This window comes from Tursiops truncatus, chromosome 10 (genome assembly GCF_011762595.2).
Source record: "Tursiops truncatus isolate mTurTru1 chromosome 10, mTurTru1.mat.Y, whole genome shotgun sequence".
Taxonomy (NCBI): Eukaryota; Metazoa; Chordata; class Mammalia; order Artiodactyla; family Delphinidae; genus Tursiops; species Tursiops truncatus.
In genome coordinates, this window is record NC_047043.1 from 42,174,710 (window position 1) to 42,318,888 (window position 144,179).

The 144,179-nt window shown below is 35.6% G+C and overlaps 1 protein-coding gene across 2 annotated transcripts; it reads right to left on the reverse strand.

Moving 5' to 3' along the window:
- Nucleotides 1–250: 250 nt before the first annotated feature.
- BMP5 (bone morphogenetic protein 5) lies at nt 251–119,385 on the reverse strand. Of its 2 annotated transcripts, XM_019931395.3 has the most exons (7): nt 118,896–119,385; nt 63,478–63,670; nt 39,472–39,620; nt 19,389–19,583; nt 7,741–7,817; nt 6,296–6,406; nt 251–2,547 (listed from the first exon to the last, which is right to left on the reverse strand). In XM_019931395.3, exons 1-7 carry the CDS (start codon nt 119,383–119,385, stop codon nt 2,398–2,400), a joined length of 1,365 nt encoding a protein of 454 aa, XP_019786954.1. In that variant the 3' UTR covers nt 251–2,397. The 2 variants fall into 2 exon arrangements, with proteins under 2 accessions (XP_019786954.1, XP_019786955.1); XM_019931396.2 differs by lacking the exon at nt 6,296–6,406.
- Between the last annotated feature and the right edge of the window lie 24,794 nt (nt 119,386–144,179).

Consider the following 144,179-nt stretch of genomic DNA (forward strand, 5'->3'; position numbering starts at 1 on the left):
ACCAATACATAACTAGCTAAAAAGAACTGAAGAGTTTGGATCCTGTTAAAATAGGCCAAATTATTCTGATTTCTGCTAATAGCTTGAGTATTCAAAGTAATACTAAGAATTTACTATAATAGTTATTTGAGAATAATGTAACAGGCCATATGTGCACATATATGTGTATATATATACATACACACTATATATATATATATATATATATATATATATATATATATATAAATGTGAAAATACTAATGCCAAATATCTCCCTTTTTAAATGAAAGAGAATAAGTAAGGTAATTTCCCAACCTAATCATATTTTTGCTATTTTAAAAATTTCTTTGGGGAATTCCCTAATGGTCCAGTGGTTGGGACTCCACGCTTCCACTGCAGGGGGCACAGGTTCGATCCCTGGTTGAGGAAATAAGATCCTGCAAGCCACATATCATGGCCAAAAAGGAAAAAAAAAAAGAAAGAAAAAGGAAAAGAAAACAAAAAAAGAAAAATTAAATATTTCTTTGTTGTTTGAACAGATCAAGAAAATATTTAATTCATGGATGGTTGCTTTGCTCATTTAATAGTGAGTTATTTATCAACAGCACAAAAACTAGTTTTGACAATTAAAAACATGTAATCCACAAACATTTTACATCTGATATGCTTATAGTCTCAATTTATGACATTTCGTATCCCTCTTAATAAAAACAGCCAAATCAAGAAGCACAATAAAAACTAGCATCACAAGTTTAATGTATTTTAAAACATAGAAATATATTTAAACAACATATTTAAAGAATAATATAATAGACTTTCGTTTCTTATTCTTATAATGGTATACCATTAATTCAAAAATATATTACTTAATGTACCCCAAATAGAGTTATTATCAAATTTACTTTAAGATAAACTGTATTTTAAAACTACATTGCAATATTCCTGAATCACGAACAAATCCATAACATTTTAAAGCTATTTCTGATACAAATTTTACTTAAAAAGTCCAAAAGGGTGATTAATAAATGGTGCTTTATGAATATTTTAGATGGACTGTAAATAATCCTAGCCGTGGAGCCCACATAAATAGCAAGTTTTCCACTAAATGTCATTCTTCCAAAAGTCAGTGGGTTAAAGACAAGCCTTAAAAGGCAGAGAGAGAAAAGGGAGAGAAAATAAATTAATTTCCGAGGGAAGAACACACATGCACATACACACAACAGAACCTTCCCATTTGGAATTATTTGTGCTTGGAGGAAGGTTTACAAAATCCCCCTCGAAAATAAGGTTTTCAATGAGCTCATTCTCCAAGATATGCAAAATGGATTTCAGCTGTTCTTTCAAAATGGCAATTCTGTCAAAGCCATTCTGGGATTTGGGGTAATTTCCTCCAGTTGAGTTTCAGTGCTTTTACCCTAAATAAAATTCCTTGCATCCCATCAATCAGCACACTCAGTTATAAAATAGAGCTACAGAAAATGGCTCTGTAGGCCTCTTTGCTCGGGTATATTTTATGCATGCAGTGACTCTTGTCTGTGGGGAGGGTAGGGGAGCACATGTAAATGTTTCTTTATTTTGGACTGTTTTTAAATCTGAAAAAATGTCTGCAGCAGTAGTGTTCTAGATAATAGGCAGACATGATTTATTTGAGGTAAGAAGGTTGTACTATGCTTTTTTAGTGTTAACTTGGAAAGTTATGGACACAGGCTCAAGTCTGTCTCCACAGAATTCCTGAAGCTTTGAGCTCTTTGAAAAATTTACAACCCATGAGCCAAGAAGGAACGCTTTCCTACAGTTACACCAATTCTGTTCAAACAAATAGTTATGACAATTATGTGCAACCTTTCAGCTTCTGTGTTCTGCCTCCCATTTATTTATTCAAATCCAGTTCAACATTTCACTTTATCTAACGAAGCAGAAACTCTCAAAGAAAAATTGTGTTCCTCCAAGAATTTTTGTTTGGGGTGGTTATTTTGTTAAGTTTTATTTCTAAATAAATATCCTATCAGAGTTTTCATTGGCACAGCCTAACCAAATGCATTCAGTTTCCTTCAACAATACTTAACAGTCAAAGGAGTTCTGCCTAATTTCAGAAAATTATGTAAAAAGTGTAATACTTTAAAAAATGTTGAAATGGAATTGGACTCAGCATATCCTATTGAAAGTTAGATTGTGTGATCTATTGCATACTGCAGTGACCTATAAAATACATTTTATTGAAAAGGCATCCACAAAGGAGAATATATACCTTTAAATAAATAAAAGTGACTATATACATGATATTGTACATAGGTTAGAGAGATGAAATGAGCCAGACTAATTTTATGAAATTCCCCTTTTATCTGAAAGGATACTTTTTATTGTAGTCATAAACCTTAACACAGATCTTTTTCTTATTACCATTATTATCTAATATTAGTGGCAGCCACACGAACGCACTACCATATTTCTGTATTTTTTCAAAATGACATTGGAGCTGTCATCAAAGTACAACACAGAGATGGCGTTTAATTTGGTTGGCGCGCAGCAAGGCTTTGGTACGTGGTCAGGAAACATCAGATGAACCTGGGGGGGAAAAACATTTTGTTCTTTAAGAATTAAGATAGACATTTTGTCTGCAGCTTGAAAGTAATATTCTTGTTTTATCACTGACTATCAGCACCCCCTTAAGCTACCTCTCTTTCTTCTGTTTATGTTCCATGGCAGGGTGGGGTAGGGCTGGTAGTGAAGGGTGTATTAAGTATTAACACCTAGACTCGACCCACCAGTTCTAATTACATGTTGGCGCTTTAAAAAATATTCTACCAAGGAAGGAAAACTCTCTCTATGGAATATTCAGTGGAAATTTTCCTGGAGGAAAGAACATGGCAACTAGCACTGGGTTGCTTTTGGTTAAAATGACCACTTCTATTTACTTCATGAGAAATACAGAAGTTCTAAATGCAAAATCAATGAAGCCATACCACTGCACTGTAGAAAGATGTGGATCTAAGAATTATTTTTGAAAGGATAACTAAACAGTAAATCAATAACTTTTTTTGACAATAAAATTAAAAGCTGTGCCAACTCTTCATTTTCCATGATAAAGGAAGCATACAAATCACAGCAAAATAAACTCCAGGTAAAATCCAATACTTGCTTTAAAACAATGATTTCAACTATTCTCCCCATAAGTTCTTATCAGATTGGCCAGAGTGTAACATCCTTTGACTTGCTTTCTCCCCTAGACAAGTGCCAAAAAGCAGGCTAAGCTAAAGCAGAGGCAAGGAGCCTAGATATTTTAAAAATTAAATATCCATCTTCCCCACCAAAGCCTGAAAAGGCAAGCTGTACATGGACAATGAAATGCTTAAGTAAAGGGTTTGTTCTCACTTTGATCAGACTGGCAGGTTTGCCTCTGATGTTCAATAATCAAGGAAGGAGCCAGAACACTGTACCCCATTTCCCACCCACCCCTGCTGCCCCCAGCCCTTCCTCCAGAGGAGATGATGGGAAGTCCCACTGCAGAGTCCTTAGGGATCTACAAAGAGAAAATACAGCTCTTAGAATCTTGGCTGCACAACCTCCTGACTGAAATGATATAGGAGCCCTGCCTATGGACAGACACAGCAGGAAAAATGAGGTGATCAGACACGGATGTGAAATTTCCTAAGACCTCACAAAACTGCAAGCTGGATGGTTTCTCCCAATTTCAGATGCAGCCTGCAGCCCTCCTCGGCTTTAACGTCCTCAACTCTCACACCAGTGATGGATAACCCCCTGCTTCAAGGACCGCCTCACCAAGCCATCACTCTGAAAAAATGGGATTGTTCTTCAATCATTTCTCAAACAGTTGTCACAAACCTGCTCTCCTTTAACAACAAACACGTCTGTCTTCTTGTTTCATGTCCTTCATAGGACAAACACAGAGAGTGTACAATGGCGGGGCAGGGTGGGGGGGAACCCACCAAACTTCCCACATCCCTTAAAGTTCTGGGATGACTTTATGCTCCACATCCCAGGACAGTGATCCAGACCAGGGTCCTGTTCCAAGTCTGTGTCAGTGTTTTAAAAAATGTTTGTTTTTAGATGCTGCCTTCTAGACTACAGTCCTAAAAGTTGACAGTATATAATTATATATTTTTTTAAAAAGAAAAAAAGAGAGAGATGGGGGGTATTTGACAAAGAGTTTTTTCCATACTTAAGCATTGTATAGCCTGAGGGAACTTGGATGCATATCTAAGGAAACACAGGAAGCTCTCTAAGTCATTGACAGTACAAAGAGCTTAACTGCTGGGAAATTAAGTGGCATTTCTCTATAGGCTAATAGTGGCTGTTCTGTCGTGACTAGACAGAAAGACAGTGACCAGGCCTCTTCCTTTCAGGTGTGAGACAGCAGAGCTCCTCTCTCTGCGATTGTTTTCAGATGACTCACGTTTCAGAATGTGAATTCTCATACAGAAGAATAGAAGGCTGGACTCCACAGACATTCTTTTCCTGGAGGAAATTTGAATACAATATACCCTTCCTTGTACCACATACCTGCTCCAGTAATGATATTCTATATCAAGAAGTGCTTATATTTATAGATAGCAAAGATGAAGGAATATGAGAATTTAAAATAGCCCCAGGAATTTACTCTATATTTTGCATATGGCAACCTTATTGGTCAAGAATCAATAAAAAGAAGAATATTTCTATGGCACTGGCAACATCAAAGCAAGCATGAGCGAGCCTGCTGGTTGGAATTTAGACTCTGGTTCTTCACTTTAGACAGTGAAATAAGAGCCATAGCAAACTAAGGTTTTCTTTAAATCAATATAAATGTTGTTATCAAGAAGGAAATAAGAGTTTCTCCCTAGACATATGGGTTTTCTGGGTATGATATATCAAAGAAATCTAGGGTGGAAAAATCGGTGTTGGGGAAGGATAAACATGAGCAAATGTTTTCCATTCATTATTAAAAAGCAACCTGATAATTTTATGTGATTGTATTCTGAAATAAATGCATATCTTCAAACTTGGGCAAAAAAAGAATATTTATAAATGACTACCTTTAAAAATATATATTTGTTTTATCTCTCTATTTCCTCTCTAATCCAAGGTTTTGACAATATCTATGCTTTACTTGCCATAGATATGTATCTTTGGTGTCTAGCTATCTTGCAGTACCTCTGAGGTCAGAAAGATGCCAGCAAAGCATCAAGTCAAATGATTTAATCTGTCAATGTATACATACAGTTCTTTATTCATAAGGAAACTGGGATGTTATTTCCATCAGCTTTAAATTGTAAATTAAGTGTGAAAAAAGGTAATCTTCTGAAGAGTTAACTCCTCACAAATTCTAATAGTTACTATCTCTGTTGGTCATAAACAAGCCTCACCCACAAAGACAGATGTTCTTCTAATACCTCCTGCTCTCCTACTACCATCCACCAAGTGACTCTACTCCCATCCCATCATTGTCTTGATTCTAAAATAATGTGTTCCCTTCCTTCTGTCCTAATAACTTTTAGTTGAAATGCTCCTATGAACCCAAACTTTAATGTGGGATCACATTATGTAGGCTATGCATCTTCTAGAAGCCTCTCCCTAGTCTTCCAGAGGCTGACCTCCCCTCACCCCACATATCAAGTCACACACAGTAAGGCAGGCACATCAGACTCTCAAGGGTTTTCATGAGCTCATTAGATACAGTATGACCATTTAGAGATGATGAAATAAACATTTCATTATCTTTTTCACAAAAATAAGCCTAGATTATTAGAGATTAAGTCACTGTTATATTCCTAAGTGTGGAAGGGACAAAAGGAAGGCTAATTTCCACCTTAAAGATTATAAAGAAAAAAAAGTATCAAAAAATAGAAACCAATCTTCTACTTATACTCTATAATACATTGAAGAGCTTCCATAATACCAAAGTACGTTATAGAACATTCTTAAATGATGAGAGAAAAAACCCTCAGATGAAATTCAGTACAACTGTCATTCAATGCTTTTGCAATGACTGCTAATGAATTGTTAGGTTAGAAACAGCGCCTGTGTGGTTAGTCATATTGTCTAATGAAAAAATCAGTACACAATGACCACTTTATGTGATTACTCCAATTTTCCTCGCTGAATCCTTCCCCATTCTGGAATCAGAATTATTCTTTAGGCCAGCCTAAATTTCCTGACTATATCGACAATTGTTACTTTGGCACAATTGTTACTTTAGGAGTTTGAGAAGAGAAGAAAATGCAGTTCTAACTATAAATGGATGCTTTCCTTTGAAATAACTTTATAGGAAGTTTGCATAATAAACCACTTTCCATCCTGCAAAAAGAAAGCATACCAGAGTCTGAACTATGGCATGGTTGGTGGCATTCATATGGGCATTGAGTGGAAAAGAACATTCTCCATCACAATAAAATGCAGCATATCCTTCTGGTGCTATAATCCAGTCCTAAAATGCACAAGAAGAGAAGAAATAATATCACCAAAATAAAAACACAGAAAATCAATTCTTAAAGAATACTCAAATATAATTAATATAATATAATATAATCTGGATTGGTTTCTCTTCTTAGTCCAACAATTACTGTAATAGGACAGCCTCCCCCAAGCCCTTAATTTATGGTTAAGTTAAAGTTTACAACAAAAGTATAAATATTTTCACAAGAAATTGTCCTCTGTAATTTCTCCCAAGAGGTCACTATGTAAGATATTCATAGCCTGTATTAACCCATGTATTCATGAATAAAGCCTTAATCATGAAATAGCATTCTAAATATTGTTTAAACAGGAAATGATGAACTCTGGAAAGTTCAAGTGAACCAGAAAGGAAAAGAAGAATAAACTTAATTGAGATCATTCTCATTACTTCTTACTAACTCATTCCTGCTTTAGAAGAATAAACTTAATTGAGATCATTCTCATTACTTCTTACTAACTCATTCCTCCTAAAGCTGTAAGATTTGTGCCTTGTCCTATTTTTCTTTCCATTCATGTGTTAACTTTATAGTCTCTTTAAAAGAAATGAATTGGAGAAAATTCCTGAGCACTGTACGTGAAAAATTTTAGGAAGCTAAAAAGTTGGCACTTATAATGGTGGCCCTGATTTTTTTTCCAGAGACGTAAAACTTGTCACCGATGTAAAATTATTGAACAATTCATGTAAATTTAAAAATGCTTACTTGTTAATATTATTTCTCAGTATAATAGCTCATATTCTGAGGATCCAATGTAATGGAATAATGTAATCTAGGCAATCCAATTTAAACTATTTCAACACAGAGCCATTAAAAATCATTTTGGTTAAATCCTCCTTCCCACCCTGTTTGTGAAGCAGATATAAAAGAAAGCAATAAGATTTTTAAGTACAAGAAAAACATTTTTTTCTGTAGATCTACCTTATGACAGAGACATAGTCAAGGATTCTATTTCTTATACCAATAGTTTGGGACCATAGGAGGCAAATGGAAATTGCTTGAGTTAATCTGAAAAATGGTATTAAAATGAAAACTTGGGGATATTTAAACAACAGGGGTTTTTTTTTCACTCTCTAAGTGTGCATTTCTTCTTCAGCATAATTGTTTTTTTTTAACCATAAACTCTGTTATGTTTCAATGGTGAAAGGATAATGGAGAAATAAAAATGATGTGGATAATCTATATACTGAATAGTCACGTCGAAAATAATTGGTTACTGTATAGGAAAAATTACTGACAAAGACTCTGAGTAATTCAGGATTGATAATAAAGCAAAAAAGAAGCAGCCATGTTGGCTGACCATTCTTACCTGCCATCCCAGATCCCGGAAGCTCACGTAGAGTTCATGCTTCTTACAGGCTTGTTTTTGTTCACTTGTGTTATAGTCTGAAGATAAAAATCAGATTTTCAACAAACGGCAGTCTATCAGGTATACTAATATTTCTTTTGTGAGTTCACTGATAAAATCAAAAGGAGGCTGTATTTGAAGTCGTGAAACATGAGTTTGAATCTCAAAGTGAAAGCCACTTACTAGCCACGTGAACTTCAAGCAAGTCACTAGCCTTGAATGTTTTCTTCTGTAAAATGCAGACAACACCATGTACCTTGAGAAGTTCTAATAAGGATCAGGTTGTATCCTTTGTGTTGTGATGGTGAACAGCCTGACACCTGGCACTCAATGAATGCTTTCATTAATTCACTCAAACTACAGTGGTGCTTACTATATTCATGTATATTAAATATTCAAACAACACTTCTTTTATTCTTCCATGAGACAAACACTGGGAGAGGACCAACTGGGATGCTACAGAGTTGATTTTATCTTAATAAATATCTCAAACTCAGGATACCCGAAGTGGAGCTTCTGATTGCCTCCCCCCTCACCCCCAAACTAGTTCCACCTATAGAGGACAGATAGCAACTTCCCAGGCAAAAGAAACAAACACAAAAACTGGAGTCAAAACGTACTCATTTTATTTCTCACCTCCACATCCAATCTGTCAGGAAATCCTTACACATTTCACCTCCAAATACATCCAAAATTCACCCACCCTCACCACCTCCATGATGGGTTCTGGTCCAAACCAGCACCATCTCTCTCCTGAATTACTGCCACATCCTTACTGCTATTCTTCCTGCTCTGCCCTGCCCCAACCCACCCCCATATCAAAGCAGCCAAGAGTCAGCTCAATTATGCCACGCTCCAGCAAAATGTCCCACCGCGGTTCCCATATCAGGTCATGACGTCTCCTTGTTGTTTTGCGCACAGGTCCGCTTTCTCCCACCTTGGGGTCTTCACTCTCATCCCACCCGCCTTCCCTGCAATGTTCTTCCCCTGGATATCTACTTATCTAAGTCTCAAAGCTTCTTCAGTTCTTTGCTTAAGCATCATCTTGTCAACAAGGCCTTCACTGACTACCCTATTTCAGATCCCAACTCCCACTCCGATATTTCTCTCCCGCCTTGCTCTGATTTTTTTTTATCCATTTTGCTGATCATCTCTTAATATGCTACGCCATTTACTTATTTATCATGTACTTTGGTTCTTGCCTGTTTCTTCCCTCTAGAATGTCAGCTCCCGAAGGGTAAAAATCTTGTCTGGTCCCATTTGGTGCTCTGATATACCCCAAATCTCAGGAACAGTGCCTGGCACACAGTAAGTACTCAATAAATATTTGAGGAATCAAAGAATGAATTCCTCAGAATATTCCAGAAATGACTTGTAGCAAAGAAAATACATGATTTCCAGGACTTATTTTGGAATATAATCTGAAAAACCCATAACCTTTGATAACTGATTAAAGGAATTAAGAATAGAGAATCCCCAATCACGTCTGGAATAAAGTAAAACACTGCAGAAACACAAAAAATCTCTCTATATTATTGTCTCTGGGGTTTATTCATAATTTATATAAATAATATTCAAAAAGCTAACCCATTTTAATTATTTCTAACACAAATAAATGAAAGAGGAAAAAATTTAGGGTGATGGGAGCCACAAAATAATTTATTTTCAAAGAAGACAGCTAATGTTTTCATCTAGGAATAAATGCTACTTTCACTCTGACAGTTGTCTCTGGTAAATCAATGTAGCAGTTCACTGTGAAGAGCAGCCTGTCTTAAGGTGTCACCTTCCAGTTTAATTATCCTCAACCTCTAAGAAAATGTAGGCACATCAAAGATCCAAGGGGCCTGTCTTAACGGGCCCTGTCGTCTGCCTTTCACAGTGACTTCAACTAATTATTTATTTAATGTGAGTCTAGAAAACAAGATGATGATTAAATTTGAACACAGAGACTCTTTTACTTCTAGATCAGAGTTATTCCTGTGTGCAATTACCTTCATTAAAACAAATTAAATATATAGATAATGACAGAAAATGGAGAAAAGGGAATTTATTTGAAACTTAGCATTCTTCTTCTTTGGGTAAACTTTTCTCCTAATTGAAATAGCAAATGGAGTTAAGTTTGTCCAGGCAATAAACAAGGGTACTGTAATAATAAGTATAATACCATGAAATGGATAAGTTTGAACCCTGCATCATTTTTAGGGAAAAGGAATAACTAATTCTAATATTAGTTTGACTGCATAAACTTCTTATTTTTTTTTAATTTATTTTTGGCTGTGTTGGGTCTTCATTTCTGTGCGAGGGCTTTCTCTAGTTGTGGCAAGCGGGGGCCACTCTTCATTGCGGTGCGCGGGCCTCTCACTATCGCAGCCTCTCTTGTTGCGGAGCACAGGCTCCAGATGCGCAGGCTCAGTAGTTGTGGCTCACAGGCCTAGTTGCTCCGTGGCATGTGGGATCTTCCCAGACCAGGGCTTGAACCCGTGTCCCCTGCATTAGCAGGCAGATTCTCAACCACTGTGCCACCAGGGAAGCCATGCATAAACTTCTTGATATTTAGAATTTTTTAAAAATAAAGTCAGCTATGCATTAGACCAGGGACCAGCAAACGTTTACTCAAAAAGGACAGATAGTACATATTTCAGGCTACAAGTTTCCCCCTCTCAGTGACTCAACTCTGCCCCAGTAGCATGAAAGCAGCCGTAGATAGTATGTGAATGGATGGATATGGCTATATTGCAATAAAATTTTGCTTATGGAGCCTAAAATTTCAATTTCGTATAATTTCTGAGTGAAACAAAGTATTATTCTATTTCGAGTATTTTTCACACATCTAAAAATGTAAAAACCATTGTTAGCAATTGGGTGGTACAAAAACAGGCGATGGCTGGATTTGACTCTTAGGCCTTACTTTGCCGAACCCTGCATCAGACAGTCATGGGAATATTTATTCATTTATCCTTGTCTTAATGAAAGGCATGGAATGTGAATAAAGACCTTATAGCCAATAACACATGCAAGTATATCTGAAAAGCCATAAACTATGTCTAAGGTTATTTGAATTCCATGTTTATAAAAAAAGAAAGAAAGTCAAACTCAAAAGTCAAAATAGATCTGTTTCATCTATGCAGCTTTTCATGCAGGCTCAGTGATGTATATAATGTAACATCACATAAAGGTAATGAGCAATAAATTTATAACAGAATCTTGTTCCAAGAGTCTGATTTCATAGAGCATTAGGACCATATGCTTAGTCTGTCAGAAATAAAAATGAATGGATACTGAGTAAATGTTGTACCCAAACCAGCAAAGTCTGCAGTTAGGTTTACTAAATGGTTGGCAGAATAAACTGTGGGAGGAAAGGCAAAGAAATTAAATTTATATCTTTAGAAAATAGTGATTGGCAGCCCTTCAAATATGAAAATGAGATGGACATGATGCTGCTGTTGACAAACCTGCGTAGAAATGAAGAGTCGCACCAGAAACTACTAAACGTTCTGGAGCCACAGCCAACACTAGAAAAGTATGCTAGCATTCCTCAACCACAAGGCAGGTATCACAGACACGTATTTCCGTCTTAATGGTAATAATATTGGGAAACCAGTTCCAAAATATTGAAAATATTGTTAAATACTTTATGCCAATTTGTTTATGATCAATTTCTGGAAACAATGCAAATTTATTTATATCTTTACAAGCTATATTTTTTTCTTCCAGTTTTATTGAGATGTAATTAACATACAGCACCGTACAACTTTAAGGTGTACAGCATAATGGTTTGACTCACATACATCATGAAGTGATGATCACAGTAAGTTTAGTGAGCAGTCATCATCTCACACAGATACAAAATCAAAGAAATAGAAAATTGTTTTCCTTGTGATGAGAACGCTTAGGATTTACTCGCCTAACAACTTTTGTATATAACGTACAGCAGTGTTAATCATATTCATCATGCTATATATTACATCCCTAGAACTTATTTATCTTATAAATGGGAGCTTGTACTTTTTGATTACCTTCATCCAGTTCCCCCTCATCCCCCAATAATGCAAATTTAATCTTTGTCTTAGTTTGATTTTTCTTAATTTTTGATTATTTTGTCATAGAAAAAAAATTAAATACATGATTTAAAAAAATCCTGAGGGCTTCCCTGGTGGCGCAGTGGTTGAGAGTCCGCCTGCCGATGCAGGGGACATGGGTTTGTGCCCCGGTCCGGAAAGATCCCACATGCTGCAGAGCTGTTGGGCCTGTGAGCCATGACCGCTGAGCCTGTGCGTCCGGAGCCTGTGCTCCGCAACGGGAGAGGCCACAACAGTGAGAGGCCCGCGTACTGCAAAAAACAAAACAACAACAACAACAAAAAAAACCCCCAAAACCCAAAAAATATCCTGTGATCTACATAGGGTTAGGGCTTCAATGGTCTGTCCAGTACTCCCTGAAGAAACAACCTAATAAAGAAACACATGCTAACCTAGCTATGAAGGGCACAAAAGAAATAAGTCCAAAAAACTCCATATACCAGTATGGGTTTCTTTTTTCTTTAAAATCTAACATTAGTGTCTTTAAGGAATAAAATGTAGGTGAATCTGTAAAAGAGAAGAAAAAAATCCAAAATAGAATTTAACATTTAAATACATCAACAGCTTAAGCCAAATATGATGAGATACTGTGTTTCAAAGCAAAGGAGATGTCAACATTCTCTTACTTAATTCCTAGAGGGAGATAACGGACGGACGTCAGCACCCACAGCTTCAGGATGTTCATTAATTCATAGAAAATGAAAATGACAAATGAATGAAGGTATCAGAGGTAAAATAGCAGGAATGGTGTTACCGTAGACTGTTCAATACTGTAAATTTTGATATGGCCTTGGGGGTAGATAAACCCCAAGCAAATAGCAATCCCCCCCAAAGATGAGGGATTTCAAATGCCACTGCTACTCTCGCTTAATCTCCATCTCCCACATCCAGTGAATGACTCGCCCAAATTTACGTATGACCCAGTAGGAATTACTGTTATTTATTTATGTAGGGATAATTGTGTTTGTCTATGTATGAGTGTGTGACACAGAACAGGCACCACAACATAATAACTGTCTGGTGTGTTTGCTTAACTCTGCTTAGCAAAGCCTCTGTGGGTGATGCAACAAACATTCTCGCCTTAGAGCTCGTTGACATAAAAACCCATCCACAAACGTGGGTCTCCGAATGCCTACCAGACATCTATGTGTGAAAGTTTCCCAGAGGCCGCCGACTCACTATTTTTGTTTCTGACCTCATACTCCTTACATTCCTTCTACTTGGTTAACAGGATAACCAGTCATCTAGTGGCCCAAGACAGAAAATTGAGTACGTTTCTCGATTTTCTTTCTTTTACCCTCCTACCCTGCATTAAATCCATCCCCAACCCCCTTTAACCAACACACCTCTAGCCTAGTTAACCTAGCAGAAGTGCTTTGCACTCTTGGTCACCTCACACTACCCGGACATCCTCTTTGGGAATTTGGTCCTAGGATAACCCTTCATCCCTGTCTCCTCCTTCCTCTCTGACCTTAAGTCTTTTGCCTAGTTTATGGAATTCCTTTTTCTCCTTTGTCTATACTAAAGTGCTGATGTTCCCACTGGGGGCTCCATCCTTGACGTTTCTCTCTTACCCTGGTTTCCATGGCAGTGTCAAGTCCTGTGCTTCATCTAACCATTGGGGCTCATAGCTGCGTCTTTTTCCTACACCTTTCACTTACTCTTGACACGCCCATTTCTGGAGTGCTGCCGGCTCCATTCCACATATTTTGGTTTCTACTTCCTCTCTCTCCAATCTATAATCTTCACTGTTTGGGGTATGGGACTAGACTTTTAATCATATTTTCACGTTCAGTTTTACCCCTTGGCATCTCATCCATCATTTTGATGCCAAATTGAACTTTTTAAAATGTGTTTCTGATTGTGAGACTCCTTTTTTTCCAACTGCCTGCACAGAAGCATCATAGTTCCTGACCATCACACACCTACACGTTATGACTTGGTCCCTGCATGACTTTCTATCTGACATCACACTGCTCTCGCACAAGAACCTGCACACCCGACAATTGGACACTGGTACGTGGTTCTATAACTGTGCACATAAGTCTGAAATAGCTTCACCCACCCCTCCATTTCTGGAAAATGTCTATTCTTTCTCATGAGTCACACACTATCCTTACTTCTCCCACACTACCTTGTACCTACTCTAGTGGAATTATCTCCTGATTAGTACTAGCGGGCATGTCTTTCCCATTGTCTGTGGGAGCGCTTTTTAGGAAGCAAAATTCTTATGCTACCCATCTTTCATGAGCATATAGTTAATACTTGCTTGTCACATTGTGGGTGCTTATTTAACACTGAATAAATATTTTACAATGAACCATGCCCGGATAAATTATCTCTCTAGAATTCTCTCTAGATAGAAATTTGACAATAAGTGACCAGGGGTATGGGTACTGATTAGAGAAAGAGGATTTCTAGTCTTCTCTGATGTAAAAGTCTGAACTTTTTAGGTACCAGTTCTGAAAAACCAAACCTTAATTTGACAAATAATAATGATAATGCCTAAACCTGAATGAGTACGTACCGCTGTTCTCCATTCTTTACACACATTAAATAACTAATTTAATCCTCACAATTCATGTAATTTTACCTTATGAGGCAGGTATTAGCATTTCCACTTCATAGATGAAGAAACAGACACAGAGAGACGTGACATGTCTCCGAGATTACACAACTAGGAAGTAGTGGACAGGGTTAAATGACAGAATGATAGATAGATAAATGTACAGATGGATAGATAGATGAAAAACATCTATCAGACTAGATCTAGGAACCAAAACAATTGTCGTCTGAGAAGGGATTTTCAAAATTTTGCATATTCAGGGCACAGATACCAGCTTTTAGTGTTAATTACTGGAAAAACCATGTAGATTAATACCATTCTCACACATGCAGCTTTGCAGGATTTTCACTGCAGCATTGATTTTGAAAGCTCCAATTTAAAAACAACCAAAATTTCTTTTTAAGAGTGACGTGATTAAATAAACTCTGATACAAGCGTTACTGAATATATTGTAGCAGTTAAAAAAAAAATGAAGTCACCATTTTGAAAGATGGCTGAAATACGTTGTTTAAAAACACATAATACCAACTATATGACAACAAGAGTGAATCCTAAGGTAAACTATAGACGTTGGGTGATTGCGATGTCTCAGTGTAGGTTCATCTTTGGAAAGAAACGCACCATCCTGGTGAGTGATGTTGATAATGGGGGAGGTATGCATGTGTGGAGGCAGCGAGTACATGGGGAATCTCTGTACCTTCCTCTCAATCTTCTTGTGAACCTAAAACTGCTCTTAAAAAGTATGTAAAAATAGGAACCCTCCTGCACTGTTGGTGAGAATGTAAATTGGTGCAGCCACTATGGAGAACAGTATGGAGGTTCCTTAAAAATCTAAAAATAGAACTACCATATGACCGTGCAATCCCACTCCTCAGCATATATCAGGAGAAAACTATAATTTGAAAAGATACATGCACCCCTATGTTCATAGCAGCACGGTTTACAATAGCCAAGACATGGAAGCAACCTAAATGTCCATTGACAGTTGAATGGATAAAAAAGATGTGGTAAATATATACAATGGAATATTATTCAGCCATAAGAAAGGAAATAATTCCATTTACAGCAATATGGATGGACCTTCAGATTATCATACTAAATGAAGTAAGTCAGATAGAGAAAGACAAATATTATGTGATATCACTTATATGTGGAATCTAATAAAAATGATACAACTTATGTACAAAACAAAAATGGACTCACAGACGTAGAAAACAAACTTATGGTTACCAGAGAGGATGGGGGGAGGATAGATAAATTAGGAGTTTGAGATTAAAATATACACACTACTATATATAAAATAGATAAGCAATAAGGACGTACTGTATAGCACAGGGAACTATATTCAATATCTTGTAATAACCTACAGTGGAAAAGAATCTGAAAAAGAATATATATGTGTGTGTGCATATATATACATATGTATATACACACACACATATAGAACATAACAAAATATATTCTCCAAAAGTGATGTATATACGGAGGAAAAGATTTGGAAGTACATGTATCAAGTTGATACTTGTGTATCAGTATAACCTATCTCAAAAGAATTAGATGTAGGTGATCAGAGGAGAATTTTAGCTTTATTGAAGACTTGATTATTTTTAAATAATGAAAATGTATATTAATTATATAATATAAAACAGTCTAAACAAATAATCCCAATTAATTTTTCCTTCTGGTTTTAATATTTTTGTCCAAGAGGCATGATTTTACACTGTATCCATTAGGCAAGAGATAGTGCCTGTCAAAGAGTTGGGAGTTGCAGAGTGTCCCCATTTTATTTATTTATTTATTTATTTATTTATTTATTGGCTGCACCATGCACGCAGCATGAGGGATCCTAGCTCCCCAACCAGGGATCGAACCCTTGCCCCTGCAGTGTAAGCGTGGAGTCTTAACCACTGGACAGCCAGCAAAGCCCCAGAGTGTCCCCATTTTAATGCCTCTTTGAAAGACTTCTTAAGAAATCACCATGGTTCCAGGCAGGGCACCAATGATTGGATTCACCTTCAAAGATCCCTAGTACCAAGCTTGCAATAAGCACCTTTTCAAGCAGTTCTGCAGTGAATCAGGACTTGCCATGTGCCCTGTAAACTCTTAATGTTCTATTTTTTTCGGCACTGATATAGTGCTCAAAACAGCATCTTGCTTTTGGTAGGTTCTTTAAAATCTTATCAACTTGGTGCCTTTCCATCTTAAAGGGTGGCTCCCTTAACATTTAGCTAATGCCTACATTTTCTTACCCCCAAACCCAAGTTCAAATGAAAATCAACTGTGCTGGCTCATCGTGAAACAAGCAACATCTTTCACAAAGTGTCTGCTCAACTTTCTTGCCAAAAACCTGAAGAGTACCAAAGAGGGAGGATTTCTGCAGAAAATCTGGGAGCAGTGGTTCTGTGCATAGGCACCTGAAAAAGGAACTTAGTTTTTCCCATACAGGCAACACGTTAAGGTCTTCAACGTGTGTTTGTGAAGTTGCTATTTTGTGTTAGACCCTGTTCTAGGCTCTCCACAAAGAAGAAAGAAGAAAGAAATGAGGTAAAGGCAGCAAGAATGACCTGGGTTCTCCTGCACTGTTGGAGACTTTTAACATTTGAGGATATGCTTTGCAAAAAAAAAAAAAATGCAACCAAGCAAACTTCTAATACGACTCTCTCCCTTCTTCCTCCTGGCCCCGTTCTTAGTTATGGAGTCTTCACACAGTATTTTATTGTAAAAGCCTAGTAGTATTACAGCATTTACTATTTATATTTGGATAATTTTAAAATTTCACTGGCATTTCAAGTCTCCTAAGTATCAAATTTTATGTTTATATTAACCCCCTGTCTTTCAGGCCAAATCCTATGAGACTTTTTCCCGTCTGCTTGATTACTAACTATTGAAAGGTTAAGTCTCATACACACAAACCAGCTACTTTCTTTCTTCTTATTATCAAAATATGAGCATGTTCCAAAACCATCTACTGCATATTTCACAGAAATGGGTGCCAATGACACACCTTTTAAAAAGAAAATATTGGTCTATATTAGAATAATTTTGTACTCTGAATGGTGTTAGGAAACTGATGAAAAGTTACGTGATTTCTGTGCCATGTGTTTTATTCATCTCTAGTTATAGAAGCACATTTGTTACTTGTGGTCAGGAAGGGAAGATAAATAGAGTTCACCAATAGGGAGAAGGATTCGGATGATTTCAGTTGCTGGAACGCCTCTGCCAGAGTCATTATGAGCTCTAATAATACGTAGGCAACTTATCCTTTTTCCTTTGTAATTTCCTCAAAAATTATTTACTAGTCTATTCAAGATTTAACAAATCTTTTTCTTAATGCAGTCTGCTACATTAAATTAAAAACATTTCAACCCATTTCAGAACCATTCTACATGGAAAGAAAAATATACAACTTTGACAGGCTAGTATTTACAAGGAAGAAAAGGTCTTAGAAAGTTATTTTTCTCCATCTTTCATATTAAGCCATTACAGTGTTTGCCAAACTAAATATCTTGTGAAGATTTTTATAAAATAGCCTTGTAATAAGGCACTAATATCACGTTTTACTTTCAAGTGAAAGAGACAGTTAAACTTACTTGATGGAAAATTATTTTAAAACATGGCTTTCTGCGTAGCATGTAATTCAGTATGATGCAATTCCATATAGAACTCTTCCCTCTGCTTCTGTGGCTAGATGCACAAAACAGACTTCTTTCTAACACGATTCTCCTGTACCTGCACTCTAGGAGGGTTCCAGTGAGCTCCACTTAGTATTTTTGTTGAGTGTCTCAGGTTCAAAAAAAATTCTGTATATTCTTGTTTCATTTATAATCATTTATAATCTTATCTATCACTCATGCATATTGGAGTAATAAAAAATTACAATATGACTTGTCAGTTTCTAGCAATTGGGAAAAAAATGAAGATTTTTTTTCAGGAATAATGGCAAACACTGTCTAAATGTGTCTTTTTGGAAGAGCAAAACATTCTAATTTTCTGAAATACCCTATGCAGAGGTCATATCTGTTTTGTTCACCAGCTCATTCACTGTGCCTCACAAGTACACTGCATATGGTGGCCATCAACATAGAAGAATACACATTTTACAAATGAACAAATATGCCATACTAGATGGAATGTTCTAGGGCAAGGTTTCCCCTTCAAATGGGTTTATTTTTCATATAAGACAATTCCTAGGAATAAAATAGCCATCATTTTCATCTAAGAACAGCTTATGAAAATTTGTTGTACCAGGACTAAACAAGGTACTTAATGGTATAAATTATATTATTAAATTACTTCAGATTTTCTCAGATGAGTTCAGATCAACTGTACTTTTATCTCCCTTTCTATCAATTAATAGATTAAATTGCAAGCACAGTGGGATCAATTGTGCATTTGTAACATTTTGTTCGATTTCACATATGCAGGTATGTGTACACACACACTCAAAACAAATTATCTAGATAACAGCACTCCAAATAATTAATGGAAATATAAATATTATTTCAGTTACCATAAAATCTTCCCTGCTTCTCTTGTCATAAAAAATTTAAACTTCATGATTCACATGTACTGTTTTAAGTACCAAAGAAATCTTTTTATTTTGAGTATACCTGGTTACCCATCTATATTTGAGAGGCCCTGGAAAGGTCAGCTCACAAGTTGTGGAGTTCAGTTTGGGTTAGCCTTTGTCGATGTAGGCATTCCGTAATTTTATTACTGCCAGCTTGATTTTAATTTGAACTGCATCTTTCAACATATGAAGGCAAGTCCTACTTACAGTATTTTAAAATGAATTACTGAGTGATTTGCTGATGAAACATTTGGGGGATGCGAGAAATACCACTGGATGATTTAATAGACCAAATAAAGGTATATCCAGAGGGTAAACTTATTGTGGCTACTTGATTTGCAACACATGACCCCACCACTTTCTGTGCAGAACTGCTGCTCTGGTTTTTGCTTACCTCCAACACTGGACATTCTGGAGGAATCCTGATGAGAGCCGGATTTATTGCGGTTTTGATTTTTCCGTTTGTTGGCTGCTCTCACAGATCGGAGAAGTACCTCGCTAGCCTTGAAAAAGGCCACCATGAATGGTTGTTTTGACTGAGGCCCGTGTCTTCCCACGAGACCAGCCGACTTTACATTGATGCTGTGTCCTAGAACAGAGCGAAGGAGCACTGGGTTTATGAAGAAGAGATGAAGTTTACCTGATGGGAATGAACTCAGAGGGTACTTGCAAAAAGGGAGACTTTTTAAAACACTATCAGAATGTTTTCTCTGCAGGCCAAAGATTCTTATAAACATGGAAAGTTTACCATTACAGACAATTATCCATGCTTGATTTTCCATTTTGTATCCCTCTTTGGCCACAGAACACCGTCAGGCCTTCACTGATGGTCCCTTCTCAGACCTGGAAGTTGGCAATGTTCTAAATGGAAAGGCTTGACTCCCATTAGCCTGGAAATGTCCACGTTAAACAGTAATTTCAAAAAATTAGCTACAGGCGCTTCTGCATTAGGTGCCTTATAATTTTCCTCCATGTGATAAAATCTGAAAGGCTGGCTGGGTGTTTCTATTTTCACCAGCTTCTTTGGAGACTTTCCAGTGTTAATTAGTGTTGATAGCCTCGCCCCCTCACCTCTGGCCTGTGCCCATCGATCTTTACAAAGCTGTGATCTACTTAAAGCTCTTCAAAGATCCTTCCAGAACCCCTGCTGGGATGGAGATTTGCTGTAAGCTCCAGGTCTTTCTCCATGTAAAGGATTTTGAAGCAAACATGAAAATTACGGAATCCCTCCCCTTCTGAACTTGGACATGCCCGAATTATGTTTACTGAAAGGATTTCAGAAGATGCAAACCAAGCCTGGAGATGCTCAGGAAAGGAGAAAAATTCCAGGTGAGCTTGGATACTCACCTTGGTCTCTAAACCAGCCTGTGTCCCAGACCCTTTTGAGCCCCTGGAGTGGTTGTTTATCAGAAAAGGAGTGCACCCAGGGCCTGGGCAGGAATGGGTGAGAAGTGTCCTGGAGACTAGGAGTAGATGTTGATAAAGTATTTCTCCTTCTGGGATAGCAATAATAATTCTTATCATTATAAATGATAAGTATTATCATTATAAAAAAACATGTTTGGAGCCCATGCTGTGTACTCTAGGCATTTTTCTAAGTGTTTTCCATGCATTATTTAATGTGATTCCACAAATACCTTAGGAGTTAGATATTACTGTTCCCCCTTTTTACAATTCACTCTTGCTATGATCTTCTCATTTAAAATAATTATCACAGAAAATTATATATATGTATATATGTGTGTGCATATATAAAGAAAACCATTAGTTGATATTGAATTCAATGAAAATCACCCAGAGAGGACAAACTGTTTAACCTTAAGTTGTACTTTTAGGTGAGAATTACTCAAAAGTCACGCAAAAAAAAAAAAATTCTACTCCAGATACAGAAGTTACCAATCTTTTCAGAGTAATATATCATGTGGTTTCAAATACGTGCATGATTGGCCCTGCCTTGCACCCAGAAAGATGTGCCAGTTTTCTTAAAATATTTATTCAGTCACGACTGTGGGGTAGCCTCAGTCCATTCTAAGACCTGACCCACCTTGGAAGAAAAGGAAATAGGTCCCTAAAATCAATGGCATTTTAGCAAATAAACTCTTGCTCTTAACACAGTTTATTTTGGCAGCATAAACACTTTTGTGTATACTTGTATTGTGCAGGGACCCTCTACCATCAGAAAAGGAGACTGTGTTATGTGAGTCTGTGCAGCTGTTGGGAGGAACACAGAGGTCCTTTAAATGTGGAGATATTGGTTAAAAAAAATGCGTGTGTGTCAATGCAGGCAGCATCCATCAACGTCCCCAACAATTGCTCATTGGGAAAACTTGTTGCTTTCTTACAAATATGAAAATGGCCACCGGCTTCCCAAATGCCACTTCACTCTGTCCTAGCAGAGAAAGAACTTTCAAATAATCAGAGCAGTAAACCTTAAACAAATAAGCGTATGGGTTTCTCTTTTAAATGCAAACTTACAGTGGCTCCATGCCAGAGTCTATATTTCTTAGAAAAACTATATCACTGGCATAAATGAAAGAGGCAGTTTGATTTGTGGTTGGAGTAGTTTCCATTCTACTTCCACTGTAACAAATGTATTAATTCAGCTCAGACTTCCTCCTTCTGGCAGCCCTTTTGCTGTAAAAAGAGAAATTAGAAGTTCCAGCCAAATACCATACCTTGAACTGACCCACCTCAATACATAAACACTTTTACAACATGTTTATTCAGGTGTAGCACTTGAAATTGGTTTAAGATGTTTCCAGTGACAGAGAGTGCAGCAAAAGAAAAAAAAAAAAAAAAACAGAACTGAGAAACTTGACTGTGATGGAAGAGAATAACTGGTGATCTGTTCTTTAAATTTTGGATTTTTTTTTCAGTCTTGGAGCACAACATAAAAAGTATTTGTTGAGCTCTAAGTTTGATGTTTTAATGAAGTGATAATTTAACAGGAACAAAATTTTTACTTGTATACATGGATGACTGCAGAAATAATTTTTAATATATGATCTTTCTAATACTGAAATAGGTTGCCACACGATGGCCGTGAATGGAATGCAGTAAAATCAGTTTTCCATTCATCACAATACACACTGACCCTTTTCCAGTTAAATAAGCATTGAACCCAGAGTTCCAAGTTTCCTTGGGTTTGCAAGAGGATTCCTTTTGTTATTATTCAAAAGACTTTGAATATTTTCATTTTTATCTGTGGAGAAAGAAGACTGCTCTAAAGATTTATATTTTGAAAACTGTAAAGATGTGTGTGTGTGACAAATATGGGTTTCTTGGGCTTTACAAAGGTAGATATTGTGTGTGAAGCAAAGTCCCCTTCAAAGCAACGTGAACTCCCTTTAAAATAACTTTTGATATTATTAAGTTTCCTCTTGGTTTCCTTTCCACTTCAGCAATGATGTGACTATTAAGATTCCATAAGTTCATACTTACTCAGTGGCTCTTGATCTTGAGCTACACTGTGGAAGCATTAACTATATGACCTTGTCCTTCAGACACATTATACCTCCCTTGATTATGTTGACTGAACCTTTTGAATAGGGCTGAACAGTTATTTTTCTTAGAAGTGCTAATAGAAACCCAGACTATATTGCAGGTATTAAAAATAGTGACTATTTTGTAAAATCTATTTAACAATGTTGAATTTTATTATTAAAGGTACAGGATGTTTTAGATACTGCAAATATATCAGTAAAGAAACCTACCTAAAACATTTTGATTTAGGAAAACTCTATGTAGGTGTGTATTACTGTGGTTTTATTTTTCAAAGCTAATCTTCATTTTGACTTATTAAAAAAAGTAGGTAGGAAACATATATACATTAAGGATTGAAAATACAGTGGATAGCAGATGCAAACTATTATATATAGGATGGATAAACAACAATCTTACTGCATAGCACAGGGAACGATATTCTGTATCCTGTGATAAACCATAATGGAAAAGGATGAAAAAGAATAAATATACATATGTATAACTGAAAAAATAAAAAAGAATATACAGTGGAAATAAACATAACCTGGGGTAATAAAAAGAGCATTAAAATAAAAGGGTGATAAGGGACACCAGCTGGAATCCAAGCTTAATCATTTTAAGATTCAGACAAGTTTAGGCATAGCTAGAACATGGGTAAGCTAAATTCACCAGGCATATATTAGGAAGAGAATAGAAAAACCTGAAGGGAGAGAACTCATCGGAAGGAACAGGTGAACCCCTAGAGTACAGATTCAGAACAATGTCCCAGTGAGTATAAGGAAGCAGGGATTTTGAGTCTGTAACTCAGTGTTCCTTCTGGCCTTGCTCCAATGTTTGCATGATTAACTTCTTAAGAACCAGGGGATTCAAGAAAATCTAACAGACCTATTTTTACCCAAAGTCCCTGTAAAATCCTGGGAGGGCAAGGGAGCCCTACTTTGGAGTTTGGTTAATGGTGTGATACAAGTGGTGGCCAAAGATTCTTCGTACTTCAGAAGAGTGGCTTCCAAGTAGCTCCACAATGGTACAAGATGGCAGCACCAGAATGTAGGTAGGTCCAAGATGAGTTCCTGTACCAGCATCAGCTTCAGAGAGTGGTAGCAGTTCAAAGGCAAGCAAAGCAGCAATTTCATGGCATTGGGAGTTTTAAGGTGGATAAAAAACTGTCCCAAAGTGAGAGGCAGGGCAAATGATGGGATGAAATGGTCCTAGAATAAGAGGACACTTCCCTTGTGTCACATCTGACATTATACACTAGGAAGAGGGAAGGGTAGTGATCTGCTAAATGGGTGGGGTGAGAGCAAGAGAGGGAGAAGAACTTGATTGCTGGGAGTCAATTCAAGTTTAAATACACATGGGATCTCCCACACAAATGGGAGAGGAGATAGAAAAGTTTCTTTGAAGGATATACCAGCATTCCAGTGATTTCACTGATGACAGCTGGACCCAAAGAAACATGGTGCCCAATTATCCCAGGTTTCTGTATCACAGAATTCTTGAATCATAAAATAAAAGGGTGATGAGAAAAAATATGGGAGTCCAGAGTTTGATACGGGCAGGGGTATCATCTCTTGCATTTATGAAAAGAATGCCCATTAAATCTTTCCATGTGAATGTTTTTTAGAACTATTCCTATCCTGGCCATCTTGTTTTCATCTCGAAATTACTCAACAGGTACTGAGGGAAGAGAAGCAATTTGAGAAGCAAATATATGGGCATTTCTCAGTTTTATTAACTACAGAATGAATAAAGGTGGGGTTAGGATGGTATCATCTAAAGAAATAACTATTCTTTTCACACAGGTATCAAGAAGATAGTATGTGAGGCTGGCGCTTTGACTTACACATTTTGCCATAACTGAAGATGGATTCAAGACATCCAGACCTTCTCCTCTGATCCTTATGACTTTATATAAGCCTGGGGGTCAGGGTATTGTATTCACATCTGCCTAAGGACATAACTAACTATTTTCAAATTTAGAATCATCAAGACAGTAGGCTGGCAAGCCAAAGAGCCATCCCCAACTCACTAGTTTTGTATTTCAGACCATTCTTTTTGGAAAATGTGACTTTCAAAATGTTTATTTCTTTAAAAACAGGGTTATTAAAGGAGCCTCTGACAAAACAGCTCTTTAGAGACATGTTGATGTTATAAGGACAAGTGGTTCCAAATATGAGCATTTAGTTTCCTTCCAGAATACACAATTTGAAAAACATTCACTTGAGGATTTATCAGAGTCTAAACGTTGATATCACTATAAGATGTTAGCATAAATTCCACTGTTTTCTTTCCTATAAATCCACAGTATTGAACACTTAACCCAAAACACCTGTGATGAAAGTTGTGCACAAATTACCTTTTCAAAAGACGCTTACAGCATCCTTTGTGGACTAGTTCACAGAAAACAAATCACTGCGCTGTTTCTCATTCACATATTCTCTTGCTCTTTGCTTAGTTTCAATCTGTGATTAAATCTGATTCTGGTACTCTTAAATTATAGTTTCCGTGGCTCTAAATTATACTGGAATCATACCCTTTTTAGAAACAGATGATTTAAAATGTGCAGAATTCTCTACCCGGCATATAGACTAAATCATTTTTATATCAGATTTTAAGGAATGTGGGGGAGATAGAATTTTGTCTACTTAAATTCCATATACGTTTTAACTCAGTGAAATCTTAAATTAAGCAAATTGTAATCTTGCTATGAATTTCAACTATGTCATACTTTGATGAAAAATTTGCATAGTTTCTAGTTTTATAGTAAAAGCACAGACCTACTGCCAGATATTTGAAGTATCATAAATAAAATTTTACATTCCTGCTCAGAATTTTCCTGATTTTAAGATGGTTTACATTGCCTTACAATCTCAAACGAAAACAATGAAAAGCTGGGATTTTAAACTATTTCAGTGATACTGAAAACTCCCAGTAATGTGGTACTGGTTAAAAAATATATTGGTATTGAACTTCAGAGTACAAGGTAGTTACATTTTTTTTTTAGTGATTCTTCATGGTGATTCTGGGCTTCTGTTTAACAAGCCAGGCTCATCATGCAATTTCTTTGCTAGATCTTTTCATTTTCTTCTTTATCCCAACATTTAAAAGAGTAAATTAAAAAATAACCACTTTGTTCTATATAATTATAGTTGACAATTATACAGTCATTATTAAAAAGTAACAGGACTTCCCTGGTGGTCCAGTGGTAAAGAATCTGCTTTACAGTGCAGGGGACACAGGTTCAATCCCTGGTCAGGGAACTAAGATCCCACATGCCGAGGGACAACTGAGGGACAACTATGTCCACACACCACAACTACTGAGCTCATGCACCTCAACTAGAGAACCTGCATGCCACGAACTACAGAGCCCACACACTGTGGAACCTGCACACCACAACTAGAGAGAGAAAAACTTGCACTCCACAACTGGAGAGAAGCCCATTGCCACAACAAAAGATCCCGCGTGCCTCAATGAAGATCCCATGTGCCGCAACTAAGACCCAAACGGCCAAAAATAAAATAAAATAAATCATAAAAATAAAAAGTATCAAAAACAAAAGAAGGGTCAAGTGTAATAACATGTGTGAATAAGGATAAGATTCTGTAGCTGATGATAGAGAAGAAACATTGGGGGTATGACATCCACAGAGGGCAACAGGGGACCATGTCCTGACGTGCTAACATGAATGGGGGGTTGAGTATTATCTGCAGACAAGAAATGTAGTTACAATTCCTGGTAAATTCCTGGTAACACTGCAATAGAAGAAATTCATTTTCCTCTAGGATTGGAGTATGGGAAGGATAAAGTTTAAAGGAGGAAGAGATTTTTTAAAGAGTTTCCGTTCTTTCTAAAATGTTTATAGAAGGGATTCTCATGCCCTGCCGTCTGAGAAAGTCATGGGGATTAGTAAAGAAATTGGGATATTTGGTCAGAAACACGGGTATGATGGCTCAAAGCGTGATGGGGGGAAAATGCAAATAGTTGAGAACTGTAGCTCAAGAAACTTCTGAAAGGTGGGGTGGGGGGTTGCTTGGAGGAAGAAAGGCCAAGAAACATAAAGGAGAAGGGCCAGAGGTTTAGGCCTTGTTGGGGAAGCTTTCCAGAATATTCAAATTTTTTATTGAACGGAGGGTGGGGCTGAGATGATGGAAAAGGATTAGTCTCCTTCCATGGGATGTGGTCTGAAATGTGGAGGCTTACTGTCTCAGGCATGACAAGTCCCACAAATGCTTTTTACCGGGACCCTATTTTCAGCTAGTGGAAATATGAATCTCAGACTAGGAATTGTAGTTCACCTTCACATAAGCACTTACTTACTTTTTAATAGCTCCTCTCTTTATATAGAGAGCCTTTCCCCTGAGGCCCTATGAGTTTTACAGACATCATCTGTCACATGCCCCCAAAAGATTGGTTAGCTGTTGATCTTACAGGTCTCATTTATTTTAAGAAAGCAGAAACATTCTTTTCACAAAACCATGGGAAGAGTGAATTATTTTTAGTCTCTTTTCCAGTTATTATGTGACTTCTTAAAGTAAAAAAATGTGTACACACACACATATACTTCTTTCCTTTAAAATCACAGGGGAGTTAAATAAAACTATAATGAAAGCAGGGTTTCAGCAGAAATCAACCAAAACGTCTTCAAAAACTATTTTTACGTGTTAAGATATCAATGAAGAAAAGCTTTTAGACGTCAAACGCATTTGAGTTTGTTTCATAGCAGTGAAATTAATTTCAGACTCTGCATTTTATCTCTAGTGGATTAAAGTAGACTTTGCAACGAACTTAATGCAGTTACTTGGGAAATTTATGAGTGTCTAAAGGAAACATTCTTTTTTACCAGCTTATATGATATATTATTCAAAAAGAACTTTTATCATACAGAAAAACATAGTTCATTAAATGTTTGACCTTCCCTTTCAATTTGATACATGAACCTGTGAAATGATCATAAGCTATGTCTAGAATCTTTAGAATAGTCAAGGACTACCAAAATGGAGGAGAAATAAATCATTTTGACACTTAATAAAGAGAAAGAGTGAAAGGAATTAAATGTGTTTTCCAAAATACATAGTGAAGGCCTGATACTGAATACGTAATGTATATACCATGATAAGTGTCTACTTTTTGCCAAAAAAAGAAAAAAAAGTGGAATTAAGACATTTGGGACTTAGTTCTTTCCTTCACATATGAAGATTGGATCACAAAACATTCTTCTGAGCAAAGAGAAGCAGAATCTTTCTTCACTTTTTCTCATGTCTCTGGCAACAGCAGAATGTGAGCTGGCCTGCCCCACATAAGGGACCAAGTGAGATCTCACGCCACTATGATTTCATGGTGGAGCCCAGAGCAAAAGCATCCTTCTGACCTGTCCACATGCAAAATAACAGTTGGGTTCCCAGGTGTTTATCTTTTGGTCAGCATGGGTCAGAAGCAAATCTGATCTCACAGCCTAAATAGAACTATCATGTTTCGATCAGTTTATCACCGCACAGAGAAATCATCTGAATACCTCCACTCATAAATAGAGCTGGTACCCAAAAGTCATAAGAAGCAAGCCTTTCAAAAGCATCAGGGAAATTGGGATTTGGGAAGGTGAGCCAGTTCAGTCCTTCTGAAGTTAAGAAAGAAGCAACAGCTGCCATTTTGAAGCTTGGTAATTTATCAGTTGTTTTACATACATCATCTTATGTACTCCTCCCCAAAAAACAATGGTTACATTTTTAAAATGAATAAAATAAGGCTCAGACAAGGGTCATGCTTTTAACTCAGCCCTGTCGACCCTAAGTACTACCCTATTCCTTTAAGTACACAGAGTTCCCCTTTGTTAGAGATTGTTTAGGGCTGATGCTTTCCTGTTGGGTCTCTGCTCCCCACCTTGAAAAGATTGGAGGAATCCATCCATCTCCTGGGTCTGGCAGTTATACACATATTGTGTTTGTCAAGGACACTGTGGTAGCTGCTGGTTTTGTGATGTTTAAGGTCAGACTTTCCTTCATAAGTGGGAAGACCATTCAACACTCCTTCCAACCATGACAACACAGGTGGTCCCCCCCTACTTTCCATTTCCCTCAAATTGAAACTTGACAAGTTCGACTACAGAGAAGTTGGAATCCATGTTCAAGGAGCTGAGACATGTAATTTCCCTATCAAGGTATTTTCCATCTAATTTCAAGTTTTGATCCCCACTTGTAATATATACCGTTGGCTTTGGTGGGTAGATGCTTTGGTTTGTTTTGGTTTTCCTTTGTCCCTGTGAGTCTACACCAGTTGAGTCAAAGTTTAGCCTCAGCACCAGTGACTGCTGATGCCTTAAAAGACTAAAGGCTCTCTCTTCTTCCCATTGTGCTCTGTACTCATGAAGCAAAACCAGCACTGCCCTTGTTCTGCAATATGTCTTTAAGAAATATGTTCAGCGATGTTAAACTTATAGGGGAAAGAACAATGAAAGAGACGGAGTTAACTCTGAACGATGAGAATACAGAGAATCTCATATTCTGCATGGCCCCAAATCAATACTACCATGAACATATTTACCCCTCATATCATTAGTCAAAGCAGAGTTAGAGCCTAGAATAGAGAATATAACAAACAACAAAAACTGGAATATGTTTCTGACCTTGGGATTTGTTTGGCAAGATGGGTGCTCCACAGTTACTGTTTTGAATTAGGGAAAATCCAAAACAGAAATACAGATGTCGCCAAACACTTCCATATCCCTTTTCATTAAGGGAAATCTAAAAAATGGTAAAATACCTCTTTCACCAGATAATGAAGGAGGACTAACTCCTGTTTTATCCGCTTACTTTAAATCATTGATTTCAAAATTCTTTTTCATGTATGTTTTTAGGTTGTGATGCTAAAATTTGGATAAGCAAATGATGTTTACCAAATGGCTCTCATTCAAATGTAAACATATTATAACTTAAAACAAGGAAGTTGCCTTTGAAACCTGGTTTTAAAACATTGTATATATAATAGACATAGTAAAACAGCAAATCCAAGTTTTCCAATTTATTACTGATTATATTCTATAGTCAAATCTATTTTTAAAGAAAAACCATTTTCTCTCTACCAATCATTATACAAAATTAAACTAGGCTCTGGACGCCCATTTCAGAGTACCAACCAGAGAAAAATACAATAGAGATAACAAAATGGATATAGATATTTAAAAAGAAACCAGCATCGTGATTCTTCATTTTCTAAAGAACTAAGGCATCTGTAAATTACATTCAAACCATTTTGTTCAAAATATGAAGTTTTAGCAAAGCAGTTATGGCTCACCCTCTGCTCATAGGGAAACAAAGTTAAAAAGCAAAGCTAAACACAGTGAAAAATTAAAAATGTGTTTTATTTCCCAGAGATTTTTCTTTTCAATTTTTTGAGGAAAAAATTACCTCAATATGTGCTCCCAAAAATACAATTCAGGGAGTCCTCTTTAGGGCTGGAATAATACCAGGTCACCTTCAGCCTTGATGCTGGGAAGGGGGAATGGCGAGATGAGAGAAAGGAAGAATTTCATCCAGACTTTTTGCAAAATAATCAATTAATATGTTTTGGAAACTGCATGCTTGACTAGCATGCAGTTTGCTGCACCGTGATTGAAACTACAAACTTGAGTACCGGTTGACACTTACAAAGGATGGTGGGGGAGGTAGACATGAGGATTCTATGATGGGGAGTGTGGATTAAAGACAGTAAAACAGAGGAGAGAAAACAGAGAAGGAGAACCTAGCAAAATACATTAGTGAGCGACACAGGGCACAAAAGGAGGGGGACATTCATTACAGAATTCAAAATAAATTAAATTTGGCTAAATTTAATTACATGTTGAAGCTGATCACTGGAAGGAAAATAGTTACTTTCTTTCTTCTTTTCAGTCTATAAATTTATCAAATTAATGATAATTGTGTAAGGAGCTAAAAGAAATACTGAAGTAGTTAGATTTTAAAAAAACAAAAAAATATGGTAAAAATGCTGTCACCTGTTGTGGGTCAGATCACAGTTAAATTCCAGACAGAAAATATAAAAACCCAAAGGTAATTACCAACAGATCCAACATAAAGTTCAATTTTGTTCTATAACAATCATTATTAATAGCATGTCCTGTTTGGAAATTATAAAAATGCATTAACTTTTTTCAGTTTGGAATTTATATAAAATTCATATCATTTGTGAGAGTCATAGTGTATAAGATCTGGATCTGGAAGATCTGGAAAACACATCATTTTTAGGTTCAAGGGTAAGATTCTTGAGCTTTCTAAGGCTGTTTCCTTGTGTACAAAATGGGAAAATAGTAAAGATAAAGTAGACATTCCACTTAAAAAGCTCACCAAATGACTGGCATCTAATACGCTCAGGAAATATTAGGTCCCGTTAGTTATTAATATTATTTTGATTGACCATCACAGCAAATACATGGTTTGAATATTTATTTTATATGAACTACAGATGAACCTAGCAAATAAAACCTGAATTAATCATGAAAACTAAAAAATACGAAATATTAGCATGGAAGAAAAAAAAAGTACTGCCAAAATCAGGGTTTAAAAAAAGCAGCTATTTGTATAGACAGAAAATAATTTTTGCTAAGTTGAGTGAGTTTGAAATACATAAAGTATAGTTTATAAAAATCGTATATGACTAAGAGAATTAATAAGAACTTAGGTTGAACAAAGTAGAAATTTAACAGTGCTCCTATATTTATGTTTAGTTCTCTAGCCATGAAAGGCATATTGATGATTTTGCTCATTTTTATGCAGTGGGAAAGGAGCAAAAATCTGAGCACACTGGAAGGATCTATGTTCTCTGATGTGCTTTAAGATATTACACAAGTTAGAAAATCCATAAGTCACAGCTTACGTGGGTTTGGAAAATTAACAAATACTGATCTTAAACCCCAGAGGAAATCTATGGCATATTTATTTTCAGTAGAAATCTAGTCATTTTTACCATAAAGATACAGGAATTCTTCTCAGTGGAAACTCTTCTGAATCATTCACATAAAATGACCAAGGCGGTTGTTTTGCTTAGCTATCTTTTAAATCTCTCTTATGGCTTGATTCATATCAAAAAAAAAAAAAAAGACTTTCTTAGAAACTGACATATTGCCATAGATTTATTTATGTTTTAGTGTTTTTAAAATTCTATAGAAATATGATAGAAACAGAAGCCATTTTAAAACGTTCTGGAGAAATTTAGATTAAGTTTTACATTTCGTTATGATACTGAAAAATATATTGTGGCACTTAAAGAAAAAGAAAATATAATTATACTTAAATGTTGTAATAAGAGCTCTCTAGACACCTTAATAATTATAGATGTTCAGCTATGAACTTATCTGATCCTTCACGTGATCAGTTGGGAATTTGTTTATGCCTGGGTATTACCCCTCTTTGTATACACCCACGCACACAAACACACACACACATTTACCCCAAAAGATGTCCAATATTTCTTACTTCCCTTTATCCATTTCTCCATCTCTGATTTTATATAATATCTTAAGTTTTGGTTTGAATGAAACTATTTAATACCAAGCTCCTTAAGATGGTACATATCTATTCACGGTACCCTCTCTGAATATAATATTTATATGTGTATAATGCTTAAAGTGTAAATATATAAATTAAAATTACCTGAGAAATTATCACAGGCAATATAATAATCCCCGGACAAAAGGTCAAATAAATAGTGAATTCTTCTAGTCACACGAGCTCATTCCCTCACAATACAAATAATTACATAGCCATTAACTCCCAGGTCTTAGGCACTTTATTCTTATGCCTTCAATCTGCCCTTTTCACACATTGATTTAATTTCTGGACTACAGGGAAAATTTAATTTTACTTATTCACTGTATTTATTTAAGTATTTGAAGATAACTATTCTTCAACTGTCCTCCTAATTTATTCTTAAATATTCATCCAAAAGTCAAGCAGGTATACTCTAATTATCCTCAGCATTAAACATAAAGAAGTACTTCATTTATACTAATATTTATGTAAAACAAACATAGGAGTATATGTTCCTTTTTCCTATCAGAACATTTAGCAAGATATGCGATTTTTGCAGTTTCTTGGAAGTAGAGACTCTCATTTATTTGTTTGAAACCAATTGTCAGCACCATAAATTCAGCAACAGGGAGCCATATGGTTTTATGAACAAAAAAGACTTAATTGCTTTAAAAGATAAAGTTCAGATAAGGGAAGAGAATATTATCAAATCTCAAAATATTTAAGAGATCCTCCGATAAGTGGACATAATTCAACTTTTTGAACTGAGATACATAATAATGAGAAACTGTAGTCAAAACAGCCAGACAAAAAGAAAAATATCACCCTTGATCTCTGAATTTCTTCTGCTACTTATTAGCACTATGTCAGCTGATATTCAGATTAACCAGCCACATAGATCATTTGACCCTTGAGACAGATAAATAGTCATCTGACAACACAAGGGCTTAATTTGGAAAATTTTCCCCCGAGTTAAAAAAGACTGTGTTTGGGAATCTGAGGATAACACAGCAAACTTATTTAATCAGATACTTGCATTGAAAAGCAGCAGATTCCAGGACTTAACTAAATTTAAGCAGATATCTCATTAAGAACTCCTCATCTCTCTCAGACAGATGCTCACATTTAATAAAAGTAAAAGAATATCAAGTTAGTAACTCACATATTAATTTAATATATAATGACATGAGGACTTTAGATTATAAACTAGATTTTTCTAATTAGGAGTATATATTCTGTAATTCGAAAGATGTCATGGAATTTTTGAAAAATCTGATTTAAGACAGCATATTTAGAAGCTACCACAGCATATTGCAATTTTGGAGAAAAATTTTATCAGTGCTTTAAACTACTCTTCACATAATAAGGAACAATAGAAATAAGCAACAGTTCAAGGTTGTAGAAAAAGAAAACCTAATCCCATTTCTTATTAATGTAGGTGTGGCAGTTGTCAATTTGCAAGAATGAGCCCCAAAATTCCAAGTGGAAAGGTAGAGAACATGGCAAAACCCTGGGTAATAAAAGTTTTAAAATACTCATTTTCAGTTTAATTGTACTGATAACTGAAGTTAAGACCCTTTTTATAATTTGAATAATAATGTTGGTGGAAATAAAAGAGGATGAAATTGTTGGTGCTTTTAGAAAAGCTCTGAAATATCAATATATTTATGTACATATATAATTTCTAAAAATGGAAGGAAGAAAACTTTTGTGTACTAACAAGCAAAAAAATAAATAAAAAGCTATAACTTTACCCCTTTACAATGTCTGGGAAATATAGCTGCTAACCAACACGGGCTATATCCTGAGGAGGCAATAATTACAATGGTTTGTTTCCTTGACTTTCAAAGAGGTCTTCTATGATGTGTTTCCAATCAATTCATAGAGTATCTTCATTTTCTGATTTTTTTTATGGGAAATATCACTTATGTAGTGGGGATTTTATGCAATTTGCTAAAAAAGTTAGCACAACATATATTAGGAGTTCTTGGGTCCCACACTTTAAAAAAGACGATCAATGTTTTTTAACCATGTTTTCTATGAGCATTAAACTACTGCTTGTAAGAAGCCATGTTGATGTGTAATGTTTGCTAATAGGTTTATGAAGCCAAATGATAGTAATTTACACTGAGGCATCTCTGGGTTGAAAATTTTTTCTGATAGTTATGTACGTCAGCCTTTAATCAATTATCCTCATATATTACCCTATAACAAGGGTCGTTATCCTTATATTCATTGATGCAGTTAGTTATCTCAAAAATAATCATGTCACTTTTTTATAAGAATAAAATTGTTGGGCCTCAAGAAAACTACCATATTAAGTACTAATAATTTGATATTCTCCAGTGCCTATGAAGACCTAGCCAATATAAGCAATCAATTGATCATGACACATATCTCTGAATGTTCATTTCTGTTGGCTTCATACCCTAGATCAGAGGTATTTAAAAGCTTCCTACCAATAATCATTTCATCAACCAAAATTATTAGACTTGTGCCTAATAACATAACTATACACTATGCTTCCAACTCAAGATTTAAGAACATATATCAACAATCTTACCTCTCTCCGGTGGACTATCATTTGTGAATTTATCTAAAGTCTTATTAAATCATCTGTAAAATCTCCACAATGAAAGAAGTGATCCTAATTTAAGGAGTACCATGTAGAGTTAATTCTCTATGCATTTTCTCTTTCAGTTCAACTCAAACACCTTTATTCCTGTCTCACCATGTTCCGGGTACTATTGCTTAATATAGTCTCACACTGTCCTTGGAAGGTAATTACCATTACACTCATTTAATTAACGCTATGGCTAAAATGTAAAGTATTTTGTCAGAGCCAAGATTTGAATCTAGTTTTCCTAACGATTTCTCTTAGAATTTATATTTCCAAAATGGAGGGATCAATTCTATTCCTTTATTCTCTTTATTTAAATTAAGTATCAAAACCTTAAACTCTAAGTTATAACAATAACTATAAATTTCTTTATATTATATTTAAGCATTAATGATAATGAATTTAATTTGATAGTTTCATACCTCTGAAATCTTTTTTTCTTTCTTGATTTGGCTACAAAATTTAGTGAAACTTTGAAATCTCTGACTTTAAATCTGAATTTTTACCTTGATACGCTTGGAAATTACGCCACAACTTTGTCCAAAGAAAAACGGATTTTAGAGTCTTATTAAAAAAGAACCTTATACTGCTTCTTGGACATTGAACAATACTCTGACAAAACAACATTTTGATGACTTGAATACAAATGAATCAGAAACATACGGATTGAATTTTCCTTGACATATAAGTGGGTTTGAATAGAAAGGAAAAAGTCATTGGCAAAATTTACTCTGAGTATTGCCAAACCTAAAATGTCTGAAAACATAGGGTTTTTAAAAAGACATTCTAATGATCCCAAAAATACTATCTTTGTTTTTCCATCTCTAAATTATTCTATAAACCCAAATTTGAAAAAAATGAATTAATTTACTTGGAAGGTTTAAACTATATAAAACATCAAACAATGGAAAATTACACTGTTTGGGGAGAAAACCCAAGTCTTAAAAGCTAGATTAAATTGCTATCTGGGTAATAAACTCTGTGTATGTGTATATATATATATATATAGGACATATGTATAGTAGATATATATATAGGATATAAATATATATATAGGATATGATACCAATTACTGTAGTTTTATTAACAATTTTAATAAGGATCTAACAAGCCAGGTAATTAATGTATGTTTATAATTTAGGGAACTGAACATCTTAAATTATAAGAAAGACCTAAATCTACTCATTTGCTGCTAAAAAAAGAGTACCTATTTTATCATAGAGGGTTATTAACCACCATGAGGGAGTGTTAGAAAATTCTGAAACTGATTTAGCACAATTGGATACAACCACTTGTATGGAATTTCTAGATTTTGCCGTTAAGAAGCAGCAATGTTTCCTTTCCATTTGCTTGCTCATATGTTTGCTTTATTTAGCTGAAACAGACATTTGGAACTCAGAGAATTATCTATTCTGCATGAAAAAAATCAATAGACTATCCTTAAACTCTCCTGCCAAATCCATGGCAGTTCACTTATCAAATTTCTAAAAAGAATATTTTACAAACTGACATACTTTCCACAGGTCCTCTGAGGAATCATGATGCTACTTTTGATTTCAACAGTCTTTTGATTTCCAAATATATTTAGATCTCTTAGCTATTTTTTCTTTGTGGAAGCAAGATAAACAAAATTTAATAACTTATATCACTGACTTTCTCCTCACCTTATGATTGAAACGATTTTAATCTGTACCATGGTTTGTGGTATAAAATTCAGTGTTACACCAAATTGGTTTGGTTAATAATCACCCCAATTTACAGTTTGGAATGTCTTCTTAAGAGTAACATGTTCGGGCTTCCCTGGTGGCACAGTGGTTGAGAGTCTGCCTGCCAATGCAGGGGACACGGGTTCGTGCACTGGTCCGGGAGGATCCCACATGCCGCGGAGCGGCTGGGCCCGTGAGCCATGGCCACTGAGCCTGCGTGTCCGGAGCCTGTGCTCCGCAACGGGAGAGGCCACAACAGTGAGAGGCCCGCGTACCGCAAAAAAAAAAAAAAAAAAGTAACATGTTCATATATGTAAAATAGATAAACAACAAAATCCTGCTGTATAGCACAGGGAACTATATTCTATATCCTGTAATAAACCATAATGGAAAAGAATATGAAAAAGTATATATATATATAACTGAATCACTTTACTGAACACCAGAAACTAACACAACATTGTAAATCCACTATCAATTAAAAAAAAAAGGAGTAACATGTTCAATGACAGGTGGTCCATAAGAGCCTTTTAAGTCACAAACTCATTCAACAATCATTCAAAACATGTTTTTAATACCTACAACCTGCACGGTGCCAAGTACCAAGGGTACCACTGTGAACCAGAAATACACATCCATGACCTTATGAAGTGGATATTCATTCAAATATGTAATCATGAAAGTGTTACTCTGATCGATTAAAGCAGCAAGTCTAGTTCTTTAATGACCTGTGGTCAAGTTACAAGAATATACACATAAATTAGATGTCATGTGCCTTCCATCATTTGTCTCCAAATCACTTTCCTAATAGCATCTGCAATCATATTTATACATGAAAGCTGTTCTAGCCAAATCTGGACTGCAGAATGTTCTAGACAACACCATGCCTTTTTGCCGTTCTATGTATTTACTCACATTGTTTCCTCATCCAGGAACTACCTCTCTCCTCCTTTCTCACCACCACACCCTCTCCCTCCTCATCTTCATTTCTTGAAATCTTACCCAGCTGACCTAGCCCAGAAGTTACATGGACCACAGTTCTTTGGCTCCATTTGGACTTAACCATCTCCTTACGTTTCCTATAGTGTCTTGATTATATCACTATTTTTAGGATTTAGGGCACTTTAGTCTTTCTTAAGTAGCTATATTTGTCTGTCTCCCAGGTCATTGTCTCCTTAACACTTTGTCTTGCATGAATAGACACTCGAAGATTTTATGTCGAACAAATGAATAAATGAATAATAATCAACAAATGAATTTGAAAGGAGACTTTCCTGAGTTTCATTTTTTCACGACTTCCAATTACTTTTGCTGAGAAGTAAGCATATTCAGATTCCATTGTTGCAAATAAAAAGTGATCTGTCTGCTCTGGCTTAAATACAAAAGGCCAGCTTGTCTAGCATATTTAATCATTTTAATATTTTCATATCAGACAATATTAAAGAACCAAAGAAGAGCAACAAAAGGCTGTGTATCTCAAACCTAACTTTTAAAAAAAGAATTTGGAAAACTTTGAAAGAAGTGAAATGTTAGTTTATTTTAGGCTCCAAAAAATCACATAAATAATATGTCATTTAAAGTAAAATTACCCCTAAAATATAAGAGAAATCAATCAAAGGAAAAGGATAAACAAAATATAAAGTAGTTCTCAGAGAGAAAAGGATGACTTGAACGCAAGTTAGAACTAAATAGTATAGGGCCCTCCAATTTCTTCCCCTAGATACAGCTTCCTGATCTTTAAAAGACTGTAGCTCGAATTTGCTCACTGTTCTGCACTCAGAGTCCATTGGACTCTTAGTGTGTAGCGAAGTGCATTCAATAATATTATGTGCTGACTACCTCATGCCTCACTCAACTGCAAGCCTCGTGAAGCCATCTCTCTACTTGCTCACTATTTTATCTCCAGCATCAAGCCAAGCACACAGCACATCGCTACTCGGTGAGCATTTCTGAGCATAAGAATAACATCTGGAGCTTCTCAAAAAAGATTTCCTATAGACCTGTGGACTAAGAATGACACCTGCCATATCAGTAAACAAAGGATGTTGCAGCCAACAAGCTGCAGCCACCCCAATGGTGAGTCCTGAGGGAAGTTGGAGTGGAAACAGGATGTCCACCATCAAACCATCAGCCACTGCAGCTGCTCCCTGATGGTGCACCCTGAGGAGACTCAGGATGAGAAAGCACATGATACTGACCCCAGACAGCTGAGATGCATATCAAAGGAATGATTTCAGACTCTTGCATCTTCCCATATATAAATCTCTTAACTTGAGATGCCTGGTTTTCTTTAATTAACAATAATCTTTTGATGTTCTGACTACCTGGTCTTTGTTGTAAAAACTCCTGTATATCCTGGCTCCTCCCCTACCTCTTTGGAGCTCTCCTTTAGAGCTATCTGAGAGGCTGTGTCCTGGGCTTAAGTCCCCAGTTTTGTCCACCAAGTAAAATATAACTCTCAACTTTTAGGTTGTGCTTTTTTTTTTTTTTTTTTCAGTCAACAGATCCCTCCCAGAAGTGATTCTGGAGCTGTTGACTTTGACCAAATATTATAATATGTTAAGACCTAACTCAGTATCATTTTCTGCAGTTTTTTATGACTCTTTTGTTCCATCCCCATCCTCCTCTGTATTATGGTAGGTCCTTTGTCTGTTTCCCTATCATCTATTTTGATATATATTTCTTTTTATAAATCAGGTTTTTGAGACATACTTTGAATATGGTAATATCCATTCTTCTTTAGTGTACAGTTCTATACATTTTTACAGATTATATAGTTGTGTAACCACCACAAAATCAAGACATAGATCCATGGCATTTTATACATCGCTTTCTTTTGGTATTGTTATATCACAGTTGTTCTACTTGTTTGCATACATGTCTTCAACACAAGACTAAAAACTGCAAGAGCAGGAACAGAACTTAATTCTTTACCCCCCACACCCACTGCAGAGCCTGACAATAAACGTGTGTTCGGTAATGTGTTTATAAATAAGTTAACTAATCAATATATTGCCCTATCTTATAGAATGCACCACTTTGCACATTGTGTGTATAAAATATACATTGGTTAAATCCCACAAAAAGCTGTAACTCTCAATGTGTCCAAACCAGAACTCCCCAAAATTTATGAAATTCAGTGCTTACCATCTCCTGTTTCTGCACAGAGTTGTAAGCCCAAATTGTTCTGTGGATTAATCACCCAATGATTGCTGGTCACAGTGATATCAAAGACAAGCCAACCCACATCTAGAGCTTGGGCCTTTCTTGTGTCTAACAAGAACAGATCTGCATCCCTAAAAGAAGAAAGAGAACAGCAAAAAAGAGTTACAGGTTTGAATGAAGATCATCATTTCCTACACTTAAGTGAAAACACTGCAAAAGCATTCTTACAATAACAGGAGTTCATTAAAGGATAAGAGGAACAAAGGACTCAAGTGATGAGTAATAAGATACAGAACCTTTTATTGCTGGAATCTCAGCCCAAACCTGGTGCAGATTAGGAATATCTGACAGTAATTTCCATTTGCCTGCTCTTCACTGTCAAGTTTCCTTTACAAAGGGACTTAGTGGTCTTGGTTTCGTCCCTGATAATCAGTGTTTTCCCAAACCATTACCTATAAGTAGCAGTACACTGGCAAGTACACAAGCAAGGGTTAAACTGAATAGAGACAGAAGTGAAAGTAGCTGCTCCAGTCTGGACGGATGTGGATTCTCCAAGGAGATGGAGGGCAGGCAGGCTGTGATGCAAGCCTCTGTTTTAGAGGGAGTTTTCCTTTTGTTTACCACTTTCATTATACTTTTTTCCATTTTTATTACATATATTTTTCATTTTTATTTCATTTTCTATTTTTATTATATAATTAATTATTTTATGGATCCCAGAGGCCAAGAGAGGGTCACCAAGTATACCACTGGATTAAGGGAGAAATCCCATAGATTGAGCTATGGCTCTTCCCTGACTCACTTTAACACTTTCTTTGTGCACAAGTCCCCTGGGGACAGTAGTACCTATGCATATAAACTTGTATGTTTTAGGATAATCTCCACAGTGTTACTGTTATTAACATTTATCAATCTTAACTTTAGTATTAAATTTACAAATGTATGAGTATTTGTCAAACTATAATGAATTATTTTATTTATTATATCCTTACTACAGGCAGCTTCTGAGCTAAGTGCTACATCTTTTTGATGTTTAGTCATTATTTTAATTTGTTTTATTGAAGTATAGTTGATTTACAGTGTTGTGTTAATTTCTGCTGTACAAAAACATGATTCAGTTATACATATATGTATACACATCCTTTTTCATATTCTTTTCCATTATAGTTTATCACAGGATATTGAATATAGTTCCCTGTGTTATACAGTAGGACTTTGTTGTTTATCCATTCTATATATAATAGTTTGCATCTGCTAATCCCAAACTCCCAATCCATTCCCCCCCCACACCCCTCTCCCTTGGCAACCACAGGCCTGTTCTCTATGTGACATTTAATCTTTACAATAGATTTTTATATTGATGAAATTAAGGCTCAGATAGGTTGATGGTAAAAACAATGGAACTCCATCAAAGTAGAATAGAAATACACTCTTATGCATTTTATGATTGTGCTGAATCTGACAGCATATTATTCATATGAGGAAGATCAGAGCTTTGTCATAATAAGCTATGTTAAATACTATTCTACTGTATTTTCCATCTATCTGTATCTTAGAAGTCACTTTAAAGGTGGATTACAAAATGTAAAAAACTAATTTTGGATAAAATCAAATCATACATATTTATTATTTTCTTAGAAAAAAATCTATAATTGAAAACTGAACTATAGCAGAAGTAAAGAATATCAGTCAATATTTTAGAAGGTACCGCTCCATTTCTTTAATTAAACTTGATTTATACCATTCTTCCATTAACCTAGAGAACTTAAAATTAATGTTTTATGATCAATTATATTGTCCAGCTACCATACACCAAAATATGCAGCTTTAATTCTCCTTCACAATTTTAATCATAGTGATTACCAAAGGAGGGTTACAGACACTTTTTCACATCCAATACAGGAATCAGTTTGAGTCACCGCAGACATACGACAGGCATATACTACAATTCAATGAAAAGATTAATTCATTCCACTTGAATTTTAAGGACCCATTATTTTCACAGTGTGTGGAATGTAAATCAAATTCTCCCTCTTCCTCCTAAATTGGAAAACCTACCAAATAAACAGAATCTAAGAAAATATGGATTATTCTTAAATTTTTGAAATATTTAAAAAATGTCTTTGAGACTGTAATCTTGGAAGTAACTTAATCACGTTATCAGCTTCTTAAACAGAAGAAAGATTCACCTTGTAGCTTGGAAAATACACAAGTGCTACCCTGCTTTCAAAGCCTGCTTTCATTTGAAATATGGTAAAGATGTTCTAATAAACTCTGCAAAGCATAAAATGCCATCCCTTGGTGTGATATAAATAAACATTTGAAAAACAAAAAAGAACAAAGAGGTAAATTCTGAGATCAATTTCAACTAGTTAACAAATATCTTTATGTAGTTATTTAGGTGTGTTTTCTATTATTTTTAAATTGTGCTACTTTTCCAGAAAAAAAATTTCTCTAACTATTCATATTCAAGTCTCAACACTGTTAAGCATGTCTATGAGGAAAACAGTTTCAGTTTTAATGAATATATTTAGAAAAAGCATCAGCCAACAGACCCAAGCAAACCCTAAATACCTGAATTTCAGTGATGCAAATCTAATTCATTGGAAGATAAACCTAGGCCAACAGTATGATTTGAAAAAATCCATATATTTCTAGTTCACCTCTGAAAAGTTATGAATGATCGGTTGTCTTCATAAGCTTCATGGATTCCTATTCTTGAGCAAAACTATTTTATTTTTGACTGTTAACTTCTATTCTTTAATTTCTCCTCTTTCCTTTTGTGTAAAGAGCTCTTCTGCACTACCTACAGACAAGAGAATATGCTTTAGGAGAGTCAAGTCTGTTTATTTTTTTTTTTAATTTATTTTTTGGCTGTGTTGGGTTTTTGTTGCTGTGTGCGGGCTTTCTCTAGTTGGGACGAACAGGGTCTACTCTTCGTCAAGGTGCGTGGCTTCTCATTGCAGTGGCTTCTCTTGTGGAGCACGGGCTCTAGGCACACGGGCTTCAGTAGTTGCAGCACACGGGCTCAGTAGTTGCAGCACGTGGGCCCTCGGGCATGCAGGCTTCAGTAGTTTTGGCACATGGGTTTATGGCTCACGAGCTCTAGAGTGCAGGCTCAGTAGTTGTGGCTCACGGGCTTAGTTACTCTATAGTATGTGCAATTTTCCCGGACCAGGGATTGAACCCATGTCCCCTGCATTGACAGGTGGATTCTTAACCACTGTGCCACCAGGGAAGTCCTCAAGTCTATTTTTAATAAGCACAGTGGTAATAATTTTGTAATTTTCATTCATGTAGCAACTTTCATAACAGCATCTTAAAAATAAATTCCTATCCATTCTGTAGAAATCGAGACATGATTTCTTTGGAAGTATAAAATTATTCCACTAAAGAAGAGCACTTACCTCCCTGGAAGTAGCAGAATATACTAAATATATCCTATAAGCAGTATAAAATAAACTTGTTAAAGTTGCCTTGCCTTAACACTTTTACCATTTTTTTAAGAAATTCTTACAACATCTAATAAAAGAAAATTTAAAATATTAATGCATTTAAAAGGAATGCAGCACAAAGAAAATATATATGTAGAAAAATATATTCATTTGTAGCAGAAATAAATCCATAATATAATTATTTTATATGATGTACAATTACAGTAATGAAACTAAAATTAAAATCTGCATTCTAGTAAAGGAAATAAAGTCCACCTACATGGACGTATGCAAGCATTTCAGAATGTTACTGTTTTAGTACCCTAAGGCTGCCATAACAAAGTACCAGAGCCTGAGTGGCTGAAACAGTAGAAATTTATTGTCTCACAGTTCTGGAGGCTGGATGTCTAAACTCAAGGTGTTGGCAGGGTTGGTTCTGTTGAGGGCTGTGAGGGAAGAATCGCGTTGGCTTGTAGATGGCTGTTTCCTCCCTGCATCTTCATATCACTTTCCCTATGTGTATATCATTGCATCCAAATTTCCCATTTTTATAAGGACACCAGTCATATTGGATTAATACTCACCCTCATTTTAATTGAGTTACCTCACTAAAGAGTCTGTTTCCAAATAAGATCACATTCTGAGATACTGGAGGCCAGGACTTCAATATATGGATAGGGGAGAGAGAGGAACATGGTTCAACCCATAATACTATTTTAAAATATTTTTTAAAGGCAAGAATAATCCTGGATGTGAACATTCTGTGTTTATAGACATTATAGCAATTGCCCACATTGAAATATTTTCAAAGACTAATACGTGAAAGTCAATTTATATTGATCAAAATAACTCATAATAATGAAAATTTGTATTTTTCTTTTTCAGATAGAATTTGAACCTTTGTCTTGAGTATGATACAGATCAGCATAATAATTTCTCATACAGTTAAATGAATCTATCATGCAGTTGTTAAATACAGAGTCATATTGAACAGATAAAGGATTTGCATCACTCAGATTTATTGGATATGAAATATATAGACATACTGAATACAATTAATCACAGGCAAAAAATAATATGTAGATATGTAGATACAGTTAGAATTCAATACAAATACATGTGAACATATCTTACTTCAATCATGACCAGAGGTTTAAACATATATTTTCATGGGAAATTGGTAGGGTTGAAGATACTGCTTTGCAAGGGTGCTTTTTATTTTACTGAGAGAGGAAAGGGTTTTGTATACATGCCTTGGGAGCGTCAAAATACCAAAAGGGTAGGAACTTCACTAAAGACTGAGCAGCAGGAGCCACATTTAGCAAAATTTGAGTTATCATCATTCTTACCACTCTTTTAAAAATAAAGAGTCTTACATATCTAAGACTATGACACTGGAAGAAATAAAGTGTATTGTAACAAAATAAACTAGAATTTGGGGACCAGACGGAGCTTGAACAATAAAGGAATTCCTCAGCCTCTGTTTCCCCATGCCTAAAAGATAGTATGATAATCACTGCCTTAAGAGATTTTGTGAAGACCAAATGTAATATAATCTGAAGATCTATCTGGAAGAGAGGAAATTATAGTTGAATCTTTACCTAGGATGTCAGACATTTTTCCCAGAAATAGAACATACAATCCTAAAATTTGTACAGAAACACAAAGACCCAAATAACCAAAGCAATCTGGAGAAAGAAGAACAAAACTAGAGGCATCACACTTACAAAGTTATACTAATCAAAAGAATTTGATATTGGCACAGAAACAGACACAGAGATCAATGGGGCAGTATAAAGAGCCAAGAAATAAACCCACATATATGGGTTAATTAATTTACAATGAAAGAACCAAGAATATACAACGTGGAAAGGCAGTCTCTTCAACAAAGTGTTGTGAAAACTGGACAGCTACATGCAAAAGAATGAAACAGGACTGTTATCTTACACCATACACAACCTTAACTTAAAATGAATTAAAGATTTGAAAGTAAAACCATAAAACTCCTAGAAGAAAACATAGCCAGTAAGCTCCTTGATATTGGTCTTTGCAATGATTTTTTTTTGGCTCTGACACCAAAAGCAAAAAGTGACAAAAGCAAAAATAAACAAGTGGAGCAACATCAAATTAAAAAGCTTTTGCACAGCAAAGGAAACCATCAACAAAATGAAAAGGCAACCTGTGGAATGGGAGAAAATATTTGCAAATCATATATCTGATAAGGAGTTATTATCCAAAATATATAAAGAACTTATACAACTCAATAGCAAAAAAAAAAAAAAAAATCTATTTAAAAATGGGCAAAGACATACAGATGGACAAGTACATGAAAAGATGCTGAACATCACTAATCATCAGGGAAATGCAAATCAAAACCACAATGAGATATAACTTCATACCTGTTAGAATGACTATTATGTATTAAAAAGACAAGAAATAACAGGTGTTGGTGAGTATGTAGAGGAAAAGGAACACTTGTGCACTGTTGGTGGGAATGGAAGTTGGTGCAGTCACTACAGAAAACTGTATGGAGGCACCTCAAAAAATTGAAAAAAAAAACAACTATCATTTGGGCCAGTAATTCTGGTTATTTATTGAAGAAAATGAAAACACTAACTCAAAAAGATATACACATCCCCATGTTCATTGCAATATTATTTACAATAGCCAAGATATGGAGACTACCTAAGTGTCCATCAACAGATGAATGGGTACAGAAAATGTGGCATATATATATATATATATATATATATATATATACACACACACAATAGAATATTATCCTGCCATAAAAAGAATGAAATCTTGCCATTTGTGACATGAGTGGACTTTGAGGCATTATAATAATTGAAATAAGCCGGATGGAGAAAGACAAACACTATCACTTATATGTGGAATCTAAAATAAAACAAAACAAAAACAACAAACAAACAAAGCCCAAGCACATAGATTAGTGGTACCAGAGGCAGGGAGTGGGAGTGAAAGAAATGGGTGAAATAGGTCCAGAGGTGTAAACTTCCAGTTATAAAATAAATAATTCATGGGACTGTAATGTACAGCATGGTAAATGTCTATAGTTAATAATACTGTATTACATATTTTGAAAGTTGCTGAGAGAGTAGGTCTTTAAAGTTCTAATTACAAGAAAGAAAATTTCTAACTAGGTATGGTGACAGAAGTTAACTGCAGTGATCATTTTGCAATATATGCAGATATTGGATCATTATATTGTATACCTGAAACTAATATAAAGTTATATGTCAATTATGCTTCAATAAAAAATACTTAAAAACGAACTAACAACAACAAAAAAATGTGTGAATTAGTGCTTTTGTTAACATAATATATCTGATGACAGCATTATACACAGACTCAAAAAAATGCTACTTTTATAACAACATAGATGAATCTGAAGACGATGAACTTTGTAATATCGTGATATATGATTCAAAATATGGCTATAGTGATGATGTCAAACGTGCATGTGAAAAGTTTGAAAAAAGTCTCTACATAGGGCTTCCCTGGTGGTGCAGTGGTTGAGAGTCCGCCTGCCGATGCAGGGCACGTGGGTTCGTGCCCCAGTCCGGGAAGATCCCACATGCCACAGAGCGGCTGAGCCCGTGAGCCATGGCCGCTGAGCCTGCGCGTCCGGAGCCTGTGCTCCGCAACGGGAGAGGCCACAGCAGTGAGAGGCCCATGTACCGCAAAGAAAACAAACAAAAAAAAGTCTCTACATATATATTTTCAAAGTGAAACAAGGAATATGACTACATTAATGAAATTTTATATAATGTGATTAAAATATGTAAAAATAATTATATTAATAGACGATTATATCTTTTTACTATTTAACTGCTACTATCATATTCATTATATATCTATGTCTATAAACACATCCAATTATATAAATATTCAATTTCCTCCTCTAATTTCTTTAATCTTTAACTTGAGTAAACCAAATATTTTTATACGATCGTATCATATTCTTCTTCATGATCCTTCTTATAATCAGGTACACAAACATGCTTAGTAACATACTATGTGGTTTTGGATGCTTGAAATGTTAACTCCTTCTACTTTCTACATAGCTGAATAACAGAATTAATGAAGTATTCTCATTATAAGCCCCAAATAAAAATTATAACCAGGAATGCCTGGGAGTCTACCTCTGAAAGTGAACAAAATAAATCACTGAATGCTAGAATTAAGTGGGATATAAATTATGTGCCAAACTGTTATTTGATTGATGAGAAAACTTAAAGAGAAATCAAATTATTTCCCATGGTCACTCACCCAGTTGGAAGACCAGAACCCAGGTTTCTATATTCCATTTTCAGAACACTTTCTCTTATATCACTGTAGCTCCCTTTTTAGTCCCAAACCATCTTTAACTGCCCTCTTTACACTGAAAGATAATTGGTTTTTGGATTGGAGTACTGAAAGGTTGAGCTGAGCTACCAGCCTAAAACAAGGTGGTAGACATGGAGCCAAGGAGTGACCATGTAATCAAGTTAAGATGAGGTCATTAGCATGGGTCTTAATCCAGAATGACTGCTGCCCTTATAAGAAAAGGAGAAGAGACACAGAAGGAAGACAGCCATATGAAGACAAAGGCAGAGATGGAACTTATGTTGACCCAAGCCAAGGAATATTTGGAGCTACCAGAAGCTGGAAGAAGCCAAAAACAATCTCCCCCTAGAGGTTTTGGAAGGAGTATTGTCTTAACAAAGCTTTGATTTTGGACTTCTAATCTCCGGAAGTGTGAGAGAATAAATTTCTGTTGTATTAAGCCATCCAAGTTTGTGGTAATTTGTTACAGCAGCTCTAGGAAACTAATACACTCCCCTAGTTTTCAGAGATTAAATATTTCATATTAAATAGGAGGTGGTCAGCAATATCAAATACTGAGAAGAATGGGAAGAACAAAAAAGTGTCTAGAAGATTTGGTAGCAAGGAGAACGTTGGTGGATAATCAGTAGAGTGGAGTTATCAAACTGCAGTAGGTTGAGGGGTGAATAAAAGATAAGAAAGTGATGTATTTAAAGCAAAGTTTTATAATATGAACTTCACTAAGATATGGAGAATAGAAATAATGTGGAATAGTAGGAACAAGGACAGTCAAATAGAGGGATTTTTAGTAAACACAAGAAACATCAAATATTTATAGGACACATTTAAATACATATTTAAAAGATAGAACATCTTATACTATTTCAACACAATAAGAAATGTGAGTGGACAACACAGAAAATCTTCCAAAATAAGCTTGTGCTTGATTACTTCTCTATGACAGTGTCCTTGGAGTTCATGTGTATTGTGAAAACTTCTTTATAGATGAAATCACTTCTCAGCAGGGGGAATTAGGTAAACTAATATACATCAGATGAGTCCTTGGATGGGACCCCCATTCATCTTTTGCAAAAATCTATTTTATCAAGGATATTGTTTCATAGGCTTGTGGCAAATAAATCCTTCTGCTTGTTTCTAAATATGGTTAACAAACAGTTCTCATTGGTATATTATTACTTGAGCAGAAAGTGTAGAACTCATGGCTCCTCTGAGAAGTCTCATTATAAGTTTACCTTTATAAAGAAAAGATTGTAATTATAGGTGGAATTGGTATCTGCTAAATTTCAACAATGACTTGCTGTACTTAGGCTTTGCTTAGTAATAGAAAAAATTATTATGCCCTTTAAGTCATCTTTCTGAGGTTTTGTTTATTCTTTAAATGAAGATTAAAATAAAATCTACCTCATAAATCCCTTGCAGGGATAAAAAACTACACAAATAAAAATATTATGCAAATTGCTATAATTGCAGTTTTCTTACCAAAACACATTTATGACAGGTAAGTATGTATATAATAAGTTGTATATCTTATGCTTCATGACAAAATTAGGGTCAGAAGTGATTTATGCAATCATTACTGTCAAAGTTCTTTAATAACCTGCACTTATAAATTTTAGATATAGAGATTCATTCATTTTCTTTAAATTTAGTAACATTTATTGATACATATAGCCCATAATGACCTTTTGTCCCTAAATTCCATTAGAGGCAAAAAATGAAGTTGAAAACATTTCAAAAAGGAAGTAAAATTATTTATGTAATCAACAAAAGATAATGAAAGAGAAATATTCTTTAGATTTTTATGGTTTCAATTATATGTATGCATACATATGTATGTATATATAGACATTAGAGAGAGAGAGAGAGAAGAAACAGTTAATCAGGAGCATAAACATTCTACTGTCTAACCAAGAAGCTCTAAATCTTGCCAAGAAAAGCTTTGGGAAGTTGTCTGGAAGATATACAGATACATTTCAGAGCAAAAGTTAAAATACTGTTCTATTTCCACGAGGCATGAACCTTACAGAGAACAGAGATATCTACACTTTTCCCAAACTTTCTACTAGTAAGACGTTTTCACCTCTTTCCATCTCCTTTTGTCTCTGAATAGCTTATCATGCCTAGTAGAAATGTAATGATGGCCACCCAAGAAGAAAGCATACATCTTTCTCTGGATATCTGACATAAATACACCACACCATCTGAGAAACCTGACATACAGCTCTAAAACAGAGCACATTAACAATGGATGCAAATTAATCAATGATATTCTCTGGGGCTTATAATGTCAAAATCTTCTCTCATGTGCAATTTCAGGTTTAAAAGTGTTAGAATTTGACTTTGTTAGCTGATTGATATTTTCAGATGGCAATTATTTTTTCTCCCAAAACAAATGTGAAATAACAAGCTTCTGTAAATCTCACAGAACACCAATTTTCAGAATATCTAATTCAATGCTGTATTTACATTTAAAAGGCACATATGCAAGCTGGTAAAATAGTAATATTAGATGGAATTGAATGGCAAAAAATGGGAAAACAAGTTGAATTCCCACTATGAAAATTCAATAACTTTTCCCTCTGTGGAATTTTTTAAATTGCCAAGATACTGATAATGTTAGCAGGTTTCCTGGCACTATATCATTCCATATTTTTCCCTTGCAGAGAGATCTAAACATGGGCTACTGAATACACACACACACACACACACACACACACACACACACACACACACACACGGGAGAGCGCCTCACTCAACAAGAAGCAAAGAAGTGAGACTATTACATACATGGTCCAACCACTTTTAATGCCCTCTAATGAATGAGTGATACACCCAGTTCAGGTTCCTAAGATCTCTTCCATATTATGACTCTTACGACCCCAAATATGAAATAGTCGGAGAAAAATTGACTTCATGGCATAAATTATTCCCATAATTTAGGTTTATAACTTAAATCTACAACTAGAGCAGTATTTCTCAACCTCAGCACTAGGGAAAATTTGGACCAGATCATTCTTTATTGGGTAGGGGTGTGTCCTGTTCATGGCAGAAGGTTTAGCAGCATCTTCCACTACCTACCCACTGGGTGCCAGTAGCCCTTCATCCCTCCACCCTCGCCAACTGGGACAACCAAAAATGCCTCCAGACATTGCTACATGTCTCTTGGGGGCTGAATCCCCTCAGCTGAGAACTTGAACTAGAGCTTGATCCCTGCACACTGCAGAAACACAAGCCATGCTTGTGTGCTCTCCTATATACCTAGAGCAGTCGGCACTGACCGTCTGAGTGTTAGTTATGCAGCTCTCAAGAGCTCATGAAATCTCCCTCGGTGGAAATTGTCGATGTGTATCCTGAAGTATGTCCACAGAAGAATCAAAAATCTTAGAGAAGCAGGAGGGGGGAGATGATGTCAATGTGAAACTGACTGTGGACTTGAATGATGACAGCTCAACTAAATATATCCAAGGGAAGATGACAAATGACAGCTAGCAGGCTGGTTTAAAATATTTTCGCAGTGGAGCACAGAAATTGATATTCATAGCAGAACATTAGGAAAAGGTTGAATTCTACACAGCATATTTTCTTTTGGGAATATATAAATGTATATATTGTGAAAAAATTAATTCAAGGAAAGCACTTAGCGTGGTGCCAGATGCATGGTGAGTGCCCATTAAGTGGGCAAGTGCTGACTGCTTTTCTTAGTAGTAGGACTACTAGCATTGTTCTCACTATTTAATTCTTTACACATTTAAACATTTTAATGCTTAGGAATATTTCTCCTAGGTGCCCTCTCTGTCTCTACCTCTCTTTCTCTCTCTGTCATTATAGAAAGTTCTCCTACACTGTTGGTGGGAATGTACCTTGGTGCAGCCACTGTGGAAAGCAATATGGAAGTTCCTCATAAAAGTAAAAATAGAGTTACAATATTCTCCACTCCTGAGCATATATCCAGATAAAACTATAATTCAAAAAGATACATGTGTACCTATGTTTATAGCAGCACTATTCACAATAACCAAGACATGGAAACAACCTAAATGTCCACTGACAGATGAATGGATAAAAAAGATGTGGTACATATATACAATGGAATATTACTCAGCCATAAAAAAGAACAAAATAATGCCACTTGCAGCTATATGGATGAAACTAGGGAATATCATACTAAGTGAAGTAAGTCAGAAAGAGAAAGACGAATACCATACGATATCACTTTTGTGTAGAATCTAAACTATGACACAGATGAGCCAATCTATGAAACAGAAATAGACTCAAGTCATAGAGAACAGACTTGTGGTGGCCAAGGTTGAGGAGGGGTGGGGGAGGGAAGGACTGGGAGTTTGGGGTTAGCAGATGCAAACTATCATATATAGAATGGATAAACAACAAGGTCCTACTGTATAGCACAGTGAACTATATTCAATATCCCATGATAAACCATAATGGAAAAGGATATGGAGAAGAATATGTGTGTGTATACATATATATATATATATATTTATATAAAACTGAGTCACTTTGCTGTACAGCAGAAATTAACACCACATTTTAAATCAACTATACTTCAATTTAAAAAAGTCAAAGAAATAGACTTAAAAAAAAAAAGTTCTTTCTCATCTTCAAAGGCCCAACTCAAGGGTGAACTCCTCCTAGTGGCTTTCCCCAAGGGCCCTCACCCTTCCATGTGAAGAATTAATTTCCCCTTCATTTGTATTTTGTATTCATTTGTACAACACGTAGTACATACTTACATCATACTGCTTAGCGCATTGCATTATAGTTATTAAAGCCTGTGTGTGGCAAGCTAACCCCAACCCCTGCCTCAGGCTATGAACTGTAAGGATCTTATTTACTCTCCTTGTGTACCCTGTGCTGGCCACATGTAAGTTGCTCAGGAAAAGCATGTCCAACTCAGCTGAATTATCTGGAAAATTCAATCATATGGAAACCTCATTTCCCAATAATGCCAGATACGTGAGGGGTGACTGAAGAGAAATGCCTTCTACACAGAATTTGGGGCTGACAGCTTCACGTGAAAAGATTAAATGAGTGAAACGATGTGTATTAAGTTTTTACCAAGAAAAATAAAGATTTGGATAAATATCAGAACACTTTTAAATGGCACGCATTGACATATGAGTAGGGATAAACAGGGAGGTGGGAGATAGTAGGAATAAAACATATAATTTTAAGAGTTTTAGGTCTTGCTAAGATAAATAAGTGCGAAAAGAGATGACATCATGGGTCTGTCTCTTTCATATTTGATCACATAACATTGTCAAAGGATTTCTAGATGAGATGGTTAACAGACCAGAGAGCGTCTTGAATATAAAACATATCTATAAAACATCAGTCTAAATTACTTCAAGGATCCCCACCTTGAAACTCCTAGATGATATGTTATGGGAAGTGAGCTTTAAATATGTGAAATTATACACACACACACGTTTGCATTGTCAAATGCACTGCCTTAAAGAGTACAGTCTGCACTGACTTTTCAATTGTTTCTTAGTTTAATTCAAAACACTATTACACACTACTATATATAAAATAGATAACCAACAAGGACCTATTGCATAGCACAGGGAACTGTAGTCAATATCTTGTAATAACCTATAATGGAAGAGAATGTAGAAGAAAAAAATATATATGTATATACACGTATGTATAACTGAACCACTTTGCATTATACCTGAAACTAACACAACATTGTAAATCAACTATAGTTCAATAAAAAATTTTTAAAAAAGAAACAGTACATAAATAAAATCCACAAGTTTGAAGACAAGTTTTAAGAGGTGACCTTAGGCTTGAAAATGTCTAGAGGTACAAGTTTATTTTCATATATCCATTTTAGTTCTTGATTTGATAACTATATGAAAACATAAATACTCAACAAATAATATTTGGATGTTAAAATGTGTTTCTCAAATTGAAATTCTTTCCATTTTACTGTGATCACATGATATATAAATGAAGTATCTTTAATCCTTCCTCCTCAATTTCAAAGAATTAAAGTCAAGGTTCCCAATTGGCAGCAATATTTTCCATAAAACAGGGGAAAGAAAAAAATTTATTTATCTTCATTTGCTGTGGAAAAAAAAATGCCTCTTGTAGCTTAAGAAAAAAATAAGAGCAACTTATTTTTTTAATCCTTTATTTTGTTCAGTTTAGTTTTGATTTTTGCCCCTCTCTACCTGGAAATGTTTGGATGGTTATTTGGTAAAGAAACATGTAACATACTGTTGTTTCATTATCTTCACTTGCTCAACTATGCTTATGCTTGTTTTGATTACAAAAGTAATTTTCACTATAAAAATTTAGAAAGTACAGAAAAGGGGGAAAATTAAAATTTAAAATTACCTGCAAGCTTTCAATGAACACTTGCTGCTTCCTTCCAATCTGTTTTCCACATGAATTCATCCTAACATAATTATGTATATTATGTGTAAATAAAGTTTGTTTCCTGTTTTGTTAAATTAACATTACAGCCTGAGCACTTTCCAGTGTTACTAATATATTTTTAAAATACAATTTCTACTTGCTCTATGAAGTATAGCATTTCCATTTTCCATGAAACAAAGTGCAACTTTTTCTCTTCTGTTTAAAATTAAAATGTTCTCAGTCTATGCTATGGTAACCAATAATACTGTGAAAAACATTTATATGTGAATCCTTTTCTAATTTTCTATATCTCTGATACTTCTGTAAAATAAATTCATAGATAAGCAGTTTCCCATCCTCTTGAACTGTACTTTTTTTTACATCTTTATTAGAGTATAATTGCTTTACAGTGTTCTGTTACTTTCTGCTGTATAACAAAGTGAATTAGATATGTGCATACATATATCCCCATATCCCCTCCTTCTTGTGTCTCCCTCACACCCTCCTTATCCCACCACTCTAAGTGGTCACAAAACACCGAGCTGATCTCCCTGTGCTATGCAGCTGCTTCCTGCTAGCTATCTATTTTACAATTGGTAGTGTATATATGTGAATGCTGCTCTCTCACTTCATCCCAGCTTACACTTACCCCTCCCTGTGTCCTCAAGTACATTCTCCACATCTGCGTCTTCATTCCTGTCCTGCCCTTAGGTTCATCAGAGCCATTTTTTTCTTTTTTTAGATTCCATATATATGTGTTAGCATACTGTATTTGTTTTTCTCTTTCTGACTTACTTCACTCTGTATGACCTCACTACACCTCACTATCACTCACTACAAATAACTCAATTATCCACCTCACTACAAATAACTCAATTTCGTTTCTTTGTATGGCTGAGTAATAATCCATTATACATACGTGCCCCATCTTCTTTATCCATTTATTGGTTGTTGGACAATTAGGTTGATTCCATGTCCTGGCTATTGCAAATAGAGCTACAATGAACATGCTGGAACATGTATCTTTTTGAATTATGGTTTTCTCAGGGTATATGCCCAGTAGTGGGATTGCTGGGTCATATGGTAATTCTATTTTTAGTTTTTTAAGGAGCCTCCACACTGTTCTCCACAGTGGCTGTATCAATTCACATTACCACTAACAGTGCAAGAGGGTTTTCTCCACACCCTCTCCAGCATTTATTGTTTGTAGATTTTTTGATGATGGCCATTCTGAATGGTGTGAGGTGATACCTCATTGTGCTTTTGATTTGCATTGCTCGAATGATTAGTGATGTTGAGTATCCTTTCATGTGTTTGTTGGCAATCTGTATGTCTTCTTTGGATAAATGTCTATTTAGGTCTTCCACCCATTTTTGGATGCATTGCTTTTTTTTCTGAAATTAAGCTGCATGAGCTGCTTATATATTTTGGAGATTAATCCTTTGTCAGTTGCTTTGTTTGCAAATATTTTTTTTCCCATTCTGAGGGTTGCCTTTTCATCTTGTTTATGGTTTCCTTTGCTGTGCAAAATCTTTGAAGTTTCATTAGGTCTCATTTGTTTATTTTTGTTTTTACTTGCATTTCTCTAGGAGGTGGGTCAAAAAGGATCTTGCTGTGATTTGTGTCATAATGTGTTCTGCCTATGTTTTCCTCTAGGGGTTTTAAAGTGTCTGGCCTTACATTTAGGTCTTTAATCCATTTTGAGTTTATTTTTGTGTATGGTGTTAGGGAGTATTCTAATTTCATTCTTTTACATGTAGCTGTCCAGTTTTGCCCCACCACTTATTGAAGAGGCTGTCTTTTCTCCATTGTATATTCTTGCCTCCTTTATCAAAGATAATGTGACCATACGTGCATGGGTTTATCTCTGGGCTTTCTATCCTGTTCCATTGATCTGTCTTTCTGTTTTTGTGCCAGTACCATACTGTCTTGATTACTGTAACTTTGTAGTATAGTCTGAAGTCCAGAAGCCTATTTCCTAAAGCTCCATTTTTCTTTCTGAAGATTGTTTTGACTATTCGGGGTCTTTTGTGTTTCCATACAAATTGTGAAATTTTTTGTTCTGGTTCTGTGAAGAATGCCATTGGTAGTTTAATAGGGATTATATTGAATCTGTAGATTGCTTTGGGTAGTATAGTCATTTTCACAATGTTGATTCTTCCAATCCAAGAACATGGTATATTTCTCCATCTGTTTGTATCGTCTTTAATTTCTTTCATCGGTACCTTATAGTTTTCTGCATACAGGTCTTTTTTCTCCATAGGTAGGTTTATTCCTAGATATTTTTTTCCTTTTGTTACAGTGGTAAATGGGAGTGTTTTCCTAATTTCTCTTTCAGATTTTTCATCATTAGTGTATAGGAATGCAAGAGATTTCTATGCATTAATTTTATATCCTGCTACATTACCAAATTCATTGATTAGCTCCAGTAGTTTTCTGGTAGCATTTTTAGGATTCTCTATTTATAATATTATGTCATTAGCAAACAGTGAAAGTTTTACTTCTTCTTTTCCAATTTGTATCTTTTAATTTCTTTTTCCTCTCTGATTTCTGTGGCTAAAACTTCCAAAATATGTTGAATAATAGTGGTGAGAGTGGGCAGCTGTTTTGTTTTCCTGATCTTAGAGGAAATGGTTTCAGTTTTTCACCATTGAGAACAATGTTGGCTCTGGGTTTGTCATATATGGCTTTTATTATGTTGAGGTAGGTTCCCTCTATGTGCACTTTCTGCAGAGTTTTTATCATAAACAGGTGTTGGATTTTGTAGAAATCCTTTTTTGCATCTGTTGAGATTATCATATGGTTTTTATCCTTCAATTTGTTAATATGTTGTATCACATTGATGGATTTGCATATATTGAAGAATCCTCGCATTCCTGGGGTAGATACCACTTGATCCTGGTGTATGATCCTTTTAATGTGCTGTTGGATTCTGTTTGCTAGTATTTTGTTGAGGATTTTTGCTTCTATGTTCATCAGAGATATTAGCCTATAGTTTTCTTTTTTGTGTGATATCTTTGTCTGGTTTTGATATCAGGGTGATGGTGGCCCATAGAATGAATTGGGGAGTGTTCCTTCCTCTGCTATGTTTTGGAAGAGTTTGAGAAGGATAGGCATTAACTCTTCTCTTAATGTTTGATTAAGTTCGCCTGTGAAGCCACCTGGTCCTGGGCTTTTGTTTGTTAGAAGATTTTTAATCAGAGTTTCAATTTCAGTGCTTGTGATTGGTCTGTTCATATTTTCTTTTTCTTCCTGGTTCACCCTTGGAAGGTTGTACTGTTCTAAGAATGTGTCCATTTCTTCCAGGTTGTCCATTTTATTGGCATAGAGTTGCTTGTAGTAATCTCTCATGATCTTTTGTGTTTCTGCAGTGTTATTCATTACTTCTGCTTTTTCATTTCTAATTCTGTTGATTTGAGTCTTCTCCCTTTTTTTCCTGATGAGTCTGGCTAATAGTTTATCAATTTTGTTTATGTTCTCAAAGAACCAGCTTTTACTTTTATTGATCTTTGCTATTGATTCCTTCATTTCTTTTTCATTTATTTCTGATGTGATCTTTATGATTTCTTTCCCTCTGCTAACTTTGGGTTTTTTTTTTTTGTTCTTCTTTCTCTAATTGCTTTAGGTGTAAGGTTAGGTTGTTTATTTGAGATTTTTCTTGTTTCTTGAGGTAGGATTGTATTGTTATAAACTTCCCTCTTAGAACTGCTTTTGATGCATGCCATAGGTTTTGGGTTGTCGTGTTTTCATTGTCATTTGTTTCTAGGCATTTTTTGATTTCCGCTTTGATTTCTTCAGTGATCTCTTGGTTATTCAGTAGCATATTTTTTAGCCTCCATGTGTTTGTATTTTTTACAGTTTTTTTCCTGTAATTGATATCTAGTTGCATAGTATTGTTGTCAGAAAAGATACTTGATACAATTTCAATTTTCTTAAATTTACCAAGGCTTGGTTTGTGAACCAAGATATGACCTATCCTGGTGAAAGTTCCATGAGCACTTGAGAAGAAAGTGTATTCTGTTGTTTTTGGATGGAATGTCCTATAAATATCAATTAAGTCCATCTTGTTTAATTTATCATTTAAAGCTTGTGTTTCCTTATTTATTTTCATTTTGGATGATGTGTCCATTGATGAAAGTGGGATGTTATAGTCCCCTATTATTATTTTGTTACTGTCGATTTCCCCTTTTGTGGTGGTTAGTATTTGCCTTATGTAATGAGGTGCTCCTATGTTGGGTGCATAAATATTTCCAAATGTTATATCTTCTTCTTGGATTGATCATTATGTAGTGTACTTCTTTGTCTCTTGTAATAGTCTTTATTTTAAAGTCTATTTTGTCTGATATGAGAATCACTACTCCAGCTTTTTTTGATTTCCATTGCATGGAATATATTTTTCCATCTCCTCACTTTCAGTCTGTATGTGTACCTAAGTCTGAAGTGGATCTCTTGTAGACAGCATATGTACGGGTCTTGTTTTTGTATCCATTCAGCCAGTCTATGTCTTTTGGTTGGAGCATTTAGTCCATTTACATTTAAGGTAATTATCGATATGTATGTTCCTATTACCATTTTCTTAATTGTTTTGGGTTTGTTTTTGTAGGTCTTTTCCTTCTCTTGTGTTTCCTGCATAGAGAAGTTCCTTTGGCATTTGTTGTAAAGCTGATTTGGTGGTGCTGAATTATTTTAATTTTTGCTTATCTGTAAAGGTTTTAATTTCTCAGTCTTATCTGAATGAGATCCTTGCTGGGTAGAATAATCTTGGTTGTAGTTTTTTCCCTTTCATCACTTTAAATATGTCCTACCACTCCTTTCTGGCTTGCAGAATTTCTGTTGAAAGATCAACTGTTAACCTTATGGGGATTCCCTTGTATGTTATTTGTTGTTTTTCCCTTGCTGCTTTTAATATTTTTTCTTTTGGTTTAAGTTTTGATAGCTTGGTTAGTATGTGTCTTGATGTGTTTCTCCTTGGATTTATCCTGTATGGTACTCTCTGTGCTTCCTGGACTTGATTGACTATTTCTTTTCCCATGTTAGGGAAGTTTTCAACTATAGTCTCTTTAAATATTTTCTCAGACCCTTTCTTTTTCTCTTCTTCTTCTAGGCCCCCTATAATTCGAATATTGGTGTGTTTAATATTGTCCCAGAGGTCTGTGGGTCTGTCCTCAATTTTTTTCATTCTTTTTTCTTTACTCTGCTCCCTGGCAGTTATTTCCACCATTTCATCTTCCAGCTCACTTATCCGTTATTCTGCCTCAGTTATTCTATATTGATTCTTTCTAGAGTATTTTTAATTTCAGTAATTATGTTGTTCATCACAGTTTGTTTGATCTTTAGTTCTTCTAGATCCTTGTTAACTGTTTCTTGTGTTTTCTCCATTCTGTTTCCGAGATTTTAGAGTATCTTTACTCTCATTACTCTGAATTCTTTTTCAGGTAGGTTACCTATTTCGTCTTCAATAAATTTGGTCTTGTAGGTTTTTACCTTGCTCCATCATCTGTAACATATTTTTTGTCGATCTTTTTTTCTTTGGTTTTTTATGGGTGGTACTGTATTCTTGTCTTACTGGTTGTTTAGCCTGAGACGTCCAGCACTGGAGTTTGCAGGCAGTTGGATAGAGCTCGGTCTTGTTGCTGAGATGAGGACCTCTGGGTGGCCTCACTCTGATTGATATTCCCTGTGGTCTGAGGTTCTCTGTTAGTCCAGCGGTTTGGACTCAGAGCCCCCACCACAGGAGCTCAGGCCAGACCTCTGGCCTGGGAACCAAGATCCTGCAATCATGTGGCTGGCGAAGTAATGGTCCCTAAAAGACATGGACATCCAAGTCCCTGGAACCACCTGGCTGATGCACAGCAATGGGGTCCAAAGTTGCCAGAAGGGCCGGGCAGTGGCCTGAGGAGCACAGGGTGGCCTGGTCTCCTCAGAGTCAGAGCCAGGCCATCTGCATTGCCTGCAGCACCCAGAGTGCCAAGGACTCCACTTGGGCTTGACAGAAGTCTGCACCCCGGATTCATGTCTGAGGCCCCTTGAACTGTATTTTAAAGGAGAATTTAACTATTTATCTAAAACTTGGGTTTTCAGGAACAAGTTCACAGATAGCTCCAACTGCTCATAAGTTGGGTGGTGTTCATTTCATTACTAGACTTAAGAATGTACCAATTCCTTTCATATGAATCAAAGATCAGCTAATTTTTTATTAAGGAAAGTCACCTAGCATCATTTTGCTTACTTTATCTTAACATAAAGAGTAGCAAATGGTAGCTACTGTTATTATAGTAACCACCTACTTTTGGTTACCCTTTGTATACAACCCTCTAAATCCTAGTAAAATAGTTGCGCTTATTAAGCTGTTAACTGATATATTTATTAAGTATCAACTCTCGTCTTTGCATTGTGTTAAGCACCAGTCTTTCCCACATCATTTGAAATATTTTTATTGTTCTGAAATACTTATTTTTGCTTTTATTTTTGTCTATAGATTTTTAAACTGAGACTCCAAGATGTACATCAATTTCCCCATGTGGGAATTCCGAAGACCCTGCTCTTATTACTATATGCTACCATTTTCTACAAAGGCTTTGAAATTCTACACAGAAACCTGAAATACACTAAGAGGCGTATGTGCTGTTTCTATATCTTACGTCCCTTAAATGTCTTTCTTTGGCAGAGAAAGTGGAGTGTTAAAAGGGGATCCTAGATTTACAGACAATTTACAGACAATAGCACAGGGTTGCATTTTCTTACACTGTGAATTAATGAACCACTGGCAGTGGATGACTGCCTTTTTCAAAGATAAGGAAGGCATTTTGTGAGAGATTCTCCCACCTGGTCAATGATACATAAAATTGAAATGTACAGTATGCATGTGTACATTTGTATGTTTCAGATATTGAAGCAAATAATTGGGGGGAAAAATTCCATACCCATTAACAAATACACAGAAGACAATAGGTATAGCATAACCCTACAGGAGAAAATCATAATTCAGCAACAATACTTAATAGTAAATGTTCAAAAAATGTGAACTTGGTAGAATTGAATCAATATTGAATTGAATTTACTGAATTAAAAATTTCAAAATAATTTTCATTAAATTGAGTAGAATCCTATCCAATCTCTTCCACCCTAGAGTCTGGAATTGTAGAGTGAGACAACACCAATCAAAGAGGTACATGTACTTTAGATTTTAGAAATCATTTTCAAAGATTTAGGAAAAGTATCAGTGAAATTCTGGATCTTAGAGTAGATTAAGTACACATGTTAAAATAAGTAAAGTCTTAGCCAAATTATACCCAAGAATACTCAAAGAGCAGGCAGATGGAGTTGTAGAAACATTGAGAATAATATGTTTAACATCAGTTATAATTAGAGAAATACCAAAGTTTCAAGATAGACAAATGTTCCATTTTTAGAGAGAAATGAAACTTCCAAAAATTATGAGATCTGATTAAGCATCAATACTCATAAATATTTCAAATGTATTATTAATAAAAATCAGCATGGGTTCATTCATAAATAAATCTATATATTCTTATCAATGGACTCTTCTATTAGTCCTTTATTCTCATCATTGTTATTATGTTTTAAATTATGTAACTGTAGTTAACATACTTAGAAAATAGAGTGAAAGAAACCTCAAAGGGTAGCTAGTTCAATGGATGACATTCAAAAATATCCTGAGCAGGGCTTCCCTGGTGGCGCAGTTGTTGAGAGTCTGCCTGCCAATGCAGGGGACACGGGTTCGTGCCCCAGTCTGGGAAGATCCCACATGCTGCGGAGCGGCTGGGCCCATGAGCCATGGCCGCTGAGCCTGCGCCTCTGGAGCCTGTGCTCCGCAACGGGAGAGGCCACGACAGTGAGAGGCCCGCGTACCGCAAAATATATATATATATATACCCTGAGCAGATAGAACAATGGACCTAAATAAAAGTTAGGACCTTTAATTGTGATCAGTGTAAATGTCTATATTTAGTTTCAAACAATTAATTAATAAATAGGGGCTTGCTGTACAAACATTTCCTGTAAAAAATACTTGGTATGTTGAATAACCAAGTACAAATTCAACTTTCATAAAAATATATTGTGAATGGTCAAAAGGTAAGATAATTCAAGTATTTTAGGATATGTTCATGGAAGAAGTATCCCATTCACGGGTAATGATAATTTCAGAACTGTATCAAACAAATTCATAGTGCTGAGACTAAAAAAAAAAAAAAAAAAAAAAAAAAAATCACTTAAGACACTATCCCTTCTTTAAGGAGCTCACCAGCCCAAGTGTGGAAACAGATGCAGAAAAGAAGAATTATAAATAAAATATTTGTTAGCTATGGCAATATAATTAGATGGTATTTGGAGCATTATTTTCAATTCTAGTCATTTAATTTTAAAAGACACCCCCATTATTTAGTATTTAAAAGAATAATGTAGTATGCCAGGCTCTGTCCCTGTGAGAAAAAAATTAGTATCCTCATTTTATAACTGGAACCACAGGACTGAGATTTAAAACAAAAAACAAAAAATTCACCCACAGACAAATAGCTAGTACATGTTAGAGCTGAGAAAAGAACAGAGATCTTTCTGCCTTGAAATTAGTGCTCTTAAAATAACAGTATACAGAGATCAGTATTTATTAAGGTGTGTCTTGCTAAACCAGTGTTTCATAGGATATTAAGTATTACAGACCCAAAGAAAAAGATTCCATAGTCAAATAATTTTGAGGAAGACTAGGAAAAACCGAATTGACAAGTTTCTTTACCATAAAGACCTTGCAAGACTTTACTATTCTGACATGCATGGTGAATCTCCTAAAACACGGTCTAACAAGTAGACTTTTCAAATGCTTTTGACCCCAGAAGCTTTTTATTCTTTTTCTTTATTGAGTATTATGAGGGGCTAGTGTTCTATGGAACACCCATTGAGAAATCCTACTCACTAGAAGACCAAGAAAAATCCAAAGGCCAGGAACTAGAAATATTCAGTAAGGAGAGAAAGAGGCCTTAGTGAGCTCATGACAGCTGTCTTTAAATATTTATCTCATCAAACAAGGACATAGCATTTCATCAAAGGGAAAATCTAGATTTAATGAATGGAAGACAAATTTCACCTCAATATAATATTCCAATAAGAATTTTCTTTAAAAATGTAAGAGCTGTCCAACAAAAGTGCTAATCATTTGTAAAAGGTGTTACCCAAGCAATTTCTGCACTGGTCTGAAAACACCACTAAAGTCCCTTTCTAATTCTTATATGTGATGGCTCATTTGCAGTAATTATCAGCTGAGGTTATCATACATTCAGTATTTCAGATTCTCTGTCTATTTTTGTACCATTTTGAATTAAGCATTTTATAGACAGAAGACATACAGGTTAACTGTCAGAATCTATTGCAAATACAATGTCTTCCATCAAAATCCACATAACACTACACAGAGTTTACACTATGCCAGGGAAAAATAAAGCCACTCTTCTCCAATTTATAAAACAACAAGTAATTTAAATCATCTTAATTATAAATTTCATATGTGCAGAATAAAATGAAAGTTTTCTCATTTACAAAATGAGGTGAAGGGCCTGAAAATCACATACAGGGGAGCATGAGACCCTCTAGCACACAGATTGGTGTAAGGAGTAGGAAGAAAAAGCTGTGAAATGTACAAGACACATTTCAGATCAGTTACATGTATCTTTCATGTGTCTATACCTGCCTTGATGCCATTACACTCAAAGAAGCATGATTTGATAGACCACGTGGGTTATCAATGGATTTTACTACAATGTAACATTTATTTGCTAGGATAATAAGTCAGATATAAATTTGATACCTATTTGTGTATTCCTTGATGATCTGATATATGCTAATCTTAATTGTTTCATTTTCAAATCGGCTGTTGCTCCGGTCCTTATATATCCTGAATTCTGCTGCTGTCACTGCTTCTCCATGAGGAATCTGAGTAAGATCAAACCGGAATTCTTTGTAATGCCTTCGCTGGTGAGAAAAATCCTTGTCTCTTTCAACTGGAAAAAAAAAAAAAGGAAGTAAAAAGTTAGGCCTTTATAAAGTATGGAAATTAATGGTAAATTCTTTCACTTTGAAAACAAACAAGCAGGATGTTATAAAACTGGGAAAACATAAAACCACAGACTCATATGTGTTTCCAGTTGAAGGAAATTCCACAAACCAACAGCCTTTAGTTCAAAAGCAATATAACCTCTGTGGTTTTATACAAATTCCTGGCTCCTAAATGGAAAGGTTATCCAAAAATGTTTTTAAAAGTGAAGGTTGTAAAGTTATTACTAGTGTGTATCAAGTACCAGAACAGAGAAGGGTTCATACAGGAATTAGCACTCTGTGATAGAAAGCTCCAGAGTTCCAGGTGAAGTCAATGGTGAGATTTAGCACAGTCGAGGGAGGAAAGTCGGAAGGAGGCCGGAGAAGCTGCTGGCACAGCTGGGGCTGTGTTTATGAAATTTTAGAGGTCAAGGAAACAAAACAAATGCATTTTCACAAGAAAGATTGTTTCTAAAGTGTCTTCCCGGGTGATGTTTTTCCTCCTTTTAGCAAATGCAAAGCTCTACCTTTTTTAATGCACTTTCATTAGTTCTTATAGATTATTGAGTACAACCCCCCCAACCCGTGGTGCAGCATCCAGTCTCCCAAAGATCTCTGTTCTTATGCAAATTTGAGAGAGGAACATATTTCCGCCTTCAGCAACCTTCCCACCAAATGAGGTCAGAGAATTTTTCCTCTTGGGAATATTAAGGAGTGTTGAGGGATTCAGGACAGTGTCAGGCATATCATTACATAATCCAGCCTTGTAAAATGATGTATTATTGGATACAGTCTATGCTTGTTACTGAGCAGTGTTCTTGGCCTTTCCTAATCAATAGAAATTGATAAAGAGGCCAGACAAGAAATTCAGACAAGGCTTTATTGGGGGCCCTGCTATAGCAGGGGGGAGCAAAAACAAGTAAGAGTTTTCCTTCCTTGCTCCCAAGTTGGGGCAAGCTGGTTCCTTATATGGGGTGAGGGTAGGGGTGTGTCCAGGAGTTGGGCCAGAGGGGTGGCTTGCCCACCGCTTACGTGGTGTTGTGTGCAGGGGGCATGCACAGTACCTTGCTTTTGCTCCTGACACCCTGTTTTTGCTCCAGGCTCTTCAGAAGTGGCAATTGGGTTTTTGGCCTTTTTGTATCTTGTTGTCCATAATTTGCCCCAACTGCTCATGAACGCAACTATATTTAGTCCCTTATAGGTTTTTTTTGTATTTTATTGCTTGAGGAGAGATGTTTGTCCAGGTGCAAGCACTGCAACAAAGGGTCCCAGGTCCCAGATCACAGCCTGTCTCATGCTGGGTACCAAAATCTTTCTTAAGGAACCACCTATTAAAAGGGTTCATTTTTAGTAATGCAATATCATTTGATGGAATTAAGTTTCTCAGTGCTGGTAGGTTTCTCAAAATCTCAGTTACCTAAGATAATATAGGACAGATTACAAAAAAAATTCACTGCAAAGCATTGTGTTCCAAGTGTCTCACAAACCTACAATAATTTTTTAAAATATATCCAGTGACATTTCATTGCTGAAATGTTGTTACAAGAAGATAAAAGATGTATGCTATATAAACAATTCACAATGTTCAAATATTGGATTAAGACACAAAAAATATCTTTAGGAGGTTAATTGAAATGATACCAACACTGCTAAAAATATATGAAACTTGGGATCCTTAACTAGAGGAAGGGTCAAGGTTAAGGAAGAGAGAAGGCAATCATGATCATTGAGGAGTGATTTTTGGGAACCCAGGCTGCTGGACTCCTAAATTCTAGTGCCAGACAGGGCTCCATGTCTGAGAGGAAGTTCATGACAAAGGAACCCACAATTCCTTGCCTTCATCCTCCAAAATAATCTCTGGTTTATTTTCTCCAGAGGAGTAGGAGATGGTTTAAGAGAGCTAGGAGCTCAGCCCCACCTCCATCTCAGATACCTACACAAGCAAAGAGGAAAATGTAAGCTACACCTGGACTTGGTGAGAACAGTGCTCTCGGGCTGCCTGGCTACACCAACACCACCTCCCATGACTCATGAGGTTTTGTTTTATTTAAGTATCATTATCTTGGTCCTAAGAGAGGTCCATTCCCCTGGAGAGATCATTAATTAACTTTCCCTAAATAAGGAGGATGACTACATTTTTAAGATCCTATTTTGGTCCATAATTTAAACCTCTTTTCTGTCTGAGCTCCAGCTGGCGTTAGTGTAGACTGCTATGAACGGGTCTCCATCTCCAAAGTGTAAGGACAGAAAACACCTACAAACTGGATCTCTAATAACTAGAGTGTACGTATGAATATTAAAACTAGCCACAACTCTTGTTTACAGAAAAACTACATTTTTTTTTAAGAATCAATTTTATTTATTTATTTATTTTTGGTTGTGTTGGGTCTTTGTTGCTGCATGCAGGCTTTCTCTAGTTGTGGCGAGCGGAGACTACTTTTCGTTGCAGAGCACAGGTTCTAGGCGTGTAGGCTTCAGTAGTTGTGGCACGCGGGCTCAGTAGTTTTGTCTTGCAGGCTCTAGAGAGCAGGCTCAGTAGTTGTGGCACACCGGGCTTAGGTGCTCAGCAGCACGTGAGATCTTCCCGGAGCAGGGCTCAAACCCATGTCCCCTGCATTGGCAGGTAGATTCTTAACCACTGAGCCAACAGGGAAGTCCCAACAAAGAACTACATATTTTTTTTTAAGAACTACATTTAATTCACTGTAAAATTGTCTTTTCTGATCCTAATTTAAACAAAGTAGATGACATCATGAAACAGTATTTAAATAGAACCGCTCTAAGCATTTTATTGATATTAACATATTATACTTCATAACAACCTATGAAGTAGGTTCTATTATCTTCCTCATTTTGAAGATGAAGAAACCGAGGAGGCAGAGAAAAGAAATACCTTGCCAAAGAATTTGAATCCAAGCATTTGATGCCACCAAGCTATGGTTCTTAAATGCCAGGATAGGCTGCTTCTGCTTCTAAACTACTACTTTGTCCTAATTTACTAAGTATTTATGCTTTAATAAAGATCTGATAAATTAGGAGTTTGGGATTAACAGAAACACACTACTATATATAAAATAAGTAAAAAACAAGGACCTATTGTATAGCACAGGGAACTATACTCAATATTTTATAATAACCTATAATGAAAAAGAATATATTTATAATATATATTAATATATGTATGAATCATTTTGCTGCACACTTGAAACTAACACAACATTGTAAATGAACTATACTTCAATTAAAAAAAAAGAAAAAGAAACAGAAGAGTGATCTGAAATCTTGCATTCACAAGTCCAAAATCCAAAAAGCTCTGAAAACTGAAAATTTGGTTTCAACTTCATTTGGCAGAAGAACTGGAAATTAACTGATCTGAGGTGACTTTAAAGTCCCTATTTATCTCACTTTAACTTACTGGTTTGCTGCAGAAATGTTCCTGGTGTTTGACTACGTGACACTGTCCCAGACTCTGCTTGAGGAGTTCCATACTTTATGATCTAGGCATTCATCAGTCATTCAAAAATATATATTCTCTATTCTGAAAGTCAATATTCAAAATTCTAAGTGATAACAATCATTATTCAATTTTTCATTAACAATCAGTTTTATATTTGAAATTTAGACAAAAATAACTATAGTCTTGGGCATAAGGGCTTTGACATAAGTTTGTTAGGGTCCAATCTAAAGCATGCACCTGCATAATGCAGATGAGTATTGAATTCATATTATGTAAAGTCATCTACTGTTCTGGAATCCCCTGTGAGATGTTAGTGTAATAAAGTGGAAAGCTAGAATTTCAGCTGTTATTATAAAATTTCAGCTTTCTGATCCAGGCTCTTTAACCTAACCCCTTAAGGGGGCAGATTTTCAAAGAGTTTAATAAAATTTTATATTAAATACACCACACAGAATAAAGTTGTAGTGCAGATTTGTCCAGTGATTCAAATTCCTATATCCTACTGCTTTGAATTATAATTGCCCTGGTAAATTCCATGGGACATGTTGCAGTGAGTAATGGAATAAAAGTAGTATTTATATAGCGTTGCACTCCTAAAGATGGTCACAAATATTCACAAGGTAATCTCAGTTACCTAGGGAGGTGTCAAATATTAATATCCCTGACTTAAGAATAAGAAATTGGGTGATAAAAATATAAATAAATAAAATACATTTATGCCAAAAAAAAAAAAAGAAATTGGGTGATGACAGCTAGGCAATAACAGATGTCTGTCTTCTAAAGCCCATTGTAAATCTTTGTTCAATGTCCGTACCACCTACATAATGACATCCTACTTAGAGACTAGTTCGTTGTTAGTACAGGTGACGACCCTTGAACAGTATGGGGTCCAGGAGAACTGACTCCCTGTGCAGTCAAAGAATCTGCATATAACTTTGACCCCACAAAAACTTAACTACTAATAACCTTACTGATAACACAAACAGTTGATTAACACATATTTTGTATGTTATGTGTATATCTACATATATTTTGTGCACTCATGACATACCTAACTTTCTTTTAATTTTCCTGATATTTCTAGGTTATGCTGTTCATGTCTGAGTTTTTTAAATTGCTGCAAATCTCCAAAAAATTTTCCAATATATTTATTGAAAAATATCTACATATAAGTGCACCCGTGCAGTCCCACCCATGTTGTTCGAGACTCAACTGTATATTCATACAATGTTAATCAGCAATATACAAAAATGTGGAGAACATGTGGAGAAGCAAGGGTTTGATCATCAGTGTGTAATTGGCGTCTAACACAATACAATGCCTGATCCGAAGAAGTCTTCTAATAAACATTGGCTGAATGAAAGACTATGAACAGATCAAAAGCTGGTTCTGTCTTTTCACTCAGCACCATCCTGCTGCATTTCCCATTGACTGAGACCATGATAATTTATTTAACTCTCATTTGGTAGGGCATGTATTTTATTTAATACTCACTTATATCCATAAGTTTCTATTACTTGCTCAAGAGCCCACAACCTATAATTGGGAGAGAAGAGATTTCAACCCAGTGTCAAGATTTCAACTCGCAAAGCCCTCAACAACAGGACCCTGTGTGTTTGTTTGTTTTTTCTGGATGTAGTTTTGTTTTTTTAATCTAATTATCCCCTCAGGAGAGTTGATATTTCAATGCTTACATTCTCCTCTACGAGATGCTCCTACCCTATAGAGGATGCCATACTCCGCTCCTTCTAGAACTCATTTCCTCCAATCTTTATCTTAGCAAAAGTTGTATCATATTCACTTATTTAATACTGATTCCATTTATTATCTAAGAAAATGTTTATGAATAAGCAAGTGATTGTATTCACGACCTGAATTAGCATTATATAATATCTCTATTAGCATGCAACTTTTCCTACAACTATATTTTAAAAACAGCACAACCAAAACAGATGAAAGAGAACAGACACACACATTTCATATTCCTTAGATGTAAGCTTTTTATAGGAGCTATCTTTGCCTTGTTCATATTGTGATGATTTTATATATTAAATATATTATGTTTCTCCATAAATTACAGTGTGCTGTATAACACATTGCAATTGTAAATGGCTTGAGAAGCTTAAAACATAAACAAATAAACAAATAGAAAAAAATCATTATAATGTATACTATTTGGGGGTTTGATTCATAGTATATTAAATATTTGGACATTTCAACTCACTTTTTCATTTCTATGTTACATCAACAAAACCATGTGTGAGTTTCCAAAACATCTTTATTATCATTTCTAATAAAATCTGTGTTACCAGATTAAAATCTGCCAGACTCCATAAAAGTCATAATTACGTTCCTATTTAGTGCTAGAAGAGATCTCCTCATTCCCAGACAAGACAAAAAAAACCAAAGTGAAACAAACAAACAAAAAAAAAAGCAGAAGGGTAAGCTCACTCAAGCCAGACCCAGACTTGTCCAAGGAGATAAAACGACACAAGGGTTAAAACAGGCTGAGACCAAGAGGTTAACACTTGTCTCTGGTGGAGACCATTTCCTCATCCCATACCATAGACACCATTTCTCTCACTTGAAGTGGAAAGGAGAGTTTAGGAACAAATATAGCTAGATTTAAAACACACATCCTGTATCAGTTGATTCACCTTTGAAAACTGCACTTAAAAAGAGAACACATGTATATGTATAGCTGATTCATTTTGCTATAAAGCAGATAGCAACACACCATTAAAAAAAAGAGAGAGAGAGAGAGAACACAACCACCTGTCCAGACGGCTATTTTCATAACTTCTTACATATCTAACCAGATCAACAGACTGTATTTTGCCAAACAGCCATGAAAACATGACACTGATGCCTTGCACTCATCTCCCACTGTCATTTATGATACATGCTTGTTTTGAAGGTCGTTACATGTAAACCAGTGACTATCACCATAAATTAAACAAGCCCATCAACACAGAGTTGTTTATTTACCTGAGCTGATAGTGGTCCACAGTGCTCTCTACAAAAATTAAAGAGTTGCTTTCTGCATATACATACACACCGACTTACAGAAAAGAAACCATCAAAAATCAGCAAAATTGATACAGCTTACCACTCAAAACATGATCATAACGATGGTAGGGAATGTACCTCCTTCTGTCTCCAGGAAGCAGGTTTTGTGTCTTCCAAACATTTCCATCTATGAACCAACTAGAACAACTGAAAGGTCACCTACACTGACAGAACCAGAGAATGAATTTATTTTTATAGGTTGGTTTTTTAAAACAGTGGCAACATCAAAGAATACAAGAGGTAAAGTATGAATCAGAAGACTCACATTCCATGAGTCATGGGCTGAGAGTGAAAAGAAACAGGATCGCCTTTATAGAAGCACCAAACTACATTCTAAATGCTCTAAATTGCCAAAGTTCTGCAAAGATTAAGCTTCTTGTGTTTAAAGACAAGACGTACGCTGAAGCCTTTTATTTTTGAGATATAACTTAACAGAAGTTAATGACTGATGGCAGTCTCTTTTCTCCAAACAGACACCTCTCTGAATGACTTTATCATAAGCAGAAATTGGATAGAAATGTCCTGACTAAATATTTTGCTGTCTACAGTATCTGAAGAGTAGAACTAATTAACAGAGGATTGCAGTTTTATCTATTTAGTGATTTATCTGCTGTCTTAAGGGGATGCATCCATGGGCAATCGGTCTTAATCTCCCACACAAGGGCTGTAACTTGGAAGATTCAAATAGAATCAGTAGCTGCAAGACAAAGATAGCGTTTTCCCAGGAGTGCAGCCAGCTGTTGAAAGAATACAGATCATTGTTTGCTGCTGAGTGCAAAAAATCATTAAGAGATTACTCATAGAATTATTACTTATCTGTGTTACATTTTAAAGTGAAAGAAAGAAAGCAAAATTATCTTGTGACTACCAAGATGTCTCCACAAGAGACTACCAAGATCCCGCAAGGCATCTTTCACTGACTAGTCCACTGAGAAACATAAACTTGGTCCTATAAAGGTCTATTCATTGGTCAGTGAATGCACATGTTACGTGTTTCTTTGAAAGGATAACCATCCCAGAGAGTGTGGTAAACTCCAGATTCCAGAAACCCTAAGAGCCTCTTAATACCACAGCCATGTGTGACTTGAAAAAGGGAAAATTGTCCTCCTGAGTGGTTTGTTTCAAAGAACAATTTCAATTGACTTTCGAATGTCCTGTAGTTGAAATACTCTTGCTGGTATTCATAAATGCTTCATGAATACAGTTTTATAAGGAAGAAAAATTGCAAAAGAAAGGTGAGATGGTTAAATAATTTAAATGTTGTCCTATGATAGCTAAACAAATTAATTTCCTGAATCAATTAAATACACAACACATAATTTTGAAATTTACAAAATTGAATTAATGATCCAATAGTTATATATTATTTTGATTTAAAAAACATGAATGATTTAGGGACACAAAGAATTAAGTCTTAAAGAGAACAGACTTGTGGTTTCCAAGGGGGAGGGGGCTGGAGGAGGGAAGGATTGGGAGTTTGGAATTAGTAGATGCAAACTATTATATATAGAATGGATGAATAACAAGGTCCTACAAGATCCTACTGTATAGCACAGGAAATTATATTCAATATCCTGTGATAAACCATAATGGAAAATAATATGAAAAAGAATATATATATATGTATAACTGAGTCACTTTTGCTGTACAGAAGAAATTAAACACAACGTTGTAAATCAACTATACTTCAATAAAATTTTAAAGAAAAAGAATTAAGTTTTGTGTAAGACAGCTTTGGAACAGGGAGGAAGATGGTCTCAAGGTCTACCCTCCCTCCTCAGACTGGATGGGCCCAGCACTCAGCCCTCAGGGGTTAGTAGAATACAATAATAATAATAATGATACATGTCAAGCATTGGTATGAAAACTGATGTGTTCAATAATAAATAAACAATAATAGCAATAATTATTGATTTCTTAAAATTAATATATTTCAATTTTTTTTTCTCCCTTATTTGATCCAATCCCAATCCTGGCTGTCAGGGGGCTGCTTTTCTCTTTCTCACATTCCATATATACTCATCTTGATTATCCTAAAAATAGCCACTGTGATCCCTCTAACTTTATTCAAGCCCCAAATATTGATTGGATAACTGCTCTGGGCCAAAGCCTAATAGTTAAGGAGATTTGAGAAGCAAAGAGATAGGAGCTCAGGATGAGAAGGACAGATGTAGAAAAGTACCATTGTGGCACAATCATGTTGGGGTTTGGGAGGGACATGTGTGGGGGCAGAATAAGAAAGGAAGGAGCAGCAAGCTGTGCAGCAGGCTTCAAGGGGAGGTCATTTTGAATTTGGTCTTAAAGGATTATCACCAGGGAGAGAAAGGAGTTCACATAGATGAAAAGAGATGTGAAAGCTTAGGGCCAAAGGAGCGAATAATAAATTGTTCATTGTCATCGCACATGTTGGGTCTAGGGTGGACCTGGACCCTAGACCTAAGATCCTCTAACTTAAGATGCTTCCCACATGTCGGAGGTTGAAATCCCAATTCTACTTAAAACCTCCAGTTTGAATTCTACAAAGACTACTTTGAAAACTCTCACCCACATTAATTTCTCCTGCTGAGAGCCCCAGAGCCCTTGTCCTCTTCCTCCCTTTCGAATACAGAGCTGTCATGATGGGACCACAGTGAACAGTTGGATTTGAGGTGAGAAGAATTTGAATTCAATCTTAGTTCCCTAACCTATTAAAAGAGTGTGATATTAGAAAAGATACTCAACATCCCTGAGCCTTTATTTATCCATCTTTAAAATGGAGGTCAATCATGAAAGGCCTTCTCCACAGTGTGCTGTAGAGGTTAAATAATATTTGAAAGAGAGGATCATAGCATAATGGCTGGAACAGAGCAAGTTCTCAAAAAGCAGTGGCTATTGTGTGAATTATTTTCTATTTGCACTGTAATTATTATGTCACCTTAGATTAATCCCATAGAGTAAGATACTTCATAGGAATATCCATGTTTTTCTTTTTGTTTTATCTCTTACCTTTGTATTTCTACATATACAACAAACAGGACTTTTAATACAGTAAATAGTCAATAAAAGTTTAATTGTAAAAAATTGCTACCTGGCTTAAAACGTAGCCACGCTGATGATCAAAATGTCAATTTCTTTATCTGGAATATAGATATATTAATAAAGGTGATGACTATTACCATTTTTTAATTTTGTTATAGTGTTTTAATTTTGTTATAACAAAATTAAAGAGAAAATTTTTTGGTTTTTTAATTTTGCTATATAATTTTGTTATAGTGTTATAGTTTTTAATTGTGTTATTTGTTTAGTTATAGCTATATAATTTTTACATAGTGTTATAGTAGCATTAAAAAAATCAGTCTAGATTTTTACAAGAGTGGGTAGTTAGAAAATAATTGTATTTACTTGATACCTTGTTTAGATATTTCACATCTACAAGGTAGAGAACACATTTTTGACATTCATATATTATTCACCAATCCAATCAGATTAGCTGGTTCTGACATACTTCCTCTTTAAAGGAGTCTGAAAGTCACTTACTTTTATCCCTGAAGACAACAATACATCCTGACATATAGGAAATATTTTGTTATTTTTTTGATTATAGGCATTTTATACAGGAAATAATTAATTAGAATTTAAAGCAAATATTCATCTTTTGTGGGTTGGATATTAATGTTAAACTTCAAAAATCAGTTTAGAATTAATAATCACAGAGGATGGTACCTGATTAATTCATTTTGCGTAATAAAAAATGAGTACTTAATGATGAGTAGATATGCTTAGTATGTAAATAATGGATTTCAGTTACACTATGTATAAATATTTGAGAAAGTTTGTGTTTACCTACAAGAAGTCAATGTAAAAACACAACTATCTGATAATCACCTTTTGGTAAATATTTATCTCATGTTTTCTTCAGTGGAAAAATCTGTGGGGTTTGTAGATTGCCTGGCAGCTAGAGGTCAACCATTCCAATCTCACCAGATTTCACTGAATGACTTTGTGAATCCTTCTGCTCCATCAGTAAAATAAAACAGTCCATCTTTAACCACCTGAAGGTGATAGAGGTTACAGTAAGTGATATACAGCAAAGAACCTTCCTTTATACTTGGGTACAATGAAATGATAGTTTATCTACAATGAATACTTGCAGTTATCTGACAAAAACAGGTCAAAGGTTTTGTGAGTTTTCTTCTGAAATTGCTCAAGGCCTTCTCTAATGACTGATAATTGAAAACAGAGACTGGGACTCCCAAATGTGATAGGTGACAGATGAGCAGTAGATTAATGCCAATACTTGGTTAGGAGACACTAAAAGTTCAGGGGTCACAGGAATTAGCCATTGTGCTACTGTGAAAAGACAGACATCAAAAGTCTATTATCCCCTTAATAGCTCTTCCCTGAGCCTGAAATCTGTTCTCACTTGCTTTGGTTATAATTTAGAGATCTCTCGATGCCATGATACACATGATGTCAAAGTGAAACCACTCACCCTAAGTGTATCAATAGTTAGGGTTTGCATGTTTTTATTTACATAGTAAAAAAAAAGATTGTTTTCATATCACATTCTTAGTGTACTCTGCTCATTTTGGAGAATTTCAGAAACATCTTGTCCAGAAAAAAGAATAGTTATACTTAATGGAGAAGAGGAAAGCTAGAAAACTTGACATTAAATGTGTACAGAATTTCTCTATGGGGGAAAATGAAGGAAGTTTAAGACAGTTTGCATAGTAGAAAGGAAATGAGAATTTCTGTAGCTGAACAAATAAATAAATGTCTTTCTCACATGAGCTCCTTTAAGTTTTAAATCAGTATGATAACTTTTATAGAGTTCACTCAAGTTCAATCTGTGGTTCAATCCATCATTTTGAAACAAAAGCAAACTCTACATTTTTTTCTGCCTGATGGGTTGCATCAGTGAAGTTTGGTACAGGAAGTTTGGTACTTGAAACTGGATCAAGTTATTAGAAACACAGTTACATGGTTTTACAGGTTTTCAGGAAAAGGAATAAAATGATGTATATGGATGTATTACCTATATACGCTATACCTAATATAAAGGTACTTGATTTATCTGTTCTGCTTAGGCAAGAACCACAAGCAGCCACTGGTGGCCCATGTTTGCTTCCTACCATGTGCGTCTAGCTGTCTGCCTCCAGCACCAGATTTCAAGCTTCACAACAACAGCTTTGCTTGGTTCATTACTGGATACTCGGCTCCTACCTCAGTCTCTGGCACACAGTAGGTGGTCAATATACATGGGAAATGAATACTGTAAAAATATAGGCATATATGTCTGATTCTGGTTCTGTTTGTTCGTTTGTTTCAGGAGGGAGAGTAAACGCAGACCCCATTAATCCAGCTTAAGCAAAAACCCCTCCACCATTTATTCCTTTTTTTTTTCAATTGAAGTCTAGTTGATTTACAATTCAACCATTTATTCTTGGATGAGTCTTGCCCATGTTTTGAAATAGTATTCTTCCTAATGATATATTTCTTTTTCCCTTTCTTCTTTGAAAGGAATTCAAATAAATAATGATAACTTAGAATGCTAATGTCTTATATTTATTTTGTTTCCACTAGCTATACTGGTACTTAAAGACATAGGCTGGACTAATAGAATCTCTGATTCTTCAATGGACATATTATTCTTGAGGAAGGAGAAAAAGGTAATAGAAAAATTAACATTGGTCCATTTTATGGTTATCAATAGAATTGTACTTAGAATGATTTGCAGAATAAATTGTAGATGGTAATATTTATGCACTTTTGATTATAATATAATAATTTATACATTCTGATTAATTTTTCTCTATTTACATGAAAACATGAATTTCATTCCTCTACAATATGTATATGTAATATAAGTCTTTGATAACATGTTCATAATATTATTGATGTTCTTCCCAAAATATTGAAAATAGTTGCTCCTTTCAGAAATATGCTTTGTTTTAGTTAATTTCTTTTTTGTTAGAAAAAATTTATTAGAACTGCTTTTATTTGGTATGTTTTTCTAACATCATCCTTGAAAGTGAAAGTTCATTTCATCCACCTGAGTATTTACAGATAGAAACTGGAATGCATAATACATGACCTGTTTAACATTTCTTTACAGCACATTATTAAAACTGTGAGTTAGATCAGTCAATACATTGTATTAAAAAAGGTTTTCTAAAATTGGAGACCTACTTAAGAACATGTGCTAGATTTAATAAAGATGTAACAAGTGCCAGAATCAATAAAGAAATCACATGACCTTCCCACATTTGTGGAATGAGACCGCATTGTAGAGTCAAGGGACCCTTAGTGATCTCAGGTCACAGAGTTTTCATGTGAAAAGTCTCATATTTTTGTTGATCTGGTTTCACACTCCTGGGTTTTTCCTTTGTATTGGGATTTCAGGCCAGCCACAAAACTCAGAGCAAAATTCTGAGAAGAATCATTGAGCAGTATCTGGTTTTGAGTTCAAATTATACAAATCCTCCAAGATTCTTAAGATGCACACCTGGAAAGAACAATAAGTCTTCTGAGATCCAGCTCAGATGATCTCATTTTAGATTCAAATTTAATAGCTTCCTGAGTCTCCAATCCAATTTTATATTAATTATCAGATGGTCTGTTTTTTGATGGTTTTATTGCTAATAGTTGGACTTGTTCTCAATGTTACTTCATAATCCATCCAACGAGCCCATATGTACTGTTACATAAAGAGACAAATTCAGCAATGGGAAAAGCTAAATACCAACCTCATTTAAACCACATATTCCTCCAAATGGGCAGGAACTGGTGAGACCTAGTACCAGAAGTGAGTACGAAGAGCAGGTATGAGTGTGGGGTTAAAATAAGAATGTTTGAGTATTAGATGTTTAAGTAGCTGGTGGATCCGTAGATCACCCTCTACATCTGTGCTAATGAGTGCTCTGGCCACATGAGCAGAAATTTGGAAGTTTTCTGGAAAACTGGCATCACCAGCACAGTTGAGAATGTAGTATTCTGGAAACAAAGGAACTAGATCAACCCATGCATACTAAATGCTGAGTTCTGGGCTTCTTTCTCCACTCAATTTCTGGAATGTTGACACCCAGGCCTGTGCCTTCCAGATAAGAGAATGAAAGGGTCCTCTCATTGAAATCTGACCATTCCCAGAAGAAAGAATAAGTCTCCACAAAATAGCAAAGCAAGAATATCTTAGATAAAAAATAATATCAAGTTCCACCCATATGCTAAGAGCTTCTAATCAGCTTTTTAATCTCTTGCAATTAAATAAGAGCTGACAAGCAAAGATCACTAATAGCTGAGAAAATTCTCTCCCTTTAAATATAGAGATAAGAGTAGATTTTTTTTAAAAGGAACTTGTAGGTATTTCATAAAAAGAAAAAAAATTACTAAAAACTACCATAATATCTTTTGAGAGCCAAGAGAAGCTTTTGCACCCGTGAAACAACAAGATGCTGTAAAAGACAAATACTCAATGCTAAAACATCTCTTGGAGATGAAGTTGAAAATCAATCTCAGTTTGAAAGATTAAGTTGAAGAAATTTTCAAAAAGGACAGCAATTAGTCAAAGGAATGGAAAATAGGAGAGGAAGACTGAAAAAAAAAAGAAAGAAAGAAAGAAAAAAAAGCATTAGTTCAGAATTAGCCCTAATAATAGTGGTTCCATAAAGAGAGATCAGGAAACAATGAAGAAATCATCAAAGAAATAATTCAGTTCACTGATCCAAGTGCAAAAGTCTCAGCATTGAAAATGTCTGCTTTGTAGACAAAGCGAAGTTTCTACAAGTTTCTGGACACAAAATACAAGCTACATACATACATAGGGATCAGGAATCAAAATGGATTTAGACTTCTCAAAAACAACACTGCCATCTATGCCTTCAAAATCATGATGAAAAATTATTTCCGCCCTAGAATTCTATATTCGATTCAATTATCCATCAAATATGAAGGTATAATAAGGATACTTTCAGACATTGCAAGGTGTCCAAAATTTGATTCCCAAAAAATATTTCTTTGGAATTTCCTGAAGAATTTGCTCCATCAAAACATCATACTAAGTAAGTCAGACAAAGAAAGACAAATATCATATGATATCGCTTATATGAGGAATCTAAAAAAAAAACAAATGATACAAGTGAACTTATTTACAATCAGAAGCAGACTTAGAAAATGAACTTATGGTTACCAGGGGGGAAGGGTGGCATGAAGGGATAGATTGGGAGTTTGGGATTAACATGTACACACTGCTATATTTAAAATAGATCATCAACAAGGACCTACAGTAAAAAGTAAGAAATAAAAATAAATAAATAAATGCTTCACAAGTAAAAAGTCAAAAAGCAAACAAACAAACAAAAGCAAAAAACATACCAGCCAGAAAGAAGATGAAGGCATAAGCTACAGGAAAGAGGAGGTTTGACAGAGGAGAAACAAAGATAATTCACAGAATGATGATGAAGGGAGATCCCAGGATGACAGCTGTGCTCTGGACACAGCGACAAACAGTCCATATTGGAGCCATGCGACTCCACAGAAAGATACCTTAAGACTAACATCACAAGATCCCATTTCCCGTTCAAACCATCCTTTGACTCTGACAAAGTCTAGGTGAACCTGAGCCAGACTTGGACCCAGAAGTAGCTTTCCTTACATGTATTTATGAAGTTCCTGCTCTCTCCTCAAAGTCCTGCTGTCTGGGTCATCTGAGAATACTCACTTTTCCCATAGAAGTATTTTGTTTTTCCTATTTTGATGTATTCCTCCAAGTTGGCCGTTGATGACGCTGAGACCAGAAGCTGAGACTACAACACAGCCCACATGCCCTCATGCATTTCAGCTGAGTGGGTCATACCTGGCCTCACCACACTACAGCCCCCTAAATTCCCAGGACACCACCTCCCCAGGGAGGACAATGAAAAACTACCAAGCAAACTGAACCAGAATTTTATTCACAAGCTCTGTTTAGCTCATCTTCTGACAACATTCGTCTAAACACTTTGACTTAAATAAGGAGTTTTGTGCTTCCTATTAGTTTTAATAATAATTGGCTTTATATTTACTTATATGTGAAATACATCCAATTAAAATAAAATACGTCATTGAGGTAGAGAAAAATAACTTAACCAAGTTCATGTTTACTGTGATCCTTGAAGCATGCATTCAGATCCAGTTCTGACCACATCAGCGCCTCTTAGGAAATGTTCCCAAGAGGCTACAGAATTTCTTTTTGAACGTTTATCTTTATCCTCTGCCTCGGTGTTTATTCTAATTCCAAAACTCTACTGTTTCTCACTTTACCTTTGGACGTCTTTCGTTTATGAAGAAACCACAGAGTGATTTGGAATATCTAACACCAGGAAACATTTTCAGTAATCCTAATGTGTCGATCACCACAGTACAGAATATTTAGACTCTGCAAAACGCAAGCTTTATTGCTACAATCACACTTAAGTACACCAAGAATGGCTCTTGTGTGGAAGCAGAAAATACACTTGAAATTCTGTTTTGCTTTTCTCACCCCTAGTTGTAGGTTCACTAGGGCAAACTAGCATAATCCTGAAAGCATATGAACATCACCAGTTTATTCTACATTGCTCTTAACTCACAGTGAAAACAAAAGTAATCCCAAAGCTAAGATACATTTCACACATTTCCAGTTAAACTAGTTTCCTTCTTTTTTGCTTTTGAAGGACACCAGCTAAAGCTGAAAATAGTCATGGAAAGAATCATTCAGTGAAAGAGAGCGGACGATGGTCATGGAAATGGTTGAGGAACCCGTTGAAAGAGAAACTGAATGCGTATATAGAGAGTAAGGTGTTAATAAAGCTTATTAATATTCATGACCTGATACCTTCAAGCAAGAGATGCCAAAAGAATATGTCAACCAAGAGCAACATCAGAAGAATAAAGCAGAGTTTGTGTGTTAACTGTCTTAATGATGGAGCAGAAGTTAGACGCTACGGGGTCTCCTTTCTTCTTACTCAAACCACACAGGACACTCTATATTCAATCATGGAATCCTGATGAATTTATGAAGCTTAGCCTCAAAGCCTTAGAATGTTCAGAATCAGTAGTAATAATAATTATTATAAAATTATAATAACTAACATGTATGAGACATTATGCTAAATGCATATAATCTTATTTAATATGATGTATACTTAGTGAGAGAAATTCAGCTAACGTTTATTGGATGTTTATTATTCAGCCACCATTTCCAGCAGAGAAGTTTAGGGAACAGAAGGGAGGTAGAGAAGGTAGGAACAAAAAGTTATCAACAGAAAAAGACTCACAGACATAGAGAACAGTCTTGTGGTTGCAATGGGGCTGGGAGGTGGGGAAAGGATGGACTGGGAATTTGGGATTAGCAGATGCAAAATATTATATATAGAATGAATAAACAACAAGGTCCTACTGTATAGCACAGGGAACTATATTCAATATCCTGTGATAAACCATAATGGGAAAGAATATGAAAAAGGATATATACATGTATAGCTGAATCACTTTGCTGTACAGCAGAAATTAACACAACATTGTAAATCAAATGTACATCAATAAAGTTCTATTTTATTCAATTCAATCTTCTCTCATTTTATTGAACTTTTGTATGTGGCAGATACAGTACCCCGTGTCATGGAGAATACACCCGTCCCCAAAAAGTCAAACTTACAGTTCACATACACATATTTAAGCTGACAACACAGATGAGATTTCAGAAACAGATTCTATAATGTTCAGAAGGTACCAAGCAAATGGTACAAAATTCTGGGTGCAGTTCGTTTGAGAAGACTTTCTTGTGAATAGTAGTCTCTATTTAGTCACTTGATGTAACCCAATTGACAGGGAAACATTCACCTTTTACTTAATTTACTGTCTAAAAAAATAAATGTGTGAGAACCAAAACCCTGTCCCAAATTCCCTCCACCAAATTCCCAACAATGAAAAGATAAGAAAATGCAAGATTTCATCAAAAGCAAGTATAATATGAATTGGGGCAAAATGTCCTAATTGAGCGGAGGTGGTCTCTTTGACTTAAAATGCATATGTACAGGAAAACTTGGACTTGGTTAAGCAATGCTGTTTTACCTTTTGCACTACATACTACCTTGCAAATAAATTCAAATGCCAAAGCGCATTTCATTCATATTTGCTGAGCACCTATTTCATGCAAGGTTCTCAGCTTGAAGTTGTGCAGGAAGCACCAGAATATATATTATAAGCACGACTTTTGTGCTCAAGACTAAACTACATTGTTCAGAGCTCAAGGGTATATAGTTCTATTTTTCCATCTCCCTCTACCTGAGGCTTGAATTCTGTCCAGTTTTCAGGCACCTATTTTTCCTTTCCAGAATGCCAACTTTAGCCTTCATTGTGTTCAAGAGGAAAGGCAACAGAGAGAGAGCAGATTTGCAACACTTGAAAAACACTTCAGTGGCAAGGGACTGAGAAAGGAATTTTCTGTCAGAAACTGTTTGGAGGAAAGTGTTACAGTTTTCAATTTAAATTTAAAGCCAAAGAGAGAGCTGAACTTAAAGTTAAATGGCACTAATTTCGAACTAATATTTAGGCACATCTACACCACTGTTGGTATGTTTGCAGTACATTTTGATTTAACACAAATAAAGCACTGAATTTGTTCTTTCTTCCTTCAATAGTAAATGGAATAACAATACCATCTTATTATTTATTTAAGCGTAGGCTACATGGCACAATTTTCCCAACAAAAACAAAGCAAAACAAAACAAAAACAAATTAACACAATTTGTGAACTTGGTTTAGATATCTAGAAAGGCTCACAAAAATATCAGAGAACAAATAATTATTATAATTACAAGTGGTGCTTATTAAGCATTTAAAGTATACTATGCAATTAATTAAGGGCTATAGATGCCTTTTATTAAATACAGTATACAAATCTATAACTAAAATTCAGAATAACCTAAAAAGTGATTGTTATTAAATTTTTTCAGCAAAACTGTTAACATTAAGAAGTAAACATTAACCAAATCCGAGACCATATGCATACATAGAACCTTTTACAAAGACTAGAGAGCCTCTTTCAAAAGCAAAAACAAGCAAACAAACACCTTCCTCCAACACTCTAATGGGGTTTAGGTCTAGCAGTCCAGCCTGAAAATCTAACTTGATAAGTCTTGGTGAACAAAGTTTTGTGATGAATCAGTGGTAAGAATGAGATTTTTAGTCCACTGACTCTAGATTCCCAGTTGACAGGCTCTAGGCTGTAGAGACCTGAACCTCCCCCCAACAAACAAACATAAGTAAGTATCAGTGGAACACCTTCCAGATCATCTAGTTTACCCTCCCACCCTTCAGCCTGGTGCCAACTAACATATTTCAAAAAGCATTGTCAATTCTGGACTTCCATGGCTGTACTTTGGTAATTTATTATTTCAGTGCGAAACATCAGTGTTAGGAAGTTGATAGATCTATCTTGAATAATATCTCACAGCATAATTTAAAAACACTTCTTCCATTGAACTTGAGGGATATAAAAATTCAAATCATAAGAAATTGTGGAAGACTAGAATAAATAAATAATAAACAAAGATCTTTAAATTAATAAAGCATAATGTTATCAAATGTGCATTTTTGGTATTAAAAGTATGGGAAGAAATACTGAAAATTCTATAACTACAAAAAATTTTAAAATAATCCTTTATATTTTATAAAATATAACTAATTTAGATAGATAAATGGATAGATAGATAGATAAAGATAGATGGACAGTTATTTTGAACCAAATCAGTCCAGTCTTTTTAAGCTATCACATTAAATAGTGTTTTAAAAGCTTCTGGAGGTATTCTCCCCATCTGGACTTCCAAGTTACTTATATCATTTAAAAAAATATTTCTCTGTCTTATCGTTACCCCAGAGAAACATCTATAGGATCACACATTTCATGGTGCTTTTGCTGCCATACCTCTGTGGAACTTTATAAATACCAATGTGTTCCACATCCCTTTTCCTTTTAATTGCATTTTGTAATTTCACACAACTCAAAACAAAACTTTAACAAATAGGTGTATAGAAATGACAGTGAGGACAAATCTTAGAGGACTATTAGATTGACCCATTTTGAAAAAAAATGTATCAATAGCTGAAGTGTTAGGAATCTTTCTCTAGTAGATATTAATACCATGGTTTTTATGGGAATGATATTTGACTAATTTTCCCAGTGTAACCTGTTCACCACAGGTCCTTTAATAATTATTATTCCATTTGATGTTTTAACTTATCTCCTAAATTAGACTGCTTTAAATATTTTCTAAAATGAAAATATGGTAAATATGAAATGATGGAGAGAATGATATTTTGCCTTCTTCTTTGCTCACTGATACATGTTCCATTTTCTTTCTATTCCATCTCCTAGGTGACTTTTAGGACATACTGAGTATCACATATCGTTTTAATGAGGTGCCTTCACTTTTTTATTTCTTGTGGCATTATCTTCTTAAAGCTTCATAATCAATAAAGCTTAAAGCTTCTTAAAGCTTCATAATCAATCTTGGCAGAGGCCAAGAAAAAGACAGGGGACCAAGAGTGAGACTGCATAAAGGTTGCTGATAGTCCAACAAACTCAGAATGTAGTAAAATGACACCTACTAGAAGCTACCATAGGCCATCCACACCCAATAAAACTTCCCTCCTTCCTTCACTCTCTCCACTCCCCTTCCCCCATCTCCCTCTTCCATATATATATATAAAATAATCAGCAAAATATAAAATGAAAGGAAATGTCTTTTGGAGAAGAATATATTTCAAAGTCCCACATGTTGCTATTTCATTTAAAAAATTTTATTCTAAACACATGAGTAGCCTCACTCTTACCAACATGCATGTTTTAATCCATGGTAGAAGGAGGATTTAGACAACTCATTCACACTGAGGTAAAATGTGAATATATATATATATATATATATATATATATATATATATATATATATACAGAAAGAGAGAGAGAGGGGAGTTACTTAGTTCTTTCAGGGTCATAAAGATATTGTCCTATATTTGTCTAGGGGCATTATAATTTTAACTTTTTCTTTTAATTCTAGGATCCATCTATAATTATCCATTAGTATGTGTATAGTGTGAGGTAGGAATTGAAGTTCATTTTTTCTAGATATTTACCCAGTTGTTTCAGCCCCGTTTGTTGAGAAGATTATCCTTTCCCATCCTTTCCTTTCCTGTATCCTTTCCTTTCCTGTATCCTTTCCTTTCCTATATCCTTTCCTTTCCTCCTTGGCACCTTTGTCAAAAATTCTTTGAATGTAATTCTGTGGGTTTATTTCAGCATCTCTACTGTTCCATTGCTCTATTTGTCAGTTCTTACTCAAATACCACATTGTCTTAATCACTGTAACTTCATACTAAATCCTGAATTATATAACAAGTCTTCCATCTTTGTTCTTCTTTTTCCAAGAACATTTTGGCTATGCTAGGTCTTTTGCGTTTCCATATACATTTCTAAAGCAGTTTGTCAATTTAGAATTTTTTAAGGCTATTGGTATTTCAACTGTCATAACATTGAATGTATAACTCAAGTTGGGGAAGATCGTCATCTTAACAACATCGAGATTTCAGTGAGGTCAGTCTATCCCTTCATTTGTTTAAATCTCCTTAATTTATTCCAGCTATGTTTTATACTTTTTAGTATAGAGGTCATATATCTTTTGTTAAATTTATTTTTGATGCTGTAGTAAATACTGTTTTAAAATTTTATTTTCCAATTTTTGTTAGATGCCAGGATATGAAAATACAATTATTATTTTTTACTGACCTTGTACTCTGTGACTTTACTAAATCCACTAATTTTTTGGTTAGTGATCATGTCGAGTTTTTAAAAGGATTTTGTACATGCTCATGGTGTCTGCAAAAAAAGGATGTTTTACTCCTTCTTTTGTAATCTTTGTGACTTTTATTTCTCCTGACATGATTTACTGGCTAACAACTCCAATAACAATGTTGAATAGACATGGTTAGCATTCTTATTTCTTAACTTAGAGGGAAATCACCCAATGTTTTACCTTCCCGTAGAATGTTAACTGTAGATTTTGTGTAGATGTCCTTCCCAATAGTGATATTATTTGCCTGACCCTGGAGATTTTCTTCTAATATTTCTTAGAATGCAGTGGCCTTGCTTTGAACTCCTCCTCTTTCATTCATCTAAAATATTGATATATCATTATTTTAGCCATCGTTGTAAATGATATATTGCAGAGAATCTGTACGTTTCTTTCTTTAAAAGCTGTTGAATTTTGTTTTGATAGAAAATTAAATTTCTGATAAATCCTCTTAATTCTATCAGGCTTCATGATTAAGAAATTGTGATTTCTTAGAGTGGATCTTAGTTTGTCTTTAGTTCTAGGGTATGAGCCCTACTTTAAGCATCCTTACTCCTAAGGTATGGCCTTTCTGGGGTCCTAACTGAACGTCGGCGAGGTCTCTCCAGCACTAGCTGGGCTGGATCTCCCGTGCCACCCAGGACTTGATCTCTGGTTCAACAGTGGCAGCTGCTCTCGAGTCTCTCCCCAGAGCCTCAACCTGCACAAGTAGAGGCCAACCCTTGACCAAGTTCTGGAGGGGAGCTCAGTGCCTCCACACAGCTCACTCATCTACCCTACCTTTCCCTGAAAACTGCAGCTGCCCCAGGAGCCCCAGACCTCAAACACCTCCTTTTCCCAGGCTGCTGCTCTCAGCCTAGACTCCACCTTCCTGCATTAAGGCCTCCAAACTGCTCCACACAGAAAATCAGGGCAGGGGTAGGTCTCACCTGTGTGTTTCCCATTCCTTTGGAGATTATAAGCCTCCACTGCCCGACATCCAATGCCTAGAAAAGTTGCCTCAGATATTTTTTTCCCAGTTTCTTAGGTTTTTTTAGTTTGTTTTATTTTGTTTTTTAATATTGAAGATATAAGTTTAAGACCAGTTAGTCTGTCAAGGTTAGAGAAAAAATATGTTATTTATGTATTTTTTAAATGTTTGAGCTAAAATAATATATATCAACATTAAAGAGTTATTTTTCCTCATTCATCTAATTACTTCTTTGCTATGAGGCTAAAATCTGCTTCCCTGTACCAGAGGTAGTCTCCTAAGAATAAATATCATTAAATCTATTCCCTGGCCATTGATACCACTTTTTATGAAAACTTTAAAGCCAAAAAATAAAATAAAAATAAAGTAATACTTTTCCAAAGTCTTTTTTCATAGGCTTATTAAATTAAAAAAGAAAATGATTTACATGATGACATTCTACCATGTAAAAACACCTTTCTACTTTTTCTTTGAGTATCCTCAGTTGGGATACATGATTTTTAGGCTCACTGATAAATGATTAGCTTTTAAAGCAGACTGGCTGGTTCATTGGAATGCTTGGAACAAGTATAGTTTTTTTTAAGTTTCCTTTAAATAGTTAATCATTTAAGTATTTTACAAACTGTATAAATTAATACATTTCTGAAGTCAAGAAATACAGCCAACTAAAGCATAAGTATACATCTCTATAATGGCATTTGGAGCAAAAACTTCAATAACTTGCATACTGGCATAATCATTTGATCGTGCTTGATGTAATGTTTTCTCCCAAGGGCAGAATTTATATTTTTCTGCATGACTCTAATATATAGAGTCATGAATTTCACTTTGGTTAGACTGCATTTAAAGAACGAGATGGTTCTTCTATAAGCACAATCATTTAGGAATAATGAAAGCTGTAAATAAAATTTAAATAAGTATAAATCTAAAGGACTTCCCTGGTGGTGAGTTGATTAAGAATCCACCTGCAAATGCTGGGGACATGTGTTCGATCCCTGGTCCGGGAAGATCCCACATGCCTCTGAGCAACTAAGCCTGTGCGCCACAAGCTCGTGAGCCTGCACTCTAGAGCCCGCGAGCCACAACTACTGAGCACCGCAACGAAGAGTAGCCCCCACTCGCCGCAACTAGAGAAAGCCCGTGTGCAGCAACAAAGACCCAACGCAGCCAAAAAAACAAATAAAATGTAAAAATATATACATATAAATCTAAAAATATAAATTATGTTTAGATAAAAGGGTTTGTAATAAGTCAAGTTGCTACTGAAGATAATTTGAGCACCTGATGAATTTTTTATATAAGATTTGTTTTTCAGGCTTTGTTATTTCAACCTTAATAGCTGAAAAGCAGACATGAATAATAGACTAGTTTCTACTTTGGTGAAATTTTTTTATTCTAATAACAAAAATTAGGTACTAGTTTTGAGCTGAGACTTTACAAAATTATTTTATTTAATAAAATGGAAGAAGTATTATTTATACTATGCAGTGGAGTAATCTGATATTCTGAGAAAAATATAATTTGAAATAGAAATTATTTATTTGGTGTTCTATCATATCAAATGCAGTCTTTGATTCATAGTATTCACTTAATAAATGAATGCTGAATAAATTAACAAGGCTTTTCAGTACTGTCTGAGCCAAGATTCAAATGCAGATTTTCATGGCTCTTAATATCCTGCCCTAAATAATATTCTGCAGGAAATTTGAATTCTCTGAATATTTTAAAAATTCACATTATCATACTTCTGTTTAAGTAAAAAAAAAATTGTCCTTGAATTTTAATTAGGTATCAGTTACCAGGTTTTTTATAAAATGTCAAACTTGACCCTCAGTAGCTCCATCTCTACCAACACATACACTGAGAGAGGACAGAGGGAGAAGCCTACAAAGGAATCAGCATTTATGCTACAGGATGAGTTGTTTTTTGTTTAAAGATGTTCCCACCCACCCTTTGGATAAAACGTTGTCTTATTTATCTGCACACAGCAGGAGCCAAGGAGTTGATTGCTCTGTCTTCTCTATTAAGCTACTTCCCCCGCTAAGATTTTGCATCCAGAAGTTTTGCAAGCAGAGTTTGGAGATGGTCCACTGATAATTTATCAGTCCTTTTAACTGCACTGCTGTCACCATGCCTCATCAATCGAATTTTGATTTGGATAATTGAATAAAAACGTTGTCAGGTTTTCTTTCCTCTGATCAATCTGAAGAGAGCGAGTTTTTTTTTTAAATTAAAAATAACAACTATCAGCTGAGGGAAGATATAGTATCATAAAGTTATACAATTTTATAGCTACAACAGATTATGCATATTTGTGAACTCTTTTTTTTTTTTTTTTTTTTTTTTGCGGTACACGGGCCTCTCACTGTTGTAGCCTCTCCCACTGCGGAGAACAGGCTCCGGACGCGCAGGCTCAGCGGCCATGGCTCACGGACCCAGCCGCTCCGCGGCATGTGGGATCTGCCCGGACCGGGGCACGATCCAGTGTCTCCTGCAACGGCAGGCGGACTCTCAACCACTGCGCCTCCAGGGAAGCCCTGTGAACTCACTTTTAAGACTGTATATTTAAACTAGAAGCAATTTCCTTTTTATGATGGCCTTTTTCCTTGAGAGTGATGTTGTGAGTTCTACAAAGAGATTACATTGTTTTCCAAACTCCAAAAACTCACAGCAGATCGTTATAATTCAACAGCTATTCAATAAATGGAATACCAATACTTTTATTAACAATTTTATAAATTACATAACTTACTGAAATTTCGTTTTCTTGCCCTTTAAAATCTAGTAAATGTACAGTTTAACTCTTGCTATAAGTAATTTTGAAATTCTACAGAGAAATACTTATGAAACTTATCTAAGAAAAAGCTATAATGCTGTTTAACACCTACCAAAATATTTTCTAAAAGACTTAAATGTTTAGCTAAAATGATATATTTTGAAATATTGATTTTGACATGTTAACTTCATTTTAAGTTTATCAAAAGCCAAAACATGACACCTTGTATATATCATGTAGCTTCAGTTTAATTCACCATGTACATGATGGTCAGCTGTATTTATTATTTCCTATACACATGATAAACCATAAACAAATGCTATTCTGCAAGTTACTTGAAACATACTAAACTTTGAAATCCCCTAGAGGACATTCACCAAATGTTATGGCTAATATCTTTAACCTGCACATGCACAATAATGAGAAACAGAGCTGTCATATTTACTTCAGTGGACACTTATAATGAGATTTATATTTTTGCCGAGAAATCCGAGTTTCACAACAAATCAGATACACTGAGACAATGAAAAATAAACATGGAACTTTATGAATTATTCCAAGATATGATTCTACCATACAAATTACTTGACGTCTGTAAGTAACTAAATCATCCTATAGCAAATTCATCTGAAATGTAAAATGAGTCTATAAAGCAACTCTTGAAACAAAATTATCGTCTGGATGCTTTGATGTAGAGAAACAACCAGAAGGTGGAGGGATTTCCATGAAAGTGTGAATATGTGACAATTCATTTACTGTGAAAATGAGAGTCTCCTACTAGCTGTAAGATTTTTTTTACTTACTGAGCAGAGCTATAGATGATAGCAATAGAGTATTGCTACTTGAAAAATAGTTAAATAGCCAATATACTTACTTGGATTAAAATATGAGGTTGATCCTATCACAAAACCACAAAAAGAAGCCTTTCAGAGAAACTCAGGGAAGTGAGAATTGGTTTTCTCTCATACAGAGATAGAGTATCATGCTTCTGTCCTTCTGTAATTTGGAGGGTATACTGTGTACCTTCTCGGCTCAGTTTACTGAAGTTCTCATTATCAGTCTTCTTGGGAAACATATACTGTACCATTAGGTAGCTGTTTTAACTCCGCATTCTCATACTTTTCTAGAACCAAGTATTTGGGAAGAAGAACACCAAATCCATTTCCTTCTCCTCCCCAACCCCCACCCCCACCCCCAATGTTCCAATGAGACAGGCTGGGACCAGGGACCTGGGACCCTCTGCTGCAGGGCTTGCACCTGGACAAACATCTCCTCAAGCAACAAAACACAAAGAAACCATAAGGGACTAAAACTAACTGTGTGCATGTGCAGTTGGGACAAATTATGGACAACAAAATACAAAAAGACCAAAAACCCAACTGCCACTTTTGAAGAGCTGGGAGCAAAAGCAGGGTACAGCACATACCCCCTGCACTCGACACCACCAAAGGGGTGGACAAACCACCTAAGCCCCCACTCTGGCCCGACACCTGGTCCTGACCCTACCCTCACCCCAGATAAGGAACCAGCTTGCCTCCCTTAGGGAGTGAGCAAGGGAACCCATTACTTGTTTTTGTTCCCTTCTGCTGCAGCAGGGGCCCCAATAAAGCCTTGCCTGAACTTCTTATCTGGCCTCTTATCAATTTCTATTGATTAAGGAGGCCAAGAACCCTGGTCGGTGTAACACTAAGGCACAGAAAACCTCAGAGAACACAATGCTGTCCCTAGAGTTTGGAAATTTACAGAGCTGTGACATTTAGTAGGAAGACCCACACAGGAGTCCCTTCCAAGGAAGAACTGTCTTGGGCCCCACATCATCTTTGAATGACCACCAGACTCAACCTTGATAAATACAAACTGGGCATTCTTTAGCACATAACAATACTGAAGAGTTTTTATAAGAACTTACAGGAAAATACCAGTAATTTAGTGAAAGTTCAACATGGAGAGGGAAGTCTGACTTGAGTAAAGACATTGTCTTGAAATTATTGAAGTACTGACTTGCTACTCTATACTGTAGCCAATGTATAATCTAAATGTTATACACTGATAGTAAAATAAAATGGAAAGGAAAATGCAAGTACTGATTGGATAATTTTCGTTTTGGTCGTATTTTACTTATTATTACTGAGGACACATGGTAATTGTTTGGAATGGTCCTCACTAAATTATTAGAGAGAAAGGCTGCCCAAAGTAGGCTAGAACAGATGGCAACCCAAAGGGCTCCTGAGGGCATTATTTACATGCTCACTGGGAAGATTATAATAGTTCCTCATTTTCTCCACCTCAATATTTGGTCATTTTTCTTGTGTATCCTGTCTTCAGTTAAACTTGAACTCTTATCCAAACACTTATTACCATCCTCTTTCTCTTATAGTGTGCTAATGTCCCAGTTTCTTATCACTTTACACTACTTTACATGTTCCTATCTCCCTGAATGTCTGCTCTTTTATTTCAATGTGTTTTTTTCAATAGAATGGCTTCTGACATCACGTCTCTTAAATTCCAATATTTTCATTTCTAGTAAGTTCAAACAACTATTTTATTGTTTCATCTACTAAAGCAAGACTCAAGTCTTTATATATTTAAATATATAATATTTTAAAATAGTTTTCATTTTATTCTTCCTGTATATTACATTTAAGCATCAGTTGACATTTTATAATTAAGTGTAGGTGTATTATGTTTGGGATACTTTTCATTACAGAAAAGTAAATATTTAGAGTTAAAAGGTAGTTTCAAAATGAAATCTTAGCTCTAAGGCAGAGAGAGGAAGTGACCCCTGAGGGCTAACTATGGACCAGGCCTGTCCCCAGTCTTGTGTAACGACAATTCCATTATCTCCTATAGTGGGAATTACGTTTCTACTTTATAGATGTGGAATCTGAGGTTCCAAGAGATTTATTTGCCCAAGTTTGCAGCTAGAAAGTACTGGAGCTGGAATGCAAAGTCAATGCATTCTAAAATACACTTGTAGGAATTCCCTGGCAATCCAGTGGTGGGAATTTGGGGCTTTCACTGCTGAGGATGCGGGTTCGATTCCCGGTCAGGGAACTAAGATCTCGCAAGCCGCGTGGCGTGGTCAAAAGTAAAAATAAAAAATAAAATATACCCGAGCCCATCTAGTTATCTTCACCAAACCCAGGATTCACAAACATAACTTACCGTCTTGGCCTGTCATTCTCAGCCCTGGCAGACTCCACACTTTCTTTCCTGCTAAATATCTTGTAATGTGTCTTTTTCTATCTTGAAATAAAACTCTTAGATAATGTATCCTACCCACCTTCATAGTTTCCAAAACATCAGTATAAAATCAATATTATAAAGTAATTTATAGGTACAGCAGAAATGGTCAGAAGTTTACATCACCAGAAATGCAACAGCCTAAAATGTACACTTACACTGCCATCAGTCATATTATTTATCAAAATGGAAAAGGGTGCCTCTTAAAATCTTGGACAAAAACAAAATTAGTATCATCATCCTTTGACTTACAAAATAAATGCATTAGTGGAGAAATCAGTGTGTATAAAAATGTCAAAATATTTGGTATTTTTATGCTAAATGGGTTTAGAATCTAGTTTTGGTTTTTCACGTACAGGAATGTCCAGTAGGAAATTAGAAATTTTTGTAAGAAGCAGAAAATTCTGCACTGTGTGGAATGTCCGTTTTTATATGGTGTTTAGCACCCCCACTAACAAAATAACAGTGATACAGACCAACATTGTGAAAAAAAAAACTGCACTCCAAAATTTCAAAAAGGGGCCAAGGGCAAGTCACATCACGCCTATAGATTTTTTGTAGATATCACTAATATTCTTAATGAAAAGTACTTTTAATTTTATTCCAATTAATGTTCCCTAGAAGGATAAATGATTCTAACATTTGCGGTTTGACTCTTAAGCCATTATTTTTAAAACAATTTTTAAAGACTCTTATTTACTTTCTTAGTCAAAACTTCTGGTGTAGCCTAAGTTCCATTTAGACTTCCTTGTGTGAGGCCAAAAGTTTCTACTTCCACCCAGAATGCTTCTTTGTGTATCTTTCTATAACACTGCTTGTAAAATGTTCTGTTTGTTGTTCTGTTTCCTGGAAGACCACCCTAATGTATGAATAAATATCCTGCAAAAATTCAGCTGACTCCTGGTTTCTGGTTGACCAATTGCTGTCACTGGTGTAATCATTCAAAGTCCAAAAGAATGCAAATTTGTAAACAGAGAAAACATTGCATCCCAGTCACTACATTTTATTCTCTATCTTTTGACTCTATCTTTTGTCACCACTCATAATTTGATATATTCATCCTGTTCATAAGCTCAATATAAATATACACATACACTTATACACACGTACGTAAGTCATCTACAAATGATAGATGGGATTCCAGTGAGAAGAAAGTCCTTGTTTATCTCATTTCCTACTGTAACCTCAGGATTGAAAACAGTGCCTGGTACATAATTGGAGCTCAATAAATATTTGTTGTTGAGTGAGGAGCTGGGACTTTGTGGTCAGTGGATGGCCACAGAGGACTTTTTCGCAAGGCATACTATCACTTCCTAGCTTTCAACTTCATTTTCTGTAAGTTCTCTCATGTCTGTCAGCCCTAAGACATTATGGCTTGACTGTGCTGTGGGAGCCATTTTCCTCTTCTATCCAGTCAAAAAGACTGGGGATTAAACCAGCGCTTAAAGTGCCTCTAGTCTGAGCATGATCCCCTGTAAATCTTAACTGAGAAATTAGGCAGACGCTGCTTGAATATCTTTGGTGACAGGAAACAAACACTCCCTGTAACAGTGCACTTCATCTTTGACAGCTGGGACTGTTACAAAATCCTTCCTCATCTTGTGCTCAACTAGGCTCACCAGTAATTTAGTGCTATTGCCGGTTATGTCAAATTACACTTCTGTGCAAAAGCAATTCAAATATTTGAGGATAATGATTAGCCTTACTGCATTTTTCCTTTCTCCAGGCTGATCATTTAATCAGTTGTTTATTCCTTCAGGAATTTTTTTTTTTTTTTTTTTTTTTTGTGGTACGCGGGCCTTTCACTGTTGTGGCCTTTCCCGTTGCGTGGCACAGGCTCCGGACGCGCAGGCTCAGCAGCCATGGCTCACGGGCCTAGCCGCTCCGCAGCATGTGGGATCTTCCCGGACCGGGGCACAAACCCGCGTCCCCTGCATCGGCAGCCAGACTCTCAACCACTGCGCCACCAGGGAAGCCCCCTTCAGGAAATATTTATTGTGAGCCTACTGTGTGCCACACACAGTTCTGGGGATTGGGGGTGGAGCAATGAACAAAACTGACAATCCCAGTCCTTACGGAGTTCATATTCTAGTGGTGAAAACTGTAATGACTGACTAAGAATTGATGAATACAGAAATAACATCAGATGGTGATAAAGGCAATTTATGTGTGTACGTATGTATACATACATGCATGCATGCATACATTCATATAGAATAAGAGGATAGAGAGTAATATGGGTGCTGTTTTATATTTATTTTTATTTTTATTTTTTTCTGGTCAAGGAAGGGCTCTCCGAGGAAGTGGCAATTAAGTAAAGTGAGAGTAAGCCACATACATACTCTGGGGAGGAACATTTAGGCAGTGCAAAGACCCTGAGGCATAATGGTGTTTGACTCGCTTAAGGACAAGCAGCTTAGAACCCCAGTGAAATGCAGGAAGAGTTAGGGCAAAATGTAGTGAAGCGAGCCAGAAACTGAATTACTTAGGGACGAGGACTTTGAATTTTATTCTGTGTAATAGAAAGCTTTTAGATTTCCTTCAAGCGCTCCTGAACTAATGAAATGATTTAGAACACGCTCACAACCTGCAGTGATCTCCCAAGAATTTATTGAACTTTCTCTACATGTCTTTTAAATCATGGAGACGGGAAGGAAATGAAAACAGTCCTAGATTTTTCTGATCAACCATTATAATAGGACAATTTCCACCCAATTCTTGATAATCTACTCTATTAATAAAGTCTAAATTGTATTCCATTAAATACATATACTTTCTATCAAGCGTTTTCTCTTGAACTTAGGGTCAAAGAACATTCTGAAGTCTTTTGCAGCACACATGGTAATTGTCAAGATCTGTCAGTGCTGTATTTTTCTTTGCTTTTAGAGCGAAGCTTCCAGTTTCTCTCAAATACATCTCCTTTTCTTAGAGGACCTGGATTCAAATTGCAGTTGCCATTTACTAGTTGGGCAACTTTGACCAATGACTTAACTTTTCTATATTTTAATTCTCTGTAAAATGGGGATTAATAATAGTATTTATATAATAATGATGTTGTTGAGGATTAAATGAGATAATAGATATAAATTGTTTAGAACATGCCTGGTGAATGATAAGCAGTAGATAAGAGTTAATTCTTTTCACCTGACATGAAGCCTATACGCATATAGAGGTGGATTTATATACATTTATAGACCATATATGCATTATAGATTTCTTATATACATATCTATTCCTCTCCCTCCTTCCCCTCCCTCATCTCTAACCAGGGGTGCTGGGCCCCAATCACACATGCATGCTCTTGTATTTCCACACCACTCTACCCCACAGAGCTCTATTCCAGTGCAAGCCTGACCCCACATAAACCTTATTTGGTGTGCGTTTTCCACCATCCCCTCTGTCTACTCACAGCAATATGCTCTTTTCCAACAAAAGCACTCACAATAATGCTTATCTGACAGCAGCACTGCCATGTGCTATAAGCTATGTGTTTGTTGTCATAAATTCTTTCATCAAATATTTATTTAGCATCTACTAAATGTATATATCTGGAGGCTGTTTGGCATGTGGTTGGATAGAATAATTTCCAATCCCATCTTCTTAACTTATTAGTAGTGTGACTTTGGGGAGGTTGCTTAGCTTCTTCAAACCTCAGCTTCCTCATCTGCAAATGGGGCATAAACAACAGGACATACATGATATAGTGTAGAATGGTTCAAAGGATAAAATGTATTTTCAGCATCAAGCATTTTGTGGATTGCAAAGCACGGCCATGGTAAAAGGTGGCTATTACCATTATTGTTTTGATCTTTCTGTTGTGTTTTGTTTGCATCTTTTGCTATTTTAACAGAACAAAGAAAAAGGAGAGCCATTTATGATTTTCTTCTCTTAATTTTCCCCATTCCAAACGGATAGGCAGTTCTTTGTGTGAACTGCTCCTTCAGGGGATGATTGTGTTTAATGACAGACAAAGAAAACCTTCCTGGCTTTTTTAGGCCTGTAACTTAATGTCACTGATGGGATTATGCTAGGTGTGTCAGAGATGCAGAGAGACTAAATGCTTTTGAAGGGAGATGGGCAGGAACCACAAGATGGAACAGAAAGATTCCCCGAGACCATGGAAGGAGTCCAGAGCCAGGTCCTTCTTGGAGATAGTGGGTGATAGCACCTCTGAAAGGAGTATGGAAAGTGGGCTTCCAGCCCCAGGGAATATTATTGGAAACTTTCTGGAGAGAGAGACCGGCCACAGAGCCACTGGCCCTCATAGGAATCTGTGGGCTTGGAAAATAGAGAGGACTTCTGCTTTTTCTTAACAAGATTTTGTATCATACCTTTAAAACATGTGCCTATATAATTTTGGTAAAAATAAGAATCAACCTAGAAGGATTAAGAATTACAAAAAGTACTTGTTCATTTTAAACACTAGTCATGTCTACATCGTTATTACTCTGATCAGATGTCATAGAAAGCATCTGATAAGAGGCAATCTACCTGTTTCCTCTAGTAAATCACAGGAAAAACGACTTTAAAATTATGAAAATCTTTCTTTTTTTTTTTTTTGCGGTATGCGAGCCTCTCACTGTTGTGGCCTCTCCCGTTGCGGAGCACAGGCTCCGGACGCGCAGGCTCAGCGGCCATGGCTCACGGGCCTAGCCGCTCCGTGGCATGTGGGATCTTCCCGGACTGGGGCACGGACCCGTGTCTCCTGCTTCGGCAGGCGGACTCTCAACCACTGTGCCACCAGGGAAGCCCAAAAATCTTTCTTTTTAAGATTGGGTTTTGTCAGATTTTTAAGAAGTATATTTTATTTCAAAGATATCTTGAGTGTATCAGTCTACAAAAAAGTTGAAGATTACATTAATTTTCCAGTAAATTCAGAAAAAAAAAGACACTAACCCAAATTTTCGTATCTCCCGTTATCAAAAAAATTTTAAAAAATAAACTTCAAGTACCAAGCATCTTTAGTAAAAAAAATTAGAAAAAATTTCTGTTTATATATCTGTCCTCACTGGAATGAAATTGACCTAATTCAGGAACTAAGCTATTTAAAATCTTGCTTTGCAAATAATAGGTGCTCAAGAAAGAGAGAAGAAGGAAGAAAGATTTGCAGAAAACTCTGAAATTTATATGAAATGGAGATAGTAAAAAGATTTTGGTGTAGGTATTTTAATAAAATCTATTTCTGATGATAAAAATACATACACATTATATACCACTTGGAAAAAACAGTAACAAAGTATATAAAGAAGAAAATTAGAAAATCACTATGAATTTAATTTCCAGAGTTTAAGCTAATTAAGAGTTTGATTCATTTTTTCTCAGGTATTCTGTGATATATTTTTAAAACGTATGCATAAGAGATTATATATTCCTTAACAGTGGTTTGATCCATATCTGTATTATATTCCCTCTTTTTTCAATTAGAGTCTTGGTGCTTATTTTAATTTATATAAGCTCATTATACAGCTAGTATGTTAACATTTATATTTTATATTTATTCCAAATATATATTTTTTTAATCCAACTGGTTGTTGTTCTTCTATTTCTATTCCCCTTTTCTTATGTGGAGAAATTGCTCATTTGTGATATAATTAAATCTAGCTCTCTTTTTCCCAAGTTTTTTCCACTTCTGTTAACAGCAGAATTTCTTCCCGCAATGAGTGCTTCAAAGTAAACATTAATATGTACAGCATGGTGACTACAGTTAATAATACTGCATTGTATATTTGAAAGTTGCTAAGAGAGTGGACCTTAAATGTTCTTATCACAAGAAAAAAATTTGGTAGCTACGTGTGATGATAGATGTTAACTAAATATATTATGGTAATCATTTCACAATATATACGTATACCAAATCACTATGCTGTACACCAAAAACGAATACAATGTTACATGTCAAAATAAATAACAATTAATAAATTAAGGTATTAACTAATAAACATTAATTCCAATTTGATTTTTAAGTGTGCATTTATTGTATATTAAATTATAATTTATGGTAGTGTTTGTTTCTTAGCTATCCTGTTTCATGGATATATACCCTGTTATATACAAATACTGTACTACTTCTACTATCATAGCATTATAATATGTTATAATACTTGATAGGGCTTTACAATGTATATTAACATATGGTAGGACATTCCTAAACTTCCTGTTCAACTAGGTCTTAACTAATTTTCATTTCAAGATGAACTTTATATATTTTGTCAAGGTCCAGGGAAGAAGATCCAGTTAAGAGTTTTAATTGGAATTATAATAAGTCTATATGCATGTAAAAAGACAATACTTTATATCTCTCTTCTCATTCAGGAAATAGTTTGTCTCTGAATTGATTTATACCTTTTTTTTTAATTTATGTAAGGCTTTAGTCATAAAGGTTGTACACATTCTCGTGGAGGGTTCCAATTAAACTTTTTACATGTGTTGGTGTTTGTTGTTACTTCTGTCATTGGGATGTAATTTTTTCATTACAGTTTCTAACTGGCTGTTGTTTATTTTCATGAAATCTGTGTATTTTTAATTTTAGTTTTATTTCTGCACATTTAGCCAAACCAATTTTATTCTAGTACCTTTTCAGTTGATTCCTAAAGTGAACAATAATGTTAATGGTGTATAGTTAGACGTGGCATTTTCCAGAACTCCCACATTTATGTTAATTATTGATGGTGATAACCAGCACACTTAAGTGTTTCTGCTGTTGTAGTTAGGCCTAATGTGTTAGGCCTAATGTGTAGGCCTAATGTGTAGGCCTAATGTGTTAAAATGTTTGTTTTTGATATATGATAGATTTTACCATGTGAGTAAAATATCTTTCTATTCCCAGTTCTCTCTCTCCCTCTCGCTCTCTCTCTCTCTAACAGGATTGGGAATTGAATTTTATTGTACACCATTAATTTTTTATGAAGATCATTGGTGTACCAAGAGTAGGCTGTTAGAGCAATCCATGCCGGGTCTAGGAAAGAAAGGGATTCATTAAAGACAATAATAAAACCAGCTATAAGTCATTCTGCTTTTCATTATCACCATGCCTCAGCAATTCTCAGTGATAAAATACTCCTCTCAGAAAAAATGTTGTGTTGATCAGAGTTCAAAAAATTGCTGTTATTACTGTTGCATTTTCATAATTCATATGTGAGTTTCAAATTAGCACATTTTTATTTTGTATCCTTTAATAAACATTTCATTATGTGGATGTTAATGTGGAGAACTGATGGTTATACAGCAAATCCCAATGCACATGGGTGAGTAAGAAGTTAAGTTCAGTTATATATATATTTTTTACAATCACTGTGCTTTCATTATTTATACTGAATATACTGTTTAAATACAGGAATGCATAGTATCACATGACTTGGAGACAAATAGCACCCAGAGTGAGCCTGAACAATTCTGAACTTCAGAAGTTTTTACCAAATATAACAGAATTTTTTTATAAATGTTCTGAATATGAAGATATTTTAGCACAAAATTTTCAAATATGAAAACTTTTGAAAACCACTAGAAATAACCCAAAGAAACACAGACAGACAGTATTGCAATTTTCAGAAAAGTGAAATGGGATTTTTACGAATCTCAAATTTATCCTTCTGTTTTAAGACCTTCCTTAACTATTTGTATATCTCTTGCTGTGCTGAAAGAAACTTCTCAAAACTATAATTTACAAAAATTATACTTTGATAAAGTAGGAGTAACATAGATTGATGAAAATGGCTATACTGATACTGAAAATAATTATAATGTAATTGTAAATTACAAATTACAAAAATAATATAAAAAGATTGCTTTTAACAAAATCATTGACAAAGTTGCAGAAGAACTCTAATCTTGTTTCTTATGTATTTGACCAATATTGATATTTGTCAGTATTTTTCTTTATTTTCCTTTATTTCCAAAAATGTATTAATGTAATTTAAAAGTGTTAATCAAGTACCCCTTTTCTTATTATACTGTATTTTTTTATTTTTTATTATTTTATTAAAATACATACATATATATATGTTTATATACGTCATTCAATAAGGAAATTGTTCACTGTATTTTCTTTGTGGTCTTATTTTACTGGATTGATTTCATTATTATTATTGAAAATAATTTGTCAGACAGAGGAGCCAGGTGTATGACTCTGATTGTCAATATTCTAGGTATGCCATCAATCAAGATTATGTAAGTCTTTGAATTGACAGATTCCCTGATACTAAATTATCCATTCATTTTTAGGATCAAACTCATTTGGTAAAGATACATGACTATTTTAAATTAATTTCAATTTGCAAGTATTTTAATTAAGACTTTGCCACAGGATTCTTGATTTTGATTTGCAAGTAATTTTAACTGAGATTTCTGCCATGCAGAAAAAGACTCTTTTTCATATTTTCCTATCCAAGTTTGCTAATTTATTAAAAATTACTTTGTAGCTATTTTTTTTAGCATTCTGGACCAGTTTATTTAACGTTTGCATTTCTGTTTCTTAATTTGTTCACTCCCCTGCCCCAAATGACAAAGCTCCAAATCTTTGACAAAATAATATTTTAATCAAATTTTCAATAACTACCAGTGTTGTTTACCTATTCATATTTCTCATTCTTGAGCTATCTCATTAAGATTTTCAACTTATTAGCATAGAATTAACGTAGTACTCCATAAAGTGTTGTCTTTATAATTATATATCATTTATCTATTTGTTTTCTTTCCATTTTATTTATTTATTTAATTTTTTTTGTATAATAACATTTGCCAGAACCTCACTGATTACTTGGCCTTTCACATTAACAGCATTTAAATGAATTAATTCATAGTTTGTCTTCTAATTCCATATATTTTTTTTATTTCTGTATGTTATCCTTTCAGGACTTAATGGGGCATGTTGAATAAAATACTTAATTCATTAATCTACATTCATTTCTATTTTTTTTCCTTTTAGTATGAATGCTCTAAAGGCATGAATTTATCCTAGAGTATAGCTTTGGCAACCATTCTTATGTTTTGATAAATTTTCATGTATGGTATTTTCTAAAATTTATATCTTAAACATTTAATTTCTTTCTTAATTTGTCAAGAAATTTATTTATTTATTTATTTGTAAATTTATTTATTTTACTTATTTATTTTTGGCTGCACCAGGTCTTCATTGCTGCACACAGTCTTTCTCTAGTGGCAGCGAGTTGGACCTACTCTTTGTTATGGTGTGCAGGCTTCTCATGGTGGTTTCTCTCGTTGCAGAGCACAGGCTCTAGGCATGTGGGCTTTAGTAGTTGTGGCACGTGGGCTCAGTAGTTTTGGCTCACAGGCTCTAGAACACAGGCTCAGTAGTTGTGGTGCACGGACTTCATTGCTCCACGGCACGTGGGCATGTGGGATCTTCCCGGTCCAGGGCTCGAACCCCCGTCCCCTGCATAGGCAGATGGATTCTTAACCACTGCACCACCAGGGAAGCCCAAGAAATTTATTTTTAAATAGAGCTATTATGTATTTTATGAATATTCAACAGTAAATATGGCATATAAAATAACTGCCTCTTTGTAACGTACTTTCACAAGTAAAACCTGCCATTAGTTCTGTGGCTTTTGACAAATGCAGAGGTCTGTGACCACCACCACAACCAAGATTCACAACAGTTCTATCAACATCCTTCAGCTTCTCTCTAATCAAACTCTTGTCTATCTTTACTCCCTGGCAAACACTCATCTGTTCCCTATCTCTATAGTTTTGCTTTTCCTAGAACTTCATATAAATAAAACCATACAATATGGGTCTGGTGGTTTTTCACTTAGAAAAATGTAATTTAAATTCATCTATATCTTAACATGTATCAATAGTTCTTTCCTTTTTATTGTTGAGAATTCCATTGAATGGATGTGCCACCGCCTGTTTAACCATTCAGTCACTGAAGGACATTTAAGTTCTTTGCACTTTGGGGCAATTATGAAGAGAGCCTCTGTAAACATTTATGCACAGGTTTTTATGTGAACCTAGGATTTCATTTCTCTATAGTAAATACCTAGAAGTGAAATATCGGGGTCACGATGGATAGTGTATGTATAATATTATAAGAAACTGCCAAGATTTTTTTCAAAGTGGCTATGTCATTTTGTGTTCCTACCAGCAATTTATGAGAGCTCCATATCTTTACCAGCACTTGTACTGGGAGGTTTTGTTGTTTTGTTTTTTCCTTTTTAGCTATTTTTATGATGTGTAGTGCCATCTTACTGTGCTTTTAAATAGCATTTCCCTAATGACTGATGACGTTGAACATGGTTTTATGTGCCTATCGGCTTTCCATAACTTTTATAATATTTTGGATTTATGTATCATCCAATTAGTGATTTATGTAAACAGTCCATGGAATCTCAGAAAAAGTATATACTCTACACAATTTGATACATGTCAAAATATTTCAAAGTACAATCCTTGAGATATGTCAATTAATTTAACTTCATTAATTGTATTAGTCAGGTACATTTTTGTTTTATATTTGTGTGTGGGGTGTGTGTGTGTGTATTCTATCATGCAGTTTTAATTGTATGGTAGGATTTCATACTACAAATTTGTTTTTATCAATTTTTACTTCCACTTTTAACAATTTTTGTTTTGTGCATTTTGATTTATTACTTCCCATATAAAGATTTGGCAATGCTGGGGTTTTGTTGTTTTATATAGTCCATGATCATAGTGACTTGCTCTGTTCGATGTCATTCATTTTTTCTTGGACCTTAGACTTGCTGATATAAAATTCTGACCCTTAATTTCTTCTGCTTGTATATCTGTGATATACTTTATTCCTTGATTCAGAATTTATCTAATTATTTGATTGTCACTTTAGCTGAGTTATTTTAGCAGTTAGGACACCATCGTACTAATATTTGGATTTCTAACTGTTGCTTAAATGTCTTTTTTTAAAACTATACACTATGATACAGTATTGAACTTTTCAGGGCTAAGAGATATTGATAAGATGATGAACACATGTAATGAAAAATCATGATTTAAAGACCAGATTTAGCCAAAACAAAAGTGCAGGCATATTCTGGCACTCTTCCTAAATCTCAGATGTAGCTATCAGCCAAGAAGGTACTAAAGAGGTCAAGGTGCTGGAAGTGGGTCATGAGTATTCCACATCATTGTGATCATTTAAACAAGGGCTGATGGCAAAAGTAATTCCAAACCATCTCGGGATTCTGTGAAAGAGATTTAGACTCAATAAACAAACTTGATACTAAACTAGAAAGTATGTTTTTTGTGGGTAAATGCAGGCAATGGCTAATCAATTTAAAAATAATGTGCATATTTACTTAGTGCTCTTTCTCTCCAATCCTCAAATGCCACCTTTAAGTACTATAATCAATGAGATACTTATACCCCTCTGCCAGCTCTGTTCTTAGATCATCTGTAAATGCATGTTTTATAATTAAATTACAGGAGATTATTTGGGTGTAAGGTTATTTAGACCAAATTTATTTGTTCAGCTGATTTTAATTCTCAAACTGTGGTTCCTTGAAGACTATGAATTCCCCATTCTTCTTGATTTCTATTCCAGGAATCAGCTACATTGCACCTTTGAGCAGTTATTTCTAGAGTGGGATGTGGATGGAATATTTTCCAAACTCTTAAATAACGGAGTGTTTTCCCATGAAAGTGAGGTGGAAAGCGAGAAATCAAAGCATAAAAATTTTAAAAATTAGAAGTGAATAATTATTAAATACCTAAGCACAGGAGGAATTTCTAGGCATAAGCAACAATGAGATAAAGTAACTAGAAAAATGAACAAAAATATCAAAATAGGACTCCCCAAAGAGACGATATAAATGGCCAATAGATATATAAAAGAATCGATCTTAGAAGAAATACAAATTCAAAAAAAGATGTTTAAGATTATCAAGAATGTAAATATATTAGATTTAATTTAGGTTTCAGTATGATAAAATAGTTCTAGTATTTACTGTTGGTGCAAAGAGTAATTGAAAGAAGTTTACTGAAAAAAAATTTAGTAATATTTTTCAGGAGATTTAAAAGACAGTTATACCTTTTTTTCTAATAATTCACTTTTTAAGAACAGACTCTAAGAAAAAATGATCAGAAATTGTGAAAAATGTTTATGAACACTTATAGAGAGAGAGATATCCATTGCAATGGAATATATAATAGTAAAAACTGGAAAAATTACATGCCAAACTATAAAAGAATGTTTACGCAAATGAATTTTTCAGCTGAAATATTACTGTCGTTAAAAGTATGCCCATAAAGAGCATGCAAAGAAATGAGAAAAGTCATATACTAAAAAATCAAGAATAAACTAAGGGTACAACATTGCATAAACATTGCTCAACTCTATGAAAAATGTATGTTTGAAAAGTATGGAAAGAAATATATAAAAATATAAACAATGGTCATTCTAGATAATAGAATTTAAACTTTTTCCTTCTTTTTTTTAATATCTCATTAACTTTTTTATATTGAGTACATATTGAAACAGTAACATTTGGATATATTGGATTAAAGAAAATATATTATCAAAAATAATTTCAACTGTTCCTCTTTAGTTTTTCTTAATGTCATGGATTTTTTTCTTTTTTTAATTTCTTTTTTTTTAAATATCTTTATTGGAGTATAATTGCTTTACAATGTTGTGTTAGTTTCTGTTGTATAACAAAGTGAATCAGCTATATATATACATATATCCCCATATCCCCTCCCTCTTGAGCCTCCCTCCCACCCTCCCTATCCCACCCCTCTAGGTCCTCACAAAGCATCATGCTGATCTCCCTGTGCTATGCAGCAGCTTCCCACTAGCCATCCATTCTACATTTGGTAGTGTATATATGTCAATGCTACTCTCTCACTTTGTCCAAGCTTCCCCTTCCCCTCCATGTCCTCAAGTCCATTCTCTACGTCTAAGTCTTTATTTCCTGCTTAATTTTGGAAATAAAGTGGCCATGGTGTCAGCAAATTAGCTTATCATAATGCTCTGCTTGCCGTATTTCCAAAATGGCTTTTATATAACAGGATTTCCACGTGGAAGAGCTTTTGTCAGAGTGAGTTCCCTGTAATCCCAGGTACCCATGGTGCTCTGTCAGAAGAGTTCCAGAGTTCAATGTGCACAGGAAACCCTATAACCCACATCCTCTTTGCAGAGATTCACCATGCCCGTTAGCATAATAAAGATACTGAGAAGTCTCCTCTTGGAAATATCAAACTCTATTTAATTACTGTTTCTCAGCATCCTTCAAATTTATTTGACTATAAAATTTCAGATTCACTCCCTAGAAGGACTTGAAATGCTTTCAGTGAAATCACCTTACAAATACTAAGAATTCTGATTAAAAAGAGTCAGTGATTGAAAGTGCCCAAGAAATTTAAACAATCATGATTCAGCATGGGCTTGAGTTATTATATGTCAATGAAGTTAGTGAAATTAAAAATGATTTTTGATCCATTCATAAACAATAATTTTATCTTCTGACCTTCTAAGTACATCTCAGTCTAAATATTTAGAAGTCAGATATTGAGATTGTTCACACTTCCCCTTACTTTACAATCAGGCCATGGGTTGATTGGGTAGGAACAGTTAGGTAAAGGGAGGAAGAGAGAGAAATAAAACAGAATTTTTAAAAAGAAACAGGTGCCATCTTAGATGCTCATCGTTACTCTGCAGATACCGCTTGACTTGCTTTTCAAAGCAGAAATTAGACCTCAGGCATTTTGCTAAGAGTTGATACATGAACAATCATCCCTGCTTTTTACAAGCCCTTTTTTGATTTCTTGGCTTGGTATTGAGGCTGAGGGCAGCTGAAACTGAGGGCAGCTGCCCTCAAACACTTCATCCCAGAAATACTTTCTCTTGGAAAAAAAATTAATTATCCCCAGGTCTTAGCTTATAATTTATAAAATACATAAGAAGCAGAAATAATAGATTTAACTTTGGTGTGATATAGGGGCAATGAGTGAGTTATGTGAAAGGCACTCACTTTACACGTGCAAGAGATTAGGGCTGTAGCTGCTACAGATCAAGAGATATGCATTCAGTGTGGAGTGTTCAGTTATATAGCATACAGAGGAGACTTCAGCCACAACTAGCAGGATGGAGCAGAGGCTAGCTGCCAGAATTCCCATCTGCAGCAGCAGGAATTTCCTCACTTGTAGGTAGATGGTCCTGTAGCCCAAACTTCTAGTCTAGTAGGTATCTCATGACATTCACTGACCAGTCCAGGATTGGGTCAGAAAAGCTGTGACAAGGCACTCATCCTTAGGTGCAGGGCAGCCCTGTTATGTGTCCTCCTACACTGGCCAGCACTTTGATAGTTTTCCAGCATCCAAATGAACTCACGATTTTTTATTCCAACCTCCAACCATTGTTTTTGAGGCCTGTTACTGTTTGCAACTTTGAAATTCTACCTCTTTTCTAGTTTTCCAAACATTACTCCTGTTCATCCCAAGTCTGTCTTTGGAAGGTGGGAATCAACACAAATCCCCTTTCCATTCCTCATTACTGGCCAGCTGGTTGCATGGCACAAAGGTCAGTATCACTGGTGTCTTCAAAATTCTTGCCTCCCTCTGCCTTGTGAGTATTATGAGGATTTGCCTCCTTCAGAAGGCCAAAACATCCCAGTTCAGAAGAAGGCCTGGAGGAGCCCAACTCCAGAGATAACACTCTTGGTAAGTTCATCACTAGAAATTTTTTTTCCCTAAAACGTAAAACATTACTAATGAAGTAAAAATATTCCAAATCCAATATGGGAAGTGTTGGAAAAATATGTAGAACTTGATAGAATTCAAACCATGTCCCAACCAACAGTCTTCCCAACAGCATCTACAAAGGCAACACAGTACAGCAGGGAGCAGCTTAGATTCTGAATCCAGTTCCTCCTCTTACAAGATGTAGTACTTCGGACCAATGCCTTAACATCTCTGGATCTCAGTTTCCTCATCTGTAAAATAGGGTAATTTTGTGGGAATTAAATGTTAGCACTTGAAATGCTATTAGCACTCTGTCTGGTAATTTATAAGCACCAAATAAGTGTTAGCTGTGGAAGACAGTGAATTTCAGTAGAGCAGAAATCATTATAAATCTTAAGGGCTTCTTTTATCATTTCATTTTGATGATCTGGTGTTTGTTGATATGAACTCACAGGTAAACACCAGTCAGGGGCATGGTGCCCCAGGAGACTTAGATCCACATTTTGCTGTATAAGTTCATTTCATTGTCACAGCAGATTGTTGGTAAAGAGTAAAACAGTGGTAAAATATTTGTCAATGTTTCTCAACAATCAAGTTGAAGTAATAATGGTCTAATGCTCAGGATCCTGAGTAGATTCAAAGACATGTATCCAAGAGGTCTGTATACCAATTCTTGGAATTCTCTGTTATTCCCTACATGATAAAATGTGTCTTCAATGACTCATTATATCCTGAATCCACATCATGTGCAGTGTCTACAGTGACAAAGGAGACACTGAACACAAGCTTGTTAGCACACAAATTAAGAAGTAAGTTAGGGTCTGGGGTCAAAATTTAGACAGATCAAATAACTTAAAGTTGAAAAATTGTATGACCTTTACCCCTATTTCCTAAGTACAGCACAAATAAATAATGAATGTTTAAGCCACACTTAGGTCTGGAACATGCAGTAAGCATGCAGTGTAAAATGTGAACCTTCTTTTGAGATATTTCCCCTAAAATCACCTAGTGATTTTAGGGGAAATATCTCCTATTGGTAAAGTTCTACCCGCTACACAGCAGGTTTCAGTGTCCCTAAGCTTTGCTGAAGATTGGTTCTACCTCTGCCTTATGCTTTTTGGACTAACAGGCTTCCTTAGGTTCTGTTTGCTGGTAAGAAACTCTTTTTTTTTAATTGTCTTTAAAGTAATTTAGGTTTGAAAACTATTTTCTCTGCACACAAGAGATTAATTCTGCCTGGTTATTTCAACAACAAAGCAACACATTCTTTTAGATAATGTTTGTTAGTGCTTTTCTTTTTACTTGGTGCTGGAATTTTTGTGTGATTTCTTGAAAGTTGGTGACACTGAGCAAAAGAATCCTGGCACAAGAATCAAGAACTCTGGGCCTGGACCTGGTTCCTCTTGCCCTGTGATCTTGGCAGTGGGACAGGCAGAGTCTTTCCACAGTGCCTGACCCAATAGTAGGTAGTCAGTTCCATTTGCCCAATGACTGAATGAATGACCTGTCAGATCTCCAGTGCTCACAGATGTGTATTGTGGGGTCATATCCACTTCCCTGAGTGCTGTATGCTAAAGTGATGTAGAAAAGTGAAAACGATGATTATTGTTGTTAGAAGTTGCACTGCTGTCTATATATTTCAAAAGTAGGTTACCTAAGCTAAAGAGTAGTGACAAAGAACAAAAAAAAGTATAGTCAGACAGATCCTGGTCCTAGTACTGATTCTGCCATTTACCAGGTTGGTGACCTTTGTTAGTTATTTAACCTCTGATGAGTCTCAATTTTCACACCAATAAATGGGAACAGAAAAATATTTACCCATAAAACTGAGACACAGATTAACTAAAATAATGTGTGTAAATCACTTAGTCCAGTTCCCAGCACAGGAATTATACTTAATTGTTGTCATTGTTGCTACAACTATACTATCATTTAAAATTATTATCATTTAAAATTATAATAATTATAAATTATTAAAGTATATGACAATGTCATATACTTTAAATGTACCACATACACACACAAAAAAACAATGATAAACAGCTTGCTTAATTCTGATAAATTCTCCCTCCAAGTAAATAACTGTAAAATGCTAACTGTTTTTGATATGGCAGTATGGAACAAAAAAATCCTAATTGTTGATTTGAACATGTCAATAAATTTTGGAATCCATATTTTAGTTTAAGAACTTCACTCACCACAATGAAAACTTTAGCAAAGAGCATCGTAATGACTTATCTTTAGCATGTTATCAAATAATGAAAAAACAATAAATCCATATTTTCCCACTCAACATATTAGGAAATATCATAAGTCTATGTGATGACTTTATAATATGGATACTGTAATCAACAGAGGTCCACAGTTCATGCATGGCCTTTTGTGTGACTTTTTGGATAAAACTCATAAATTGCCATCCTGCTTTAAAATATTATAACAAGAAGCAATTCAGGAAAATTAATAAAAGGATCTGACTGTCATCTGAAAAACAAAAGAAACACCCAAAGAAATAGTCTAGGAAAGTCAAAATGCTTAAGGCTGAATTGTTTGAAATAGAAACAAAATGATAATAATAATACAAATAGTAATGAGAACAGCTACAAATTAGAAAATCATAAATTCAAACATGATCTGATTAACAGACAACACTAAAAGTGCCAGGATTGAATGATTATTTGAACAGAGTGGCTTTCCTCTTTTAGAGTTCAGGAGTTTATTCACCAATATTTTCATCATGAATCAACTTTTTACAAAATTAAAACTAAAGAAAAACACAAGTTGGCTTCTGAAAATAAGCTTTCGAACTCAAGATTTTTTCTTCCTGTCTTTCAAAAGGGTCTTTTAGAGAATGCCCAGCCTTCACCACCACATGTTTTCTAATTCTATATTATCACTTTGGCCTGCCATCAGTTTCCCCTTCTCCATAACAAGCAAGTAATATCTGGAACTAAAGTAGAATGTTGGGTTCGTTCTAGGAAAGGGACCAAAAGTAACTGAAAAGCACCTTTCAGCAGCAACTCACAGAAAGTGTTGCCTTCAGGTGATCACAGGGAAGCCCCACAGTTACCCAAAGGCTCAGTCATGAACTGACCTTTCCTTGGACACCCCAAGGAGGGAGCAGAGCCCATCAACTGACCAATTTGAAGACAGAGTCCCTGAAATTCAAGTTCATTTTCTTTTGGATAGAGCAAAAGTCATGTGCATAATGTTCCACAGTTTCAGATAGAAAATTATCTGACAATGTCTGGTGGACTGGGCGTAGAACACCAACTGAAACATTAGAACAGCATGGATATCCCTCTAGTAGAAGGAATTATAGTAGCAATAGGGATCGTTAATTGCATCCTTTGCTCATGTTGGCTCAAAGACTTATACCCTTGCCTTATTAAGTCCTAACTACAATTCTGCATTATGATCTCCACTTTACAGTTGAGGGAATAGTCCCACGAAGTGAACTAGTTTCTTCAAAGATATGCAGGTGTTAATGCAAAGCTGATTTTCGAAACAGTGTGACTCCAAAACGCTTACACTTAAACCCTCCTGAGAGGGTTAGAGAACCAAATAACCCCTCCTCACTCTGAGCAAAGAAAACATCTACAAAATATTAACCATAAGGCTTATAGAATTGATGACCTTCACCTCTTCCTCACTAAATGAGTCTTCAATGTCTGCATCAAAGTTATTTGCAGAGGAGCCTACATAATTTCCAAGTCGAACTCACCCTTCCTCTGCTTTTGATAATTATAGAAGTAAAAGCAGGTTAAAATTTCCATCCTTCAAAGCTTTGAAGGGGAACAGTTTATACTGGAAAGAAGCTGTTCTACTCAAAGCTCCTCTGGGATTAAAGGGTAGGGGAATGGCTCTGGCCTCGAGGCTTAGAGGTTGGTTATTTATGAGAACTAAACAGCAGACACACCTGCTCCCCCATGAAATTCCGCATCTGTGAGTCACAGGAACTCTGCTAGGGGAGAGGAAAGGTAACAAAGAAGAAAGACAATCATCCGAATTTGCCTCCTCCTGAAATGAATTTTACCTGCAACATGCACTGTGGAGAATTTTATATGGTTCCACTCAGAATTCACAAAACTTTAACACACAGTCACGGGTCGTTTCAGGAAGAATGACATAGAATTGAGAATCAACAGGCCTAGAGATTGAAAACACATATTGCCCTTTATATTTGCCCTATGAGTCTGCATATATTCTAGCGCTTTCTTTACTGAGTTTTGTGATTGGCAATGGTAGTCTGCTGTTTGTATTGTGGCTTTTGTTTCTAGTTTCAGTTTCCTCTAAAACAGTTTTAATATATCATGTGAAGTTACTGATCCAGATACAATTTAAGAATTTTTTTTCAGCATGCCATGCCTGTTTTTGCCACTTCACCAACTTGTGACATAATTAGTTCTCACACCATATTATGATTATCTCTTAAATTTTGCAATAAATTGACCAGGACAAGGATTAACATACCTATCAGTAACTTGCACTGAAATTGAAGTGATTCTAGAACTCCTGTTGACTAAACATTCAATATGCATTTATCCAGTTGTCCCCAATATCTTCAGTTGGTGTCTCAATATACACTCTCCCTGTTTCTCTGCTCAGCTCTCTACATGGAGAGGCTGACTTTTCAGGAGCTGATCCAATGGGCTCCACGGCCCTTGGCTTTCAGTGAAGATCAGCCAATGGGAAAGGCAGCAGAAAAGTAAGGTCTGGGTATTTACTGCTTGACTTCCCTCCCTGCTGAGTCCATAGGGGTTGGTTGCCTGGCTTTGTTCTCACAAAGGCCACTGTTCCCGTCAGGGTGCCTTCCCTCTACAGTCCTCCTCTAAGCTTTCTGGTAACTGTTTCTGCTCCCGTTCCATCCTAGGAGTCATGAAAGAAGGCTCCCCTGCTTTTCCATATTCTGCATTATCTCCAGTTTTTCCAGAAAACCCCACCTACAACATTAGAAATATTATAACATTAATTAAACTCTCCTCAAATGATGCACTTTGTGCATGTTGTCTCTTTCCACTGGGGATAAGAAAAGGATGAATAGGGCTTGATTCCTGCTAGTGTAACATGTCATCAAATATGTACTCAAGAGGGTCCCGCATCGGGTCTAATACCCTGCTGCCACCATCTTGGAATTCTTGATAACTCTTAAACAAGTGGCCCCATGTTTCCATTTTACACTGGGCTCCGCGAATTACTTAGCTGCTCCTGCAAATGTGGTACAGATGTTGGCTACAAATGAAATTCCAGTAACAATAACGGCCATTTCGAGAGGTCTCACTAGGTTCCAAATACTCTTCTTAAAATTGTATGTGATTAACTCATTTAATCCTCTCAGTACCCAAGGAGGAAGGTGGTATTATTATCAGCAGCACTTCTTAGGCAAGGAATGAAAGGCACAGTGAGATGTAACTTGCCCAAGGTCACCCTGCAAGAAAGTGTAGACTCTGGGATCCTAATGCAGGCATGCTGGCTTCTTCTATGCTACTCTGCAATTAGGTTTCATTTATAATTAAATCTTAAAGCCGTTTGAGCAGTAATATGCCACGGACTCAGAATTCTGAAAATAGACTGCCTCTCCCTCTATAGGAAGGCTACTAGCAAAGTTTCACTGAGGACAGGAAATCTGTGTGCAACAAATAATATTGAATTTCTCATATCAGGACAGCATAGCTGAAGGGGTCTGTAAATGTTAATAAATCTTTTGATGTTGACATGTTTCATAGGCCTGCATAAAATCTAAGTGAGATTTGCATCTAACCTCTTTAAACTATTTTCTTTATTGCAAACAACTTAAGGAAAGCTGTTAAACCACAAGAACAATAAAATTGTTATTTACTTCCAGAAAGAAGTTAAATAAACACAATATGTAAGAGATAATATAATTAGATGTATTTATTTCTAAAATGCAGGGTTGTTTTTGTAAGGCAAGCCCCAAGACTCCATTGTTTATGAAAAGTAAAATGAAAGGACACATCATCGTAAAGGCAAGGATCTTCATCATCTTAGAAATTATAAAATAATTATTAAATAATTAAACCTTTGTGTCATTTCTATACCAATCAAACAATTTAACATTACACAAGGTCTGGGTTTCTATGTTTTGTATAATGTGTATGTAATTCACTGCCTTCCAAGTGTAGATATGTACTTTCTTTGGTTATGAAGGTTTGTTGTTATTTCCCTTTCTCCCAAAACCACTAAAGAACCTTCTTGCAAATCTACAAATGACATTTTTTGCTCATTTTAAACATTGTACACTTTAACAGATTTTGTTTCTACCTTATTAGATTATCATTTTATCACAGCCGTTTAGATAAGACTCGTACAAACCTGGGGTTACTACTTAGTTGAGTAGATTCTTGTAAACATCTCCAAAAAAGGCAGGTGAATACTCCCACTATGATTTTTATCACACTGTCACAATTTTAAGCTCCATGACTGGATCTTAAACATTCCCGTTAGACATCAACATCACAACAGCTTCCTTCTCCCCCCAAATAAATGAGCCAGTTGTCAGGACTGACTGGTGTATTTTAAAGGATATCTTAGCCAAGGGTATTATTTTAAGAGATGAGCAAATGGGGAAACCCCACAGCCCAGCCAATAAAATATGAACTGAAGGTGCAAAGAAGCACTCATAAATATTCCCTAGAACAAGGGATGCATTGTTTCCCTCCCAGCCTTTCAGTGGCTCCTCTGATCTCAGCCCCTCTCTGCATCAGGGAAGCCTCTTCCTTTAACCTATGTTTTTTTCAAGCTGAGTTACTACGTTATTTATGACTGTAAATGTGAGTAGCCCGTCTGTGTGCTCCTTGTACACACATACTTGAGAGCGCCCCCTCTCTTTGCCCCACTTCGGTGTTTCAGTCCGGAAGGATGAAAGGATTTCCCCCTGGAGCCGATGTGGCTGGGAATGTGGTACTAGCAGCAGTGTCAGGATGAGGTAGACAGAGGGTTTCCCCACAGCCTCCACCTGCGAGGTCCAGAGACGGCCCCTAACACTCATTGCATTCATTTTCCTCCTTTCCAGGGCTTTAAAAAATACTTTTACTCTCTCCATCTCATCCTCATTGTTCTCTGTCTCCAACCATTACTCTGGATCTCTTTATGCCCTCTCAACATCTCTCTTCAACTTAACAAAGGAAATCCTCATTTCTTTACAGACGTGCCATGAGTATTCCATAAAAATTCTATTAGCCAATGGGTTTTATAAACCAAAAATGGATCGCATTTTTGATTAGCGTTATTTTTGTTCAGTGGTGCGTTTTTCCCTTTTTTTTTTAACTTGCCCTTGAATTTCCCCTTTTAAATTTTAATGCTGTTATAAAATAAGAATGGCAAAAACAATTAAATTCAGTCCATGGGATCCTGGGGGAGAGGTGAGGAGGCGAAGATGAAAGGCATGGTAGAGAAACAGTTAAAGGGGATGCAACAGCCAGAGAGGTTCTGATGCCCTGGGGAGCTTTTCTCCTGATGGGTGGAGGCTGCAATGGGCCCATCATAACCTTTTCCTTCTCAACAGAAAGAAAACAGGAGACTGTACCTCAATGATGGAGCTGTGACGAATTGATTTTCAGCTCATCTAAGCCTTTAGCCACGAAGAAACAAGGACCAAAGGCAGACCCCAGGAAGGGTGGGGGCAGCCAGGAGAGGGATGCCAAGAAAGCCTGAAGCTGGAGAGGCCCTAGAACTACAGAGGAAAGGCCAACAAATGGGAGGGGCAGGAGGTGGGGAGGAGAGAGAGAGGTGATATTGCAAAACTGGAAGAATGAAAGGGAAGGAGCTGGAGATGGTGGGTGAGCAGCCCCAAGCCCTTCTACAGGTGTTATCATACCTTCTTCTCTCCGGCCATGACTTCTGATTAAACTTCTAAAACTAGCGATTTGTGAGTGACCGTTCAAACGTGCAAAAAACTTCTATTTAAACTATGATTATAACTATCTCTGCAGCCATGCCCATCAATCAGCAAGGACATAGCTTGAGAGAAGAACGAGAATCCCCCTGGGGTGCGTTCATGAATGCCAAGGGTTGATGAAGAAGAGAGAAAAAGGTCTCCACCCTCAGTGACTTCTTTTCTCTTCAAAAGTGAAAAGTTGTAAAGAATGATTGTTTTACCCAGTATTACCATTTGTGATTCCAGGCATAATCCATGAATATGTACTATAATGGTTTTAGATCATCTTTCCTTCCATCCCATCCCCCTTTCCTCAAAAAAAAAATTTGTGTGTGTGTTTATAGGTGTGTTTACGTTACACAAGTGTTAATAACCCTGTTGGAGAGACTACATAGATAGGCATCTTTAGGTAGATCTGTGTATAAATTCCTCTCCACTGGGCACTTGAGTCAGCCAAAGCCAACAATAAATATCAAAGATGTCTTTCAAAGCTGTCAACTGAGGGCATAAGCATTTTTTTTTTCTTCCAATACCAAGGGAGTTTAATGATTTGGGGAAATAGGGGAGAAGGGTTTAAGCATTTTTTTCTATTTCATACCTTAACATGTTAAATATGTTGTCATGAAACATGAAAAAATGTAAGCATCACATTTTTATACTTTTATGCTTGAGAATGAATATACATTCTTGAACTGTATCTGAGTATTTGACTCCAAACCAACTGATCAAAGCCCATTAATAAACCCGGAGTTCTTTATCAGGGAAATACATGTTGACAAAGAATAATACAAAAGTGAATTTCCTATGTTGACTGATTTTTGTAATTTCCTCTAAAACATCTACAATGTTATGTCATTTTAATTTTATGATCACCAAGTAATCAAATTGGTTTCTAACTAAAAGATCTTAGAAATACACTACTTGTTTATGTAAACTAGAGATACGCTTAAATGTTGCAAGCAACTTACCTAATCATTCTTTTAATTTGCAAAGGTATTTGATATATAAACTAACCCTTAACATTTTTGAAAAAGAAAAAATTTACCAGAAGGATATTTTTGTTACTAACTAAATAGTGTGGAATTGACTAAGCAAAATTCCACTGATATTCATTAGTTTTAGAGAGAAAGCAGAGAAGTCAATCTGTAAAAGTTATAGACTATGAGACTGACAAAAGTTGGCCTAAGAATAATGAATAAAATAAGGTGGAAAGTTTCTCTTCACACAATTAATAATTAATATTTGTTTCTTCAAAGTGAACAAATACTAAAATAATTTAAAGGTCAGAATAATGTGTTTGGTTTCATATTTAGTTGTTTACATTGGCCTTGAGGCCATTTATTCACATTTTATTTTTTCTTCTAGTAAATTCTACTCTATTTTATGCTTATGAACATAAAACTAATCTCATCTGAAATTTTAAAAAATAGATTTTTTTAAATTATGATTCAGAGTTTGAATTAAATTTAATTGTTCTTGGTGAGCAAAACTTATGTTGGAAAAAATGTCTTCCTGAATGACAAGATAATTGTAGAAAATCCATTATTTGACTTGAAAATGACACAGCAGGCATTAATAACAAGGATGCTACTAGATCCATTTTATATAATTCAACTTGTTATGGGAAATGTCAATAGATTCTTTTCACATTTTTAAATATCAGGTGACTTCCTCAGTACAAATCCCTTGCCTCTTGCTAATTTGATCATTTGCCCTCAATCTCTACTATATACATATCTTTTAAGATACTAAAAAAATAAAATAAAATCCTCTTGAGTCTTACAGAAAGTGAAAAAAGTTTACGATAATATGGGTTAATGAATTTTACAGTAAGAAGCACTGAAATTCTTAGCACCGTTAATAATGATATTACACTCTTACCTTTTCTAAGTATACTTTGACCTATTTTATTATGGAAGAAATATAGAAGTTAAAGCTTTTTACTAAGTAGTGATTGACTATAAGCTTTGGACGTATTAGAAGGCATGGTCTAAAGATAATAAAATAAAACTGTGGGTCAATTTTCCTCAGAGACTACTAGGAAAAACTCACTTAGTATCACAATCAATTTGTCAGTAATTTCATGTGAGACATTTCGTTTGGAATTATTAAATGAGGAGAAAACAATACGGTCTATTATTGAAGATAAATCACTACTCAGCAAGTTAAGCATGATAAGAATATATAAATAAATAAAAATTTTCTGAAGCTTATATTCAGTATTGTTTCTCTAGTGTAAAATGAATAATTATATTTCATGGTATAGTTAATAAACTGCTTTGTTATTATAATCCAAACAAATAATCAAAAGTCTACTGATTTAAAAATATAAGTATTCTTTAATGACAAAAATGGTCCTAAAAGTCCTTGAATAAAACTCTTTATTATTGGTTTTGGCTTTCTTATTCTATGTAGATTTATAAAAATCAATGGTGCACGGGTTCAAAAATCATACTTCATTCCTTTCTGAAAAAACAAATACACTCTCTTGTGAATGATCAAAGTATTCAATTTTAATATATTATTAGAAAAGATTCATGACTGAGCTATTGTTTTATAAAGTACATAACATAACACATTCTTTCCTGTCAGATTTTAGATGACCTGAACTGATTTTTTCAGTGATTTATTTTATGAATATGTAAATCATGCTAAATTGCATTTTTTCTATGAAAATATTAAAACTTACTTAAATTAATGAATAAGCTTGAGAAATTGCTACAAATTCAAACATACCATGAGTCACATTTGCATGCCACTCATGAAGAAAAAGCAAACTAATTTAGAATTAAGATATATTTTAATGGCTTGAAAGTTCCAAAGGAACCTGTTAATTACATGTAGAAGAAAAGGCCCCCATGACACCCGATTAAGGCAACCAATGATGACTTACTAAAACTTATAATGAGAGCTTTGTCTCCTGTAACGTGAAACATATGATTTATTAGGCACCTTATCCTTCCTGCTAGGATTGCTCAGAGCAAATGATCAGGGCATATTAAGCAACACATATTATAAAAGCATCATGTGTTATTAAGATTTGTTGCTATCTGACTTTTCAAAGAATATTTTTTGAGATATTATTTGAGGAAGTTTTAAATTAGGTGTGTAATAAAACGTCAATTTTAAGTCCAAGTAGATTGCACTTTTAAAATAAAGTTTTAAAAGTTATAACATTAAAATTGATTAAATGTATTGATTAAGTTTTGTCTTCAAAAATAAATACACTCTATGTGGTTTTTTTTGAATGTTTGAAGATAGTAAATGTTCACCTTCAGTCACTACTAAAAAATTTAAAGAAAATTACAGCCCCTGTAAAATCATTTTAAAGTGGTGACTCTTTAATATTATTGCAAGATGAAATACTGGGCACTAACTTATCATGTGATATTGTCAATATCAATTTTCTAGGTATCGTCAGTATCAGCACTAAAACATAATTTTTAAAATTATTCTCTAACCATCCTGTTAATTAAAGAATTTTTCAATTGAAATTTTTTTATCTTAAATGACAAGGAAAGTTCTGTATAGGTAAAGCATCATAGCATGTTTTACATTTCTCTTGCCTCTGAAAAAAGTCAAAGAAGTATAATATATTTTAATCATTACAGTTAAAAAATGTTAGATTGAAACTTCTTTTCCAAAATATTTTTCACAGCATTTCAGAATCTATCCCTGAAAGTCTTTGATAGTAATCTTTTACAATATTATTTAAACTTAATTAATTTCACATCAATATTTTCACAGTAGTTTCCTCACTAAAATGAGAGTTCTTAAGTGGCATATAAATTACACTTATATGCCTTTTAAATTACTAACCAAAAAATGGTCCAGAATGTCACTTTTACTTTTCCATCTGTAAATACTTGCATCATCATCATCATTATTATTATTACTATGACTATTATTTTGCCTATAACTTAGCTATCCTCATAAATTCTCCTTTTTTTAAACTATTGCCTATTTATTCATACATTTAAGCGAAGTTGAAATTTTAACAAGATGTGAAAAGACCCAAATTTACCCAAACGATGTGTTTAATTTTAGCTTTTTATATTAAATATATATATATATATATACATATGACTTTGTTGCCTAAGGCAAAATCTTATTTTATGTCAATGAAAGAAAGGAAACAGAAGCTGGAGAAGAGAGTTATAGAAAATGACTATATATAAACATGACCACCTACCAGGCAGCTACTTTACCATTAGGAAAACGTCCACTTCGCAATAACATAGATTAACAAATAAACGAACAACATACCTAAATTGACAAAGCTCATGACCATGTCAGCATCATTCAGAAAGTTGGCATCATGTAGGCTGGCTAGAGGAGGACTCTGGGTGGTCAGGGGAGTCGTTCGAGACAACTGGATGCGGCGAGGGTACCCATTGGGAGAGGCTGGGGAGCCCTTCCTGGCTCCCCTGGTCTCTGCTGCCAGGGATGCCCTCACAGAGTACTCCGGCTCCTCGGGGTTCTCCTCACTGGCCATGGCGTTGTACAGGTCCAGCATAAAGAGAGGTGCAGAGGAAGCTTGTTTTCCAGGTGAAAATGGTCTGGGTCTGTGAGGCAAACCCAAGATAGAAAGAATTTCCCTCTGTATTTCCCGTCTTTCGTGGTTCCGTAGTCGTCTATAAATAAAACTGGAGTGAACATGATTGTCTCCCAAACTTCCTTTCGCAGAACCCACTAGAACCCAGCAGCTCCAGAGGAAACCCACAATACCCCTAAATAAAAATACAGTCAGATGCATTTTTGTCCAAAAGCAAAAGTTGATATTTTTTAGTCGTTCTTGTCCTCTTACCAAAAACAAAAACAAAAAAATCTAAGTTCTTAGGAGGTATATTTCCCCAGTAGCTGAAAAACAAATTTACCTATTCTTCATGACAGTGACATTTCTGAACACACATCCTCATTGATTTTCCTGCCCTATTTTTAATATATTGGAATATGTCAAGAGTAGTTATTTCTAAGAAAGCTGAAACTCAGATTTCCAGTTATCCACAGTTGTTAAGAGTTTTTGCTGCATGGATAGAGCAGAAGACGGCTAATATTATTTGATCAGATGACCTATGCATTCCTATATCAATATATGATAATCAGGCCTTTGGTATTTGAATGAACGAAAGTTGATCTTCTAATAAACTGTAGTTCCCAAAGTGATCTTCACTTGCTCTTGAGTTCTTCTCAACCCTTGAGCTCTTTCCAAGACAAATCCTGACTTCTGAATCACAGATCTATGCTGATCTGCACCTTGGTGTTGGAATATATATTTGTCCGGCAGCTTGGTGATAACTTTAACATCTTTTGTGTCGTCTTAGTGTAAAACAAGACTCAAGGTTGTACTATTCAAGTCAATGTGTTTTCCTGAATTTACTTGCAAACCTTCCTGAAAGTCCCTTCACTCTCTTTCTCCTTCTTACTGTTAATTCCACCTCCAGCAGACACAAATATACCAGCCCTCTTCAAGGGAGATCTAAAGAGTAATGTAAGCACAACCCTGCTGGGAAAGAAGAGGCTTCTCATTGTAATTTGAAACTGGTAAAGCAAAAAGAACTTAACCCCTTTGCTACCAGAAAAGACTTCATTTTCGCAATTTTATAGGCACGCATCTGACACAGCACAGTGATGCATGGAGCATATAAGTTCTGCAGGGGAAAAAGCCAGTTTTCAAGCGGCAGACTGGAAATTTGGTCACCAATTTTATAGAGGACCCTTTCAGATCTTTCTTTTAATAGTACACATTTAATACACTTCTATATTAAGTCTCAGGTTGTGGCTGAATTAGCATGAGATGTCTCCGTTCTGTATTTGAGATTATTTCTAGTTTTTATAAGTTATTAAAACTTACTTCTTGAAAAATAAAAGGAAGCGTCATAAATTGAGGTTAATTTGTTGTTAATGACAGCCAGATCTCTTTAGAATAAAATACAGTAGAGAATTCACCACCAGAAAATATATTCTAGCTCCCAAAGCAGTAGTTATAATAATTCCATAATGGTGATGAGATAGCCCAGGTATAATGATCTTCAAACATCAAAATTTTAAGCAGAAAAGTGTATTCATATTTCTCTTGTTAACTCGGTGCATTTGAAATAAAAATAGCCTAAGATATGGTGTCATGATTCTCAACTTTCAAGTCATTTCAGTTGAAATGTAAACTGACTTACAAATTAGATATTTCCCATAAGTTGTACTCAGTACTTTGATTTGCCTTGACCCATGCAAATAAACACAAGTCAAATATTCTTCATGACTACATGCAGACTGAAATTTGTGTTTTTAAAGTCTGATGGGTATAATGGGGAAAGTGCACACCTTTCTAAAATACCATACTTAATCCGGGGAAATGAGCAAAGTAGGTGTTTATCCTTAATGTTTAATGCCTTTAAAATTTGGAAGTCTACAACGTTTTTGTGCAGCTATAATTTTCCTTACAAGCTCTCCCTTAACCTTAGGGCTCACAGTACTTTCATTGTCTGGGATAGCATTCTGATACCAGTTGCAGATTTATCGAGCAAATTCTCAAACTATTATGAAATTTTAATGTTTTTCCTTTACTCTACCTAGAGGCACCCGGTTTCTTATTTAATTTCTTTTTAAATATTTCCTCTGAGTGTCTAAAGCAAAGCCATGTTTCTCATAAATCTACAATTTATTGGTGAAGGCAAGATACCAAAAGGGCTTGTGGAATCTTATTGTCTGCATAATTTTTCTTATGCAAACTTACTGCAAACTTGATGACACTGTTGAATATTTGCCCTACTGAAAATACTTTATTAATAGCCAGGTAGGATACCACAGTAGCAGACCCAAATACTGACATACATGGAGAACGTCTGTAGCATCGCTATCCGTTGAATAGCAGTAGGGCAGTTTGAAAGGAGGTGAAAGAATACCGTTTCAGTAAGAAATGGTTGAAACCACTAAAATTTTTGAAACTGTTGATTTCATATACAAACCAAACTAAGAACTTTTTGGCCATTGGTGCAGATCCAAATCAATTACTTGGGGATAAAAAAATTTCTCCATTTCTCTTCTGCATTTATTAAACATATCCCAGATAAAGGATACTACAGTTTTTCTCTCTACATTTTAGAAGCAATGATCAAGGTTATGAATTCGCTTCCTGTCTCTAGAGCACAGCAGAGTTACAAGTAAAAATTGGTTACCCTTGAGGAAGAAACAATTCTTATCTTCCACACGTGCTGACTTTTTTCCCTAAGATCCAACAGAAAAATAAAAATAAAAATGAGTCTAGGTGTCACAAGTCCCCCAAACTCATTTTCCCAAAGTCTGATTTATAATATCAATCAGTGTAATTGTAATTTAATTGCTTCACCAGGCACAGAGCCTACCTCTAGACTGGAAATCAGTTGCTAGCATTCTTGGTCAGAACTTCTCGTATCCACCCTCCCCCCACCTTCCCTTCCAACTCAGACTAGATTTGGCAAACATTCATTTTTCAAAAGGATCAACATGTGCAAAGAGAGAAAGAAAATAAAGAAGAAAAAAAAACCTTCCAGGAAGAGAGGGGAAATGCTAACCGCCAAACGAAAAGTCAGATTCATTTTTAATTAAAAGTAAAGGTGTTTTACCACATGGTTGGGATTGCCGGGTTGTTGTGTATCTAAGTAAATATGTGAGAGCAATTTAGAAGATTAAGTATTTTGCAATGGCAAGGTATAAACGTTCCAAATTTCAGAGCATGTATTTAAAAGTCGCATAAGTCACTGAACAGACTGAAGAACTATATTCAGTATGAAATAAGTTGGGACAGGAGAAACATCCAGGGCATCACAAGAATTGTTCCTAAAGATAAGCACATTCCAAGAAGAGGGGCCTTCGTAAAAACCCACCTCTCAGGCGTAGTATTTGCCTGAGGTATATACTAATATAAGAAGCCTTCTGGTGGGAAACAGAGATAATCGAATGTATGGAAGAAGTCCTTCCCCACTGCCATTCCTCCTGTTCATTTTTCTCTTTCCCTCACAAAAATTGGACATATTTAGTCCATGGATATGCAAACTGACAACGGATAGACTGATCCCATTTTCCCCAGCCCTTCAAAAGAAAGTTGGAGCATTTGTAATTCTGTGCTGTTCTGGATGGGTCTTTCTACTTCACTCCGGGTTTTGTTGTTGTTGTTATGTTGGTTTCTCCTTGAAACAAAAATTCCTAACTGAAAGATGTGACTGCAGTGAAAGACAGATACCCAATGTCAGTGGTGTCTGCACTTCTAAATTATCTTTTAAGTTCGAAAAAAATTCAAAATCATCTGAATAGGATCTTAAAATTCTTAAGCAGAAGCTATCTTAGATTGCGTTGGAAGAAGTGAGGGGTGAGAATGCTTAGGAGGTTGAAGAGGCTACAGCCATGGGAGAGTCCAGGGGAGACACCATCTTCTAGAATCTTCTTGGTGAACACATGCACAAGTGCAGAGCAGAGCAGCATCTGTGATATGAAATTGCTCTCAGTTCACTCAAACATAGCACATATACAAACAGAGAATATGGTGTGCATAGGAAAGGTCTGAAGGAAAAGAGTGGTGTTACAACACCACCATCTGACTTGGATTTGCCTGCAGTAACCTGAAAGGGATTGTAATTGTGGAGGCTATACCAGCCTCCACTTTCTGTCCGGTTAATAGTTGTTAAAGAAACCTTGGAGATGAAAAATAAAAGATAGTGACCCAAAACGTTTAAAATATTTAGTATTATTTTTTTTAATGAATGGTGACATCATGTAATACTTGTAAGTGAACAGAGGATGTGTCAATATGCTTTGTATTATTACATGTTCCTAAGATTGTTTTATATTATTTCATTAGAGTAGGTAGTCTAGCAGTTACTTAAGTGAGAATGAACCAACATTTATCATTAAAAAGGAAACACTGTTAATGAAAAATACTGTTCTAAGGATTCATCTGACAGATAGACTCGAATTAACTGACCCCAAGACATTTGGTAAGTCAAATGATTAGGGGAGATATTTTATCCATCATCCAAATTGACAGAATATTTAGGTAGGTTGACCATTAAGCAGTTATATAGTTAATCATGAAAGAATAATCTCATTTGTAGAGCACTTTATAATTTTAAAAACTCATTCACAACAACTCAGCATTTGGAATGATTTATTCATTCAACAAGCATTTATTGAATGCCTGTGTGTGACTACTATGTGCTATACGCTTTACATATACAAAGAAATCAAACAAGATACTTGCCCTCACAGAGTTTACAATCATATATTACAGTTTCAGTTGATTTAAGGGCATAAAATTATTGTTTAAATGTGGTTGTTAATCAAGAGATATTTCTACTTTTTCCTTGAGAGTTTAGCTAGAATGCAAGCAGCATAAAAGTAGGGGCTGAGTTTATTTTGTTCATCAGTGTTCAACAGTGCATATTAGCAGCTCAATCAATATTTGTTGAAGAGACAATTTTTTAACAAAGATGAACAATATTCCAGGGACTTTTTTAAGGGCAATAGTCTCTGGAAACATTATAAGTTACAAGGATTCATTAAACACACTCGTTTACAAATTGCTGTATCTCTTAACAGGTAGGCTCACCTACACCAGGGTAGGTTCCTTTCATGAGGAAACTGGTCTATTACAGGCCTCATCCCACAGCTGTGAATCAGAGTGCAAATGTCAAAAAAACATCATGTAATGAGTCACATTAGCACTTGCAAAATACCTTGGTCTATCATTACAGGGAGCTCTGATGAGGTGACTCCCCACTGAATTAAAGTGGCCTTTGACCCAAAAGAGCAACTTCTGTTCCTGTCAATTAATATCTCATTCCTTTGACTTGTAATGGCTTATTTGTTTAATTTAGTTTTGGGTTTTGGTGCTGTTTTTATGACCCATATTACAAGGCAAGAAGCCATGAAAGTGACCACTTTTTGTTTAACAGACATTAGCAATGAACACCACATCTGCCAAGACTCGAGCAGGTATATACAGAGTTGAGACACACACTGGGACGAAGTGAAGTCTGAAAATGCCTGAAGCGTGGGAAGAGGCGTTTGATAAAGCATGCTGGGGAGTCCCAAAGTCAAAGTCTTTCAACCCACATTTTTCATCCTTCACACTTTAGCGAATGGAAGACTCTAGAAGTATCTGCCAACATACTAACCAATTCAAAATTTGTAGGAGTCTTACAGATCAATGAAAGACATGACTACCATTGTATCCCCATAATTCCCACAAACGGTGATTTAGTCCTCAGTGGAAAATACAATTTATAAATGTCACTAGTCATGATATGTTCAAAATGAGACAATTCAAAGGAAATTTTTAAATTACTTTACCTAATACAAACGTGTCTCAATAGCATACTTAGTATTATCTATAATGCTTTAATTAAATAGCCCTACTTTTCCACTTTTTTTAATAGGAAATAGACACTATTTCATACACTCCTCATCAAACATTTTAAGGTAAAGCTTTAGGATAAATTTAGAGTCTAATGAATTAGCCCCAATTATATCACAAAAACTGTCCAACAGCAACAGAAAAAAATTGTGTAAATGTCACCCAAGACCCATTCCTATTCTGCAACATGAGAGGATATGAACTCTGTTCCCTAAGACAAAATATGCTGAGGAAATATAACTAATAATGAGGAGGATGGACATTAATGATTAATATTCAAGCTGTAAGCATATAACACTATCCCTTTAACACATAAATTCTCAAACCAGGTTACACATTACAATCATAAATGGGGATCAGGGAGACCTTTTAAGAAATACTAATGGCATTGCTAAGAGAGGAGATCTTACTAAACTAGACTTTTTATATTGATCATTTTGCAATATATACAAATATTGAATCACGTTATACATCTGAAGCTAATATAATGTTGTATGTCAATTATGCCTTAATTTTAAAAAGCACACACACACACACACAAAAGCTAATGGCTGGACCACACAGAAGACCAATTAAATCATAACTCTTAAGGAGACATCAGTATATTTTTTAATGCTGATTAATAAGTAGCCAAATTTAAGAACCCCTAACAAGTAGTCTTGGCAACATTCAAACCACTACACACATAAGAGGTTGTTTCAGTATCACAATAGAGTTTCCAAATTAGAACAAGACCTTTGATTTTTCCTTGACTGCTGCTAAGATTCTCTGGTATGCAATAAACTGTTGTTTAAATTTTTAAAGACATACAAAATGCTTGCATCCAAAAAACCTTTCGCACCCGTTTATACACTAAATACAACTTATTTAGCACCTACTATAGCAATGAATAAAACACACAGCCCCCGCTCTTTCCAAATTTAGAGGTTAGTTGTTTCTAGAACAATTTCCTTAGATATCTGTATTTGAATGTTGGGCTTAAAATGCAATTTCTTAGACACACAATGCTATTGCATCACAGAAAGAATATATTCCTCAAAATGACATCTGTTTATTGCACAGTCTTCTTTGCTCTCATTTCCAGTTCCTTCTTGGATTGTAACGTAAGGTGAATCGCAAGGGCTGCTCCATTACATAACTCTTTAAAATTCAATTTAAAAAAATAGTCATCTTAACTCACATAGCAGGTGTCCTTCATGCCTATACTGGGTATGTTCATTTCTGAAAATTTCCTACTGTCCTGGTTGTTGGAGGGTTGTGTGTGTCGTGTGTGTGTGTGTGTGTGTGTGTGTGTGTGTGTGTTCGTGTGTGAATGCACGCAAGTTCCTCAGAGCTGCACATGCATTTCTGAAGTTCCCTCTGGCACTGGGACTTCTCTCCATCTTCATTTCCCAGGTACTTTCTATATTTAAGAGCTATTGATTTTCTCTTCTTCACCCTTGCATTCTCTTGATATCTTTTGTTCTTCCATTTTACAATAAACTCTTTATCTTGGTGTCTCCATTTTTAAAAGCCTTATCCTGCCTAGCTCCCTTATCTAGAACTCTCTTTCAAGTATGTGACTGTTTCCTTTATCTCTCACCTTTCACCACCTCTCTCTTCCTGCAGGGTAATCCTACCCTCCCCCTTCCTAATCTCCACTTCTTTCTTCCTTCTAGAATGGTTGTATTTTCTATCACTGTATGTTCATTAGCAAGACAGTGATAACACTAAATTGCAGTACAATAATATTCTTCCCATTGGATAAATTCATTTTACTTTTAAGCTGTTTCAGGAGAAATAGAAGAAAATATTGTAACCTATCAATCCAACTCTAGATCAGTGTTTTCAGATGCAGATACAAATACTTTTGAAACGTTCACAACTTTTTAATATTTCTGGCTAATATATTAAAAATAGCAACAATAATAACTCTGAATTTGAATGTGATATGCAGTGTTATAGTGAAAATATTAAGAAAATAACCTAAATAGGTACTGAAATTATATCCTGCTGCCAGGCCACACCTAGCATAATGGATAATTATCTTTGAATCCAAAGCATTAACTTCTTATTCTCAATGTTTTTATATTCTGACATGAGATACATTTCTTTAATAGAAGACCTTAATTATATATGTAGTATGATTTAATATTGATAAATGATATGATAATGATGATGATTAATAAATGATATGATAATGATGATAATGATGATGATAAATATGATTTAATATTGTCTTCTAAAATGTCTTTTAATACTTTTCCTAGAAAATTCTCTAGATATAATGTTTATCAATTGTATGTTATCTTCCAATTATTTTAAGGAAAAGAAAGTTAAGCCAAATCATCTACAATTTCTAATGTAATCCAGGAATTCCTCATATGTAGGTATACGACTCATTTACATATATTTTCAAACATGCTTTCTAAATCAGTTAAAGGCTCATTAGATAAAGACCAATCTGATAAGGTCCCTTAAACTGAGTGGTTTATATGCAGCATTCAGGACTGCTTAAGCTTTTCAAGTGCTTTCTAGGTGGGAAAAGTTATTTCCCTGGAAGGCTGGAGCAGTTCAGTTACCCTGAGCTTTTCTCTCCTAAATCTATAGATGTTAATGGATGCTTGATTCCAGGAGAACTTGCTGGCATGACCCCTCTAACCAGAATGAAGTACTGAATTATTCATACACATGGAATCAGAAGCACTTAGAAGGGTAAAATCAATAACTACAAGGCATGAGCTTAAAACTCACTGCCCTATAATATATACTGCACTATAATCTATATACAATTTTCTTTGCAAGTATCCAAATGCCATCTGGATGCTTGAATCTTTTCCTAGGCACCCACTATACTTTATCACTTAACACGTGCTCAGAGAATGTCAGCCAGGAAACTAGATTTATATCTTGGTTTTGCCACTTAACTATCTGAATGACCTTGGAAAAGTCATTTTGGAATCATCCAACTAGAGAATAAATAGGAAGGAGTAACTTTTTGGAATCTAAGTTTCTTCACCTGTGAAATCAGAAAAAAACAAGACCTCAGCATGCATAAGATTGAGCCCATTAAAGGAGAGAATACATGAATAAATGCTTTGTAAAAGCTGATGTATTTCATAACTCATCATGGGCAAGTGGCCCAGTAGAATTCAATTTGTGTAAGCTTTTCCATTGGTTGATACTCACTGATAATTGGAGACAATGTTTGTACCACTGTTTAATCACTGGATGGGGAGAAAAACACTTAAGAATTACTATGAAAAGATCATTCTCCCAAAGAAGGTTGTGATGTCTACAAATAGAAAAAGGTAGACAAAGCCAGGAATTTTATGGTTATCTTTACATACAATTTCCTAACAGCTCAAAGGACACAAAGCCTCTCTCTCCTTGGTGATATCCTCTCCCTGTTTTATCAGCCCATCTCCATTCTGGTCCTAGGGTATCCCAGTGCAGTGGCCAAAAAAAAAAAAAAAAAAGAGCCTTGATTGGCTAACTGCTCCTCCACTGCACAAGAAAGAAAATGTAAAATGCACATCTACCCCGAGATTTTCCATTAGTGTTAATGGAAACTTGGTGAGTGAAAAGAGGGGAAGAGTTAGCTTGCTTAGCTTTGACTCAAGTAAGCCACACATGATGAAGAACTGGGAAAAAGGATTGTCAAAAGCATATGGGCAAAGACAAAGGAGAAGTTTGCTCTACACAATTTAGAGCACTAGGTTTCGGATCAGAATTGATTCAAGCAGTTGTCCCAGTACTGCCCACTTTGTTCCAGGTGAGAAAGGTCACTTAACACCTCTGCTTCAGTTACTTCATCTTAAAAAAAAGTGGCATTGCATTTATTACTCAGAATGCCGTCTTTGAGAGATGTACTGAACAATTCTAACACCTTTACAGAGCGGTGATCCAAAGCATTTAGCAACAGAATAAGCAAAGATATTTTAATGGCCCTGGTGATGCAGAGAACTTATAGTATGCAGTATTTTCCAAGCAAATTTAATGAGCTGACTGCTGTTTTGCAAAACACACCCTAGGACTAATCTGCAACCAGCACATTTTGGGAAAGAATTAATCTGTGTCTTGTTATCATTGGAAAGGCAAGATAAAACAGTGATTAAGAGCCTAGGCTCAGAAACCAGAATGAATTTGAATCCTGGCTCCACTATTTCCTAGCTGTGTAACCAGGCTTTGCCTCAGTTTCCTGATCTGTAAAATGGGGTTAATTGCAGTTCCTCCCACATAGGGTTTTATAAGGATTAAATGAGTTAATAAGTGTAAAAAAAACTTAGCACTGGACCTGGCACATAATAAATAATAAATGTCAGTTACCATTAGATTTCACTGCTTAGTGACCAATTCCTGGAGGACAGGATTTTCTTCAGATGTCTCACTAGACCTACCCTTCACCCCTCCCCGACCCCCGCATGCCTGCACACAGCATTTGGCACATAAATACCCAATAGAATGAATGTTCATTCATCTGTTTCAAAAATGTTTACTAAGCATATATCTGTAGCTAAACAACAGCAACCATTAAACAAATCAATAAGTATTTACACATCTAATTACCTGACTCATGCAGCATCAAAGTCTATGGAAGGTAGTCCATGATTGTGACTGGTCCACAAAAGTGTTTTCACGTTGATAATGCAGCACAACAAAATTCATCCACAGTTAAATACACAAAAGGTCCAAATGCTAATCTCCTAAAGGACGTTTTCTTGTGCCAATATGACCTTTACCATCACTAGCCAAGGGCAGCAGATGAGCTATAATAAAGGAATCTAGAAATAGGTGCTTTTAATGGTAGTTTTCGTTAGCTGAAAAGACAGTTTCACTTTTTCAGATTGTATAAATACCTTGAGAAATACTCCATGAACAAAACCAATCGTAATACAAGTCCAAGGTGAAAAAATCAGTTCATGACTTTCTCTCCTCTTCCTCTCCTTGACCAACTGGAGACAATTTTATTGTCACTTGCATTCTTTCAATTGACAAGAAAGGACACAGAAGAAAGATGAAATAAAAACTAGTCAAACCTGTTCTGTCCTAGAAATTTTTCTTAGGTTAGATGGTAAAGGAGGTTTAAAGGAATAAGTAAAGTCATTTAAAAAGACTTTGCCACTAACACAGATAACTGAAAACAATGTTTACTCATTTTGATAAATTCAGGTATAAAAACTAATTTTGGCTCACCAACTAAAAACAGCTATCATTTAAGTACATAAAGGCTGTCTTTGAAAGTAATTTTAAAGTGAAAAGTACTATGGATGGTTCATTAATTTTTAGTCAGTATTATTTGCCAAATATAGCCAATTATAATTTTTATATATAGTAGGTGGACAGAGATAAAATCCCCAAGTCCAAAAATGTAAACATAATAAATGGAAGAGTTTATTTTTTCCCCACATTTATGAGAATAAAAATGAAAGTTTTCTGGTGTTCGGACCAAACTCAAAACAAGATTCCTCAACTTCTGTTTTAGAATTTTGATGCCAAGCTTTAGCTAAGGAAGTAACAATCCACAGCACTGTTGCGAACCTCTAAGAAAGAGGGTTTTATGCAAATACTGACAGGCTCTGACCACCAGAGGCAATAGAAGGCGCCACCGTAATTGCAGTCTCCTTAAGACATAACTTATTTCAGTCTAAGAAGGAGAGCCAATATTTTGTATTTTAATTAAGAAATCTGGACTTTGTTTATAATAATTGACTGTTAGGTCAATTCTTGCCAGGATACACTCATAAAAGAGTTTTTGCCTCATGTAAGCTTTCACTTAAGATTTTGTAGCAGATTTAGGATTTGGGATTGAAATCGTTTTCAATTACTTATTTTAGTTGCTTTCATTGTAATATTAATAGCTTAAGAATATATTTGCATATATTTTCAACCTACTCATCAGTGGTCTTAAATATTTATTATTCGCTTGTTGAAGAAAAATTTTAATCATAGTGATGAAAATATTTTGTCTGCTATGAACACAAAAGCCAAATTGTTTTCCTCATTAACTAGTTAGACCTGAAAATGAACCTATGCTTGCATAGTGTTATAAAATGAATCAATTAATATTCAAGACAGAGTAGACCAAAGAGATAATTGAATAACAAATGGAATATCTTATATGTGAATCACCCATATGCTGATTTTAAAAATGTCCGGTTATTTTTGTTGTTTCTTTGGCTGTTCAGGTTAGTGCATTCTATACAATAAATCCTTTAAAGTTCCTGTTGTCAAAAAAAAAAAAAAAAAATTTTTTTTCTTCTCAATCATAGTTATCTTTTGGCACATGTGATAAGAGTAATATTGCTTAATGTTTGTTTTAAGTGTAAATTAAAGACAGAATACATCTGAAAATTATACCTCTAGAAAATGAGGTTCCAGAGGAAACCAAATGGAACACTGCCACCTTTTGGTTATACAAATTGTAAAGCTGCAGAAGTTCACTGTAGGTTTTTTTAATGAAAATGTGTAGACATACTTTCAGCTTTTAGAAATAATAATCCTATCTCTGTTGGCATGAAAATATCCATCTTTCGTTTTTTGTTCCTCAGTTGTGGTCCTTTATTTTTAAGTATTTTGCAAATTTGTCCCCAAACTCTTGAACTTTAGAACCTGGAAACAATTCTTCCTGTTTATTTTGTAAAGAATGGCAAGTAATGACCCAGTAATGAAAAACACAAAGGGACTTTTATATCCTAGGGCTCTGTTGTGAATATTTCTATCACTTCTCTTTATACCAAACCACACCGCTACCCGACAGAACAGGATTTTTCAATGACACACTCAAATTCCCTGAATCACATATTGCATTTCTTTCAGCTAGAGGGATTTATGCCTTCTCACCCATAAGTATTTTATGTATACAGTTTTAAATTATAGGGTAAAAGAAATGATACAGTAGGTGCCTAGGTACATATAGGGACTAATTGGTGGGTGAGAAGAAATAAAGGCCTATATATAGACATAGATTTTATTTAGGGCAGGATCTGAAATTATGATGTTTTTCTAAGCATGGGGACAAAACAAGGAAAATAAAGAATGGAAGAGTAGACAGACTTTATAAATAAAGTAAATAAAGGAACTGGTTGAACAGCATATTATACTATTTTTTTAGTCCAGTTCCTACAACATGGCCCTCTGGCTATAAAAGTAGAAAAACAGTAAATAACATATAATCAAAATAATAATAAAAGTATACATATGAATTTAAAGAAAAGAAAGAGAAATTCCTGGGAGCCAGCAACAAAGGAGAAATGAAAAACAAAACTTTGTAAAGTGACTCAGTAGATGTTCAGGGGGTCATTAGACTCAAGGAAGGCCTCATTACTAGAGGCCACAGATTACATGCCTATTTGGGATAAGAACATTACCTTGGCACATGTGAATTTAGGTGCAGGACCTGAGATCCCTATAAAAAGCTAGGAAAATGAAAGAGTGACTCCTGAGTGATAGAGGAAAGGGATAAAATCACTGGGGAAGTAACAAGGATATTTGATTTGGCTTGAGGATCTTAGTGGGAAAAACAAAATTCCCCTTTAAAAATTAAAACAAAAGACTTCACGATACTAGTCTTCAAGGATGATAGTAGAATCCTCAAGCTTAGAAATTAAAAACAAAAAACAAAAAAACTAGTCCTAAACCAACTGAACAAACATGAGTACATAGCATCACTTCTTAGGGTGCACAGTATTCCAACAGAGGATATCCTTACTGAAGAGAAGTTCAAAATCACAAATTACAAACTGCACAAAGAAACAATCTAACAATAGCAGGAGTCATCAAATAAAACAGCAAGAGGTGTTGCCCATGCCAGCCTAGAGGCAGTGAAGCCAACTGAAGTAGACTGTTTCAAAATATGCTTAAAATGGGGAAAGAGACAACAGAAGAAATCAAAACCATATTTTTTAAAAAAAAAAAAAAAGCAGGACATTTTAAAAAAGAATAGGATGATTTGGAGAAAAAATTTAATCGAATTTTTTTTTAATGATTACCAAAAATTTTTTTAAATCAATGAATGATTTAAACAACCAACAAGATACAACTGAAAGAAAACTTTATGAACTAGAAGATTTATCTGGGAAGTTTACCCAAATGCACTACAAAATATAAAGTGAAAGACATGAAAAGGAAGTGTTGGAAATCTCTGCAAAACATTATGGCAGGTTTCTCTTCAAGGAACTTAGGGTCTTGGTCTCCATGTAATATTTTTAGACAGATTTTAGGAACTTCTACCCAGATGATCACCACTGCTGTACTATCAAATATTGCTTGAAATAATCAGAAAAGGATTCTATGTGCAAGTTGCCAAATAGTGTTTTTAAAATTATTGAAGTGAAGAATTTTCACATGATCTACAATGCAGAAATTTGAATTCTTCAAGACAATTCTAGCTTTGCAGTTAGGTCCTCTTGAGTACGACAAGCAGCCTCTAAAATAGCTTCCTGGTATTTGTGCCCTAGTGTAATTGCCTCCCCTCAAATGTGGGTTGAACTTATCGACTTGCTTGCTTCTATGAGTAAAAGAAGTAATGGGGGTACTTCCCTGGTGGTCCAGTGGTTAAGACTCCACGCTCCCAATGCAGAGGGCCCAGGTTGGATCTGTGATCAAGGAACTAGATCCCACGTGCTGTGACTAAGACCTGGAGCAGCCAAATAAATAAAATATATATATTTTTAATTTTTAAATTTATTTTTGGCTGCTTTGGGTCTTCGTTGCTGCACATAGGCTTTCTTTAGTTGTGGTGAGCAGGGGTTACTCTTCATTGTGGTACACAGGCTTCTCGTTGTGGTGGCTTCTCTTGTTTTGGAGCACTTGGACTCTAGGTGCACAGGCCTCAGTAGTTGCAGCACGTGAACCCTAGGGTGTGCGGGCCTCAGTAGCTGTGGTGCATGGGCTCAGTAGTTGGGGCACACTGGCTCTAGGGTGCACGGACTTCGGTAGTTGTAGCGCATGGGCTCAGTAGTTGTGGTGCACAGGCTAAGTTGCTCCACGGCATGTGGGATCGTCCCAGATCAGGGATCAAACCCATGTCCCCTGCACTGGCAGGTGGATTCTTAACAACTACACCACCAGGGAAGTCCCTAAATAAAATATATATATATAAAAAAAGAAGAAGTAATGGGATCTTACTTCCAAGATTAGGTAATAAAAAAACTGTGGGGTTTCCCTGGTGGCGCAGTGGTTGAGAGTCTGCCTGCCGATGCAGGGGACACAGGTTCGTGCCCTGGTCTGGAAGATCCCGCGTGCTGCGGAGCAACTGGGCCCGTGAGCCGTGGCCGCTGGGCCTGCGCGTCCGGAGCCTGTGCTCCGCGGCGGGAGGGATGCAGCGGTGAGAGGCCCGCGTACTGTAAAAAAAAAAAAAAAAAAAAAAAAAAAAACTGTGGCTCCATCGCAGGTGCTCTCTCTTTCTCCCTCTCTGGCTCTCTCTCCCGAACCACCAGCTGTCCTGTCATGAGCGCATTCCATCAGCCTATGCGGAGGCCAGTGAAATGAGGAACGGAGGGCTTCCAGCAACCACACGAGTGAGCATGGAAGCAGATCTCTCCCCTCATCCACTGCCATCAAACCATCAGAGGATACCACAGCCACCACCACCAGCTGAACTGCAGCATCATTAGCGGTCTTGAGCCATAGGCATCAACTTAGGCTGGGGTCAGATTCCTGACCCACAGAAACTATGAAATAATAAATGTTTTTTGTTTTAAGCTTCTAAGTTTGGGGGTTATTTGTTATGTAGCAATGTTTCTTACATGAGTGAGATGTCCCTTAACTTAGGAAAAGTATTTGTACCAGTATTTCACCAACCATAATGGAATGTGAAATTATATCACCTGAGGGTCCAGTTTCTGAAGAATATGGGTCAACCATCAATCAACTTTACAAATATCAACTCATCAAAGAAATTAATATCAAACTCTGATTTCTGATTTTTAAAAACTGCTAAGAAACAATCTATTTAGAAAAGATAATCTAATGGGCATGTCATCCATCCACTCCTTGAGAAAACTTGATCTAAGGGTGAAGTGTAAAATAAGCTGTATTAGCTTAGAACATCTATAATATTGATGTTGAGGACACTGTCCATCTCTAAATATATTCCTCTTAAAACATCACATGGAAAATTTGTTTTAAAGTTTAGTACCAGGGGAAAAATGTTTCTTCTGTAATTTCATTCATTCATTCTTTCGCTCAATAAATATTGTATTTATTGTCTTACCATAAGTTAGTCATTTAGATTGGTACTGGGAATACATTTGTTAGGAAAAATAAAAGGTGTCTCTGCTCTCATAGAAGTAAAAGTCTAAGGAAGAAGGAAACATTAAACAGCTGATCACAAGTAAAAAGATGATAAGGTGGAAGATTTAACTAACACTTTAAGATGACAAATATCAGACATCAAACATAAAATTGTTCAAGGGAGGTTTATAAAAACCAGTTAAGCATTCCATAAGTCCTTCACCTCAAGAGTAGCCAGTGGTCAAAAGTAGAGAAAACTGCTAGTGTGTTGAGGGTCCCTCTTCCTTTTTAGGGGAGGGTGTCTGCTTCTAACAACAAACTGAATTACAAGGATTTCAATGAGTCCTTCAGAGGACTTAACATGTGTGCCTTAGAGTTGAGAGTTGCAATGGATGGTGTTTTACTCCCACTTAGAAAATGTTAAAGGCAAGAAATCATTTGTTAATGGTTCCAATGGTGAGCAAAGGACAGTGGCTGAGTTGAGATGGGCTCCTATTCCAAGAATTCAATAAAGCAAAAGTTATTTGAGGGTTTTCTATAGACCAGATTTGGGCCACAGATGGTGGAGAGTCAATGTGTTGAACTGTGTTAGGATCCAGCCCACAAAGGCTACCTCGAGAGTGACCTAGCTATAGCAGACAGACCTTAGAAGCCATAATCCTGTATGATCTCATCTTAACTAGCTACATCTACAAAGGAAATTACATTTCCAAACAAAGAGGCATTCTGAGGTTCCAGGTGGACGTGTAAGCTTTTATGACAAAATAAACAAAAAATAATTTACATTAATGATGATACAACACTAAAGACAAAAGATAGATAGATAGATAGATAGGTGCATATACATGTGCATATAAATATAAGCTCAGGCATTAATATAATTGCAAAATGTACTTTCTTGGGAAAAAAATTTATTTTCTTATTCTGAGATTTTTGCCTTTTCTGATTTTTTATATTAAAATGTGTTTTTATGTTTAGTACATTATAGTGAGAGCAGACGGCAGTTCTTTTTTTCATTGGGCTTAAATAAATTTAAAATCTAGCAACTTTATGTCACTAGAATTTGAAATTTTATTGGCTTATGAAATCTAAAAGTCTGGGGGTCACACAGAATCTAAGGATAACACTTTCATATGGGCTGCTAGAGGAGCAAAAATGCAGAAAAATACTCATCAAATAACAAAGGTACTCTCTTTCCACTAATACAATTGCCTGTTTTCCTGCTTTTTACTCTGTTGCCCTCACAGCTGCTAAAATTGTTTTTATTCCTATTTTTACCTCTGATCTCTACACCATATTTCTCAATCCATTCACTCTTCATTGTCTTACTCATCATAGTTAAAATGATTACTTACTTCAGTGTGACCATTCACAAGGTCTCTGAATTCCTCATCTCCTTACTTTCTATTATTGAATGAAAAATTCTTTCAATTCTATGATAGTGCTTCACAATTTTCAAAAGTTTCACACACATGATTTCATATAATCCCATACTAACCCTTTTTCCCCCATCCCAAATTGCCCCTCCTCTCTACCCTCTCCCCACTGGTAAACACAAGTTTGTTCTCTACATCTGTGTTCTCTATATCTATCTCTTTTTAGATTCCACATATAAGTAATATCATACAGTATTTGTCTTTCTCTGCCTCACTTATTTTACTAAGCATAGTGCCCTCCAAGGGAATCCATGTTGCTGCAAATGGCAAAATTTCATTCTTTTTTATGGCTGAGTAATACGTCATTGTGTGTGTGTGTGTGTGTGTTTGTGTGTGTGTGTGTGTGTCTTGTTTATCCATTCATCTGTTGATGGATACTTAGGTTGCTTCTATGCCTTGGCAATTCTAAATAGTGTTCTATGAATAATGGGGTGCATGTATCTTTTCAAATTAGAGTTTTCCTCTTTTCCAGATATATGCCCAGGAGTGGAATTGCTGGGTTATATGGTAGTCCTATTTTTAGATTTTTGAGAACCCTCCATACTGTTTTCCACAGTGGCTGGAGGAATCACACTCCCTGACTTCAGACTATACTACAAAGCTACAGTAATCAAAACAGTAAGGTACTGGCACAAAAACAGACACAGAGACCAATGGAACATCTCCTTAAATTTTTAACATTCCCATCTAACAGAACAATTCCTCAGGTCATGCCTACTGACTGTATTCTCTGCCTCTGTTCACAGCACCATGCTCCATCAGCTGGGTCCTCACCATTGCACCACAAGTCATTTATTACCAGATTGCTGCTTCTGTTCACAGCACCATGCTCTATCAGCTGAGTCCTCACCATTGCACCACAAGTCATTTATTACCAGATTGCTGACTCTGTGTTTAATGTGTTCCCAGTGGCTCCTCCACTAGCCTAGTCTTCTCAACCTTCCACCCCAATTCTAAACTCACCTTACCATCTTCAGCTGATTGTCATAACTTACTGAGAACTTTTAACAAACCTGAAATGAATCCCCCTTTTACCTCAAGATGATTCCATGCCTCCACCTACTTTCTTTTTCTTTTCCATATTCTGTGAAAAGATGCCTTGACCTCTCCCATCTCCTCCACTTGCAAGGATCCATACGTCTTACTTTGCCCAAGATCATCCTCTACCACTCATTCTCTTTTGGATGTTTTCCACCATCAGCCATTGTCAGTCATTGGACAAACACACACTCCTTACAAATACACATTGGTCTCAGTATAACACAAACTCTTTGCTTTCACTTGCCAGTCCTGCAAATTATCATTCAATCCCTCTCCTATCCGGACTTCCACAATTCTATCACTATGCATTTTGTCAACTATAGTATTAAGATTTTTTCTCCACCACTTAGCTGAAACTGTTCCCTTACATGTCAACTGCGATATCCTAATTATACTAGAAAATGAGTTTTCTCCATTCTTGATTTCTCTGATAGATCTCAACAGCATTTTGACACTGTACAGTAAGTCCCCTACATATGAACCTTTAAGTTGCAAACTTTCAAAGATATGAACATGCATTCGCATGTCCAATCACATAAGTTAGTTCACATGTCTGGTGTACATTGTCACGTGCATGCATCCTCTACAAGTGGTTGTGCTTTTGTGTACTTTACCATACAGTATTGTATAGAGTACGGTAGTACAGTATTTTTATTTCAAGCCCAGGATGTCCGGAAGCAAGCGTAAAAGCAATGGTGATGTAGCTGCTACTGCTAAGAAGCACCAAGTGAAATGGTGGAAACAAAAGTGAAAATAACTGAAGAACCAAAGAGATTCATGACACAGGAAATGACAAGGGGATTTTCTTTATTTGAGGAAGCACTGTTAGTTTTTGAGGCACAGGACCCGAATATAGAACAGTATGTACACGAAGTTTGCAGCAGCCATTCAGAATGCAATCCAGTGCTAGCGTGTTATCTATGATGAGAAAAAAAGAGCTACTACCTAGACATCACTGGATCATTTTTTCAAGAGGGTAGATAGAATCCAGCAAGGAACCTTTGCCATCAACATCAGGCATGAGTGAAACTGCAGCTTGCCTTTCATCTCCTATTGCTGATGATCCTTCAGCTCTACCATCTCCCACCTCCTCTTCTTGCCTGTTCACTCAATGCCAGCCCCTGTATGCCAGCTGTTATACTGTACTACTGTACTTTTCAAGGTACTGTACTGTAGGATTAAAAGTGTTTTCTTTATTTTTGTGTTTGTTTGTTATGTATTATTTGTGTGAAAAGTACAGTACTGTATAGCTGATTGTGTTAGTTGGGTACCTAGGATAACTTTGTTGGACTTACAAACAAATTAGACTTATAAATACCCTCTCAGAATGGAACACGTTTGTATGTAGGGGACTTACTGTAATTACAATATTTAAAAATGTTGACTCATTATTTCACCATGAAATTTTTTCTTCTGCTGAATTATATGGGACTGATTCTCCTCTTTGTATTCTAGGGAAGTTTCTGATGCACCTTTTTCACTAGCTCTTTGTTTTCCACTGCTCCTCTAAACACACACACATATGTATATGCAATTATATATAATTTTATAACATATTAACATAATATATATGTAATTTTACATGTATGCAATTATATATATTTTATAATATAGCATATGTTATATATAATTTTATAATATAATAATATAGTATGTTATATATAATTTTTATAATTTAATAATATAATATGTTTTATATATACATGTGTATGTGCGTGTATATATATATATATATATATATTTTTTTTTTTTTTTTTTTTTTTTTTTAATCTCAAACTTCTGTGATTTGGCCTCTTTCAGCCTCACTTTGCCTAAAGAGATAAAGTCTACTTTTCATGTGTTAGCTAACACCATCCTGAAGGTTATGACCAAACCAATATTTTCAGTCCTGATTTATTTCTCAACTTCAAGTTCCACATCCTCAGTTGTCCATTGGGTACTTAAAACTGAATAAGCCAATGCCACCTTGGTCTCAATATATAAAAAATGAAATTTATTTGGTCCCCTTTAAAACTAGAGTCCCCTTTATCCCATAAAGGCCCTCATACCCTATAGTCACTGCCTGTTAAGTGCTCTCTACTCTGATACTATACAAGACCTTGGATATAGATACAGTTTCTATCCTTAACAAGTAACATAGTTTCTACCTTAGGTCTAGTGGAGAAGACAGAAGTATACCATTTGGTGTATTTTCAGAGAGCTAAGCCCAGATTGCTGTAGGTGCCTATCTCAGACTATAGATGATTCTAGAAGAACTTCTGAAAGGATGGTCTCTAAGCTATGTCCTGAACAAAATGTAAATCACTAAAAGAGCTCTTGTTCCTATTTTCTTTGAGATTATTTAACAACAGTACTCAACCTTGTGTGTGCATCACAACAACCTGTAGAACTGTTCTTCAAAATTGAAATGCCTGAACCACAACTGAAAATCCTGTTCAGCAGGTCAGAGTGGTGTTAAAACCATTTTATTTTTCCAAAGTCCCCGACTTTAAACCTTCATACTCATTTAGAATATCACTGATTCCTCCCTCATTGGAAAGAACCAGGATCAACCACAAAGGGAAAGATTTCCTCTGAACGTGGGAAAGAACTTCTTGATCACAAAAACTGGAAGAATGCCCTGGGCTGCTCTCAGATGTTCACCCTTAGATGAACCTTTCAGTATCTTTCCCTCAGTTATTGGGATACCACCTGTAATGTATTTCTATCAACATGAGTAAGAGTTGTCTTATCTCTTATGCCTGTCTCCTCCAATAGATAATGAGCTCCTTGAAAGCAGGGATTTTTGCTTTTTCCTGAAATGTTTATAAATTAATTAATTAATGGAAATTAACCAAATGAACACTGTCTAAGAAATATTCTAGGAAAATGCAAGAGCAAATATGCAGAGTCCTAAAGATCAGAAGGAGCATGTGCATTCAAGGGTAAGGTGTAAGGATGGCTGTGGCCAGGGATAAGGCTGGGGAGGTCAGCATGACCCAGGGTGTAAAGGGTCTTGGATCCCATGCTATAGTTTTGGGACTTTATCCTAAAGGTTATGAGGACCCTTGTAAAATGTTTATAAGTACATTGAAATTAAACAAATTTAAGTCATAATTTAAAGTCACGTACTCAGGTAGGCAAAATTTTAACATCATTTTTCTATAATTTCACTTCAAACTCATTTTTTAATCTACATTATCATACTGTAGTGAATTCTATGGAAACATGATTAGTTCTAATTTAAATGCTTTCTACCCAAAATTTTCCTTCCACTTTCCTTTCTCTTCAGGGGTATTTAATTTTATGTAATGAAAAGAAGGCGTCTGGTCTCTGGCCATTGGTATCTGTTCATGCTGTCATCTACTGAAATGCAGAGTCAAGCATGGCTCCTGGGGTCCTAATTGGGTCAATTAGATGAATGATATTACCATTTGCCAAGAAAGAGGATAGACAAATAAGAGCAGGTCTGAGGAGGGATCAGAATGGAGAATGCTATCTTTGCAGAGCTGGAGAGACAATCAAGAGATTAACTCAAGCAAGTAGGTGGGCATCTGGGGTCTGGAGATCAGGAGAAAGAGCCAGGTTGGTGATTTGGGATTAATCAATGCCATGCCTGGGAAAGGTAGATGCTCAATAAACACTTGTCTAAAAAGCATTAGAAGTGACTGTTGAAACAATGCCAGTGCAAATAGAGAATAGTAAGATATAATGGCTGAAAACAGAAGGTTAGGAAACACCAGTATATATGAAACAGGTTAAGGATGCATTCATTGTTCTTTAAAGAGCAGCTGTGTAGGAAAAGAAACAAAGAAATAGTGATGTCACAGAACCCAAGATAGCAGAGCATGCAAAAGGGTGGGTTAGATACAATTCTCAAATAGTTTAGTGAGGTCAAGTAAGATAAGGAATAGAAATCATCTGTCACTTTAAGCCACAGATCGATCATCAAAGACATTTACCTAAAAATTTTCAGTGGTGTGACCTTGATGGAAACCAGATTTCAAAGTGTATGGAAAATGAAATAATGGAAATAATAAATGAAAACAACCATTTTATGAAAAATCTGAAAAGGAAAAAGAAGGGGAGAGATAGCTGTACTCAAGGAAAGTTAAAGTAAAAGAAAGTTGGATATTTGCCTGCCTTTAGAATTGCAGAACATAATTTTTTCACTAGTCAGTTTAATTAGTCTCAGATCTTGGGTGATAAGCTTTTCTTCATTATCTATCTATCACCTTTATCAAAATCACTTGCTAAATTCTCTGAGTTCTTTCTGGGTAGCAGTTTCCACATTCGCTTATTTCATTCTCCTATAAACACTTCTCTAAAGCATGAAGGCGTCACTGTCTTCCTTAGCCACCTTTTACAACAACTGAACTTGATCTTACTGAAGTCTTGCTTTGGTCAAATCACACACCTCCAAAACCTTTTTTTTTTTTTTTTCAGTGCTTTCCTATTGCCTATTAAATAAAACAAACACTACTTTTATTTATGGAGAGAAAAAAACTCAAAATTGTTGCTCAGTTCATACAATTAAACATTTCTACAAGATGTTACCACTTTTCATGCCATTTCCTCCACCTAGAGATAACGTCCTCTCTTTTTTCTCCACTTATCCAAATTCCACTCACCATCTAAGGCTCAGGCCAGATGTCATCTCAACAAGGATATTGGCTTTGATCTCCTCAAGTGGAAGTGAACCCTCTTTCCCAGGCAATCTGGCAGTCTTAAATTTTGACAGTTTCTATCACAGTTTTCACACACCATGTGTGCTAAAGTGATTGTTGTGTTTAACTCTCCTATCAGACAGAAGGAGCTTAAAGATTGAGAGTTTGTGTATTTCTCAGCCCTCACAGAGCTTTATACAGTAGATTTCCAATAACACCAGTAAATATGTGGATCTGTTTGTCAGCAATATTAATGCAATAAGAATGAGGAAAAAGGTCAGAAAGGTCAGGTGCAAAAGAGTGGAATAAAAAAATTTTACTATCTATTTAGTAATTGCAGTATTCAAATACCTCTATATGTACAAAGACTTCTTAATTAAGGCTGTGAAAAATAAGTTTAAAAATAAATTCCATATACACAAATAATAATGATACTAATAGTAGGATCCCCAATATACATTAAAAACACCATGGAACTGTGCACTATGAAGGGATTCTATGTCTTCTGGGAAGTGCTGGGTTTTTATCCTGAAGGAGTGTAGTAGTGAATGAGGACATTAAGAATGATGGTCCAGGGCTTCCCTGGTGACGCAGTGGTTGAGAGTCCGCCTGCCGATGCAGGGGACACGGGTTCGTGCCCCGGTCCGGGAAGATCCCACATGCCGCAGAGCGGCTGGGCCCATGAGCCATGGCCCTTGGGCCTGCGCGTCCGGAGCCTGTGCTCCGCAACGGGAGAGGCCACAACAGTGAGAGGCCCGCGTACCAAAAAAAAAAAAAAAAAAAAAAGAATGATGGTCCCGTGGAAATTTGTTGCACTAAGATGTAATTCCCATTTGATTCAGAAAATAAGTTTGTAGCATATTTTATGTCCAAAACACTCTGTGTTAACATAGTGTGTAATAGAAAGATGGTAAGATACAGGACGTCCCCAAGAATCTTATAGTCTAATAAGACAGACAGGAAGCTGTTAACAGCAGGAGTTTATTGCTCCAGCCTCGAAGGCCCAGCACCAAATTTAAGATGTCCATGGTGGTCACCAGGGATCCCAATCACGGCCCCACTGTGGTCCCCAATTGGCTGCCATCTGAGGTAGCCATGGCAGCAGCACCTTGACCTACACAGACCAGAACCAGAAATCCCCCACTGGACACCTCCTGCGGCTCCAGCTGTGGCTTCTCATCCTGTGGAGCTAGGGCCTCCCAGGTGTGATGGCTGCAACCCAGGGGTGACAGCTACATCACAGGGGTGATGGCTGCCGCCTAGTGCAGAGGATAAGCCGGGCTCTTCCTGCATCCTGCCAACATTTATGCTATCTCTTCCCCTCTCATCCTGGTCTAATGCCCTTTAACTCAGATTTATTGTAGACCAGAGCTCTCCAGTAGAAACAGAATGCAACTCAGTGTCCCACATATATAATTTTTAATTTTCTATGAGCTACAACTTTAAAAGGTATAATGAAACTAGTGAAACTTGTTTTAATAATATATTCATTTAATCCAATGTGTCCAACATATTAGCATTTCAACATGTTATCAAAAATTTATTAATGAGGTATTTTGCTCTTTTTATACTAAGTCTTTGAAATACAGTGTTGTATTTTATGCTTGTAGTACATTTCAATGCAGACTAACTACATTTCAGCCACATGTACATAGTAACCACCATGTTGCAGAGTTCAGCTATAGACATTTGATATCCATGGGGAGACTGAGGTAGGAAAAGGTACTCAACACAGTGGATGTCTGCCTTGGCCACCTTAGACTAGCCCAGTAACTGGATTCTGGCAGGGGCATGTGGTCCTCTGAGCCCTGACAGTGGGAATTAT

What these genes read in the sequence shown, in the direction of transcription:
- BMP5 (XM_019931395.3), bottom strand. Translation starts at nt 119,385, where the DNA reads ATGCATCTGACTGTATTTTTATTTAGGGGTATTGTGGGTTTCCTCTGG. An exon ending in CATGAGCTTTGTCAATTTAG is followed by an intron (nt 63,671 to 118,895) that starts GTATGTTGTTCG and finishes TTTTTTTTCCAG; the next exon opens with TTGAAAGAGACAAGGATTTT. An exon ending in ATGCCATAGTTCAGACTCTG is followed by an intron (nt 2,548 to 6,295) that starts GTATGCTTTCTT and finishes TTTCCCCCCCAG; the next exon opens with GTTCATCTGATGTTTCCTGA.